The 144,179-nt window shown below is 39.6% G+C and overlaps 2 protein-coding genes across 2 annotated transcripts; both read left to right on the top strand.

The window, feature by feature from the left end:
• The first annotated feature begins 25,808 nt into the window (after positions 1 to 25,808).
• On the top strand, positions 25,809 to 26,710 carry LOC145126885 (uncharacterized). Its single transcript, XM_079062166.1, has 2 exons — positions 25,809 to 26,042; positions 26,084 to 26,710. Exons 1-2 carry the CDS (start codon positions 25,809 to 25,811, stop codon positions 26,708 to 26,710), a joined length of 861 nt encoding a protein of 286 aa, XP_078918292.1.
• A 679-nt stretch (positions 26,711 to 27,389) lies between these two features.
• LOC145126884 (uncharacterized) lies at positions 27,390 to 28,100 on the top strand. The gene has a single exon (XM_079062165.1). It carries the CDS (start codon positions 27,390 to 27,392, stop codon positions 28,098 to 28,100), a length of 711 nt encoding a protein of 236 aa, XP_078918291.1.
• The last annotated feature ends 116,079 nt before the right edge of the window (positions 28,101 to 144,179 follow it).

Genomic DNA, 144,179 nt, shown 5'->3' with positions numbered 1-144,179 from the left:
AAAATCAAAAATTTACGAGGGAAGAATTCCGACACCGAAAGATCTAATTCTCTGGGCCCTCAGATGCTCCAGATCTTTGATAAAGTAGTCAGGAACTAGGGAGTATCGGGGCTAGGAGTGAGCAAAGGATTCCAGAGGTTTTGAGAGTGAATGAGTGACAAAATGAGCTGAAAATGCGCAAATATATAGGGAGTATCTGAGGGTGCGTCGTGCCTTTATGACATGTTATTGCCTTTGGGGGGGGTGGCGTGCCACGTGTCCCTTTGTCATTGGGTCATGTCACCCGGTCCGGTGGAAGCCTCCTCCGCCCGACATTTCCACGTGTCAAGCACTCATGGAGCCATGTGGCACTCTCATATGGTGCCACGTCACCTGGTCTTCGCGAGAGAGGGGCCGTCCGACATTGCCACGTGGCGTACTTTTGTGCTATCATGTCAAAAGCGCAAGTATTTTCTCGCAGATCTTCGGACGACCATAACTTTCGCATACGAGCTTCATTTTTGATGTTTTTAATATCCATGGAATCCTCTCGACGAGCTCTACAACTTTCACTAAGGTCCCAACTGCTAATTCTCAATCTAACTAAAATTCATATTTAGACATGTTTAGACTGTTAAAGTCCGTGCAAAATTCATATCTCCTTCATACAAAGTCCGTTCTCAATTGTCTTTCTATCGACAGGCTCATATTCATGAGATCTTCATTTCTCGTTTATATTGTTTCAGCTATCAATCTACATATTTGAATTTCAATTTATGCGTCTTCACTGTTGTGCCGAAACTTCGAAAAATCATAACTTCCTCATATGAAGTTAGATTTGGACGTTCTCTATATGCACGCTCTCTGTTTTATGATTACTACGGTTTTCTTTTAAATTACTTATGATAATAATCAACCTATCTAAAATTCATTTTTTATGACGCGCACAACCGTGTCGGTTTAATCACGAAACTTCGAAGAAGCATAACTTCTTCATACAAAGTCAGATTTCAAAGTTGTTTATATGTACGGAATCCTTTTCACATATACTATAACTTTGGTTAAGATTAGTTATCCTAAATAATCTTCTATCAAAAAATCATTTTATCGCTTATTTGTCAAGCCCAAATCTGCAGGCATTACAATTATCTCTCCCTTAAGATGATTACGTCCAGGAATCATCAGCTAAAGTGGGCTTCAATAATGATTCCGCACATTACCTTTTCATCCGAGGTAATAACCATAACTCTTATGTCTTTTCAAATGAGTTTCTAACTCTTATACTTTTTGACTGTTGACGATGCTCAAACGTACACCCGCTCTTCATTCCCTTGTGGTCCTAACCTTCGAATGGAAAATTCGATCTTCGCCAGAGACTCTTGCTCCTTCTAAAACAGACTTAATCCTAGATAAGGTCTTTACTCAAGCTATCATAACAGACTGAATGGTTATGCTCTACTGACCTTTCATCGCATGATGCAATGGTTAGACTCATGTCTTTTTGAGTCAGATTCTAGCACGGAAGATACCCTCCTTCATGTTCTAATGTGATTTAATCATATCATGGAAGGTAGCATTTCTAGCTACATGATGCTTAGCCTTAACAATGGTTGCGATAATTATGTCGATCGCTTCGATTTTCCTTCCATCCTTTAACTAAAGTCGGATACTATATCGAACATGGTTTTTCGAACTGAGTAATTTACTTCGTAGTTTCTATCTTATTCGAACTCGATTCGTTATGACCGCTAAGGTCAAAATAACATTCGTTTTCTTAGTTATCACTGAAACAAAGGTAACGACGAACATGAACAAAACGAATTCAATCACTAGTGCCTTAGTAATCTTGTGACTCCTCCTGATCCCAGTACGAGTTCTGTGCTTCTGGTAGTACAGGCCTATACTACCTTCCACACCTACCTATACTTGTCTCAAAATATGTCTCCCAGTTTCCAAGTCACCACACACCAAAAGATTTACACAACAACTTAGCATAATTTAGAGATTTCATAATTTCTAAAAGTTATTCCAATCATCTTCAAAGTTTCTTAAACCATATGCCTTGTATATTAGGCTACATACTACAATACTATATATGTGGGACGACCACTTCTTCCTTTAAACTTCGGATAAGCAGCTTCCTTCTCTTGATTTCCTCAAGCAACATCTGTTCCATCTTCTGCTGCATCCAGGATCATTTCGAATGCCCCCACATTTGGCTTTGGTGGCACATTGGGCCTTACCGCTTCCTTTTTCCTTGGGTAGTCCTTTGAAATATGCCCACTACCTCCACATTCGTAACATTTCTTGTCATCGAACGTACAATCCCTGGAATAGTGACCCATTCTTCTACATCTGTAGCAGGTCACCTCCTTGTCCAATCTCCCAAAGTGCTTCGTCTTGCACTCATCGCACCATTTTGCTTCATTGTTACTCTCAGATCTCTTGTTATTTGGGTCAAACTAGATTTTACTTTTCTTATCGGATTTTGAGAGTCCTTCATTCTTCCTCTTCTCGCCAACTTTAGTCTTGTCGGTGGTTCTTCTCTTGAACATGTCTTACACAGACCTTACAGTCCAGATGGTTGCCTCGAACATATGTGTCTGTTTAACTGGAACAGTATACGCCCATGGAAGTCCATTGGCATACATATCGATCTTTGTTAGTTCGTTCGGGACACCACGTAGGGTGAACTCCATCTTGTCAGTGAAAGCATTAGTGTACTCATCAGCTCATATGCTCCCATTTCTCAATATTTGGAGTTGATTCTCTAACTCCAACATATTTTCTGTTGAGCAGTACTTGCGCTTGAAGTGGGTAGTTAAACCGTTGTTGCGCACGATTTTAGCAAATAATATTTTCATTGCTTGGTTACACTAAAGGATATCATAGGGAATGAGGATCGAAGCCTTAGGGACACATCCTAATGGGAAATGCCTCTTTGTGTAAGTCATATACTAGTCATTTAACAGAAAATAATAGAAAATGGGGTTTTGATTTGAAACTAAAACTAAAATTGCAGTGAAATAAAATAAATGGAATCAGTAATAAAAACGAATTCAGTTCTGCTGTGATTTTCCTAAACATGCAATCAGCCTAGATCTAGTTATTCAAAATGTGTTCTATCTAAGATGGTACTAATAAAAACTAACAATATCTAGTATAATCTCTTTTACCTAATTAAATTAACCAAAACAAGCTCTTCAGTTAACCCTAACTTTTTACTGTCTAATTAAACAAGCTCTTAATTAAGAACAGAAAAAATTGCATTAAGATCTGTGTAAAATTCCCAGCAATACCCAGTACTTCTCACAAGCTCGGAAGCTTAAAGGTATGAAATTTCAGTTTATATCAGATTTAAATCTCAAACATGGAACCAGTCTGATACTTGTTACTTATTATCAGTTAACAAGAACAATTACGAATTATGTTAACTGATTAACTGGAATAATTAAACACTAGCTAGGTGATCAGACTAACAAGCATTAAAAATCAAACATTCATTAAGCTCAAAAATGAAACAACTAGATAGAAGCATATAATGAAAACCAAATCTAATAACTGATCGCATGAAAAGTACTAGTCTAATGTAGAACTGAAAACTAGGGTTTTAGCCATACATGGCTAAAAACGAGTCGAGAACAATAAAAAGAGAAATCAAGCTACTAATTCTTACTAAAGTAACTGAGAGTCATGATTCACCGTCTTCAGATCTTCAAAAATTGATGAAATCAGAGGGAAATTGTCTCATAAATCGTCATATTCATCGTCTGGAGTTTTAGGAATCGGCCCACCTTCAATCTGATCAAATGGGTGATATTTATATGCAAGTAAAAATCTTCAGGAGCAAGTAAAGCAATTCCACGATTTCATATGCGATCACATTTTTTTCAAAAACTTCCAGATATATCGGTAAATGAAGTACGAGGCTATTTGTGACATTTTTTGGACTTCGAAGTGGAAATGCGACCGCAGAATGGGGAAAATGTGATTTCATTTTTTTGCTTTTCTTCGCCTGATCATTTTTTGACCCTACAAAACCTCGACATGTTTATGCGATCGCATTTTTACTTTTTTGCAAACACGAAAATCATCCGAAATTTTGTCTAGTTTCCGGAACATTTTGAATCTCGTCAATCGGTGTTACAAGTCATGAGATATGGTCAAAATACTAAAAAGGGGTCAAGCTACTGGCGACATCCTTTAGGCTTTAAAATGTAGCAATCTATCTTCGTAGGATCAATTTGATCAAATTTTTCTTTACCAAAACAGCTTCCAAGCATTCCTCAGAATCCTTCATAAGCTGCAAGCTCCAATTAACTCCAATGATCCATTAAACACATCCAAAGCTGCTCCCAAAGTACTGCCCCACTCGAATTATCTGAAAATGACATAAAAAAGCTAGCAGTACGGGAATTCTGGCGAAAGACATGAGTTGAACATTATTTAAACTAATGGCATGAAAATGTGCAAATTTTGATGCAAAATGCTAATAAAAACTACTCTAAAAGATGCATAAAATGACATCTATCAAATCTCCCAAAGCTTGAACCGTACGTGCCCGCAGGTAATAAAAAGATTAAACATTGTAAACAAATGGAAAGATGTAGATGACCAAAAAAAAATTTAGAATAAAAACTGAAATAAACAAAAGGAAACTAAAAACTTGAAGTAAAAACTCTTTACTCTTTTTTTACATGATCAGACTTAAACAAATTGAAACTTTTATTTAAACTTTGTACCTTAGTTAGCCTTGCAAGCAAAAATAACATATTTCCGAATTTCATGTCCTCAAAACTAGATAATTAATAGTCAGGCTCAACGCATCCTTAAGAACCCGTCACGTCAAATTAGCTTTCCGTGTAGCAATGAGCACACCCGTAGGGGCCCAGCTCCTATGCTTTCACTTTTCTAAGAATGACAAATATCATATCACACAGTTCTTCATTTGCACCAGATTTGACTTTGAGATGGCTTATGAATTGATTGAACTTGAATTTTTGTATCTGTCTTCAAATCGAGTTTTGCAAACAACTTTTTGAATTTCTTGAAATTTCTTCGATTAAGTGCTTGAACTTTAACTTGAATATCAGATTTGACAGTTCGTACCCCTCCTTTTCTTTTGCCTATGTGGATCTGGTATAAGGCTCTCTGTTACCGCGAGGGTAACGCGTGTCGACAAAGAGGTCTGTGTTCTGTGGGTCCAGACTTGTCGATCAATGTTCTTTTTAAATAACATTCCAAAGCAAATAATTCTGAAACTATTATTACTGCTCAAGCAGTGTTTCGGTACACCGTTCTTTTTATTTTTTATATCCGGCGTCTCAGATCATTGTGTTTTACGAACCCAAGTTATGAGAACTATTACTGAACTTACCACCATCGATCAGATCGCTTCAGACTTTCATTATCCATTTATACAAAGCTATCGAATGCAAGAATGCCATCATATCATGTAACTTTTTTTTTTGATTTTATATATGCTGAAATTAAAATTAAAATCTTTTAGGGTTTTTTTATGAATGCAGAAAAACAAAAACATAAACATAAAATACTTTTGGACTTTTTTCCAAAAATTTTAAATGCAAATGTAATGCATAAAAATAAAAATGCAAAAAGGAAAATTGAAAATTTTAACTGAAAAACTGAAAATTTTAAAAGTTTAAATTTTTTATCTAAAATAATACAAAATTTCATACTAAACCCCTCCCCAAGATTTAAATGATGCATTGTCCTCAATGCTCATAAATGAATGAACAACTCAATAAATCATATAAAACCAAAAGGTTGCAGCTAGGAAAGAATGTACGTGATAAGTTTCTAGAAATTTCTGATTTTGACGAAGATGTTGGTGAAAAATCTGAATTTCAGCAACTTTGAAGATCCTTTAATTTCCCTAAGCTTGCTTGAGATTGCGAAAATCTCTTTATTGAAAGCAGAAAAATAAACTAAGACTACGTGGGTTGCTTCCCAGAAAGCCGCCATTTTTTAAAATTGTTGGCTCGATTTTGCCAAACCAGATTTTTTAACTGCTAAATATGGGGCCCATTTTCAGCTCAATTCTTTTCTTTGTTACTCCAGACCCCTTCAGATAAGGTGTGTCGTTAAAAAAATCACTCGACAGTACACCCAAAATAAATGAAGAAGAAATTCCAACTGATAAATTTTCATTTTCAGCTCAATTCTTTTCTTTGCTTTTATCAGTTGGAATTTCTTCTTCATTTATTTTGAAATTAACCACATCCCCATCATACTCCATTAAAGGTGTGTCATTAAAAAAATCAATTTTAGTTTTCGTAGTTTTCATGAATGGCATTCCTAAAATATTGAGTTTTTATTAAAAACATTTACATCGCCCATGTCTATAATATAAAAATCAGCAGGAAAAATGAGTCCATTCACTTGGACAAGAACATCCTCTAATACACATTTTGGGTGTACTGTCGAGTGATCATCCAACTGAATGATTGTCCTAGTCTTTTGTAAAGATCTCAATTTTAATTTCTCAAAACTGAAAGTGGGAGGACATTGATTGAAGCAACTAAGTCTAGCATGACTTTTGGAAAAGTAAGGTTTCCAAACTTACAAGGAATCAATAAAATTCCCGGATCCTTGCACTTTGGGGGAAAACCTTTTTGGAAAATAGAAGAAATATTTTCGCCGACTTTGATGGTTTTGTTAATTTTCGGTTTTTTTAGAAACACATAAATCTTTCAAAAACTTGGCATAACGAGGAACTTGTTTAATAACATCAAGTGACAGAATATTTACCTCCATCTTACGAAAGGTGTCCAAGATTTCCTCGCCTTCTCGCTCACACTTTGCGCTTCTCAATCATGATGGAAATGCTGGGATGGGCTTGTACTCTTTCAGATTTGGCTTGGGTTGCTTGGAAGTCTCTTTTTCTTCCACCTTTTCAGCTTCTCTATCACCCAAAACTATTTTTGATTCTTCTTCAGCTTCCGCTTCTAGTTCAGATTTTCTTGGATCTTCATAACTCTTCCCATTTCTTAAAGAAATAGCACAAACATTGTGCTTCAGATTGTTTTCAGTGTGCCCCGATAACTTTCCTTGAGATTCCATCCAACCCACAGAAGTGGCAAGTTGAGACACATGTTCGAGATTCTTTATACTTGCTCTGGTTTCATTCTAGAACGTGTGGGTGTTGGTGGCTAGGCTCTTTAAAATATCTTTTAAAGCCACGCTATAGCTACCGAATGGCTGATTTGAAGGCTAATTCTGAAATTGTTGGTGCGGATAATATTGTTGGTTCAGATTCTGATAAGTCGGGTGCTGAAAACCCGACGAATGAAAATTGCGTTGCTGCTGAAATCTGGGTGGATTCTGATACTGTTGTCGTTGATAAAAATTGTTCTGATAATTTTCCTGATAGCCTCTAACAGCTTTTACTGAAGTTGTATCCTCTTGAAATAATGGGCACGTATTAGTAGGATGATCAGTCTTCAAGCAAATCACACATTGTTTCTTCTCAGCTGCTTTCCTTTTGTCAGCAACAGAACTGCTTTTGTCATTTCATAAATTTGGGCCTCCATATGATGTGAGTTGACTTATTTGACTCATCTTGGCTTATCATCATACCACTCATCTTCTTTTCAGGATTGTTTTGACTCAATAGCCATCTTTTCTATCATCTCCCGGATTTCAGTTGGTGTCATGTCGCCTAAGGAACCGCCATTTGAAGCATTTATCAGATGCCTCTCCATAGGTGTTAGACCTTTATAGAAACAGTTGTACAACTGATAATCACTTATCCCATGTTGTATGCACCGAACCAGTAGCTTTTTGAAGTGTTCCAGTATATTTGGAGAGCTTCTCTTCTTCCTTTTTTGATACCAAGGATCACCTCTGCGAAGACTCGAAACTCGCGTTTCTTGAAAATATTTTTCTAAGAATAATTCTGCGAGTTCAGTCCACGTGGTTATCGACCCGGATGGAAGCTCATACAACCATTCTCTCGCCGAGTCTTGAAGTGAGAAGGGGAATGCCCTTAACTTTATCTAGTCTCCATTAATGGAATGTGGCTTCATTTCAAAACATACCAAATGAAATTCCTTAAGGAATTTATGTGGGTCTTCGTTTTCTAAGCCTCCAAACGTAGGAAGAAGATGTATCAACCCAGATTTCAACTCGAAGTTATGGGCTTCTGGAAAAGTGATGTAGAGAGGTTGCTGATTAACCTCTTGGGTGGCCCATTCTATGAGAGTTTTTTCCTTGCCTTCTCGCCACTCATGACTGGTTTTTAAGATTCAGTTTTAGACGAGTCTGTGGTTTCAGATTTTTAAGAATTTTGTGGGGAGTATGTTTTTAGTAGGCTTTCGGAAGGTGAGGTGGGGGTACTTTTGGTAAAGACAAAAAATTCGGGTTTGGTTAGTTCCACAAGGGGCTACCTTGTGGTGTGGTGATGATCGAAGGTAAGGAAGATGATGAACCAAAGAAACCAGCTGATTACTTTTGCTTTGCTGCTTATTTCTTCAGTTTTCTTGCAGTTTTCTCAATTTCTAGATCAAAAATTAGAGGTGTACCTATACGAAAATTTCGTGGCATACAAACTATTAGAAACATCGTGTCCCCGGCAACGACGCCAAATTGTTAAACCACTGTCGCGCACGATTTAAGCAAATAATATTTTCACTACTTGGTTGCACTAAAGGATATCATAGGGAAGTAGGGTCGAATCCTCAGGAACACAACCTAATGGTCAATGCCACTTTGCGTAAGGCACACACTAGTCATTTAACAGACAATAATAAAAAGGGGAGTTATGATTTAAAACTAAAACTAAAATTGCAATGAAATAAACTAAATGAAATCAATAATAAAAACAAATTCAGTTCTGCTGCGATTTTCCTAGTCGTGCAATCGGCCCAAATCTGGTTATTCAAAATGTGATCTATCTAAGCTGGTATTGAGAAAAACTAACAAGCTCTAGTATAATCTCTTTTACCTGATTAAATTAACCAAAAAAGGCTCTTCAGTTAACCCAGACTTTTTACTGTCTAATTAAACAAGCTCTTAATAAAGATCAGAAAAGGTTGCATTAAGATATGTGTAAAATTTCCAGCAATACCCAATACTTCTCACAAGCTTGGAAGCGTAAAGATATGAAATTTCAGTTTATATCAAAGTTAAATCCCAACACGAAACCAATCTGATACGTTTTACTTATTATCAGTTGAAAAGAACAATTATGGATTCTATTAACTGATTAGCTGGAATGATTAAACCCCAGCTAGGTGATCAAACTAACAAGAATTAAAAATCAAACATCCATTTAGATAAAAAAACGAAACAACTAGATAGAAGCATATAATGAAAACCAAATATGATAACTGATCACATGAAAAGTACTAGTCTAATGCAGAAGTGAAAACTAGGCTTTTAGCCATACATGGCTAAAAACGAGTCTAGAATAGTAAAAAGAGAAATCAAACTACTAATTCTTACTAAACTAACTGAGATTCAGAGAGAAATTGACTCAGAAATCAAACTACTAATTCTTACTAAAAACGAGTCTAGAATAGTAAAAAGAGAAATCAAACGAGTCTTCAATTCTTCAGAAATCGCTGAAATCAGAGAGAAATTGACTAAGAAATCGTATTTTTCTGAATTTTCAAGAATCGGCCCACCTTCAATCTGATCATAGGGGTGATATTTATATGCAAGTCAGAAGCTTCTGGGGCAAGTAAAGCAATTCCACGAGCGCATATATCCAAATATGCGATCACATTACTTTAAAAAACTTCCATATTTATCGTTAAATGAAGTACGATGCTATTTTTTGACATTTTTTGGACATTGAAATGAAATACGATCATATAATGGGCAAAATGCATCAAATTTTTTCTGATTTTTTCCCCTGATAATTTTTTCCCCTACAAAACCTAGACATGTTTATGCGATTTCATTTATGGAGAAATGCAATCGCAGTTTTGCTTTTTCGCAAACATGAAATTTGTCCGAAATTTTATCTAGTTTCTAAAACATTTTGAATCACGTCAATCGGAGTTAGAGGTCATGACATATGGTCAAAATACTGACAAGGGTCAAGCTTCCAACAACATCCTTTAGGCTTTAGAATGTAGCAATCTATCTTCGTAGGATCAATTCGATCGAATTTTTCTTGACCAAAACAGCTTCCAATCATTCATTATAATCCTTCATAAGTTCCAATCTCCAATTAAATCTAATGCTTCAATAAAATCATCCAAAGTTATTCCTAGAGTACTGTTCCACTCGAATTATTTGAAAATGACATAAAACGCTACCAGTATGGATATTCTAACGAAAGACATAAGTTGAACATTATTTAAACTAATGGTATGCAAATTTAAAAATTATGATGCTAAATGCTGATAAAAACTACCCTAAAAGATGCATAAAATGACATATATCATGGGTCAAGAAATCTTCCCAAGTTAGCTATAGTGGTTTGTTAGGACTTATAGTCTTTCCCAACGTATTCCACCAACAGATTACTGCACCCTTGAATTTCCTCACAGTGTAGGTGGTCTATAATTTTCCCGTGGAACCTCATGTTATGAAGGCTAGCTCCATTTCTGAAATCCAAACCATGACTCCTACTAGATCCTCTTTCCCACTAAACGATGATGGGCCGTGAAGTCCTTATACTTGCAGTAGCCTCTAGGCTCATCATTCCTTTGGATATCTGAGTGGTCCTTGAGGACTTTCCGATTCATCTTTCCCCTCCTGGACCGTTTTTGGATGAGAGAGCATCGGTCCATTTTTGACTCGTTAAACGACTATCAATTCCTGGATCACTGGCGCTTCGCTTCTAGCATTTGCTATCTATTGAGTTAGGAGATCCATAAACTCCTGCCTTTGCTGATCTAGCATGTTTTGCATCATCAATCAAACTTCATCCATCGGGAATTGAGTAGCTCCTACTCCGAAGTTTCGGGGTGCTGGACTTCCTTCGTTGTTGATGACTCTACCGCTACTTGCGATCGTCATCACGTTCTATACATATAGGTTCGAGTATTTTTTATATAGTAATATTTTACTTACTATATATAATTACTTATCTAGCACCTAATAAGGCATTTTAGTAAGGCATATCGATATAGTATGCTAGTGCTCATGAATATAGCAATTTTTGGCATCTATCCTAAAGCATGCTACCATATAAATCATTTAGCACATAATAGCAATTAAGGCATATTCCCTAAAGTATTCTAGTGCTTGTGTTAATTCAGGTATACTACCTAAAGTAAAACAGACACACACCTCACAATCATTGCTTAGCATTCTACGTTTAAGTCTATAAATCCTCAAAATTCCTAGTTCGCTTAAACTAATGCTCTAGTACTGATGTGTATTTTTAATGCACTAGTTTTTTTTTATAATTCCTAGTCTATCGCATCTAAACCACACCTTACAAGCAGTGAACCTGATCGATGTATAATATAGTTTTGATAATCAAGGGTGTCGAACTCAAGGGGAACAATAGTGAATTAACATTAGAACTTTGATTATAGGTCACATTAAATAAATGAAAACAATAAAATAGGGGTTTTATTATTCAATTGCAAACAATCAATAACTAATTAACTAGATAAACAGATTGGAAACAAATCAATCTAGGTACTTTGGTTTACTTGGATTACATCTCAAAATCATGGTTAATTACTCAAGTGTAATGGATATTCATTCATTATTCCCTGATTCCTAATACGACTAGCATCATGATCAGACTACTAATCCTAATGAATCTAAAGACTCTTAATTTCATCATCATGCCATTAATTATGCATAACTTCATTGTTGATTTCGTATTAAGCAAGATTTGATTTTTTTTAATCCTAATGATCATAGGAATTAAATCATGCATAGAATTATCATCTACTCATGCACACACATTATAGTTCATCATTTTATTATCCTAACCCTAGGTTATTATCAAACTCTAGTCATAATTACCAATGATCATGGACAACTATGATTCAAATTAACACAGTCAGAATAATTATCTAAACTCTATTAATTCATCAATAAGGAATATAGTAGAAATATTTAACACACATGGATCTTTCAATCAAACTTGACAAAATAATTTAAACAATAATAAACAATCCAAATAGCAATTTAATCCATAATCTCAATGCTTCATCTAATCATAAACGCAAAGCAAAGGGTTTGAACACCCGAGTACAGAAAGTAAAACACAGATAGAAACAATTAGAATTCTAATCATGGTCAGAAAAGCAAATCGAATGATTCCTGACATGAATCCTCTCTCGATTCCTTTAGATCTTCACTCCATATCAACTTAACGACCCTTCGACCGCCTTCTAAACTCTCAAAACGACACTTATGGGGTTTTTTTCGTTGGGAAAAAATTAGGGTTGAAGATATATCATTAGGGCTAATTTTCGGCTCTATTTATAGGTTTCAGGGTTGCCATGACGTGGAGAAATGCTTGCCACACTGTGGGAGATGGAATCTTCCCGTGCACGAAACTTCCTGATGTCGCCATACCGTGGAAATAGTTTTGCCACGGCATGGGAACTAGGAATCAGATTTTTCCACAACAATGAAAGTCATCCAAAATTCTAGTTTTCAGAACATTTTGAATATTATCAATCGGAGTTACGAGTCATGAGATATGATAAAAACACTGACAAGGGGTCAAGATGCAAACAACATCTTTTTTGCGTCTTTTTCAACTCCTTTCTCATCCTTTTGCATCCTAACGCCGATTTAACTGTAATTGAACATTTCAAAGTATATTAAATATCATATATCTTAAAATATAATATTTTTACATAAATATATTAGGATATTGGCCTAAAATACATACCTAAATAAGGTAATATCAGATACCAACTGTGACATCCCCAATTTTTTCGGCCAGAAAAAACCATTTTATTTTTTCTTATTTTAAAAACAAAGTGGTGTAGAATTTGTCCCATAAAAAGTATTTCCGAAGAAATGTTTTTCATTGATTATTAAAACTTGGGATGTCATAACTGATACAAGAAACATTAGCATAAATAGAATCATTACAGGCCTTACAATATCTTTTATACTATGGCCTATATTTCCTCAAATCTCTCGTCGAATCCACATATAATTATCTTTGTACTGCTTCCAGTGATACAAAGAAACTTAGTGGGTTAGGTTGGGTAAATAAATGCTCGTATCTTCGATTGAGGTTGTTGATGGTAGTGTCTTGAACTTCCACAATGCCTTCATAAGCCACAGTCAGCATATCCATCATCTCTTGAGCCAACTCATAATTCTATACAAGATGCTACACGTGATAGGGAAGAGAGTTTCTTATGGCTACTCTAGCTTTCACATCAAAACTAATCAGTTTCTTGTCATCATCGTCATAACTAGTCTCTGGCTTTTGCTTTAAAGGACCAATGGGAGCGTTGTTAACCATTGGTGGTTACATAGGAATGTGAGGACCCTTCTCAACAATCTTATGTTGGATATAGTGTCTAAGTCCATAACTTTATTTGGTATGTACTTGACCCGACCCGGCATGGTCCATTTGGGTTGCATGGCATTGCAATACTTGGATAGACTAGATGAGAGAATAAGGCACTTATGATTATTAATATATTATAAGTTCTAATATATTAATAATAGTATTATTTAATTAGTATTGATCAAGTATTAATCTAGTATTAATTTGGTGATCAAAGTGAGACTAATTAAATATATAGGGTTGATTATGACAATCATCAATTCTTTTATGGTGGATTAATGATCCATGGTTTATGGGTTTGGTTATAACCATATGGAGCTCCATGGATAGTCCATGGGAGTTACAAACCCATGGGTCATGAGAAATCAAGAGTCATGACAATTAAGGGCATTCATGTGTAAACCCTAATTGTGACAACACTATAAAAGGAACCCTATGGCTAGCAAAATCGTGACCTAGTGTTACTAGAGAGGGCATAACCGATTTTGAGTGCTAGAAGTATTCTCTCAAGTTATTCCAAGTCTTGTGGTGTTGTGTGAAGCATTTGAGGCACAACATTTGGGGTGCTAGGCTCACAAAGTCTTGAAGGAATCCAAGCAACAACAAGGTATGTATTTCTACTAGTTTTTATGTTTTATGTAATCCCCATGCCATGCTAGTTAGGAAATAACCTTGAAAAAGAAATTTGCATGTATATAGAGAAAACATAGATTCAAGGTTATTAGGGTTGCATGTACACTTAGGAAGTGTTAGAATGCTCAAAACCCATCATCTTAAACATCTCATAGTCCATGGTTTCAAGAGCAAACATAGACTTAGTTTTCCACATGGTGAAGTTGTGCTAATTGAAAGGAGGAATCTTGTTGAGACCAAAAGATTTAGGATTATAGTAAGTCGACATGATTAATTGAGTGTATCAAAAACCCACTATGATACACTTCAACTATAATGAACAAAGAAAGAAAACAACTAAACCAAAATAAAGAACAGAATAAGTAAAGAACACAAAATAATCACAAAGATGTCTTTCACCAAGAAAGAGTTTGATTTCACCAAGAAAACGGGTATAAAGTGTTTGACTCATCAGATCATAAGCTGTGACCTTACAAAATCACTCATTTCGAATTCTTTTTCCATTTGTTCCTTGAATTCGACAATGTCTTTGTTTTTTGATCCCGTAATGATCAAGTCATCGACGTAGACACCGACGAAAAGAGTTTTTCCTTTTGGTCCCCTTTTATACACCTTCGTGTCTTGTGAACATTTCAAAAAACCATGTCCTTTTAGGTTTTTATCCAAACGAATGCTCCAAGCTCGAGGAGTTTTTCGTAATCCATAAAGCTCCTTGTAGAGTTTAAGTGCCTTGTAACTATATAATTTGTCAACGTATCCTTCCGGCTGACTTACATAAACCTCCTCTTCAAGATCTCCATTAAGAAAAGCAGAATTGACATCTAAATGGTGGACGACCCACCCATGTTGAGCAGCTAAGGCAAGAATGATCCTTATAGTGTCAAGTCACGTTACCGGTGCAAAAACTTCATCAAAGTCGACTCCTTGTTTTTTTCCATATCTTTTTGCTACAAGTCAACCTTTATATGTTATCACACTTCCAAGATTGTCTTTAATCACTTTAAAGAACCATTTTAATCTTATCGCTTTGTGACCCGGTCGCAAGTCGGTAAGCTTCCATGTCTTGTTTTTCATTATTTCATCCAACTTTGTTTGCATGGCCTCTTGCCATGATTTAGAGGTAACTGCCTCTTTAAAATTCAAGAGTTGATCCGCAACAATCATTACTAATTCTTCGGGTTCTAGAATCACATTTTCGGCGTCATTATAGATATCGACAAGAGAAAAAAATCCTTTTGGCTCAACCACACTTGAGGGGCTTTCCGTGTCAGTCAAACTTGAGGAAACTAGGCCAAAATAGGAGTATATGGGGCCGTTACGGGCTGGGAAGGTTCGTCATAGGGGATGTCCGGGTATTTCAGATTGACTCCGGGGATGTCCGGTTATGTCGGGTTGAATCTGTGGTTGTCTGTCTCGATTATTGTGAACAATTTAGGGGTTGTGATTTCCTCTTCCTTGTTTTTGTACCAATTTCATACTTCACTTTCAAAGCAAACAACATTGCGACTAACCTGTAATTTATGGCTCTCTAGATCAAATAATCGATACCCTTTAGTTCCATTTTCTACCCAAAGATCCACCATTTTTTTGATGCGGTCTTCAAGTTTTTTCAAATGTACTCCTACAACTTTGGCATAGACAACACAACCAAAAACCTTCAAATGTTCTAGGTTTGGTTTTTTGTTAAACCAAGCTTCATACGGAGTGATGTCGGGAAGTGCTTTTGTAGGTAAGTGGCTGACAATATAAACTGTGTCTAACAGCTTCACCCTAAAACTCTCCCGGTACATTTTTCCTTTAAGTAGACTTTTTTCCATATCCATAGCGGTACAATTCATCTATTTACGACTCCATTTTGTTGAGGTGAATGTGGAGTCGTAAGATGCCTTTTTACTTTATTTTCTTTACAAAATGATGAGAATTCTTTTGACGTAAACTCTCACCCTCGATCTGTACGAAATGACTTCAGTTCACAACCCAAACTTTTTTCGACCATCAACTTGAAACGGTTGAAAGCACCCAAGGCTTCAGTCTTCCCACATAAGCTATAAACCCACATCCATCGACTATAATCGTCTACCAAAATAAGAAAGTATTTGCTTCCTCCAATAGAGGTGGGTGTAATCGGACCACAAGTGGTTTTTGATCTCGAAATAGTGTTTGGTTCGGGAAAGAGATTAAGGTTTGTTTTCCAAGAACACACCCTTCACACACTTGATTTGGATGTTCGATCCTTGGAACTCCGGTTGCCATATTCCTTTCGGACAACTGTTTTAAAGCAGGAAAATTAACATGACCAAGTCTAGAATGTCATATCCAAGCCAGTTTGTCCTTCGTGGCTAAAATGCATGTTGGTCTACTGGTTCGCAACGGAGTTTTATATAACCGGTTTGGTGATATTTGAACTCTCAAAATTAGAATTTTATTTCTATCGTATAACGTCAAATTCGACCCGTCCATAATGACTCGACTTCCTTCTTCCGTCATTTGTCGGAGACAAATGATGTTATTTTTAAGACTTGGAATGTAATATACTTCATTCAAAAGTCTTTGGTCGCTATTTTTACAATCGAATAAAATTGACCCGTTTCCCAAAATAGCAACAGTGGAACCGTCGCCAAATCTCACATGACCCGTAATATTTTGCAACCAACTCATGGAACTTTGAGCGGTCACGCGTCATATGGTTGCTAGCACCGTTGTCGAGATATCACACATTAGACTCAACTCGATTCTCCCCCGATGCAAGAAGATTAACACAAATCTTCTCTTTTAGCGATACATTTTTTGGTACATCTTCTTGTAAGATTTCCAGCATCAATATGGGTGCTTCTTCATTGGCTTGTATGAGGTTCGCCTCCTCACGGTAGTTCTTTTTCGGGCACTCCAGTGCATAATGACCAAACTTCTCAAATTTAAAGCATTTACTTTGCTTTTATCCTTTTTTGGTCATTTCATATTGCATCGGATTCATGGCCACCTACTCGGCTGCGCCCTCGTCCTCAACCTCTCCCTTGGCGTTGGCCACCATGACTACCTCAATCCTTTGAGGTGTTTGACAAGCTCCCCTTGTCAGTTTTCTTGGATCATGATTCCCACTCGACATATGTAAGAAATAAGGAAGTCATGTCTACATGTTCTCCATAACTCCGAGGCCTCTCTTCATAAGTTTTTAAACGACCCACAACCTCTTCAACAATCATGTTTTTTAAGTCTCTAAAATTTTCAATAGATGTCATGGTTTGCATAAATAATGATCACACGGCTCGAAGGAACTTCTTCACCATGACAACTTCCTCAATTTTTTCACCTAGAGATCAAATATCGGTCACAATGGTATTTAATCTTATGAAAAAAATCATCCACTGATTCACCGCCTTCATTCAAATAATCTTGAAGTCACTTCTCAAGGTTTGTACTTTATCCTCTTTTACTCGATCGACGCCCATGTGCCTCACTTTAAGTGTTTCCCATGATTCTTTAGATATATCCTTCTCAGATAGCATAAGAAGCACATCCTCTGGAATTGCTTGATAGATAGCAACTAGAGCCATTCAATCAAAAGTAACTATCATTTGTGCAATTTTTTTTTTCAAATGCACTTCTATATGACCGACTTAAAGCCTTGAGTCACTTTTTTTTTTAAATTCATATGAAAAAGTTTGCGACCTTCGCGGGAAAATATGGGTTCGCAAAAGATCATGAATCCGTGTGTGTGTGTGTGTGTATATATATATATATATATATATATATATATTAATGTTGTAAAAATCTTGACAAAGTCCCCCTTAATCCCTAGGCGGTACCCGACCGGCTAGAAGGCGCCTAGCGATTAGTCCCACCATGAGTAAAGCACTAGTAAATGATGACATTTTAAAACTTTGAAATTCTATCTCAATAAAACTATTTGAGGAATTATTAATGTTGTATCAATCATATTAACATATTTTGTATTGATATTAGTGGTATTGACGAAATTTGTTATGATATTAGTCATATTTAATTTTTTAAATTACAACGAATTAGCAATTTAGATTCTTTTAAAAATTGTGGTGATGTTGCTTTTAATTCAAATTCAAATAGTCATGTTTTTGAAAAATTTAAGTCACGTAAATTTGTGAATGAGTCTAATAAATGAAAATGTGCATGTGAAAATTCTTTGAAACAAGACTCTTTTGGACCAGGACCAAGCTCCAATAACACTTTCTTGAAAAGACAGAATTGTTTTAATTATGGGACTCCAGGTCACATTGCTAGAAACTGTTCACATCATTCATATGCTCCCTTCTCTAAATTTGGATGGACGAACGTGCCAAGGAGGAGATCTTACAAAAGAAATCCTTCGAGGTCACGTCCCCATAATAACAACTGGAATGATGACAAGGCCAAGAATCAGGCCTTCAAGGACAAAACGAAAACTGACTCGAGAGATGGCTCAACCAAACCAAATCAGGCGAGGTCAAAGTCATCTCAAGGGTCGTCCTCTAGCTCACACTTATAATACAAGCCTAAATCGAAAGGTAGTCCCATCCCAAAGACAAGTGAAAAAGGTCCCATTCGGTCCAACAAGAAAATACACAAACCAAATTACCAATGGGTACCCAAAGTCCTTTCTTCCAAATCATCAATTGGTCCAAAAAGTCCTACATATTCTTTGAAATCATTATTTGATAAACAAGATATGGTATGGGAAAGAGTATCCCGAGTTAATAGTAATGGTCAACCCAGTTTCAAGATGGATTGGGTTCCCAAAACAAATTAATCCCGCAACTTGTGCATGAACAACTATGGAGGAATATCATCAGACCTTGGTATGTTGGTAGTGGTTGTTCCAAGCACGTGACAAGAGACATATCTCACCTGCTGGATTATGGTTTTAATTTTCTTGACACTCCTATCTTCTGTGATAATGATAATGTTATTCAAATTGTTAAAAATCCAGTTCCACATTCTAAAACCAAGCACATAGATATTACAGTTCATTTTATACGAGATTATTTTGAGGGAGGTGGTGGTCAGGCACAGGGTGCCGATATCTGTGGTCTCGGACCGCGATGTTCGCTTCACCTCCAGATTCTGGAGGAAGTTTCATGAGGAGTTGGGTACTCAATTGCATTTCAGCACTTCTTACCACCCCCAGACCGATGGACAGAGCGAGCGGACGATCCAGACGCTCGAGGATATATTTCGGGCATGTGTATTGGATTTCGGGGGGAGTTTGGATACTTACCTCCTTCTAGCAGAGTTCTCATATAACAATAGTTATCATGCTAGTATTGACCGACCCCCGTTTGAGATGTTGTATGGTCGGAGGTGTAGGACTCCAGTTTGTTGGGGGAGGTTGGACATCGAGTTATGGGAAGCACTGAGGTGGTGCTTAACACCACCGAGTTGATTCAACGGGTGCGTGACAAGTTGCGAGTCGCGCAGAGCCGTTAGAAAAGTTATGCTAACTGGCGTCGTTCGGATCTCGAGTCTCAGGTGGGAGATTTTGTTTTGCTGAAGGTGTCACCTTGGAAGGGTGTCATTCGGTTTCGGAAGAGGGGGAAGCTGGGACCCTGATTTATTGGTCCGTTCAGGATTGTTGCCCGAGTCGGCATGGTTACTTATCGATTGGACCTTCCGGATGAGCTCAGTCAGATCCATAATACCTTCCATGTGTCTCAGCTCTGGAAGTGTGTATCAGATGATTCTGCAGTCATTTCCTTGGATGATATTCAGGTTGATGGGAGCCTGAATTATGTGGAGAAGCCCATTACGGTTCTGGACAGAAAAACAAAATCCTTATGGAACAAAGAAGTGAAGCTAGTAAAGGTGCAGTGGCAGCACCGGAAGAGCTCAGAATGGACATGGGAGCCCGAGGAGGAGATGAGGGAGCATTACCCGGGGTTGTTCGAGGCAGTGGAGTTCGAGGACGAAGTCTGATTCAAGTGGGGAAGATTTGTAACGCTTGGTTCCGGTATGAATTTATTCCCCTAAATTATTGATTTTTCCTGTTGGACTCGACGAGCTGAAAGCTTCAACTCAGCGTGTTGAGTGGACTTTGGCCGTAGGAATTAATGAACCAACTCGGCGAGTTGGCGGCCGGGAAGGAAACCCTAATTTTTAGGGTGTTGCACCCTATTTAAAGGCCTTAAGTCTCTTGGCTGGCCTCCTTACCAGCCTCCTCTGTCCAAAAAACCCTAAAAGCATGTATCATCGTCCTTATGAGTGTGTGAGCTCGTGGAGGGACTTAAGTGTTGATATTTTGCACACTTTTGGAGAATCTTTGAAGTTGAAGGTGCATAGCTTGGAGGGAAGACCTAGGTCCAGAATCTCCCCACTCATTTGAGTTATTTGGAGGTATAAAGCTTATACCTTGCTTTGTTATTGTTTAGATTTATTGTTTTGGGGTTTTATCTTGATTTTGGGCCCATGGTTGATTTGTCCAAGATGTTGAGTGTTCCAGGGGTTGTCATGTTAGATCTAGCCATTTTATGGCCTCATTTGGCTTAAAGTTGCAAAATTTACTAGGTCTTAGGTCCCATTCATGCAATAAGTCCTTTATTAAACCCATATTGAGCCCTAGGGTTTCTTTTAGCATGCATGGACGTAAAGTTGGAAACTTTACGTGATTTTCCAGCCTTTGGAGACCAGATCTGCATATTAGGACTTTGTTTTGAGAGTTTAAGGGCTTAATGGGTCAAGCCTCACTCTAAGGAGTCTAGGGTTTGGGTTTGACTCACTTTAGATGGTTCCTAAGGGTAAAGTTGGAAACTTTACCCTTCTAGACATCATTTTGAAGGAGATCTGAGAATTGGAGTTCCTAGATTCGATGGAAACAGCTTAATGCATTAAGCTATTGGAATTCTGGCTAACTCGGCGAGTTCATTAGTGAACTCGACGAGTTGATGAGAGTTTTCCCGATCTGTGCAGTTAATGGGGAAACTCGACGAGTTGAAGGACAACTCGGCGAGTTGGGTCAACTCGGACCGTTGACTTTGACCTTTGACTTTAGTCTTTGACCAAGTTTGACTTTTAAGGGGTTTTAGGGCATTTTGAGTTGTATTTAAGGAATTGTTTATGTTTAAGGGTTGAGTAGAGCTGATATTCGGAGTCGGGACCTAGTCAGCTATCGTTCAGTATTTGGGGTGAGTCTTCTCAATACACTCATGGGTTGAAGGCACCAAGGTCGGCACATTAATTAATATGAAATGTTTAGTCATGGAATATGTAATGGTTGCTATTTGATCTATGTGTGAATTATGTGAAGACCATGGGAGGAGCCCATGGCACTTGGCAAGACCATGGGAGGAGCCCATGGCTCGGGGATATAAGACCACGGGGGTAGCCCATGACATTCCAAGTGAAGAACATGGAGGGAGTCCATGGCAACATTATATGTATGTGTGCATGACATTATGTGGTTATATGTTTTGTGTGTTTTGGGAAACTCACTAAGTGTGTGCTTACAGTTTTGTTGGATGTTACAGGTACTTCTAGCTCTAAGGGCAAAGGTCCAGCTTGATGGCGCAACGTTCATTCTTCAACATTTTTCCCCACTAGTTATTATGGACACTCTGATATTTCTGAATAATATGTTGATGTATTGAATTTTGGAAACAACTTATGATGGGAATTTCTAATTATTAAACATGGATTGTTAATATTTAAATGAAAATTTTTACTTGAAATTTTGGGTTGTTACACTTTGAGCGCTTATCAGGAAATGATGAGAGATTAAAGAAAAGAGGAAGAAAGTCTGCTTGCAACATTCAAATGATGAAAGGAGGACACTAATCAGTTCAGTGAAAAAGAAAGCACTAAATGCATCAGACAATCACTACTTTTGGATGAAGTGCTACCAGAGGCGGAGCTATGAGAGGGCCAGGGGGCCATGCCCCCCCCCCCTGATTTTTTGCATTCTAATACCTATATTATATATATATATATATATATATATATAAATGTAAATAAAAAAATTATTTTAAAAAACAATTAACTTTGCATAATCAGGAAATCGGTTATGATGCACGTAAAACATTCTAACAGAACCCAGATTTTTGCTGAAAAAAACCAATAACAATTCTAATAAAATTAAGATAATGATTTTAGGAAACTAAGAACTCTATAAAAGAGAAAACAAAAAAACAAATTTTACATCCAAGTTATTATATTATGAATCAAGAACAATCTTTGAGAAACACAAAAACTAGATAAGAAATCATCAATTTGCTTCTGCCAGAAATCATACCCACCGCCGGAGTTCGTCCTAATAACCAACCGCAGTGCTCATCTCCGCCAGAGTTCGCACCACAAAAAAAACCCACCGACTTCTGAGTCTCCGATCGACAACCGCCCTTGATGATATCTGTTACTCCGACCAACACTGCTTTGCTATCTTTTGTGTTTCCGACCACAAATCATTGCAATAGCAGCCGTCGCCACCGCCAGAAAGCTTACCACTCCATCTATCTGCCCGCCCTTTCCGACTTGTGTACATCTTTTCACAATGTTGGAGTGGTAAGCTTTCCGGCGGCGGCGGCGGCTGCTATTGCAGTGATTTGTGGTCGGAAAAACAGAAGATAGCAAAGCAGTGTTGGTCGGAGTAACAGAAATCAGCAAGGGCGGTTGTCGATCGGAGACTCAGAAGTCGGTGGGTTTTTTTGTGGTGCGAACTCTAGCGGAGATGAGCATTGCGGTTGGTTATTAGGACGAACTCCGGCGGTGGGTATGATTTTCGGCAGAAGCAAATTAATGATTTCTTATCTAGTTTTTGTGTTTCTCAAAGATTGATCTTGATTCAGAATATAATAACTTGGATGTAAAATTTGTTTTTTGTTTTTTCTTTTATAGAGTTTTTAGTTTCCTAAAATCAGTATCTTAATTTTATTAGAATTGTTATTGTTTTTTTAAGCAAAATTCTGGGGTCTATTAGAATGTTCTACGTGCATCATAACCGATTTCCTGATTATGCAAAGTTAATTGTTTTTTAAAATAATTTTTTTATTTACATTTACATATATATATCCTTAGTATAATAAAACTTAAGGGCCAAGAAATTTAGTATACAAATAAATGTATTATTATATATATAATATAGGTATTAGAATGCAAAAAATCAGGGGGGCCATCTCATAGCTCCGCCTCTGCAACAGGTGCGCCTCTTCAATTTCTTCTATCGGCCAGTCCAGCTCTGTAAGCTCCTTGGTTCTGAACTTCTCTCTCCTTCTATCTTTGTCTTTCTCTCTCTATAATATATGATCACGTTTCAAGTTACTACGAATAGTTATAGGAATTAGAATATTTATTGTTTTAAGACAAAATTATAAAAATAGTCCATGTGGGTTGTCAAAAGTAACAAAGTCAGTCCCTGCTAATTTTTTTTGATGCAAATGGCCCTTGTGGTTTGCAAAACTTGCATAGATGGCCCTTTTTACTAACACCGTTAGGGATTAGAATATTTATTGGCCAGTCCAATTTCTTCTATCGGCCAGTCCAGCTCTGTAAGCTCCTTGGTTCTGAACTTCTCTCTCCTTCTATCTTTGTCTTTCTCTCTCTATAATATATGATCACGTTTCAAGTTACTACGAATAGTTATAGGAATTAGAATATTTATTGTTTTAAGACAAAATTATAAAAATAGTCCATGTGGGTTGTCAAAAGTAACAAAGTCAGTCCCTGCTAATTTTTTTTGATGCAAATGGCCCTTGTGGTTTGCAAAACTTGCATAGATGACCCTTTTTACTAACACCGTTACTATTCTGCCGTTAGGGACTGAGTTTGTAAGGGCATTTTCATCTTTTCAAGTATAAATGGACTGAATTCGTGACATTTAGTAAACCACAGGGACCATTTTTGAAATTTCTTTGAAAAAAAAAATTAAATTGCTAGGAGGAGGGCTTGAACTCATGACTTTCACCCCTTAAATTACCAAAGCCTTAACCAATTGAGTTGAATGCTCTCTTGGTTTATTCTTTCCTAAAACTAATTTATATATTAACAAAATCGTTAAAACATAAACAATAAATAAATTATAAAAAACATTTTTTTACATATTTTTTTTTTAATAAAACAAAATGTATTTTAGTCGTACAATAAAAAATAGTTTTTTACAAACAATTTATACGGGTTTTTATGTTTTTTAAAATACGATTTAGAACCATACATATTTTAAATAAGATATATACGTATTCGGTTATATGTATCTAAACAATTTATACGGTTTTTTTATGTTTTTTAAATACGATTTAGAACCATACGTATTTTAAATAAGATATATATGTATTCGGTTATATGTATCTAAACAATTTATACGGTTTTTTATGTTTTTTTAAATGCGATTTTGAATCATACATATTTTAAATAAGATATATACGCATTCGGTTATATGTATTTAAAAAAACATAAAAAACCTATTGGTTATAGATCTTATTTAAAATACGTATTTCATCTTAATCGTAAGTTCTAAATCGTATAGTTAAAATTAAGATGGAAAGACATGGTGATATATCTTTTTGAAATAACAATTATTAACACTACTCTTGACATAAAAAAAACCGTATAAATTGTATAGATACATAACAAAATCGTTGTTAAGTTGTTTTTAATACATATAACCAAAAAAACGGTTATAGAACTAGCGACCCAAAAGAATTTATATATTTTTTTATGTCATGATTAGTGTTAAGTATTACTATTTCAAATACATAAAAAACATGTTTTACAAAAACATATTTTTTATACGAAAACGTATTTTTTAAAGACGAGAAATATATATTTTACGTAAAATAAATACATAAAAATACATACAATTTGTTTGAAAAAAAAACTATTTTTTTATAGTACGACTAAAATCCATTTTGTTTTATTTAAAAAAAATTATGTAAAAAATGTTTTTTATAATTTATTTATTGTTTATGTTTTAACGACTTTGTTATTATATAAATTAGTTTTAGGAAAGAATAAACCAAGAGAGCATTCAACTCAATTGGTTAAAGCTTTGGTAATTTAAGAGGTGGAGGTCATGAGTTCGAGCACTCCCCCTAGCAATTTAATTGTATTTTTCAAAGAAATTTCAAAAATGGTCCTTGCGGTTTATTAAATGTCACGAATTCAGTCCCTTTATACTTGAAAATACAAAAATGCCCTTACAGATTCAGTCCCTAACGGCAGAATAGTAACGGCGTTAGTAAAAAGGGTCATGCAAGTTTTGCAAACCACAGGGGCCATTTGCATCAAAAAAAAATTAGCAGGGACTTACTTTGTTACTTTTGGCAAACCACAAGGACATTTTTGTAATTTTGTCTTGTTTTAAAGCTAACAGGAGAGATATAATGAGCTGTCAAACACTTAATAAGATACAATTTTTAATTAATAATATTATCTATTTATTGTTTCTCATAAAAGCTTTAAGAATATTTATTGATCGGTTATATAAAAGGTTTTAAAAAATTATTGTTATTTGTTAACTATTTATTAATTATACATAATTATATGTTAAGTTGTTAAATGTTATTTTTATATTATTAATTTTTTACTTATTTGTTAACTATTTATTAATTATGTCATGTAGTGTAAACCTAAATGAAAAAAACAATCATCACTTGATGACTTTTTAAAAAGAAAACATGAAAGTTCTTCTCAAGTACCGGTGGAGCCACCCCCAACTGTTATAGATGCAAATACTCCTAATGATAGTGTTCCTGCGACCGAGAATCCATCCAAAAAACCTTGTCGTGAAATGAATGATGTTGATCTTAATACACTAGAACGAGATCCTAGTTTGCGTATTCAAATTTACGATTATCCAATCAATCAACGAGACACAATTCGACAAGCTTATATGAATCGTGGTCCCTTTCAACCAACACTTTCTGCATATCCAAAATCTGGACCGGAATACCATAAACGTAGCTTTCAATGTTCTTGGTTCAAGCAATTCCCGTGGCTTGAATATTCACAAAGTTCAGATGTTGTATTCTGTTTTCCATGTTTCCTTTTTAACAAACCTTCCAGAATGGGATACTACGGCCAACGGGCATTTACTATAGATGGATTTCAAAATTGGAAGAAAGTAGGTGGGAAAAATGTGCTTTTTTGCAACATATCGGAACTGAGTGTACATCTTTTCACAATGTTGCACAAAAATCATATGATGATTTGCTAAATGAGACTCAAGATATACGAAATACGATTGAGAAATTTACAGATGAAGATCGTAAGAAGAATATATTGAGATTGAAGGATATTATATACGCAGTACGTTGGTGTGCCTTTCAAGCAATAACGTTTAGAGGTCATAATGAAAGACCAGATTCCATTAACAAAGGAAATTTCCTTGAAATGTTGGAGGCAATCTGTTATTTTAACAATGAGATGAAAGAATTGTTTCGCACTGCGCCTAAACATGCATCATATACATCACCAACAATTCAAAATGAGATTTTAAACCTTATCTCTAATAGGGTGAAACGGATGATTTGTGATGAGATTGATGGTGGGAAATTTTGTTTACTTGTTGATGAAGCACGTGACGAGTCCAACAGAGAACAAATGTCTATTGTTTTGAGATTCGTAAATAAAGATGGCCTTATTATGGAGCGTTTCTTTGGACTTGATCATGTTCCTGACGCTACATCATAAACTCTGAAGAATAGAATATATTTCCTATTGACACATGACAATCTTGATTTTAAGTCGATTCGTGGCCAAGGGTATGATGGTGCAAGCAATATGTGAGGTCATTTCAAAGGGTTGCAAGCATTGATTTCGAAGGATTGTCCATCTGCATATTATGTTCATTACTTTGCTCATCGATTGCAATTAGCATTAATGGCTGCTTCACAAGGAGTTATTGCATTGCAAAAGTTTTTTACTCAGTTATCTTTTGTTATCAATGTCGTTGGTGCTTCTTCCAAGCGTTCCGACCAACTAAGAGATGCACAAGCAAAGCAAATGGCATATTTTAAATCTATTGGTGAGTTGGAGACTGGTAGAGGCCTCAATCAGATTGGTACATTACAACAGGCTGGAGATACCAGATGGGGTTCTCACTTGAAATCAGTTTCAAGCTTAATCAAAATGTTTAGTCCAATTTGTGAGGTTTTACTTAAAATTATTGAGGATGGCACTGGTTCGATCAGAGGAGATGTAGATTCAGCATATGAGACTATTACAACATTTGAATTCATTTTTGTTCTACATCTCGAGAAAGAAATAATGGAGATCACAGATTTACTTTGCCAAGCTTTACAAAAAACAATCTCAAAATATATTGAATGCATTGAGGCTAGTTGCATCCACTAAATTGTTATTGCAAAAAATGAAAGATGAAAGATGGGATGGTTTTCTCTCTCATGTTAAGTCATTTTGTCTGGAACGCAACATCGATTTCCCTAATTTGTCTTCTTCTTACTTTAGTAGAGGGGCTCGAGCTCGTAATGAGTGTAGCGATCATACACTTGAACATCATTATCGAGTGGATATTTTCATCGAAGCAATTAATTGTCAGTTAATGGAATTAGATCATCGGTTCAATGATAGCTCGATGGAATTGCTCCATCTTTCATCAACTTTAGATCCTAAAAATTCTAATGAGCCTTTTCGAAGTGGTGATGTATGTCAATTAGTAGAAAAGTTTCATCCTGAAGATTTCAATGAAACTGAGAAAAATCTTTTGAAGATGCAACTCCAACATTACGAGGCGGATGTCATTCAACGTGAAGATTATAAACAATTGATATCTATTTCAGAATTATGTCAATGGTTGATAAAGACTAGAAGAGCAACCAATTTTTACTTGATTTATCGAGTAGTTAGTCTTATACTCACCCTTCCAGTTTCCACTGCTACAACAGAGAGATCATTTTCAGCAATGAGTCTTGTTAAAACAAGGCTACGAAATAAAATGGAAGATGAATTTTTAAACGACTCATTGGTTTTGTACTTCGAAATGGAGCTTGCAGAAAAGATTACTTTAGAGACGATTGTACAAGACTTTAAAGACGTAAAAGATCGACGAATTCCACTTTAACAAGCGATATTAGAATACTTTATATTAATTTTTTTGTTTGATTTTTTATATTTTATGACTATGAATCAAATACGTTTGTTTTTATTATTTCTTCACAAGTTTTACTTTCGGCCCCCCACTATAACTTTTCGTGTTCCGTCCCTGAGTGCCACCAAAAGTAGGCGTGGCAAATCATGCTATCGTTTCGTGTTTCTGTCTGATACAACACAACACGACAATGTTTTATGTAACACGAACACGACACGACACGATGTCGTGTTTTTTTAACTAACACGAAAACGAACGAATTAAAAAACGACAAACACGACACGACACGAAAAATATAACATATACGAAAAACTAGTTTATTTAATGAATTTTATCAAATATAACACGACAAACACGAAAAACACGATAAAGAACTGCTAAATCGTGTCAAATTTTGAACACGAACACGACATGACACGACATCGTGTTTTTTACAGTTAACACGAATACGACACGAACACGAATTCAAATTTCAGTTTCGTCCCAATTTCGTTTCGTGTCTTGTATTTTTGCCGTGTCATGTCATAAATTGTCACACCTAACCAAAAGAACGTGATGGTTATCATATGATCTCCATGTACTATATATTCTCCATTTTTGTTTGAACTTAAAATATCTAAAAGAATGAAAGGTTGATGTTTAAAACTTTTTTTTTTTTTTTTTTTTTGCTTTAGGTTTCTGGAAGCAAGGAAGTTTGATATTGAAAAGGCAAAGCAAATGTGGGCTGATAAATATAACACACCGGAGAAAGGATTTCGGTGTTGATATGATTATGTTGGTGATTAAATTCGAAAATATGATACCATGTCATCGTCTATATCTTTCATCTACCATTAAAAACTAATATCTTTTTTCCCTTTTTCTAAATCTTTTACTCTTTTACCAGGAATTCGACTTATAAAGATGGAAGACCACTTTACATTGAAAGATTAGGGAAACTTATTACATCAAATATTTATCTAAATAACATCTTGCATCATGATCATATCCTCTTAATGTTACTGGTTTCTTTCATTTCCTTGTGGGTATGATTATAATTTTCAATTTACCCTTAAAGTTATCTTCAATCTTCCATTTAATCATCAGAAAAAGATTAAGGCCTTTATTTTTATTTTTTGTTTTTTTTTTCAAACTACAAATTTTTAAAAGTTTCTGTTATTATATTTATATTCTTAACAATTTGTTGCCATTTTCAAGTGCTTCTATAATGCTTGCAAAACTCGCAATCGAAACCGATTTACCAAATAGTGTTTTGAATATTATTCACGACACCAATGTAATTATTAATTAATCATATCCCACTTATTTTTTCTCATTGCAAGTAGTTTTTGGCATCGATCTAATACTTTTTTTTTTGTTTGAGGCATGACATGACATTTTTCTTACTGTTTTACTTTAATTTTTACTATAGCCTAACTAATAGTTTTTTTTAGAACAAGAGGTTAGTATATACATAGGATAACCTATGATTTTTTGGTTAGTAACTCTTTGTTAGACATCTTATCAGCCAGATAAATTATCCCCGACTTATAGCCTAACTAATAGTTATCATTACATTCACTTACACCTTGTTCCCGAGTTTTTTTGTAAATTCAATAAAGGAAGGGGAAGGAAAATATTGCAGAAAGAAATGAAGTGGAAGGAAAATTTTCTTTATTCCATTTTCCCGAGTTCGGAGGAAATAAGAGGAAACGAGAGGAAAATTTTAAGTTTTTGTGTTCCTGAGTTAAGAGAGAAAAAAAAAAAAAACTTAAAGATTTTCTTTTCCTTCATTTTTTTCCCAAATCCATCCAATTTGGGAGGAAATTTTAGAAGAAAAATATAACTTCAAAATCTTTTCCTTCCCTTCACTTTCTTTCCATTAATGAAACTTGGGAACACGATTTTCTTTCGACATCCTTCATTTTCTCTCCATTTTCATCCATATCCCTCCTTAAGTAGAACTCAGGAACAATGCGTTAATATTGAATGCTGAACAAATGACAGCATTAAATCAGATAAAAAATTAACCTGTGGTGAAAACCACGGAAACACACAAGTTTAATATAAATAAAAGAATAGATAGAAGTAAAAGATAGAAAGATATTTCATTTCTCAAAAACAAACTAAAAATTCTAATCTACAGGACAAAATTGTAATTTACTCAAAAATTAGTAAATTAGTCTGCAGAAAGTACAAACTAGAATTCACGGTTGAAAGGGAACGTGTAGAGATTCTATCTGTGTGCTGACACGTATCACATAAAATATTCTCTTCCTATCCAATCCCATATATGTACTCTCTGAATATCCCTTTTGTCTGCTTCCTGTTTTAACTCTCAATATTCGCTTCTTCCTTTTATTTTTCCTTCGCATTTTGCCCTTCACATTATTATAATATTATTTATATTTAAATATCCAAATCTATTTTAGAAAGTAATTTAACATTTAAATTTTCGGTTTCCAGTGTAGTTGACGAACCTACATCAAATTCATGATACCTTTTATAACTTGATTTTTTTTGTATAATAAAACAATTGTTATAATACAATATTAACTGACTTAACATACAAATCTATTTATTAGTAGTAATTTCTAAAAAAATATTGTAAATAGTTTTTGTTTGTCCTAATGGTTTATATTATATGGAGTAAATTATATTTTTGGTTATCTATGTATTATTGATTTTTTTTCAACTTTTATCCAGAACGATTTATTTTGTAATTTTTGTTTTATTATAATTTTTATAACATCTTTTTTTGTTTATATTCCAAATGAAATAACTAGTTTTTAGAATTAAAATTACAAATTTTAGCTGCAGTCAATGATTAAAAATGGTCTAATCTCAAATGGAACATTAACAAAAAAATATTATATAAATCATAAATAAAAACTAAAATTACAGAAACTTCTTGGGCCTAATTGCAAAAATCAACCATACATACCAAAATCAAAATAGTAATTTTCTCTATTATTTGTAATTACACAAAATTATGCGACAAAATATATATTTGAACATGCTAATGTTGTCACTTGCTACAAACTCATAACCATTAAATTTAATTTTTTTTATCGTAACCAATATAATATATTGTTATTTTCTATTACATGATTTAGATTCCGAAACTTATATTTTATGAGTGCAAATACATATGTATTATTCAAGTCTCCTTTTTTAAAACAAGGTATATAGATATGTTTTATCGAATATATAATAGTGGTACTTTATAACTAAAACTATCCGAAATAATAATTTTAATTTAATATGAAGTTTACTTATATTATGCATGCATGACTAAAAAAAATGTTTATTATAGTTATTATATATCATTTAATAGCCGTGGCATATTCAACAGCGTTGAATATACATAATATCAATGTATATTTGCTTATTATCATTCTAATAAGCATTTTTAAATTAGGGAAATTAACAATTTATTGTGTATTTTAATAAAATAAAATAAAAATTGTTTTTGACAAAAATAACCATTTGGTCTGGGATGTATATTCCAGACTAAAAAAACACTTTCTGACAAAAAGATAAATACATTTTCAGACTGACATTCCGAAATTCCAGACTAAAATTTCGGAGTTCGAAAAACAAAACTCCGGAATACAAAAACAACTCCGAAATCCGATGAATTATTCTAGAATTTCGTAAAAAAAACATTTTTTACTTGAATCTAACAAAAACTTAAACATATATAGTAAATATGAACTATAATTGATATTAGAGCATAAAAATCAAATATTTGATTGAAATACGGTGATATAAAACACTTCGAAATGAATATTTCAGACATTATAAATAGAGAGATTTTTTGGAAAAAAAAAACAAAAAAGAATTTTGGAATATGAAGATCAAATCCGAAATGAGCATTCGGGTAAAAGTGATCATTTTGCAAAAAAAATTGGAAAAAAAATGATTATTTTCTTATTAAAAAAAAAAAAAAAAAAAAAACTCATTTATAATGGTTAGTTTACTTAATTTCCCTTTAACATTAATGTAGGTATTTTATAATTGAAGTTCATTTGATTTTGTAAAATTGGAATATGTTTTAATACATTTTAGAATATCCTTATATCTATTTTTAAAAGCAAATTTATTACAAATGGTTTGACTAAGAAAAGTAATTACAATATGTTTGCTAATTTGTTTAAGGGTGTAGTGAATTATGACCATTTGATTTGACATACAGAATTGTAAGAACACAAAGAACACGGTGATTTGATTGCTAAAAGATGCATTCGATCATTATGAGGAGATTACAAAAAGGAACTAGATCTAGTCTACATAATTAACTCACTCAAAATTCTCTATGAACTACATCTCTCAAGCACACTCTACAAGTGTTATGCAACCCACTATATATAGAGGTGCTAACATCTCTCTCTCTCTCTCTCTCTGTGTCTCTCTCTTTCTCTCCCATGTCACAAGGAATCAATCTCATATGCAAGTGGGTCTTCTCAAGCTAAGTCTTCACTATTCATCTAATGGAGAACTTTGTACCCAACATTTTCCCCTCAAAGTTAGGAATAGATGACTCGGCTTCAATCTTCCAAAATGAGCAACGTCACAAACTAAGCCTCAAGCGTGACAAATGTAGAAATGAACATCAAATCTTCAATTCTTTAATGATTTTCCAATCCGGGTTCTAGAGTGTGAGACCTTACAAATTGAGCATCAAAAGGTAATTTGGAGTATCCAAACCTCCACAATAGATTACCCAAATTTGAGCATAAAAGCACACCCCAAAAATCTTCATTAAATCCAAACCCATCATGAACCCGGAAAACCCAAATCACATTAGAATCTCAAATCGAATGACTTCATAAACTTCGATTTCTCAAGGTCACATCGGTCTTCAAATCCGCGTAATATGACAAATTCAAAACTTTCGAATTTTCATATTTAAATCTCTCCCCCTTTTTATAATCAAAAAATGATTATAAAACCGAAAAGGAATGAGAAAGCACTCAATTCAGGATTTTCCATACAAAACTCCCCCTTAACACATGGCATAAACGTTTTGCATAAATCTGAAAAATCCAAAAATATCACAATTTTCGAATTTGATACTTCTCGGACCGCCTTTGACTTAAAATTCGAAAAACAGGGTAGAAACTGTTAATTTTGAAATTACGCAAGAACCCGTTGCGCCACAACAACCTCAAATGTGAAACTTTACCCTAAATGCTAAACTGGGCATAAAGTGTCAATTTGCATCAACTGCAGGGACCTGGTTCAAAAATTCTTCTCATTTCACGGAATTTTTAGCCCAATGTCGAAACTGGGTAAATTCTGCCAACTTGCATAAACTGTAGGTATTCGAAATGAAAATTCAACATTCTTTACATTTTATGACCCCCATGTCGAAAGTGGGTTAAAATTGCCAATTCATGAAACGTTCAGAGATTCGAATCGACATATTATCTTTCTTCTCCACTTCGTTTTCCAGATACGTGAATGATGACCTTTGCACATTGGACACACGATCCACACATCGAACACCTTTATTGACCTTATTTCGAAATAGAAATCCATAGAAGCGAATGACAAGCATCACATATTGAAATCGTGTTTGACATCCAAACCAATTTCCCAAATCGTTGCTTGTTCGACTTCCAAACCCAAAACATAACCTCATATGCAAACTCAATCCAATTGCGATTTTCACAAGTCGAAATTATCGGGTGCACATCGAACGACTTGATGCATCACAAGTCGAAATTGATTTTGACATCAGTAAACCCAAGCAACATATATTGACATCAAATACATTCAATTTGTTTATGTGACATCAACACATCAACGAATCAAACTCCAATCTAGAAATTTGACACTAATACCCACAAACACATTCAACCCTGAGCATTGCTTTGTTTGACCTCAACATTCCATCTAATTTTTTCCCTTGTTCGATTTCCAGTATATGACCAAGAACATCAAGTTGTTCGACTATCAACCCCAAGACGAACATGCATCAGTTAAAATTCTCATTCATACATCGAACTTCAAGACTTTAACTCCAAATCTAATTCTAAACTACTCCAAAACCCTACACATCGAAATTGACTTCTTTTGACTCCACTACTCCATCATTCAAAATCAATATTGACCACAAGGGGTTCAGTTTCCAAATCACTTTCAAAATGCGAACATGAACTCCATTCACAGTGTTTGACATCAAGACGACTAACCAAATCAATTTCGAAATTAGACTCCAATCAAATACAATTTCGACATCATACAACCCTTATTCGACTTGTAACAACCAATTTCAACCTTCAATCCATTGAATCGATGTTTTGAGAATTTGATTTTGACTTTTTCGTGTTTGACTTTTCGATTTCAATGGTCAACAAACACAAAATTCATGAATCTAACATCAATTTTCAGATCAAAAAGAGAAAATTCAATTGTTCTTCATCATATTCAATTGTTCTTGATCATATTCTTCAAAACCAAACTATCGATTGACAAATCTTAACTTCAACTTGATCATAATCGACATATAATAGAACAAATCATATCCAATCGATTCACAAGTCTAGCTTCACGAAAAACTCTAATCGATTAATAGTAATGTTGAAACGAAAACGAGAAGCACGATTGAAATATATAATTAAGTCAAGAATATCTGAATTCGTAATCTTGTACGCAGATGACGAAACAATGAGATTTAGAACCGAACAATGGATTTAATGAATTTTGGGCTCAAACTATGAAGATATTGGATCGAAAGAATTATGGGCTCAAAATATGGACTATGAATAGTAACATATTCGATATCGGATCTTAGACAAAATGAATTTTGGGCTCAAGATTAACAATAACGAATTCAATTCACTTTTGGGCTGGATTTTGATTAAAAAGAATATTTGAAAATTTAGAATTGAATCAAACAAAAGAAGATTGAATCGGATTGGGCTTGATCAATGAAAAATTATTAGATCATAACAATTGGGTTTTTCAAAAAAAATTGATCCAGTGAGTCAAAATGATCAAAAATTCAATAATGCAAGCACGGATCAAAGAAATTTTGAGAGATCATTGAGAGACTCAACATAAACGTTCCAATTATGTTGAATGTAGCCAAATCTTGAACCGTTTCTTCAAAAATCGCTTTGATCTTCGAAGACCCGCTCTAATACCAAATTTAGTGAATTATGAGCATTTGATTTGGCATGCGGAATTGTAAGAACACGATGATTTGGGTGCTAAAAGATGCATTCGATCATTATCTGGAGATTACAAAAAAAGAACTAGATCTAGTCTACATAATTAACTCACTCAAAACTTTCTATGAAATACATCTCTCAAGCACACTCTACAAGCGGTATGCAACCCACTATATATAGAGGTGCTAACATCTCTCTCTTTCTTTCTCTCTCTCTTTCTCTCTCTCTCTCTCTCTCACTCTCATGTCACAAGGCATCAATCCCATATGCAAGTGGGTCTTCTCAAGCCAAGCCTTCACTAGTCATCTAATGGAGAACTTTATACCCAACAAAGGGATCATTTCATCTATATCCTTATAAACTTTTGTAATTATGTATATATCATTGCAAATTTTCAAATTATATGCAGGCGGAAGTGGTTGAACCAGCATGTATCAATTAGTAGCACCTGCTACACCTTAATTTTTTCGGAGAAGTGTCATGTTCCTCCTTTCTTCTTTATTGTGGCGATCATGTATCAAGATCAGGAAGTAGCACCATGAAGGACTAGTACGAATCAGATATCACCTCTGTATCTTAAACAATCCATCCTTCTTCGTTTTTTAAAAGGCTTATTTATTTTCTTCGTTCCTTCCAGTTATAAATTCACAAACACAAAAGCACATAATCCCACTATCAAATTGATTAGATTAATCACCTATTTTTTGGAATTTTGAACTCTAGTTAGATGGATTTAATCTAAAAATTAAGAAGGGCTCGGGTTAAAGTTTGGGTGCATAATGAATTTAATCTTAAATTTTCGATGGTGTTAAAGATCATTGTGTCTACTGTTTCAAAGATGGATTCCAAAGTTCTTAATGGATTCCAAAGTTCTGAATTTTTTTTGCTCATTTGAAAGATGGATTCATCTTGCACACCATATGTTTATCTTAAGTCCTCAAAGAAATCTAAAGTACTTTTAGATCAAGAATAGGGGATGATGAGCTTATTTTCCTAGATCCACTTATGCTAAAGATGGTGTTATTTTGCAGGATTTGGCAGATATAAAAATATCAAACTAAATCATCTCTACAACTCTCCAGTGCTAGGACTGAAGGTTTGGCTTCAAATTTGCATCAATGACAACTGCAATTAAGGTAATTTAGTACTTCAAATGATCATGTTGTCCTTATCTTTTTGACAATGTGTATATCTACAGCGGAGATAGGATCTTTATCATCTTTGTAACTAGAGGTAATGATGAAAATGAACTAGCACTAGCCACAGTCATGTAGAGTTTCTATGATTAAGTTATACTTCTCCTCAGATTGTTGGAGATCTTTTTAATTGTTGAAAATTTGCTATTTCAGTTGGGTAAACTGTAATATCTTGTATGCTCAAGAATCATATTAAAGTGATATTTCTAATTAACATATGATATTAATGGGTCACACTAACAACAACTTGATACAATTGATTATTTATTAGAAATTGATTTTAATAAATATTCAATAAACTCTTATAATGTAACATCCCAATCTTCAGGTACGAATTTTAAGCTTTTATACTTATATTTAAGGGCAACTCGATGAATTATAGCTCCAACTCGTCGTGTAGAGTTTTAATAGCCGCGCATCTTTCAGCGTCTACTCGACGAGTTGGAAGGCCCCAACTCGACGAGTTGAAGGTTGAATATGAAAACCATAATTTTTAGGGTTTGCACCCTATTTAAAGGCCTTAACTCTCATTGTTGGCCTCCCTCATATTCCCCTCGGTCCATAGAAAAACCGTAATCGTGCCTCTTTCCCCATTTTGAGTTTGTGTGAGCTTAAAGAGTATTCTTTGGTGCTTTTCTTGAAGGAGCTTGAAGTTGGTGGTGCAAAGTTGAAAGGAGAGACTGTGGATTTGGTGTTTACTCTGTTGTGGCAAGCATTTTGAGGTATAAAGTTGATACCTTGGTCATTTTGTAACGTCCCAAATTTCGAGTCCAAAAATTTCATTTCAATTAACTGATTATAAAAGCATTCATAAGAAAACCACATAAATATATCATGTCTGAAAACCCAAGTCATAAAATAACATCATGTCAGAGTACAATCCCAGAATATCTCAAGTGCGGAAATCAATGCGAGTGTGTATGATGTGTTGCTACCGCGTCGGCTCCTTCCCCTTCGCTGAAGAGGTACCTGAAACCAAAACTATAAACTGTAAGCACGAAGCTTAGTGAGTTCCCCCATCGTACCACATACCATGCAATCATATAGCGTACATACTGCCGGGCAATTCTGGGGTGCCCGACCTACCCGGTACGACCATTCTGGGGTGCCGACCTACCCGTGTCAAGCCATTCTGGGGTGCTGACCTACCCGTGTCAAGCCATTCTGGGGTGCTGACCTACCCCTGTCAAGCCATTCTGGGGTGCTGACCTACCCGTGTCAAGCCATTCTGGGGTGCTGACCTACCCATCGGTCCTAACAACCGACCCTCAGGGACTATTCCACCCCCTACTGCTACTATCATATATATCATAACATAAACATACTATCAGACATATCTGGGGTGTCCGAACTACCCTTCGGTCCTAACAACCGAACTTGGAGACTATTCCCCTCCTACCACCACTATCACATATAACATATCATGCCAGCATATAAACATATCATCACATACTGTCAGACATATCTGGGGTGCCTGAACTACCCTTCGGTCCTAACAACCGAACTCTACTACTATATAACATATCATGCCAGCATATAACATATCAGGTAGTAGCAAACCTAGATGATATCACAAAGACAATCATCTAACATACAACTCCTACTGGTGGGCCGGCATTGTGGTCGTAGACCCACCGCTACTGGAAGGTAACTCACCTCAAACGAGTAGCTGCTGATAATCTGTGCGGGGAATCCCTGACTGCTTCTGCTCCGGAAATCCTCCGGCTGCAATCCCCACAAAACACTTAATCAGAATCTGATATCTACCCTTTAGGGTAAATTGACTATTTTACCCCAGACCAAGTCCAAGTCAAAGTCAAAGTCAACTTCCAGTTGACCCGACTCACCGAGTTGGGCCGTCAACTCGTCGAGTCCCTTCCATTTACTCGTCCTTATCCACGAATCGACTCGTCGAGTTTGGCAACGACTCGACGAGTTCCCCTTCTTTACGAACATCAATGAACCTTCATCCGACTTGCCGGGTCGCATAAACAACTCGTCGAGTTCACCTTCAACTGATGAACAAGTCCTGACCTTGACTCGCCGAGTTGTATGAACAACTCAACGAGTTCATCTTCAAACATAAGAAGATTGCCTTGGACTCGCCGAGTCTGTTCTAGCACTCGTTGAGTCCCATGAACTCCAGGTCTAAAACTAAGTCCAATGCGTTGGGTCACTCTTTCTGTCCTGCTACAACCCTTCTAACACCCAACTGAGTTCTTTGGCCCTCAACAGATATGAGACTCAAAGCCTTGGACTCGTCGAGTCCCAAGAACGGACTCGCCGAGTCGATAACGTCCACACCCTAGATCCTCGATTTTTGATGTACAACACTTGTCCAAATGATAGATCCAAGCCCCTAAGCTCGATCTAGCACGTAAAGTTACGAACTTTACGTGCATGCATATGGCTCTTTTGTTGCATGGGTCCTTCCTTGGGTGCAAAAGCAACTCAAATCTGCCTTGTGACTCTCCCCCAAGTGCTAGATCCGAAGTCTTGACCCCCAACCATGTTTGCAAATCATGGTTGGTCACCTCATATGGCTTAAAAGCCCTAAATCATCCCCAAAAAGGGATCTAACGAACAAGTAAGCAAGGTACAGACTTTATACCTTTCAAAGACTGCAAATGATGAACCAAACTCGAATCCTTCAGTTTCCCCTTGATCCTTCTATGCTCTTCCTTCTTCCTTGTGAACCAAAACACCAAAAATCACCACAAAAGCCTTTAGATCTTCACACACTCGGCTAGGGTTTGCTATGGAGGGTCTTTGGGAGCAATAGGGGCGAGTGGTGGCTGAAAGAGATGATTAAATAGGGTGCAAACCCTCATATTAGAGTTTTGTCCAGTCAGAGGCTACTCGTCGAGTCTGGCCGCCGACTCGACGAGTCCATCACTTAAGTCACGCACCCAATCTCACTCCTACTCGACGAGTTGGGCCTTCAACTCGCCGAGTCCTAGGCCAAAAATGCAAAATACAACAAAATAAATTACATACCAGGAACCGAGTGCTACAAATCTCCCCCACTTATTTCAGACTTCGTCCTCGAAGTCTACTGCTCGTTCCTGGAAAAGTTCTGGGTAATGCTCCATCATTTCATCCACCGGCTCCCAAGTGCACTCCGAGCCCTTCCGGTGCTGCCATTGCACCTTCACTAGTTCCACCTTCTTGTTTCTCAGATCCTTCGACTTCCGGTCGAGGATCGCCACTGGCCGCTCAATATAATTCAGGTTGTCATCGACCTGAATATCCTCTAAGGGTACCACTGCTGAGTCGTCCACCAGGCACTTCCGCAACTGGGAGACGTGGAAAGTGTTGTGGATGTGGCTGAGTTCGGCTGGCAGATCCAACCTATACGCCACCTTGCCCACTCTGGCTAGGACCCTGAATGGTCCAATGTACCTGGGGCCCAACTTGCCCCGTTTCCTGAATCGGATGACGCCCTTCCATGGCGACACCTTCAGGAGAACCATATCCCCGACCTAGAACTCCAGGTCTGATCGGTGCTTGTCGGCATAACTTTTCTGCCGACTCTAAGCAGTCTGAAGCCTGCTCCGGACCTGCTGAATCCTCTCCGTCGTCTTGAGCACCACTTCGGTGCTCCCCATGACCCTCTGGCCAACCTCACCCCAGCATATCGGGGTCCTGCACTTCCTCCCGTACAACATCTCGAAGGGAGGACGATCGATACTCGCGTGATAGCTGTTGTTATACGAGAACTCAGCCAATAGGAGGTAAGTATCCCAGCTACCACCGAAGTCTAGCACACATGCTCGCAGCATATCCTCCAAGGTCTGGATGGTCCGCTCGCTCTGACCATCCGTCTGCAGGTGAAATGCAGTGCTAAAGTGCAGACGAGTACCCAACTCATCGTGGAATTTCTTCCAGAACCTGGAAGTAAACCGCACATCTCTGTCTGAAATCACCGACACTGGCACCCCGTGCCGCGCCACCACCTCCCTGATATAGATGTCGGCCAGCTTCTCGGCCGAGATGCTCTCCTGAATCGGAATAAAATGAGCGCTCTTGGTCAATCGATCGACGATGACCCAAATCGAATCCACCCCTCGCGCGGTCCTGGGAAGCTTGGTGATAAAATCCATCGTAATGTCTTCCCATTTCCATAGGGGAATATCCAACGACTGCATCTTGTCGTGTGGCCTCTGGTGCTCGGCATTGACCTTCCTGCAGGTCAAGCACCGCTCCACATACCATGCTACATCCCGCTTCATGCAGGGCCACCAATAGTCCAGGCGAAGATCCCTATACATCTTCGTCGCCCCGGGATGAATGGAGAATCGAGATTTGTGCGCCTCCTCCATCAGAACCTGGCGCACACCCCCGTGGTACGGCACCCACACCCTACGGTGTAGTGTCAATAATCCTCGGCTGTCATAATCGAAGGAGGAAACCTGTCCCACAATCTGCTCGCTCTTCCGATGTTCCTCCTTCATGGCCTCCTGCTGGGCCTCCCGAATCCGCTCCAAAAGGGGAGTCACTTCTGTCATCCTCAGACAGATATCCCTGATCGGCGCTGCCTTGCGGCTAAGCGCGTCGGCCACCACATTGGCCTTTCCCGGGTGGTAGAGGATCTCACAGTCATAATCCTTTACCACATCAAGCCACCGACGCTGCCTCATATTCAGATTTGGCTGGTCCATGAGATACCTCAGGCTCTTGTGGTCCGTGTAAATCGTACAACGAACCCCATAGAGGTAATGACGCCAAATATTGAGGGCGAACACAACAGCCCCCAGCTCCAAATCATGCGTCGGGTAGTTCGCCTCGTGAGGCTTCAGCTGCCTCGAAGCGTAAGCAATGACATGCCCTCTCTGCATCAATACTGCGCCCAAACCCGAGATGGACGCATCACAGTACACGACAAAATCCTCCATGCCCTTTGGCAGGGCTAAGATTGGCGCCTCGCACAATCTCTGCCTCAATGTCTCGAATGCAGCCTGCTGCTCAGGCCCCCAACGAAAGACCACGGCCTTCCTCGTTAGCCTGGTCAGGGGTACGACTATCTTGGAGAAATCCTGGATGAATCTCCGATAGTAGCCGGCTAATCCTAGGAAACTCCGAATCTCAGATGGAGACCTCGGAACCTCCCATCTCATCACGGCCTCCACTTTGGCCGGATCTACCGAAATCCCGTTCTGGTTGACAAGGTGCCCAAGAAACTACACCTCGTGCAACCAGAACTCACACTTGGAGAACTTAGCATAGAAGCTCTCCCTTCTCAAAGTCTCCAGAACCTCTCGCAGATGCTCCTCGTGCTCCTCCTGCGTCTTGGAATAGTCCAAGATGTCATCGATGAAAACTATCACATATCGATCCAGCATCGGCCTGCACACACGGTTCATGAGATCCATGAATGCGGCAGGAGCGTTGGTGAGCCCGAAAGGCATCACCACGAACTCATAGTGGCCATAGCGCGTCCGGAACACAGTCTTCTGTACATCCTCCTCTCTGGCCCTCATCTGATGATATCCTGATCGCAGATCAATCTTGGAGAACCAAGATGCTCCCTGTAGCTGGTCAAAGAGGTCATCAATCCTCGGGAGTAGGTAACGGTTCTTCACCGTTACCTTGTTCAGCTCCCTATAATCTATACACATCCGGTGCGACCCGTCCTTCTTCTTCACAAACAGAATCGGGGCTCCCCAGGGTGAACTGCTCGGTCTAATGAATCCCTTGTCTAACAGCTCCTGCAGCTGTGTAGACAATTCCTGCATCTCAGGAGGAGCCAACCGATACGGTGCCTTGGCTATCGAAGCCGCACCAGGGACTAGGTCGATCCTGAACTCTACCTGTCGCTCTGGAGGTATCCGAAGAAGCTCCTCTGGGAACACATCTGTGTAGTCTCGCACCACCGGAACGTCACTCACCATCGTCTTACCCACCTCCCGGGTATCCATGACATAGGCGACATATCCTGCGCAACCCTGTTGTAGGTAACGCCTAGCCCTCGCTGCCGAACATAAAGCTGGTCCTCGTTGCAGACTCTCGCCCTGAATCACCAGCTCTCCCCCACTTGGGGTCCTGATCCGCACCAACTGCTGCGCGCAGTCGATCACCGCCCCATTGGGGCTTAGCCAATCCATGCCGATAATAACCTTGTTCCCCCGCAAAGGTATGGGAACCAAGTCTACCAGGTAGCGCTCCTTGAATAATCTCAGCACACGATCTCAGAATACCGCTGATGCTCGCACCGATCGATCATCGGCAATCTCTACCTCTAAAGGGCAATCCAACATGCCTGAAGACTCGGGAGGCCTCTTGCTGAGCGCAAGAGAAACAAACGATCGGGTAGCACCCGAATCAAACAATACCTGAACTGGGATACCGTTCACATGGAACGATCCTAAACAGAGCACATATCAATATCATAAACATCATATAAATAAATCAGAGGGAAGGAATCATACCCGTCACCACATCGGGTGCGGCGCGTGCCTCCTCGGTAGTCAACTGGAAAGCCCGGCTCCTCACCACTGGAGCCTCTGCCTTGCCCTGCCGGCCATCAGTAATCCGCAGGGTCGCTGGAGTTGGTGCCTTCACTGGCGCTGCTGCTGTTAGACTCAGACAAGAGCTGACGAGGCTCAGATAATCCTTCGAGTAAAAGTCTCGTCCCCACAACGGTTAGACTCAGACAAGAGTTGCGCAATAGGGCCAAATCCAGCACTCTGAGATTATTCAACCCTGATCACATGTGACGTGACGTATTCACCTAATGGCTAACTCCCATCACTCAGAGTCCTACAAAGCACAAAGCAAGCAATATTCGGACACAGGAAACTACTCAAGCAAATCTATTCTCATAACGAGAAACTGTACTAGCATACAATGCTAAGCTCATACCATCAGGCATAACCTAAACATGCTATCTTACTACTGTCTACTCAATACTAGCATGCAATTCTCATAAAGCTGAAACACGTATAACAGGCACATAAGGCATCCTCCTAGATCCTTAGTCCTATTCTAGCATGCTGTTCTACTGAAACTGAAACTGATAATCATAACATAAACTTGTATGAGTAATTTGGGAGTACTTACTTGAGCTCGGCCGGTCGCGCACATCACACACTTCGTTCTTTCTCAAAACTCCTTTCACTTATATTTTAGAAAACCATTTTCTTGTAAAAAGCTTTTAATCCCTCGATTTGAGTCCAGACACCCCCGAGGGTGTGTCCGAATCCCTCAAACCAGGGCTCTGATACCAACTTGTAACGTCCCAAATTTCGAGTCCAAAAATTTCATTTCAATTAACTGATTATAAAAGCATTCATAAGAAAACCACATAAATATATCATGTCTGAAAACCCAAGTCATAAAATAACATCATGTCAGAGTACAATCCCAGAATATCTCAAGTGCGGAAATCAATGCGAGTGTGTATGATGTGCTGCTACCGCGTCGGCTCCTTCCCCTTCGCTGAAGAGGTACCTGAAACCAAAACTATAAACTGTAAGCACGAAGCTTAGTGAGTTCCCCCATCGTACCACATACCATGCAATCATATAGCGTACATACTGTCGGGCAATTCTGGGGTGCCCGACCTACCCGGTACGACCATTCTGGGGTGCCGACCTACCCGTGTCAAGCCATTCTGGGGTGCTGACCTACCCGTGTCAAGCCATTCTGGGGTGCTGACCTACCCCTGTCAAGCCATTCTGGGGTGCTGACCTACCCGTGTCAAGCCATTCTGGGGTGCTGACCTACCCATCGGTCCTAACAACCGACCCTCAGGGACTATTCCACCCCCTACTGCTACTATCATATATATCATAACATAAACATACTATCAGACATATCTGGGGTGTCCGAACTACCCTTCGGTCCTAACAACCGAACTTGGAGACTCTTCCCCTCCTACCACCACTATCACATATAACATATCATGCCAGCATATAAACATATCATCACATACTATCAGACATATATGGGGTGCCTGACCTACCCTTCGGTCATAACAACCAAACTCTACTACTATATAACATATCATGCCAGCATATAACATATCAGGTAGTAGCAAACCTTGATGATATCACAAAGACAATCATCTAACATACAACTCCTACTGGTGGGCCGACATTGTGGCCGTAGACCCACCGCTACCGGAAGGTAACTCACCTCAAACGAGTAGCTGCTGATAATCTGTGCGGGGAATCCCTAACTGTTGCTGCTCCGGAAATCCTCCGGCTGCAATCCCCACAAAACACTTAATCAGAATCTGATATCTACCCCTTAGGGTAAATTGACTATTTTACCCCAGACCAAGTCCAAGTCAAAGTCAAAGTCAACTTCCAGTTCTGACCTTCAACTGATGAACAAGTTCTGACCTTGACTCTCCGAGTTGTATGAACAACTCGTCGAGTTCATCTTCAAACATAAGAAGATTGCCTTGGACTCGCCGAGTCTGTTCTAGCACTCGTCGAGTCCCATGAACTCCAGGTCTAAAACTAAGTCCAATGCGTTGGGTCACTCTTTCTATCCTGCTACAACCCTTCTAACACCCAACTGAGTTCTTTGGCCCTCAACAGATATGGGACTCAAAGCCTTGGACTCGTCGAGTCCTAAGAACGGAATCGCCGAGTCGATAACGTCCACACCCTAGATCCTCGATTTCTGATGTACAACACTTGTCCAAATGATAGATCCAAGCCCCTAAGCTCGATCTAGCACGTAAAGTTACGAACTTTACGTGCATGCATGGGACTTTTGAGCCAAAAAGGCTCTAAAATGGCTCTTTTGTTGCATGGGTCCTTCCTTGGGTGCAAAAGCAACCCAAATCTGCCTTGTGACTCTCCCCAAGTGCTAGATCCGAAGTCTTGACCCCCAACCATGTTTGCAAATCATGGTTGGTCACCTCATATGGCTTAAAAGCCCTAAATCCTCCCCAAAAAGGGATCTAACAAAAAAGTAAGCAAGGTACAGACTTTATACCTTTCAAAGACTGCAAATGATGAACCAAACTCGAATCCTTCAGTTTCCCCTTGATCCTTCTATGCTCTTCCTTCTTCCTTGTGAACCAAACCACCAAAAATCACCACAAAAGCCTTTAGATCTTCACACACTTGGCTAGGGTTTGCTATGGACGGTCTTTGGGAGCAATAGGGGCGAGTGGTGGCTGAAAGAGATGATTAAATAGGGTGTAAACCCTCATATTAGGGTTTTGTCCAGTCAGAGGCTACTCGTCGAGTCTGGCCGCTGACTCGACGGGTCCATCACTTAAGTCCCGCGCCCAATCTCACTCCTACTCGACGAGTTGGGCCTTCAACTCGCCGAGTCCTAGGCCAAAAATGCAAAATACAACAAAATAAATTACATACCAGGAACCGAGTGTTACACATTTATTTGCTAGATCTCTTCATTTGAGAGTTTATGGTCATTATTAGCCTATATTGGCGTCATTCTTGGATCTGAGCATGTCATGTAGCTATGACTTCAGATCTGGACGTTTCATGGCCTCTTTTGACATAAAGTTGCCATCTTTATCAAGTCTTGGCCCTCCTCCATGCCCTAAATGTTGGATTAGTGTCTAAGTCCATAACTATTTTGGTATGTACTTGACCCGATGGTGCATGGTCCTTTTGGGTTGCCTTCACCAAAGCAACTTGATAGGATGAATTATGGAGAGAAAGGATTAATTATGATTTATTAATATATTATGAGAATAATATATTAAAGGAGAAATCATATTGTTTAATTAATATTAGTCAAGAATTAATTAATAATTAATTTTGTGGCTAAAAGAGATTAATTGAACTTAAGGGACTGGAACTGTAATTATAAGATAATTGCATTTGGGCTATGGATCACCTTGGAATAATAGGTTGGACGAATTCTATGGGGAAACCCATTAGAAATCGCCCAAGGGATATTCTAAAAGGTTCCATGGGCTGCTTAGGGCTTAAGCAGTCAGATTAGGGTTTCCTAGTTGAAAACCCTAATAGCCTACATGTATATATAGTACCCTTAAGCCCCAAAAACGTGGCAAAAAGAGTTCCACTAGGGTTTCCACACGTTTTGGGCAGCCTCCTCTTTCCTTATTCTTCATCCTCTTGCTCTTGGTGTTTGTGAGCCATTAGAGGAGTGACACTTGTGACTCTAAGCTTTCTAAAGCCATTACAAGGAGGATTTGAGATTGTTATTGCTACATAACAATTAAGGTATGATCTAAACCCTAATTCATATGTTAATATTGATTATCACATGCTAGATCTAGGGTTTATAGTCTTGGATGAATGCATGTACAATAGAGAAACCTAGATCCAAGCATTAGGGTTTGCATGAGCACATAGGATGTTCTTATGGCCTAAACCCATCACTAAACCCCTTATTAAGCTATGTTTGAGTGTTTTAGCCCCTTTGATGCCATGCATGGACGTAAAGTTAGCAACTTTACGTGGTATCTCAGTCCTAGGGGACCAGATCTATAGTTTGGAGCATTAGACCTGCTTGGGAGATGGCTGAATGAGTTAAGACAAGGAAAATTCGACGAGTTGCTCTGCCAACTCGGCGAGTTGGCCCGGGGTTCCTCGATCTTCTGGACATTATATGAACTCGACGAGTTGTCTTGACGACTCGGCGAGTTGACTCGGGTTTTTGCGGTTTTTCTGAGTTCTGAAGGAACTCGACGAGTCTGTAGATGCACTCGACGAGTCTGTAGATGCACTCGACGAGTTGGGTCAACTTGGATTGTTGACCTTGACTGTTGAATTTGACTTTGGCCATGGTTGACCAAGTTTGACTTCTAGGGGTATTTTGGTAATTCGGGATTTTAATGAAGTAAATCACATTGTGGTTGTAGGCAGTCGAAATCGAAGCTGAGAGTTGGAATTTGATCTTCTTGGTTCAACACTACTTGTGAGGTAAGTTTTCCTCACTATACTCAAGGGTCTAAGGCACCAAGGTCGGCCCTTTGGATTGTTATCCTTATTTGTTACTGTTATGATCTGTTAGATCGGTATCCTGGTAGATAGGATGTTTATATATTGTTAGGATCTGTTAGATCGGTATCCTGGTAGATAGGATGTTGCTATGTTTGGGGATCTGTAGATCGGTTTGGCTGCCTGTAGACTGTTATGTGATTATCTAGTATATGTGCATATGTGTGATTGGTGGTTGAGGCTTTACTGCTTTGTGCGTAAGCCAACAGACCGGGGCATTCCAACCCAATGGTTGAGGTCCGAGAGTATTCCATCCCGAGGATGATTGGACTCATAGTATGTTGGCATTCCAACCTGATGGTTGATGTCACACCCCCGAACCAGACGGCGGAAACGTCTGGGGGCTTGTGCGTGACTTCATCTTGAAATATCATTACAGTGAATATAAATGAAACATAACATCATGATCACCATGTATAATTTAATACAACTGTCATTGTTTACATCAATTACAATCTTTTAAATTACATGACCAAAACATTCACTGAATGATGTTTAAAAGTACACAAAACAAAATCCCATATTCTTGATGATTCTTCTGCCTAACGAGTCCCTGAGAATACAAGTTATTTTAAAAACGTCAACATATATTATGTTGGTGAGTTCATAAGCATGTTTGATTGAAAAGTCTTGTATGGTTTGTAAAACACCAGAAAATCCAATATTTTCTGCATATAAAAGTATCGTAATCATAAAATCCCATGACCGAGTGTCGATGTATGTATGTTTTTAGTATCGTCTAGATTTGTATAAATATACCAAAATCTTTGATGAAGTTAGTCTCTAAGTGAGCCGTTACAACCATGCTTGATAATGATTAATTCGCCTGTCTTGACGTTTTCAGGCGCCAGTTTTGATGTAGGTAAGGTTTGTCGCCCTAGACTGGCCTAGTCTAGCTGTAGCGAACAACTAAGGCGTGGGGGTCACCCCGTATAGATCTATACACAAACTCCCGCTCTCCCTCCAGGAAACTCTGGTTATAACTACAGGCTACAATTGTACACTCAAAGGTGCCAACCGACAAGTCTCACTAGATTCTCAACCTTTCATACCATGTTTAATGTTTACGTGTATGTTGTATGTTCTCTTATCCAAAAGGTACATATATATATAAGTATACGAAGTTCAATAATTATGTAAAGGTATAGTTACGATCTACTAAGTATGTGAATTTCAGTCCAAGCCCAATTAGCATGTAAATGGACCACAAAGGCCCAATAACATGTAAGAGGGTAATTTGGGCCCAATAGGCATGTAAATGGACCACCAAGGCCCAACAAACATGTGACCCATAGCTCAGGCCCAAATTAACACGTAAATGGGTCGCAAGGCCCAATAAACATGTCATGGAAAAATATTGGGCTCAATATACACTTGAATGGGCCCTTAAGGCCCATTGGCCATGTAATGTGAATATTAGGCCCAATAAATTTGTTATCGACGTATTTCGTTCATTCGTTATTGTTTCGTTATTTTTTTTAGCTCAAAGTTTGCCAAATTGATTATAAAAAGTCCTCTTTTTGTAAAAACGACGTTCTTGGCCAATAAGCCTCAAATTTTCAATTAAAGCCCAAAGTTTTGTAAAAATAATACTTTAGTCCATAACTTATAAAAATTTGTAATTTCATCCCAAATGTTTAGAAATTCACGATTTTGGTCCAAAGATTTATATTTTGACATTTATGGCCCAGTTTTGCAGAAAAGTGCATTTTCAGCCTCTTATTTGTAAAGTTTGACACTTTCGGCCCAACTTTGATAAAAGTTACATTTTTGGTCCAATTTAGAAATAAATGTTATTTTCACCCCTAAATTTGTTTTATTTACATTTATGACTCAAACTTTGGTCAAATAACATTTTTAATTCCAAAACTTTCAATTTTTCGCAAATTTGGGCCCAAAACCGTGAGGCCCAAATGTTTGGCCCATTAAGCTAAAATTTACATTTTTGCCCCTTTGGAAAGCATGTTTGTCATAAAAATCCATTTTTATACAAGTAGAACCTGTTTGATCCTTATAAAAACATAAATGTCACTTTTTACCCTTATCTTTTGTTTTCTTGACAATTTTGACCCTTAACAAGGTTTTTGCCTTAAGTTTTTATGTCTTAAACATATAAACACTTTTAACTTGATAATATGATGTATAAGGTGTCTTAGTTCATGGATCTTTACTCAATGTTACTTAAGATGTCGAGATTTGTTAAGATCTAACACATTTTTATAAAATAAACTAAGAAATCACACAAGAGATGCATATAACACATAGATCTACACATTTTACTTGTGTTCTCCCCCAAAAATCATGTAAAAACCGAAAACAAGGGGGTATGAACTCACCTTGGGTTTGTTGGTTCGGTTTTGAAGAAAAGATGAAGAAGTTTTCGGCCTTGATCAAACTTTCCTTGAGTGGTTTTTGAAATCTATGAAACAAGGAGGTATAATCCATGGAATATTATGGTTTAAGAATAGATCCTTAAAGTAAATCAAGAAGTTAAGCCATGAATCCCAATGAAAACTTACCAAGATGATGATCTAGATGGAATACCCCTTGATGATCCACACAAAGTCACGAAGATATGGATGAAAGAGAGGTGTTCTTGAGAGGATTCTTGAGATAAATTTGAAAAAAAATGAAGGTGGTGAGATGTTGGTGTTGGTCGAGGATAATAAAGAGAGGAAGGAAGAACGATTTTTGCATAGAGGGTAATAAGCCTTATGGATGTTTGTGATCTTCTAGATATTTGTTGTATACTTGTGAGTTGTCAAGTGCTTAATCCATGCATCTTCCCATTAATATTTTTCTTTTTTTTCTTTTTTTTTACACTCATGGGCCGAGAATTTTGGGCTAGGAAAAGGGGTGGAATAGTTTGGGCCTTTACTTGTCTTTACTCGAAATTATGAGGCCCAAATAATTACTTTTCGGCACAATGGGCTCATTAGATGGTTCACGACCCATTTTGAAAGAAGAAAAGGAGTTTATGGCCCATTAGGGCAAATTAATTCATTAATGGCCCAATAAGGCCCATTAGGGGTAAACCAATTTATTTTGGACCCAAAATGCTAAGTTTTATGGAAGTGGGTCCAATTAGAGCCCATTTAAGGGTCCTAAGCCCAAAATAGTCGAATTGGAAGCTTATTGGTCCATTAGGCCCAATAAGGAGATCCTAGTCCAATATGGACTTAAACCGGGATTCTTAGGGTTTTCAGACTATTTGTTGAGCATGAGAGATGAATTTAAATGAGCACTGGGTGATATTTACTTAGAGTATATGTTTTACAATAGTTGAATAGTTACATGAGAATAGAATTTCCTAGCTAAATTGCTTGTTGTGACAGTTGAGGGCTGAGGGTATACCATCCCGATGATGATTGGACCGATAGTATATTGGAATTCTAACCTGATGGTTGAGGGCCTGGAGCATTCCAACCCGATGGTTGATTGGGCCCATAGTATGCTGTTATTATGTGTGTGTTATTGTTGTGCGGGTATTTTTGGGGGAACTCACTAAGCTTCGTGCTTAAGGTTGTGGATTTTGTTTCAGGTACTTCGGAATCGCGGGAAGGCGAAGGATTGATCGTGCATCTCCTCGTTTTTCATAATTATGATTTCTGGGATTTCTCTGATGTTAGACTATTTGAAAACAATTTGTAATTAAATGGTGGTTTTTTGATATTTTAAAAGTTTAAAATTTTTTGAATTTTACGGATGTTACAAGTTGGTATCAGAGCCTTGGTTTGAGTGAATTGGAGGAACACTCGTGTGAATCAAATCTCAAACTAAGGAAAAAGGATTTCCAAAGATTTTCAAAATGATTTTCAAATGGTTTTTAAATACAAAAGAGGATGTGATTTGTACGATCAGCCGGAGCCAGTAAGTAGACCCCAAAATACCGTACTATTATTTGATATTGTGATATGTTAGAACAACATGCTAGTGATAGGCTAGGGATCTTCAGGAATTGCATGATAGAATTGCCTGATTATATGATACCTGATAGCCTAGGGTCTTTCTTTTATGGAATTGACATCATTACTGTAGTTGTTTAGTGTATGCACCATAGTTGTATATAACTAAGATCTTATAGCATGAGAATTTTGGTTTGGCCTTATTTCCTGTTCTTGTTTGATGGAGGGCTTAGGGTAGGATCAGATATTTGAATGTCTATAGGGCCCAACATTAAGTATGGCTAGCATACACAAGTGTTGCAAGATTGGTGGAAGTTTCATGGATGAGTTGTGCGGGATCAGTCGGCCAATTGTGAGATGTTTAGACTTCCTCTAGGAGTGAGGATTGAGCGCTCGCCTATGCTTATGTGTATGGTTAGGTTGTTGTGATGATCCTTGAGACAAATATGGGTAGGTGTGGACGGTAGTATGGGCCCGTACTACTCGAAGCATAGGACCCATACGCGTAGCAAGGAAGTCACAACCGCTAGGTTTTTGTTGGGAGTTGGATCCCCATTATTATATGGAATGTCTGATATCTTCCTGGTATATTTTCAGTATGGTGACTACGAGGCGATTTGAGACCGGATCCAAGTCATGATCGGGAGCTAGCAGTCAGGATAGGTCAGCATTGTCAGAGGATCGCGTCAGGGAGATCATCCGTGAGGAAGTGGTTGAGATTGTCTGGGGTCAGATTCCGGAGATGTTTGGGTCTATCAAGACTGTGATGATGGAGTATTTTGATAACAGATACACAGCCATTGCTGAGACGGCTGTTGCTGCAGCCTCTGCAGCTGTGGCGGCTGCGGGTGTTGGGACGGGACGTGTGTTTCAGTGTCGGGACTTCGATAACACGAAGCCCCCGAATTTCGATGGAGTTTAGGACCCGATTGTGGCTATGAGGTGAATATCTGATGTGAAGGAAGCTTCTTCACTTGTTCATGCCCTGTTGACCAGAAGGTCAGATGCGCTCTGAACCTCCTGAGGTCCGGAGCGAAGGACTGGTGCAGACTGGTTACAGGATCCTACTCCGATGAGCAGAGGGCTGTAGTATCTTCGGATCAGTTTAGGGATATGTTTCGCACTCGCTACATTCCTCGGGTCGAGCGGGAGAGGTTGGCTCAGGTGTTTTTAGACCTAAGGCAGGGATCAGAGTCGGTGACGGAGATCACCCGGATGTTTACTGAGAGGGCGATGTTTTGCCCTGAGTTTGCTTCAGAGCAGGCTCAGATGACTCGTTATCTGAGCATGCTCAAGACTGACATTAGACAGTTTGTTTCTACTCAGCAGTGTGATCCTTTGTTGGAGTTACATGAGGCCGCCAGGCGGCGTGAGCTTGAGATTGAGTTGCAGTTGAGAGAGCAGAGGCAGGCCCCGACTCAGTCGCAGCCGGCGCCGAAGCGGTCCAAGACCGCCGATTCTAAGTCTGGAGGTCAGCGTGGCCGCACTTGTGGGAAGTGCGGCAAGGTTCATGATGGGGTTTGTCAATCTTCTTCAGGGTGCCACAAGTGTGGCAAACAAGGCCACATTGCAAGGTATTGTAGGCAGCAAACTCAAGCTTTTGGGGTCAAACTTTGTTACCATTGTGAGCAGGTGGACCATATGAAGGCCCAGTGTCCCCTACTAGCTGTCAGGCCGGCACAGGCTCCAGCGCCGGCTACCTTGAGGATTACTGACGGGAGTCAGGGTAGAGCAGAGCCCCCGAGGGCTCAGGGACGTGCGTTCCAACTCACTGCCGAGGAGGCCAGGACAACAACAGATGTGGTGGCTGGTATGTTTCTATTCCTTATCTCATTGATTATGTTTATTGTATGCTCACATGTTTGTACCTATGTTAGGTACATTTTTAGTGAACTCCTTGCCGGCTCTTGTATTGTTTGAATCGGGGGCGAGTCGGTCATTTGTCTCTCGATCATTTAGTAGGGAGTTTGGTTTGCATTTAGGAGAGCTACAGTGTCCGTTGTGAGTCTCCATCGCCAATGAACATGGGATTTCTGCTTCTTCAGTCTATCGGGGTTGCGTTCTAGAGATATTTGGGGTATCCTTCCCGATTGACTTGATCCCGATTCCCATGGGGGATGTTGGTGTGATAGTGGGTATGGACTGGCTGAGTCGCTTCGGTGCCATGATCGACTACGAGGGTCAACGCATGGTAATCCGAACCACAAGTGGGGGAGAACTGGTTATCTATGGTGAGGGCACCAGGTTGGATTTAGGGTTTTGCTCGGCAGTATGTTCATGTCACACCCCCAAACCAGAACGGTGAAACGTCCGGGGGCGAATGAATTCATGTATAGTATCATAACAAATGTGTAATAGTAAGGAAAGAAAACACAAACATCATTAATATAATTAAAAGGTTACATTGTTGATAGTGTTACATGTTTCCCAATAACTTACAATATGATGACAAAATGAGTTTTGAACTAACGCCTTAGCGTCCCGTCCTCAAAAGTGGTTGGTTACCTGTTCATTGATTCCCTGAGAATACAAGTAATTTTGCAAAGAGTGTCAACAATTAAATTGGTGAGTTCATAAGAGTTTTGTTTAAGAAATATGTCGTTTTTTCCTTGTAAAAATGATAGCGTGTGATTTCCAGAAAATCCAATATTTTCTTGTAAAATGTATTGTAGTCTTAGCTACCCTAAGACCTGAAAATGTATGAATGTTCATGTACTTGTAATAGTATATTGTAGTTTTATATAAATAAAACTCATTTTTGTGTGTTTGTTAATCCCTGTAAACCGTATGTATTGTTAATACCCCATGTGAGTTATTATAACCATGTTATGACCCAGTCAACCCGTAACGACATTCTTCAGGCGTCGGAAATGTTATGACATTTTTCACGCCAAACCTGCCGGTCTAACTATAGCTAACAGTTTAGGTGTGAGATTGTCAGTCCCGTATAGATCTATACACAACTATCACGCTCTCCCTACAAGAGATTCTGGTTACAATTACAGGACTTTAATGCAGTACTTTAGAAGTACCGTGAAGCCGAATGTCTCACAAATTTATTCATTAACAAGTTCACGTAAATGAAATGAAAACTCCTTTTTGTTGTAAATGTAAGTATTACCCTTTCATAGTGTTTGTATAGTATGAAAATAATTATACTTTTATATAATTATTTCTAAATCCCGAAAGGGTAAAATAACGTCAATGATCCCCAAACTATACCTATTATAGTTTAAAATGTATGTGGCGATAAAATGAACGCCTTTGTATTTTGACAACTTTGCATATAAACGTTTATAAATTTGGTAGTAATGTCGTTTCGTATATTTGATATTTTTACGTAAAAGATACATAAAATGTAAGATAACATAAATAATGGTTTGTATTTTAACACAAATTTCCTTGTGTTATACTTGTATTCCCCCCCCCCTAAAATATAGAAAAATCGTTAAAAACTGTAGGGGTATGAACTCACCTTATGTGTAGTCGCGGTTAGATAACGTGATAAAAAAAGTGATCTTCGAGTTTAGAATACGGGAAGCTAGTCGCATCCTATTAGATTAAACACATAATAATGTGTGAATATATGAATTAACAAGAAAGTGTTTGTAAAACACTAGATAATAAGAACTTACAATGATTTCTAAGGAAATAGCATGAAGAATAATGCTCTAGGGGATGTTTGATCTTTGAGTTTTAGAAAGAATAAGGTTTGATATTTGAGAGAGAATAGAAGTTATTATGTTACTGTGAATGAAAAATGGATCCTTTTCATGCATTATATATGAAGGAAGCGAGATTAGGTGATGTAATAAGAAGTGACATTTACTTTGGGAAGGTAAATCTCAAATAAAGTGGGTACACAAGTGGCCAAGTAGGTGATTTCTTTATAATATAATCTTAGATATCATCTTAAGAAAATGTGTTCTAACCCTTCAAATTTGGCATAAAATAGGAGTTTAGAGGGTTTAAGTCATGAAAAATACGAGTTTGAGGAAATTTCTGGCATCAAAATCTCTTAAAATGACAAAAAGGTCCGAAATGGTCAAAAATCTGGAATGGGGTTCGGATTTGCGAGGGGTCCGGGGTCAAACAGTAGGTTCTAGAGCAATTTGGATGTTACAGAGTCAATCAGTAGCTTCCGGAGTCGATCAACAGCTTCGGGAGTGCGAGATTGTTCGGTATGAAGTCTTCCGAAGTATGCGAGACTTTCCGGGGCAAATCAGTAGTTCCGGAGCGAGTTCGTCCGGATGAGAGGGTATTCCAAAGCGAGTTGGTCTGGATGAGCAGGTTCCGAAGTCAGGAGGAATTTCTGGAGTCAATCAGAAGGTCCGCAGTCAGAAGTGTTCCGGAGTAAGAGGGTTCCGGACCAAGAAGGGAGGCTCCGAAAATGAATAGTGTATTCTGAAATGGGCTTGTTCTTTTGGGTTTTCTCCTTCCATTTTGAGCTGTTTTCAACAAAGGAAGCGATAGGATGATGTTGGTGTTTATGAAAAAGTTGAGAGCGATTTGGGAGAGAAAGAGAGATAGAGAGAGAGAGAGAGAGAGAGATTGAAAGAGATTTTGTTTGTAGCCTTTGTTATGGTTTTCCCCGTAGTGTTAGGATTATGAACTCCACTACGCCGTGTGATGAGTGTTCTCCATCCTTGAAGGATACATAGTTATGTTTTATCAAGTTGTTACATCACTCACCCTATTTAGGGTTCAGATTGTTAAACATATGAAATTTTCGAGTGATACTTTGTATTATAATAATAAGTTATACATTGGGGAACATAGAGTAAACCTAATATACTAGTACTAGCTGAGTTGACCGAGTTGACTTGTTGACTTAACTTGACCAAAATTTTCCGGTTGTCACAATTCAACACGAGTGTGCGGGTTATTTGGCATATGTGGTAGATACGCGGGTCAAGGATCAGGTCTCGGTTTCTGATGTTCCAGTTGTTAGAGATTTCGCTGATATGTTTCCGGAGGAGTTACCCGGAGTGCCACCTGAGAGGCAGGTCGAGTTCAGGATCGACCTTGTGCTAGGTGTTGCCCATATTGCTAAGGCGTCGTGCCAATTGGCACCGCCCGAGATGCAGGAGCTGTCATCTCAACTGCAGGAGCTTCTAGGCAAGCAGTTCATCCATCCGAGCAGTTCTCCGTGGGGAGCACCGATTCCCTTCGTAAAGAAGAAGGATGGTTCACACCGGATGTGTATTGATTACCAGGAGCTGAACAAGTTGACGGTGAAGAACCGTTATCCACTTCCGCAGATAGATGATCTTTTCGATCAGTTGTAGGGAGAATCTTGGTTCTCCAAGATAGATCTGAGGCTTGGGTACCATCAGGTCAGGGTGAGGGAGGAGGACGTGGAGAAGACCGCGTTCCAGATTCGTTACGGACATTACGAGTTCGTGGTGATGCCATTTGGGCTCACCAACGCGCATACAGTATTCATGGACCTGATGAACCGGGTGTGCAGGCTGATGCTCGATCGTTTGGTTATTGTATTCATCGATGACATCTTGGTGTATTCCAAGACCAGAGAGCAGCATGAGGAGCATCTTCGTAAGTTATTGGGAGTTTTGAGGCGAGAACAGATTTATGCCAAGTTCTCGAAATGTGAGTTTTGGTTGCAAGAGGTTCAGTTCTGTTGGGTCAAAATTATGGTTTATACTTTGCTTTTCTGAGCAATTGTATTTTTATGTAATATTTTATGAGTTTACAGTCAGGTTTACGGCCAGGTGGGTGTTTACGTCCGTAAACAGGTTTACGGCCGTAAACAGGGGTGTTTACGGCCGTAAACCCATTTATGGCCCATATTCCCAAAGTATATATATAGGTGTTAGATGGTTGAGGAGGGATTGATGAACATAGAAGGAGTGTACGGAATAGAGAGAAGAGAGGAGTTTTAGTGTGTGTAAGTGTGTGAATCTTGTGTAAGGGAACTTCATTCTAATCAATACATTCAAGATTCATCATCTTCTTCTTCTCCTTCTCTTCTATTTGATCTGACATCATCCAATTGATTGGGATTCCGCACCATCAATTGGACCTGATTGATACACAAGCGGATTAGGGACTTACAAGTTCCTTGGACATCTCGTAAACCAGGAGGGAATTTTGGTCGATCCGACAAAGATCGAGGCGGTGATGCAGTGGGAGGTTCCGAAATCTCCCTCAGATATCAGGAGTTTTCTGGGATTAGCAGGATACTACCGAAGATTCATTCAGGACTTCTCCAAGATTACGGTACCCCTCACTCGTCTGACGAGGAAGGGGGTAGATTTACGGTGGGGTCTGAGCAGCAGACGACATTCGAGACTCTACGACAGAGACTTTGCGAGGCCCCGGTGTTCACCCTCCCTGAGGGAGTAGAGTATTTTGTGGTTTTCTTTGATGCGTCCATCATCGAGTTAGGAGCAGTCCTCATGCAGAGAGGACAGATGATAGCCTACGATTCACGACAACTGAAGCCGCATGAGACGAGATATCCTACACATGATCTTTAGTTGGGAGCAGTAGTATTCGCCCTCAAGATCTGGAGACATTGCCTCTACGGGGACCGTTGTACCATATACACAGACTACAAGAGCTTGAGACATATCATGGATCAACCGAACCAGAGCATGAGGCAGCACAGGTGGCTGGACGTAGTCAAGGATTATGACTGTGAGATCCTTTACCATCCCGGTAAAGCGAACGTTGTGGCGGACGCCCTGAGCTGCAAGTCGGTTGGATCTTCTGTTTCGGCGTCGTGTATGAGGATATATGTGGATTCTCCGCTTGTGAGCTTGATCAGGGAGGCTCATGCTGAGGGTGTACGACAGGAGAATTGGAAAATTGAGAGGATCAGGGGTGAGATCACCAGATTTATGTAGGATAGTCGTGGATTGTTGACCCGTTGTGGTCGAGTGTGGGTTTCGATGTCTGGTGGGGTCAGACAGATTGTACCAGAGGAGGCTCATAAGTCTCGCTTCTCCATTCACCCAGGGGCCACCAAGATGTACCAGGATCTGAGGTTGAATTACTGGTTGCCGTGCATGAAGAGAGAGATCGCATGGTATGTTGAGAGGTGCTTGACATGCAGGATGGTTAAGGCCGAGCATCAGAGACCGCATGGCAAGCTACAGCCTTTGGAGGTTCCCATGTTGAAATGGGAGCAGATCATGATGGATTTCATCACCAAGTTTCTGCGGACGACAAAGGGTTTCGACGCTATATGGGTCATCGCGGATGGATTGACCAAGAGCGCCCATTTTCTGGAAATTCGGGAGAGTTCGTCAGCCAAGAATTTGGCTGATGTGTATATCCGCAAGATCGTTGCTCACCATGGGGTGTCGGTCTCTATTGTCTCAGACCGTGACGTTCGGTTCACCTCCCGTTTCTGGTAGAAGTTCCATGACGAACTGGGCACGCGCCTGCATTTCAGTACAGCTTATCATCCACAGACTGATGGCCAGAGCGAGCAGACCATACAAACCCTCGAGGATATGTTTCGGGCCTATGTTATTGACTTTGGTGGGAACTGGGACTCCTACCTTCCCCTTGCTGAGATCTCCTAAAACAACAGCTTCCATTCCAGCATTGGTGCACCACCTTTTGAGCTGTTGTATGGACGGAGATGTCGTACCCCAGTGTGTTGGGGCGAGGTTGGTCATAGGGTGATGGGTCGGACTGAGGTGGTTATGTAGACTACCAAGATGATTCAGCAGATCAAGCAGCGATTTCAGACTGCTCAGAGTCGGCAGAAGAGTTATGCCGACCGGTGCCGATCTGAGTTAGAGTTTCAGGTCGGTGGCATGGTGTTGCTGAAGGTCTCAACCTGGAAGGGTGTGATCCGCTTCAGTAAGAGGGGAAAGTTGGGTCCCCGATACATTGGTTCATTTCGGATTATTTCCAGGGTTGGTAAGGTGGCGTATAGACTGGATCTCTCGGAGGAGCTCAGTCAGATCCATAACACATTTCACGTTTTGTAGTTACGAAAGTGGATACTGGATGAGGATGCGGTTGTGTCATTGGATGATATTCAGGCCGACGAGCGTCTGAACTATGTTGAGAGGCCGGTGGCTGTCTTGGAAAGAAAGGTAAAGGTTCTACGCAACAAGGAGATACCTTTGGTAAAGGCACAGTGGCAACATTGGAAGGGATCCGAGTGGACTTGGGAGCCGGAGGCCAAGATGCGGGAGCATTATCCGGAATTGTTGACCGCGGCAAGCTTCGAGGACAAAGCCTTGTTCAAGTGGCGGAGAGTTGTAACATCCCAATCTTCAGGTACGAATTTTAAGCTTATATACTTGTATTTAAGGGCAACTCGACAAATTGGAGGGATCCAACTCGTCATATAGAGTTTTAATGGTGGCACATCTTTCAGGGTCTACTCTACTAGTTGAAGGCTGAATATGAAAACCCTAATTTTTAGAGTTTGCACCCTATTTAAAGGCCTTAACTCTCATTGTTGGCCTCCCTCATCGTCCCCTCAGTCCAGAGAAAAACCCTAAACGTGCCTCTTTCCCCATTTTGAGTGCGTGTGAGCTTAAAGAGTATATTTTGGTGCTTTTCTTGAAGGAGCTTGATGTTGGTGGTGCAAAGTTGAAGGGAGAGACTGTGGATCCGGTGTTTACTCTATTGTGGCAATCATTTTGAGGTATAAAGTTGATAACTTGGTCATTTATTTGCTAGATCTCTTCACTTGAGAGTTTATGGTCATTATTAGCCTATATTGGAGTCATTCTTTGATTTGAGCATGTCATGTAGCTATGACTTCAGATCTAGACATTTCATGGCCTCTTTTGACATAAAGTTGCCATCTTTATCAAGTCTTGGCCCTCCTCCATTCCCTAAACCCCTTATTAAGCTATGTTTGAGTGTTTTAGCCCCTTTAATGTCATGCATGGACGTAAAGTTAGCAACTTTACATGGTATCTCAGTCCTAGGGGGCCAGATCTATAGTTTGGAGCATTAGACTTGCTTGGGAGATGGTTGAATGAGTTAAGACAAGGAAAATTTGACGAGTTGGCCCAGGGTTCCTTGATCTTCTGGACATTATACGAACTCGACGAGTTGTCTTGATGACTTGGCAAGTTGACTCGGGTTTTCGCGGTTTTTCTGTGTTTTGAAGTAACTCGAAGAGTCAGTTGTGATTGAAGGGTTATTGAAGCTTTGGGGTTCAAAGATTTTACCCTAGAGTTCAATTCGAAAGTGATTAAAGGCAACATATACTTTCTTCTTCTTAATCTATTGAACAAAACCATGTTTTTACTTCTAGATTTTGTTTTTGAGTTATTATTTGCTGTAATTATGAGCTAAAACTCGTATCTTCTGTTTAGGGTATATTAGCTTTTTAATATAGTTTGATTTTATGGTGTGGATTATTTAATTTGGTGAAAACTGTTTTGCTAAGCTTGTAATCGATCCTTATGTGTTGACAATAACTGTTTTTCTGTTAATTACCAAGTCTATTAAGTTGCATGAACATCCTCTTAATTACTTATTTCACATGATTTATGTGAAAACAACATTATATGCCTAGTATTAGTGAATATGAATCTAGGATTAATAGAAAACAGGTAAGTTAATGTGTAAGCTTGTGTGATGAACAACCATACAAGATGTTGATTAAATTAGTCATTTAATTAGCTAAACTACGAGTCTTACTTAACCCGAATCAAAATACTAGGCAATTCATTAGTTTAACCAATTGTGCTTACAGTTGTGGATTTTGTTTCAGGTACTTCGGATGATCGCGGGAAGGCGAAGGCTTGATCGTGAACCTCCTCGTTTTTCATGATTATGATTTCTGGGATTTCTCTGATGTTAAACTATTTGAAAAAAATTTGTAATTAAATGGTGGTTTTTGGATATTTTAAAAGTTTAAAATTTTGTGAATTTTACAAATGTTACATATAACTAAATTGGAAATTATTTATTTCTAGGAAATAATAATTTTCATTAGCAAGTAACATTACATAATTCATATGCCGTCAATTGATAAGTCATGCACAATATTTTGGACTAGCTAAATCATTTTGTCTTTTACCAAAAAGTTAAAGTTTATATTTTGTAAACTAGTTTATAAAACTTTGACTTTCTTTTATAAAACCTCTAACTATTTAGACTAGTTATGTGTTTTTGATTATTTTATGCAAAAGAAAGAAACATGGCTTATGGCTTATTTTAATCTAGGGAACATGTATTGAAAGCATGAGATTAAAATACTATAAAGTGGTATGGGTTGTCTAAAACACAAAAGACCTTATGGGTAAAGAACTAGTTTTAAAAAAGGGCTTAGAACTCTTCCATTTGGCTTGACAAAAAACATAAGATGCATTTGTACATGCTTACTCTCTCACTTTTGTTCATAACTTAAATAAGAACACTTGCTTATGCTCTCTTGGATCAAATACTTTGGTATTTTCTTCAAGCTTAAGAGATTAAGAGTTTTATGCAAAAGAACTAGCATTCTACATCAAGTTAAGTTATTGTTGGTGTCTCTAAAGTTCATCATTCTTCATCAACTTCCTAGCCTTCCAAGAGGACCCAAAGAACTACAAAGGTTGTAATTTCTTCATTCTTTCTTTGGTTGGTGTTTAATCTTTCTACAACTTACAAGATGATCCTTGGTGAGTTTAACTTGTTTATGTTATTCAAAATTTATAAGTCTTCTGTTGCTAAATCTTATGTTTAGAAACTAATTATTGAATAAAAACCCAACAATTGGTATCTAGAGCCACCTTGCAAGTTTGGTTAGATTTTTTTATTTTTGGAAATCTTAGTTTTTGGAGAATATTGATAACTTGGTTTTGTATAAAAACAAGTTCATACATATTTTCTATGACAACTTTATAATTGTTATTTTATGTGACAAAATTTTCATGCATCTTTTGTCGTTTAAAGTTGTCTTAGAAAAACAAAGGTTGTTTCATGTGTATGTTTATATGTATAATGCACATAAACTAGCAAAGGACCATAGTGTTTGGTGTGCTGTTGTATTGGTTGTTTTTATTATAAAATGATTGTAATAATTTATTTATTCATATGGTATGTAATAAATTAAATATGTTAGTTTTCTTGGTTTATTTTTGTAAATAAAAGATTAGTTGTTAGAAATAATTTATTTGTACAAAAATATAACAAAAAATGAAGTTAGAGCCATTTTTTGAAGACCAAAGTGTAATTTTTGCAAGTATAAGGTGTGCAGGATTTTCAATGGCAGTTTGCAAACTATCATTAAATGTTGTTGTTGTTGTTGTTGGCAGATTTCTCAAATGGTTGTTGATCATTTGCGACACTTTCTGCAACACTTTTTGAAAGTGTTGCATATTGCTGAAATATTGATTTAAAGAAGTTTTTCCAATATTTTGCAAGCAATGAGTTTCTCAACTGGGAGCTTTTACAACAACATTACAAGAAGATTTTTTGGTCCTTTAAAATGTCCCTTTAGGAATGGACTTGACATTTTTTGTTTTGGTTCACAAAAAATGTCATTAGTTAGTTATGTTTATCCACATATATTTTTATACATAATGTTTGTGTTGTTTATTTTATGCAATTATTATGTGTGGTTGATAAATTAGTTTTTCACATGTTAAAATAATTTTGGACAAAATAAACATCACGTGGAGTTTGGTTTTCAAAATTTATAATGTGGACATAAGATGTAACAAGTTATTGTTTTAGAATAAAATTTGGTTTTATAAAAACGTTAATAACATCAAATTTTGAAATACTCAAATATAAGTTTTAAAATGATGATTTTATAACCTATACAAACTCCAAATATATAAGTAATAAAATGAATTATTATTAAATATATAAAATGTTCAAATGCACTCAAAATTAATATCGGTACCATGGTTTATTATATGCATGTAATAACCATGATATCCTATGTTTTTAAAACTAGAATTATAAAACATATAAAAGACCCTTTTACAAACCTGAAAGAGCACTCGTACAGCTCTTGTATGCACTAGTGGGATAAAAGATACCTAACCGCTTAGTGTTATCTTTTGATGGTCGGGGAGGGGGGGTGTCTTCACGATTTCTATAGCCAAGTTATAGGCCGATTACACAAGTTTTTCAAATTGGATGATTTGATCGGAAATCTTTTGTGATAAAGGATACCTAAGCAAGAGAGTTCTGAGGCATAAATGGGATCAAACATGTCTAATTAAATTTGTTATTAGCGATCCCATAAATCTAGGAATTATATAGTAAGTTATAATTGATAATTGATATCTACCAGGTTGAATTCAAATGGATGGGATAAATGATACATAACCATTTATTTGTCTTGCAACTTGGATCCTAGACTTTGATAATTAATGTTTTTGGAAACTAAAAGGGTATTAATTATTAAAAAGTTTAAATATTGAAAATACTAAATGAATTTTGTTAAAATTTTGTAGTTAAATACTCCATTCTCATTACCATGAAATTGTAATTTTGTTTAATGAATTAATTAAATAATAGCATTCGCTAGATACAACTTCAGTAAATGAGTTCATGTCTTAAGAGACAATATCGTGAGAGATATGCAATTGTATGCACTTAAAGGTCCTAGTCCTAAACTATTTGCTTTGAGCAATAAGCTTGAACATGATACCTAGTAAAGGCATCACTGTGATGCTAAAGATGTTTCTAACATCAAACTAGGAATAGTTCAAGGACCAAAAGACTCACCTTATGTGATCTAGGAAGCCCATGTTTTATGGACTAAACCCTTTAAGCCTAAGAAATCGAATAAGGCCCGCAAAGATAGATCTTGTTTATTTTGTGGAGAAACTGGACACTGGAAGAGGATATGCTCCTCTTATCTGGAAAAAAAAAGTCTGGAAGAGACTAGTACTTCAAGTATACACTAGATAGAACTCATACTTTTCATATAACACTTAGGTACTTGGTACTTAAATTTCAATCTAATATTTGTAATTGGATTGCACATATTTACAGAAGAGTAACTAGCTAAGCACAATCAAGTTTGAACTACACTCTTGGAGTTTAGTTTATTAATTATGCTTGGAACATAATGTACTTGTAGTATAAAACAATGTTTGTTTTGGAACAATGTATGTTTTAATTTAGCTTGCCTAAATATATATCTCAGTTTAATTTAGGAATGATTGATTATTTACTTAAATCGTTTTTCATAACGAGCACCTTCATATTCAGAAATAATTAAAATTCTTTTTATGATACTAGATCTTTTAATAAGAAGTACAAAGTAAATATCAATGTTTTATAAATAACAAGTTCTATATACAAAATACTTTTGACTTAAACTTGTTTTAAATCAAACTTATCTTTGACATTGTTATCTTTATTATATAAATGACATTCACATATTTCAACTTCAAGAAAGGGATACTTGAAGGCAAATAATGTAGTTTATTTGACATATATAAATCTTATTTATATATAAAAGATTCCTAATGATATTTTCACTAGGTAGTAGAGAAAATAATTATTAAGTAACTATACACGATGGTGTATGACTTCCTTTCTAATGAATGTCTAAAATTAAGCATAAGATACCAAATCAACTTTATTAACAACTATATTGTTATAATTATATTTTACATGGTAAACCATAATTTTGAAATCTTTGTTTAAGGTTTCAAATATAAAGTTGAAATATTAACCGGTGAAGACTATCTAAAGCCTTAATGATAATAAAGGATGAATTAAATTTTACTTAGTATGATTTTTCTTTCTAATCGGTAGAAATGTCCTCTTTTTTTTCCTTGGGATAACACCTAGAATACTATCAATTGTACCTTGAGTACAAATACCAACTAACAAGTAGATATAACATTTTCTTCTAAAGATTTTGTATGGGAAGGCTCCACCCCTATCTTACTTAAATGTTTTGTAGATTTGAAGCCTATGTTGAACTAAAGCTTCTTAACCCAAAATCTACTAAATACATATTTGTATATAGTACTATAAATGTGGCTTAGATTATTATATGCAAACCAACCAATAATAAGTTCTCTTATTCCTCTGACAGCTAAGTTAGTAGAAAGCAAGCTTCTAATAACAAAGCAAGTGGGAGGTACAAGGAACTTGAAGCAGCTCAAGAACCATAAGCTGATGTAGTTATAGTTGGCACTAGATTTAATAAGGATTGTTAAAATTGAATAATAGTTATTCACAAAAACAAATTGTTTGCTTTAGTGGTAGAAATCATGTGTTACTTGAGAAATGTGGAATCTCTCGTTGATGAGCTTTTCTTGATGGTTTCTAGCAAATCCGTAAAATACCAAGATGCTATGTCAGATCTCGATTCTGATTAATGACTTAGACTCATGAACATGAGATGTAATCCATGTATGATAATCAAGCATGGTATTAATTGAACTTCCTCTCTATAACAAAGCTAGAAGGAATAAGTGATTCTTTTAGAAAGAATACACTACATGGATAACTATACACATTTAAATCAATACTTGTTATAAAAGGATTTTATCATACTCATGTCATTGACTATGGTATTTATCATACTCATTACATTGACTGTGATCAAACCTTTTTCACAAGTAGCTATGATTAGATCAACAACGATATTGTTTACTATAAATTCATATTCCCAATATGAGATATAGCAAATAGATTTCAAGAAAGACCGTTTTTCTTAATAGACATCTACTGGAAGATATCTGTATAGATTAGTCTGGAGGTTTTCTTAGTCCATGTTATCCTAAAAAAATGTGTATAGCTTGAGATTCACTTGTGGATATAAAGCAAACATCTCAATGTTGTAATCATCATTTTAATATGAAACCACAAGGTGTGCTTTTATGTCAAAATGAATAGAACATGTATGTTTACTAAGAACTAGTGGGAGCATAGTGATATTTCTAATCTTGTATGAATGAGGCATACTTAATCATAAGAAAATACATTCTGACCATGCCAGGGCTTTTCGACTTGACTCGGAATGTGTTTTTAAAATGAAAGACTTAGAAAGAACAAGATACATTCTTGGAATATAAAATCTACAGAGATAGATAAAATGAATGTTAAAAGCTTTAAATCTTTATGTATATATGGATAATATCTTGAAAGGGATCAAGATACAAAATTCCTTTGGATGAATCTTGGTATTATCACAGGGCACGAAGTTTTGAGCCAACCTAAAAAGGACCTAGCTTATAGGCTTGAACTAGCTGAAATGATTTATATTTAATTTGCTTGGCAAATGAATCCATCATTTTTGCCATATTATGCATAAGACTTGATATATGATCATGCTAACAACACATCATAATATACCAACTGAATACATGGTTAAGTCACCGGATGACTATAGAAACATTCTAAGAGTACTTTAGAAGAACTAAGAGAATGTATATGAGGCATATAGTTTAGAATAAAAATCTTCATGTAAAGATCTACATAAGATTATGATTTCTAAACAAATATATATAGTTATGAATTATAATTTATGACTTCATTGTGAGATGAAGAGTAAGTTTTGTTGGAATGAGGTCTAACCAAAACAAAATGACACAATATACTACAAAATAAGAGTACACTACTTTAGAAGTTTAAATCTAATATGATTGGATGAATGAATTCATTGAAAAGCTATGTTGATCTCTGCCATTCAAGGATCACATAGAAATCTTTGTGACTTCGAGAGTATACTTAATCGAGCTAAGATACTCTATTTCATGAAAGAACACCAATCATATACTCCAAGATATTTAACTATACCTAGAGTAAAGTCAAATATGAAGATGATAGTATTCGCACAATTCACACAAATTAATTTTAGTCGGGCCCATTAATAAAGTCCTTCTTCTGAGCTAAGTATGAATGGTCACATTTCAGCTGTGAAACTTTATTATTCTAGAAATGGTATTTTGATTTAGATTTAGTATTTGGATATTGGAACATTATGACAACAACTATTATATAATGTTTTGATATACTAGGATATGATCATAACATCAATACTTGTTGTGTTCTATATTAAGATGTTTAATCCATGAATAATCTTATTATTCTAAAGGTTCATCGTCGCTTATAATTGTGGGAGCAATTACGAAATAAGACTAATATGAATTGCATTAGTTGACTTTCACACCACTTTTTCCCATTTTACCCTTTAACTCCAAAGCACAAACCGAACTCTTGGATCACATAATCTACATTACCCACATCCAAATGGGTCTAAACCTCTCTTTTCCTAAAGCCTGAAGCCTTATGATACTTGATCTTCGGGTCACGCCCCAAATTATGAAACAACTCGAAACATGGTGTTACATATTATATTTTTATATTTATTATAAAAATAAAAAATATAAATCATTTTTACTAAATTACAAATTCCGTTATATATGATTGCATAAATGATTTCCAGATTTAAGAATCACATCATTGTGAAATTGTGTATCATATTGATTATGTAAATTATCCGCTTAATGGAAATTATTGGTTTCACATTGGTTGAAACCGGGAAAATGTCATAAAAACAGTCGTTATGCTGCCCAAATTTTATCACGATAAACAATAAAAATTGGAAATATTTTAGTCTTGTGAATCCCAAATACTAAAAGAATTCAATCAAATATTATTCCTAAACAATAAGAATCATAAGTGTTTAATAAACTTATAACAGAAAGTTTAGGATTAGGATGCCTAGACACATTGTTAGGATCCATCACATAGAGGTTTTCCTATATGAGTTATGTTCATTTCTAAAAAGCCATATGAGTTAGGATCATTTCCTAAGCTATGTGGGCTATGTTTGTAGCTACACTAAGACTGTAAATGTTAGTAGAAACCCTCTACGTTATAATCGTTAATCTGTATGGAACGAGGAACGACTAGTATGAATCGATTGTATAGATTTATACGGGTAGACATCCCGCCACCGGTTCCTAGCTACAATCATCGTCTGATGAGTCGATTTGGGCGTTGATGTTCTTGCTTTACTTATTTCACAATGTTGATATAGCGTTGGTGTGAACTTTCAGCACGCCCTTTGAGTGCTGGTGCAGAAGTCTCATGTCATAGTTCGGTTATGAACTCATTATAGACCCCGAATTCGTTTCGTTGTCGTGTAGAATTGAAATAGGATTTTTATGAGGTTTTATTCACTTATACTAGTTGAAAGAGACTGTATATAGTGGGATAGTTGTGACTTAAATGATAAGTGTTATTACCAAAATTAAGTAATAAACACTTAATTAATATTACTACACAACTGAGAAAGGTTTATAAACTTTCATTTAATAAGTTATTTATATAAACCATTCATTTTTATACGAAAACATTATTTGTGAAACTGATTATTTTTTACTCAAATAAAAAGGTACAAAACAATTTCATTTGATACTTAAAACTTTTTTATAAAATTATACGTTTTGGGTATTAAAAGTATATGGAGTCCAAACCTGTAGAACTCACCAACAATCTGATGTTGACGTATCTTAAAACATGTATTCTCAGGAAAGTAAGACGAAGGAGATTCAAGCGGAAGTTTTATGGCATTTTCCTTCTGGTGCTTATGAAATTTTCGCAATACCTCTATTTTTGGAACGGTTTTACCAAAGAAATCGCTTATTTTTGATGAAGTTGTTGAGAAGTCTTTCTTTTGGATTTCTAATAGATGTAGTAGAGTAAATTTACGTTGGACCGAGTGGCTTCATAACCTCTTTTTAGTTACTACTATGATGTAATCTCTTTCTAGCTTCTTGCTAGTTTTTTCTTATATATAAATTCTGCCGTTCCAAAAAAAAAAGTTTTATGGCATCTTCATTTTGTATAAACTATATTTTATCGCCACTATTTGCTTCAATGGGGATTTGTAACGATACTTGTATTGATGTAAGAAACACTTGGTAATGTTTAATATTGGTACTTTATGCTTTTATGTACTGTTTATGTATGCTTTGGCTGTGATATTCATTGACGTCACTCATCCCGGTGATTCACTATCGGTTGGGGGTGTGACACAAATATCATAAAAATCCCAAACATATCGATAGAAATTTGAATGTAGTTGATCGTTAACAAAGTTAGGATCAATATCGACCGATTGGAGTTTTGGTCCCAAATTCAAAATCTGACATTGAGCATCCATTGCTCCAAACATACTCATCAACCAAAATCCATTGTTGACATTGATACATACTTCTAAGATGACGATAGATAGAAGAGTTAGGCTCAATTAAACTCACGTGTTTGGAGTTGCAAATCCCAATTGCATAACCACCAATTACATATTCATTTCATAACAAAATTATTTACAAGAGAATAATAATGTCTCCTAAGTCGGTTGTAGGAGATGAAATATATTGTTTAGCAATTGAGTACGAATATAAAATCACCAGGTTTTGTTAATTAATTATGCAGAATATAAAATGGCAAGGAGTCAAGTTGTGAATAACCATATCGTGAATAAAGAAACCGATTGTAGGAAGATTTCAAATGGATATTTTAATAATTTAGTTATAATCTAATTTAAAGATAATGTTTTTATTTTTTAAAAAGATTAATTGTGATATATATTAGTTTATAAATTTTACAAAGATATACATATAATTTATAAAAGTTTATAAAGATACAACAAAACTTTAAGGGTTATTATAACTCAATTAATTATCATAACTGATCATGTAAACGGGCTTCCAACACTAAAACAGTAGAATAAATATAACATTTGTATTTTTTTTATAGAAGAAAGCCCAATTCCACTTTGTGTTTTAATTTATATCCAAATGCATATTGAATACTCCTACGAATGTGTCGAGCTAATGGCTCATGAAGAACGTACTCGACGTGTACAGTAATGCATACAGATGTTTGTGAATTTATTATTTATTAGACAAAGAACCAAACACAATAAATCATAAACGTGTTTTTTCTTGAAAAAATGAATAGTATATATATATATATATATATATATATATATATATATATATATATATATATATATATACTTAGAATAGTTTTAAGAAAAAAAATTCAAACATGAACTTGGAAAAAATTTAGGTAAGATTCTATTCTTTCTTTATCCAACCACTAAAATTGTTTTGATCTATAATTTATGCTACAATCAAGTTGATGAGATAGAATTTTCGGAATAAAATAGAGCAAAAGGGTGGTCTTTATTTTGCATTATCTGAAATATTCTTGTTAATTGCTTTATAAAAAGATAATGGTAGTACATTTATGCATTTACGGGATGTCAGGTCTATTTAAGACCAGAATCAAACTAACTGGCATAGAATCACGGCTGAGATGACACAATCTGGTTTTGGTGTGTCATATTCGTTAAATTCATTTGGCAATGTTGTACATATTCTTAATCCTAGGGACCATGTTGAGTTGATCAAATCATTCTTGACTAGAATTTCCATCGTGACAATTGTCAAGGCATTTGGGAAGCTTGCGTTTTGTGAACGTTTATTCTAACGGAAAGTAATTTTGAAGATGCTTAGTGTCTTTTTTAAACATCATTGTGGGTTCATATTCTAGACATCTTTTGATTTGATTATTGGGTTTACGAATGGTCACACTGGTTACAAGATATATTACGAACAATAGTTACTTATTTTGTCCTTTGAATAACTATACTTTTGTTCTAATGAATTATTATGTAACATTATACCTTTTATGGTAATAGGACCGACAAACAATCTAACAATCTAAAATTAAAGAACAACATTGCCAAAGAACAACAAAAAACATAAAAAAATCAAGTTGAATCACAGTGTCATTATCACCCACATGCCCATCTGTCGGGGAGTGGAATCCTAAAATTGAGGCACTGTGATTCAAGAGGGTACACTCTCATGACCATTGGTGTTTTATGATTTATCTTTAATATTATGATCTTTGACATGTATAACATGGGATCACCGTTTATGCAGTTTAGTATGTTATGACAATATTACATTTGATTTATGCATGAATTTAGAACATAAAAATACATTTGAAATTCAATCGATATCATTTTGAAATGGGTTAATCAAGCCATTTGGAAAAGTCTTCAATAATTGGGTTACACTTAATTCAACCAAACCATTTAAGTGTGTTAAATAATAATTACAACGAAAACTGTATCAAACTAAATGAGGGGATCTTTGGAAAAGTTGGTTGTTAGCTAAAAGCTAAAAACCGTAGGTTTTACTTGAATATTAGAAGTTGGAAGTTATAAGTTTTATTTGTATAGTTGAATTTGAAAAAAATAGTTGTAAGTTTTTAAAAAGGGTGACATATCTTGACACGACACACAAATAAATTGGTTTGAGTCAAAGATTTCAACTCATTTAATTAAACGAGTTAAGACCCACAACACGAAAACTAAACATGTACGGATAAGGTCCAAACTGTCAACATGAAAATGAATCGTTTATATATATATATATATATATATATATATATATATATATATATATATATATATATATATATATAATTTAGGTAAATTGGGGCATGCCCAAACCAAAAGCAAATGTAATAGAAAACTTTGGGTCAAGTCATTTTATAATTTTATAATTTGCAGCCACTAAATAGCAACTAATTAGCTACACCAATCAATAACTATTTTTAGTTTTTCACATTTTCATTAATATCTCATACTTTACGGTTTCACTTGCCCACCTCCCCTTCAATTTGACTTTCATCCTTTAAATTTATTGTGAATTTCACTCCTCTACATTCCAGTTTACTTACTCATTAATGTTTTTCACTTTTCTTTTTCCACCTCTCTAACTCCTACTTTTCAACCTATTTAGTGTTTCAATCTAGCACAACATAATATTTTTCCGAGGTTTAAACCCTAAACCCGCCAACCCAACATGAGCTCGATACGAACATAAACAGGTTGACACAAAATGATAATTAAACGGGCCGGGTTAGGGTCAAACTATATCAACTTGACACGAACACGACATGACAAAACACGTTGCCATCCCTATTTTTAAAAGATGAAAAATAACATCAAATATAAAAGCTCTCAAAACCTATATGAAGCATCTTTTGGATTAGAAATTTTTTGTTTACAATAAAAGATTTAAAATTTTTTTGTTTACAATAAAAGATTTAAACTTTTAATCTGAAGTGATCTCTTTTCTAAATTAAGTATTTAACTAAAAGGTCATAAAAGGTAGTTGGCGAACATTCTCACGGTATATCATGTGATTAGTATTGAAGAGTAGCTAAACATTGATCAGGTTTCTAACTTGTTTAGATTTGACTTGCAATAGATTTATCAATCATTGAAATACTCAACAATATTTCTTTTTTTATAAAAGGGTAAATGTCATTAAAAAAACGCTAAATTTTTTATTTTTTTCGATTTTGACAACCCATTATTTTTTTCCAATTGAAGCACAACGTTTTTCCAATTTCGTTCGGTTGTCAGCTAACGTGCACTCTTGATGACGAGGCACTGAACTCTTGATGACGAGGCACTGAACTCTTGATGACAAGGCACTAACATAGCATGATGATGTGTTACTATATTGTGACATCACATTTTAGGAGTCCAAATTGAAAAGAAAACTAAAATACAGTGAATTTTGTGAAAACCTACATATAGAGTGTCAAAATCGGAAAAAATAAAAATTTGAGTAAATTACACGAATGGTCCCTATGGTTTGGCGTAATTTGCGTATTTGGTCCCGAACTTTTTATTCTAACTCGGAAGATCCCTATATTATGTTTTTATTGCGTCATTGGTCCTTGCCTAAGATAAAAAGACTATTTTACCCTTAATAATTTATTTTATAATTTATTTATTTATTATATGATCATTTATATTTTATTATTAAAGCTTATTGCCTCCCCCTCACGAACCCACCCCCACCCACTATGCGATTGAATTAATTGAGAACAGATCTTCTACGATTCAATTCTGGTGTCACCTCCGCCATTGTTACCTTCTTGTCTACATGACCACAATCGGATCTAACCTTCGGTGCAACAAAAAACAGAGACGATCGGTTTTTATTTGTGCTCCCACAAGATGAAATCGGAGGCCTCGAAATCCTCCATCGAAATCAGTGGAACGGAGAAGATGGGGAAATCTGATGAACGAAGAAGATGGGGAAATCGGTCCTGTACAGCAGAAGGTACAATTTGATGAACGGAGAAGATGGTGAAATCATTTATCCAACCAAGGCGACTTGCGCCTTTTTCTCTAGATCCACCGGCGCTAAGTCTCAGAATCGATCGATTTCTGAAACCACTGATGAACACGAAGTTACAAACCCATCTTCGGAGCTTTTAGAAGTTCTTTGTCTGCTTTAATCCATCGGGAATCTTTAAGAAGTTCACCAGCTCATAGTTTTTGATATTTAGGGAAAGAATAGAGATGGTGTTGAGCAGATCGATATTGAGTTGCAGGTCTAGGGGTTTTCCGAGTTTTTATTTTATGGATTTTTGTTCATCTGTTATAGATTTGATCGTTCATGTCAAAGTGTTCGATTTTGGGATCTAAGTTAATCGGGTTTGATTTCATGGAATTTTCAAGTCTTAGGATCGAATTTGATTTCAAGTTTGTTTTGATTACATGTATCAGGAAGCAAAACAATTTTCTGGTTTCTAGGTTCTTTAAATTTGGTTTGAGGTTCATCAGATTTGATATTAGGGTTTTATTTCTAGTTTGACTGTGATTTGATTCTATTTGGTTGTATTCCATTTTTTGCTGGTTTGCCGGAGAAGAAAAAGTTGTCGGCCGGAAAGGAAGAAGAGGGTGAGGGGTGGGTTGGGTGGAGTAGTAATGGATAGTGGGACCCATTATGTTTTTCTAATTATATATTTAATTTTACAAGAAATAAAAAAAATTAAAAAAGAAATTAGTTAGGGAAAAATAGTCTTTTCATGTCTGTTAGGGATTGAAGCCGCAACAAAAAGATACTATAGGGACCTTCCGAGTGAAAAAAATAAGTTAGGGACTAAGCGTGCAAATTGACCCAAACCACATGGACCATCGGTGTAATTTACTCTAAAAATTTAGTGTCTTTTATGTTACTTACCCGTAAAAAAGTAAAAATGCAATCAAAGTTATGGGTCAAAAATGAGATATATTGTTTATATTGTGTAACACTCGGTTTCGGATTTGCTTCTTTATTCGGGGTTGCGGCCCAATCTTCAGTGGTCATGAGGCTTAGGGCCTTGGAAAAGGAAGAATTTGGCCCTTCTCCGGTGTGGGTGTTATGGTTTAAGTGATCCAAGGGTTCGATTGTGTCTTCGTAATTTGATAAGTCGGTTCTTTATGAATTTTGGGTTTTTGTTCGGGAAGTTTTGAGGCCATGGTGAGCTATTAGAAGAGTAGGGATTCTCGCCGCCTTTCCGTAGATATAAAGAACGTCGAAAACGGAGTTGAAACGAAGAAGTTATGGCGGTTTGAAGTTGGAGTGGTTCGGGTGAGTGATCGTTGACTTGTTAACCAAGCTCATTTAAGGCTCACGATATGAGCATTAAGTGGTCACGACGTGAGAGGCACCTGATGCCCCAAAACCCTAATTTTCGGGTATTTAAAGGTTAGAGATGATTAGGGTTGTTCTTCCTCAGCCTCCTTCACTTCCAAGACCTCTGGAAACCCTAATCTCACCCCCATTGAGGTTCTTGGACATTCTTGGTGTTATTCAAGAGCTTTTGGGTCTTTGGAGCCCTTTGAGGAAGAAGAAGATTATGTGTGGTGCGTTTGTTAGCATCTTGGCTTCATCATCAGCTAGTTGTGGAGCTTTTGGACCTCTGTAAGTCCTTAAGCTCGTGTCTTTCCTTTCTTTGCTTGCTAGATCTAAGTTTCCATGCTTTTTATGGCTTATTATGTTGGTTAGCATGCATGGGATCCATAAAGTTGGCAACTTTATGGATCATGGTGGTATCTTATGTCTTATAAGTCTTGGATCTGGATATTGGTCATGGTTTTGGACTCCAAGCTTGAGTCTTGGTTCTTTTTCCTCCATTTTGACCTAAGTTGGTGTTTGAGTCATGTATTGGACATACATGATTGAAAAGCTTCGATTTTATGGCCCTTGGGGTCAAGGAAGACCCTTTAGACTGTCCTATGTTCATGCTCAATGGATTAGGAGCTTAATGCTCATTTTTGGCAGATTTGGACTCACGACGTGAGGAATAAGACCTCACGACGTGAGAGCGTGTTCGAGGAAGTTTCTGGGTAAAAGTCACGACCTCACGACGTGAGCATAAGGTGCTCAATACGTGAGAAGCTCATGTGCAAGTTTGGGCTCTTTGATTGTTGGCTAGCTTGGTCTTGGACTTATCCTTTGGTTTGGGCTCATAATGGACTAAGGATTTTTTGAGTAATGGACTTCTATTTGGGCTTGACTTGTTGGGTTTGCCCTAATGGGTCTTGGATGGCGAATTAGGCTTTAGTGGGCTGTAACATCCATAAAATTTAAGCCAATTTAAAACATTTTAATCCGTTCAAAAACCATTAAGTTAATACAACTTGTTTTCAAAACAGTTTCAAACATCAGAGTATCCCCAGAACCCAATCATAAAATCATGAAATATGAGGAGCGGTACGATCACGCCTTTGCCTTGCCACGATCACCTGATGTACCTGAAACAATAAACTGAAACCGTAAGCTCGAAAGCTTAGTGAGTTTCCCCCAAAATACCCATACACACATAACCATACTCATACAGCAATAAACAGCATACAATGGGTCCGGTCAACCATCAGGTTGGAATACCCCTGGCCCTCAACCGTCGGGTTGGAATACCAACATACCACGAGTCCAATCATCCTACCAGGATGGCATACTCTCGGCCCACAACCATCGGGTTGGAATGCCCATACTCCTACACATACAACAATCACTACTATTGGTCCAATCATCCTTCAGGATGGAATACCTCAGGCCCTCAACCATCGGGTTGGAATGCCAACCTACTATGAGTCCAATCATCCTACCGGGATGGAATACTCCTGGCCCACAACCATCGGGTTGGAATGCCAACATACTATGAGTCCAATCATCCTACCTAGATGGAATACTCCAACCATCAGGTTGGAATGCCCACATACTAACAACATGTGCACTTACCAGATAATCACATAATAGTCCACATAAACTACGTACTAGGGCCCTATCATCCTACCGGGATGGAATACCCTCTACAACTGCTCAAATATGTGCACATAACCCAGGTAATCTCCTACCAACATACAGACAGTCCGACCAACTACTGGTCACTAAGCATAGCCACATCCAGTCTACCAGGATGCCGATCTGACCAGCCACACTAGCATATAATCATCCATTCTAGCAGAATACCAACTAACATATCACAACAGCAATTACTCAAATAACAATTCAAAGGGCCGGCCTTGGTGCCTTAGACCCTTGGTATAGTGAGGATAACTCACCTTGCAACTGCCTAAATCCTGCAAATCTCTGACCGCTGACTCACCGGAACTCCCAACTATCACATGATAATCACCGAGTTAGAATCCAACATGACTTTCTAGGCCAAGTGCCCACACCACTCCTTAAATCCATTTTCCTTTTATTGAGCCAAGTCCCAAAACCAAGTCCTTATGCAAAGCCCAATATTGGCCCAATTTACTAAATTGGGCCCATCTTTCTAATCGGGCCTAGATCCAAGGTCCATAATAATTATTGGGCCCAAATTGCTCCATCTATACTGTTCAGTCACGGCCCAAGCCCAGCTAGCCCATAAACATCCCAATACTTCACGGCCCAAATTCGAAAACCCAACAGAGGGCGTACGCTGGGCGTACTCATCTGGTACGCGGGGCGTACGCGCGTCTGTACCAAAATCCTTCCATGTGCTTAATGGCTTAAGCACTTAAGCCCATATGCCAGATCTTGTGACAAAAAGGGCCTAGGACTCATAAAGTCTCAAACTTTATCCTGTTTGACGTCCATAAAGCTCTTAACTCAAGGTCTTAACCCATTAAGACCTTCCAACTTCACACATGGGACAACCAAAGCCATTGGGACCTCATTTTTCTCACTCAAGACCTCTCCTATGGTCTGAAAGGACAACTTAACTTAACCAAAACACATCATGCATCATATTGGGGATTTTTGGGACAAGAATGGTGTCAAAACTTCACAACACTTAGATCTACACAAAATAGATGTCAAGCAAGAAGCTTTATACCTTTAAATAGTTGCAAAAGGTGGTGCTATCTCATATCTACAAGCTCCAGCCACCAAGGTTCCTTCTTTGCCAACCTCTTCTTTCTTCCTCTAAGCTTTTCTTTGCCAAACTAAACTCCACAAAGCCAAATACACCCAACAATGGAGGTGGAACGGCTACCTAGGGTTTTTCTGAGGATAAGGGAACAGATAAGGAGGCTGGGGTTGATCCTTTATGTTCTTTATATAGTGGCTGGCCCTAAAATTAGGGTTTAATGACTCTAAGCGTACGCTGGGCGTACGCGTCCTTGCACCCGCGATCCTTTACTCTATTACACTGGGCGTAACCCAGCCTACGCTGGGCGTACCCACGCGTGTCCCAATTGCATGCATGGCCTACCTCGACAACTTTTTCCATTAAGGGCCATAAATGTCACTTTCTTTAAAATGTCATAACTCCTTTATTCTAAATCCGTTCCCGACGAACTTTATATCCACGCAAAGGTGGCAAGAAGCCCTACGCTTCTAGCAACACACCCCGGCCCGAAACCTTCTCAAATGAAACCCATTGCCCACAAAAGACCGAAACGCCCTTACTCTTGATCTCGGAAATCCATAAATAAATACTTTTAGAACGGGGCGTTACAACTCTCCCCCACTTAAATCTGATTTCGCCCTCGAAATCGCCAATTGTCAATTCTGGCTACTCAAAATCCCTAAAGGCACATTCACGCCCCTAAAGCGTGACGACCACCAAGGGAGGATGACCCCACTGGAACTCCAACTCGAAGAGATACATAGTCATTCTCATGCAGTATCAAATACCTACCTCTCTGGAATGCCCTTTACTTGGAAAGTTAGATTGGATCTGTCTCCCGGACAGGCCGCCCAAACTAACTATCACCTGACCTCTTCCCATTGCTATAAAAAGGACTACTCAACCCTGGGAACCTGAGTTTCCGACCCGAAAACATAACCACGGGTCATAATCTGCTGCCGACAACACTTCCTCTCTTTCAAATCATACCCAAACGTACATACAACAATCCCTCACATAAACCAACACTCACACCTGGCCCAATCAGCCTCGGGCTGGAATACCTGGCTTGCCTACGACGGGTCCGCTCATCCCTAGGATGGAATACCCTCGTATCCCTACACATGTTTGGCCCAATCAACCCTCGGGTTGGAATACCAAACACATCAGGTCCAATCACTCATAGGGTCTAGTCATCCTCATGATGGAATACCCTAGATTTGCATACTACTACACACATACCCCAAGTCTACAATCATACTTGAAGCCCAAGGATCCAACCTTGCAGCTTCCTCAAAACTACTCTGATTCAACTCAACCGAGTGCAACTCACCCAAATCTCGTCATCACGTTTACTCCAAACGTACCACGACAGGGAACGTTACTATCGCGATCTCTAGGTCCACAACCTACGACTGAAATATCCTCACACGGTCCTCAGCACCGGTCTAGACTGCTCCCGAGTCTATCAACTCCGCTATCTCTAGTTCTTCTGTCCAAATCTCCCATCTGGAGCTACTCACCTGCTGCTCCTCCAAGGAGACCTAAACCATGACTTCGTATCATCAGTCGGTGCCGAAATATCGGAATCTCACTCTATATCATCCACTTGTGGAGCACGTCGCTATCCAATAACACGTATATATACTCAGATACTGATTGCATAACTTACACTCCATAAAGAGTCTTCCGCATGCCCCTGATCATTTTCGACACTTGGGAACAATCCCACTGATTGCTATAACATAGCAGTATCCCCACTGCTCGTTCAAAGATCCACAATACAAGCAGGGTTCTTACCATCACTGGACCGCCTCATCGCACCACTCCCGAACCGAAATCCAAACTGCGTCAGGCGACATCCTTCAAAACAACGCCCCATCCGAGAATTTCCAATTCTCCCCCACTTAGAGCACTAACTACTGTCTACCGTCGGCGAAGCTGGTACGCGACTCAATCGCCCCAATCCGAGACAACGAACTTCAAGGAATCCGAGTTCCTGCTGATGATCCCGGATCCCTGAATCATGACCTTTCCTTCTCTTGAATGCATCATCGGATACTAACCCTCTATAATCTCTCAATAATAACTTCTCACAAGCATTTACTATACTCTAATAACTCATGCAGGAAACAAACAATCCCATAATAATAACATGATCAAGATATAAAAGAAAGACATACCGGCTGTCATCTCTGGCGCTGTCCCGACCTCCTCGGTCACAAGCTGATAGGCACGCCGTGGAGCCTTTGGAGACTCTGCTCGACCCTGACCCCCGTCAGTAAGTCTCAAAGTGGCTGGTGCTGGGGCCTGCACTGGCCTGGCAGCCAGTAGAGGACACTGGGCCTTCATATGGCCCACCTGATCACAATGATAACAAAGTCGAGCTCCGGCAGCTGGAGCCTGCTGCCTGCAATCCCTGGCTATGTGGCCCTCCTTGCCACACTTGTGGCACCCAGAAGAAGAACGACAACTTCCCTCATGCACCTTGCCGCACTTCCTACAAGTGCGACCCCTCTGACCTCCCTATCGATAATCAGTGGCCCTCAACCGTTTCGGCGCAGGCTGCGACTGCACCAGGGCCTGTCTCTGCTCTCTCAACTGGAGCTCAATCTCTAACTCGCACCGCCTGGCGGCCTCCTGCAACTCCAACAAAGTATCACATCTCTGCGTAGACACGAACTGTCGAATATCTGTCTTGAGCATGCTCAGATACCGGGTCATCTGAGCCTTCTCCGAAGCAAACATTGCTCTTTCCGTAAACATCCTGGTGATCTCCGTCACCGACTCAGAATCCTGCTTCAACTCCAGAAACTCCTGAGCCAATCTCTCCCGCTCAACCCGCGAAACATAACGAGTACTGAACATGTCTCGGAACTGATCCCAAGTAACCGCAGCCCGCTGCGCATCCGAATATGATCCCGTAGTCAACCTCCACCAATCCTTTGCCCCGAGCCTCAACAGGTTCAGAGCACACCTCACCCTCTGATCAGCTGGGCATGAACACGTGACGAAACATCCCTCCACGTCTGACAACCATCTCATAGCAACGATCGGATCCTGGACCCCATCGAAAGTAGGGGGCTTCGTATTATCGAAGTCCCGATACTGAAAGCCCCGACCGGCTCCTCCTCCTGCCGCTGCTACAGTCGCTGCGGCAGCTGCGACAGCCGTCTTTGCAAGAGCTGCATAGCGCTTATCGAAGTACTCAACCATGGCGGTCTTGATCGACCCAAACAACTCTGGCAACTCAGCTCGGAACATAGCAGCAACCTCATCATGCAGGATATCACGAATCCTAGCATCCAACTCATCCATCCTCATCTGACCAATGACCTCGGGTGGTACAGATCCATCCTGATCACCCTCTCCTGATCCCGATCCTGAACCGGATCCTGCCCCGAAGCGTCTCGTAATCGCCATACGTGCAGTACACCAATAAGATTCTCAGATACGCCTCATAACAACCTGGGAACTAACTGCTAATCAACACTCCCGGGGGTTGTGACTTCCTTGATACGCGTATGGGTCCTGTGCTTTCAGTAGTACGGGCCCATACTACCTTCCACACCTACCCATATTTGTCTCAAGTATCACCACAACGCCCTAGACATATACACACATAGCAAGCGCTCAATCCTCACTCCTAGAGGAATACTGAGTACCTCACATAAGGAAACCCTAGGCTAGCAGGCATCACATAATCATGCAATTCTATCATACAATTCCTGAAGATCCCTAGCCTAGTACTAGCATGTTGTTCTAACATATCACATAATCAAATAACTTGTATGGTATTTTGGGGTCTACTTACTGGCTCCGGCTGATCGTACCCTCTGCATCCTCCTTTACTTATTTTGAAAACCATTTTAAAAATCTTTCCTTGATTTGAGACCGGAGTCACACGAACGTTCCTCCAATTCACTCAAACCAAGGCTCTTATACCAACTTGTAACATCCATAAAATTTAAGCCAATTTAAAACATTTTAATCCGTTCAAAAACTATTAAGTTAATACAACTTGTTTTCAAAACAGTTTCAAACATCAGAGTATCCCCAGAACCCAATCATAAAATCATGAAATATGAGGAGCGGTACGATCACGCCTTTGCCTTGCCACGATCACCTGATGTACCTGAAACAATAAACTGAAACCGTAAGCTCGAAAGCTTAGTGAGTTTCCCCCAAAATACCCATACATACATAACCATACTCATACAGCAATAAACAACATACAATGGGTCCGGTCAACCATCAGGTTGGAATACCCCTGGCCCTCAACCGTCGGGTTGGAATACCAACATACCACGAGTCCAATCATCCTACCAGGATGGCATACTCTCGGCCCACAACCATCGGGTTGGAATGCCCATACTCCTACACATACAACAATCACTACTATTGGTCCAATCATCCTTCAGGATGGAATACCTCAGGCCCTCAACCATCGGGTTGGAATGCCAACCTACTATGAGTCCAATCATCCTACCGGGATGAAATACTCCTGGCCCACAACCATCGGGTTGGAATGCCAACATACTATGAGTCCAATCATCCTACCTAGATGGAATACTCCAACCATCAGGTTGGAATGCCCACATACTAACAACATGTGCACTTACCAGATAATCACATAATAGTCCACATAAACTACGTACTAGGGACCTATCATCCTACCGGGATGGAATACCCTCTACAACTGCTCAAATATGTGCACATAACCCAGGTAATCTCCTACCAGCATACAGACAGTCCTACCAACTACTGGTCACTAAGCATAGCCACATCCAGTCTACAGGATGCCGATCTGACCAGCCACACTAGCATATAATCATCCATTCTAGCAGAATACCAACTAACATATCACAACAGCAATTACACAAATAACAATTCAAAGGGTCGGCCTTGGTGCCTTAGACCCTTGGTATAGTGAGGATAACTGACCTTGCAACTGCCGAAATCCTGCAAATCTCTGACCGCTGACTCACCGGAACTCCCAACTATCACATGATAATCACCGAGTTAGAATCCAACATGACTTTCTAGGCCAAGTGCCCACACCACTCCTTAAATCCATTTTCCTTTTATTGAGCCAAGTCCCAAAACCAAGTCCTTATGCAAAGCCCAATATTGGCCCAATTTACTAAATTGGGCCCATCTTTCTAATCGGGCCTAGATCCAAGGTCCATAATAGTTATTGGGCCCAAATTACTCCATCTATACTGTTCAGCCACGGCCCAAGCCCAGCTAGCCCATAAACAGCCCAATACTTCACGGCCCAAATTCGAAAACCCAACAAAATCGAATGGAGTTGGGCCTTTATTGGGCCCAATGGGCTTAAGCCAATTGTGGGCTTGGTTAGTTGGGCCATTAGTGGGCCTAGTGCTTGGGTTTAGGCATGTGTATTGATGGAGTTTAGTTTTTGGGGTTTTGGTTCAGTGTTTGGAGTCGGTTCGTAGTAGAAGCAGTTGTAGGGTTCGTCTTTCTTTTGAAGTGAGTCTCCCTTCGTGAATGTTATGGGTCGAAGGCACCAAGACCGTCCCTTTAATTGTCTGTGTGATAATTATCATTGTTCACGTATTGCTTGATGATCATGTGATTTATGTATGTTATTATGTGGTAGTGGTAGGGGTGAAATAGACCCCGTAACCGGTTGAAATAGACCGGAGGGTAGGTCGGGCACCTAGATATGCTTGGTAGGGTAGGTCGGGCAGCCAGATATGCCTGACAATATGTTTGTGTTGTATGTGGTATGTTGGGGGAACTTACTAAGCTTTGTATAATTTTCAGTTTGTGTTTCAGGTTCTACGGTTTTCAAACAAGGGAGCTCCGGATGATTGCAGAGCACGCACCACATGTTTCCATATTTTATAATTTTCTCTGATTTGAAATAATACTGATACACTTATTTTGTTAAACTTCTATGGATAAGGTTTGGAGCACTGTTTTTATTTGATTAAAATGAAATTTTATGGTCTTATTTTTGGGACGTTACAAGTTGGTATCAGAGACTTAGTTTTAGGGATTCGAACATACTATTAGGTGTGTCTGAACTCAAACTGAGGATTTGGTAAAGTTTTAAAAAAAAAGGAATAGATTTTTGAGAAAAGTGTTTTCTAAGACAAGAAAGGGTGTGGAAATCAACCGAGCTCAAGTAAGTTTTCCCAAAATACCATACATGTTTATTATGATATATGATATGATTATGAGAATTACATGCTAGATTAGGGCTAAAGATCTGCTCAAGATTTTCTGATAGGAGAGACGCCTTTATATGCCTGATTGTATGAGCTTGTAGAATTGCATGCTAGTATGGTTTTCAGATCAGTGCATAGAATGGCTTGATTAGTGTATGCTTTAAAATTGTATACAGTTAGGATCTTATAGCCCTAGAATGATTGATTTGGCCTTATTTCTTGTTCCTTGTTTGGTTGTGGTCCTAGGGTAGAGTCTTTTATTTGACAGTCTATTTGATCCTGTATTGTGTATAATTTGCATGCATAAGGCAATCGGAAGTAAGAGTGGAAGTTTCCAGGATGAGTTGTAGTATATGAGTTTGAATGTTCTTTGATTATTCTATGGATTGGAGCGTTACTGCACGAATGCTGCTTGCTTTGTGCTTTGTGGGACTCTTAAGTGATGTGAGATAGCTATTAAGTGAATGTGTTAAGTCACATGTAGTAAATGTTGGATAATCTCAAAGTGATGGATTTTACCCTATTGTGCAACTCTCATTTGAGTCTAACCGTTGTAAGGATGAGTCTTTTACTCCAAGGATAACTGAGTTTTATTGCATGTGACTATATTCATGAGGTAGCTAACTGACATTATGGGGAGTTCTTCAGCAGCTGATGGCAGGGTGGGGACGGAAACCTAGGAAATGCTTTAGTGGATTTAGTTGCGTTGTTAGAAAGCATTAGAGTATCAGTTTGAGAGGGTGACTTAGAGGATTCAGAATGATTCTTGAGGAAAGTATGGATAGGTATGGAAGGTACTATTGCGCCCGTACTACTGAAAGCACAGGATCCATACTCGAATCGGGGAGAGTCTTGGAAAATCTAAGAAGCATGTGGGATGAGGGTTCTTGGGTATATTCAGATCTCTTGCATGTTGTTTTGGTATGGTGTTGAGCACTCAGGAATGGGATTCAGATTCTAATTCCGGCTTAGGAGCAGGTCTTGGCCCAATCGATGCACGATCGTGAGAGTTCATCTCATCGAAGATTACTTGAAGAGTTTTGGAATGGACCTCGGTGGTCTTTCGTTCAACCAAGGAAGGGATTTTGGAGCTCTCGATGGTCGTCTCGGGGCCTTTCGGTCTGAGATCGTTGTAGGGAAATTGGGGGATCATCTGGAGCCCAAGGCTTGTGGATCTTTGGGATCCTTCAGGAAGGAGGATCCTATTTTTAGCTCTTTTCAATTGGGATCGAAGGTGGGTTATGCACCTTGTCTTCAGGAGAGTCGACCACATGATTAGATTGCCATGGAGGTTTCGCGAGGAATTACCCGACATCATTGGGCGTCTCACTGATAGATTGGTCGCCAGGTTCGAGGGTCGGACCTCGGCTGTTCACACGATTGATGGGATGGTAGGGGTAACTCAGGAGCAGGAGATTGGTTTGGATAGGAAACTGGGGAAGAGGAAGCGGAATCATGGTATAGCTCGGTGATCTGAGTAGTTGGACGTTTCCATAGCTAGTGTCAAAGACCCAAGGATTTGTGGTGGTTGCACGAAGGGTGGAGGGGTACATGAGGATGTGCACGATAGGTCTAAGTGCGGCGGGTGCAAATGGAAGGGTCACCTCCGTCAAGAATGCACATTGCAGGTAAAGTTGTGCCATCGTTATCATCAGCCTGGCCATATCAGGGTGAATTTACCCCGCTTAGTGGATGGGGCAGCTCAGGTTTCATCGCAGGTATTTCGTCAGGAAGAGAGATTCAGGGTTTCTTATGACGATATTGCAGATATGTTATCTTTTGCCTTCTTCTTGGTTATCTGAATTTATAGTGCGTTGGAATTTGTTTTGATTTGGGTAAGCGTTATCTCTGGGTTGGTCCTCTCCTATTGTGTGGGTTATATTATCAAAGATTGTGATATGCTACTCTGCAATCCAAGAGTCTCCAATGAATCATTAGTGGGTCGTATCTTGTTGAGCAGGTTCCAGTGTGTTTGGTTGTTATTTCAGTTCTCGATAGGGTCATTTCGGGGGTATTGGTTGCAGGATCATTGGTCATGGTTCAGTTGTTTCATTTTTTGATCTGGTGGGATCGGCAGTCGTGTATGGAAGAACTTTTGGGGTTCAATACTACCATTACTAGGAGAGGAGCGGTAGAAGGAAGAAGGTGATGCCAGTGCATGAGTTGATTGGTCATTGGAAATCTCAGGGGAGTTTATGGTCGCATCGGTTGAAGATGGTTAGAACTCAATAATCCTTTGAGTATGGAAGTTGGGGTGAAGATTCGCCAGTTCAGAGAAAGGGTTATTGTAACGACGTAAAATTTAAAAACAATTTTTCGTTTTTCATCATAATAAGAACATATATAATATTCCCAGAATCTCATGATCCAATGTCATCATAATAAAACATATCCCATAATCTCAAAACATAATCCTCTGCCAGTGTGTACAAATCATGCCACCGCCTTCTCGCGATCCTCACTGGTACCTGAAACACATAACACATAACACGGTAAGCATAAAAGCTTAGTGAGTTTCCCAATATACCACATACAACACATAATCCACTCGAGGCTATAACTCGGTATGACCCTCTGGTCAATGTGTCTCAGCGGGACCCTCCAGTCCCGTAGCTCATTGGACCCTCCAGTCCGGTCTAGCTCGTTGGACCCTCCGGTCCGGTCTAATTCGTTGGACCCTCCAGTCCGGTCTAAACCATTGGACCCTCCGGTCCGGTCTATACAACACATAGCGTACATATATCACAATACACATAAACTCAGCATACACATAACACATAAGACCCTCTGGCCTGCACATAGATACCACTCTAGGTAATGTATAGTGAGAAGACTCACCTCGGGAAATCTCGGAAAGTCTCGAACTCGAATATCTACTCTAGCCTCCGCCTAATCACATAAAGTAATTATCTCTAATTAATACGGCTCTCAAAGGCTAGAATAATCCCTCACTATATTCTCTCAGAAGGGGAAAAGACCATTTTACCCCTCCAATGGTCCAATGTCCAAATGTTGACCAAACCCTAAAAGTCAACCCCAGTCAACGGTCCAACTTTGACCAGACTCGTCGAGTGCACTCGGGTGACTCGGCGAGTCCATACGTGTCCTCTGAATCCTCTAAGGCCTCACTCAACTCGTCGAGTCAACCTTTCTCCCAATGGTTACCACTGATCACGAATCGTGGTGCAACACGATCCGACTCGTCGAGTCCGCTCATGGACTCGGCGAGTTTCTTCCATGAGAATGCTCAAACGATCTCCTGAGGTCAGATCTGCTTCTCTAATCTATAGATCTGGCCTTCCAACACTCAAAAGTCACGTAAAGGTCCAACCTTTATACTCATGCAACACTCATAAGGCTCTTTTTGGTGAAATAGCTCCTAAAATGGCAACCTAGGTTCAAAACTCCATTGGAAATGCATAAAGCTGGATGCTTGGGATTTCCTGGACCTAAAAGGGTCCAGATCTCTAACACAACTCGAAGAAGGGGGTTTGAGGCATCCAAAACCCCCCAAAAAGGAATGATTCAAGCCCTAACCCCAAATAATGAAACCCATACAATAGAGAGAAAGAGGGATCCGATTTGGTACCTCAAGGTGAACTCCTTGCTTGGCTAACTCAGAATAGCAATCTCCTTTGATCCTTATTGCTGGAGCTCCTTTCCTTTCTTGCAAAATCACACCAAAAGCTCAAATGGCCTTCTCTCTCTCACTCTACACACTCAAGATCGATGGGGGGCTCTCTCTCTGGGATGGTAGCAGCAAATGAAGGCCATAAGTGCCTTTAAATAGGGCTCAGGCCCGAAGATTTAGGGTTTCCACTTACAGCGCCTACTCGGCGAGTCTACTCTTGGACTCGTCGAGTAGTTCATTAAACTCACGTGGCCACCCCGCTTCTACTCGACGAGTTATAGCACCAACTCGTCGAGTAGATCAATGATCCTCAAAAATAAATAATTCAAAATAACATACCTGAAAATCCGGATGTTACAGTTATGGTTTTAGTCCACAGCATAAGAACATAAGGAATTGGTGTGGTATCATGGGAGGTGATTGGAGTTATTGGACTTGCTAAGAATTTCAGGGAGTATTCTTCTGGATATCACGAATTGGACGATCATTGAAATTGGCTAGTAATGGAATGCTAGTATTGGTAAGCGCAGGTCATAGGCGGTTCATGCTATATGAGGTTTGATAGGTTGGGAATCCATCAGACTTATGGGAAGAGGGAGCTTCGTCGAATACAAGTGGGGGTGAACCGATCAAAATTTCCGGGAGTGGGAGCGGTTGTGAAACTAGGATGAGTTTCGCATCCCCGTCGGGGAGGAAGGCGACCCAAGTAGCTATTTAGATTGCGGATTGTGTGAGTTGGGAGTTCGGGAAACTTCCCAACATTGGGTTTGCGTCTTCTTGGTGCTTGACAGTAGGCTATAGGGGACCCAGGATGGGGTTCCAATCATGATTTGAGTTCTGTTGGAGAGTTTGGTTAGGCGCGTGTTTTAATATGGATGGTGTTCGGATAGATAGATTAGCGGTAAGGCATTGGGCGGCGGTTGTGGCAGTGTGGAAGTGTTGTAAGACTGCGGAGTGGCCGTAGCATTCATTAGTGGTTAGTTAGTATAGAAGTGTTGTAAGACTGCGGGGTGGCCCGTAGCATTCACTAGTGGTCAGTTAGTGTGGGAGTGTTGTAAAACTGTGGGGTGACCTGTAGCATTCACCGGTCCCTGTTCAACGGTGAGATTGTGGCAAATCGGTGATTTGCTCATGGATTTATTTAGATCATTTAGGCCAAAGTGGGTCTGTTCGCAAGGCTGTGGGAGGGCCACAACATGTTTGGAATCAGGAATTGGTAGGTTGTGGACGACCGGGTATGAGGTATGATTACAGTTGGTCTTGTAGCGATCAGTTAGCACCGGGTTTGGGTGTCAAGATTGTCCGGGTAATTATTGTCGGTCGAGGTTTCCTTTTAGAAGTCGCGTGGGGTGACTGTGTGGGTGTTCTTGAGCGAAGCAACCGGGAAGGACCCGGTACTTCAGATAGTTGGTAGACAAGTTGGGACCTGGGAGGTCTCAACTGCTTTTGGAAAGCAGCTAAGGAGTAGCATGATGCTTCGGGCAGTAGTAGTGATTTGAGAATTCTTGTGTATGAGGTAGCTTGTTGATCGGGATGTGCTAGGTCACTTGAAGTTTGGATTAAATAATTCCATAGTAAGTGATTTGACCCTGTTGCGCAACTCTCGTTTGAGTCTAACCGTTGTAGGGATGTGTAACACCCAAAAATTTCAAACCAATTTAAACTTTTAAAACATGTCAAATTCATCAAAACATTACAACCTTGTTTTCAAAATATTATTTTCAGAGTATTCCCAGAAACATAAACATAATATGAGGAGTTGTACGATCATGCCTTCGCCTTGCCGCGATCCCTTGATATACCTGAAACAATAAACTGAAACTGTAAGCCCGAAAGCTTAGTGAGTTACCCCCAAAATACCGATACACATACAGTCCACATAACCATGTCAGCAATAACATATCATAACAAACTGAAGAGAACATAACATAACAGGTCCACAGCCCTACAGACTGTAATACCCACGAGCCCACAGTACGCGTCTCCCTTAGCCCGTAACTGGAATGCTCCCGAGCCCACAATACGAGTCTCCCTTAGCCCGTAACTGGAATACTCCTAGGGTTTGTTGGCTACCGCACGAAGCAGTACAACCTCAACCCATCCCATATAACAAACACATAACATAACCACTGAGCATGCAATAATCACATAACATCACAGGTAATCCTACAGATCCACCTAACTGGCATAACCACTAGCATGCAACACTAACTCGTACTCAACCTCTAACACTGCTAGGATAATATATCCAATGGACCGGCCTTGGTTCCTTAGACCCCTTAGTATAGTGAGGATAACTCACCTTGCAACCGTCGTCTGAAACTAGAAAGCTCAACTCCTGGATCACCAACACGAACTCCACCACCTATAGTTACCATAAAACCCTTTTTCATAAATCTCCAAATTACCGGAATACCCTCAGAAGTCAACTGGTCAACCCTTGGTCCAAGTCAAAGTCCACAGTCAAAGTCAACAGTCCATGTTGACTCGACTCGTGGAGTGCAGTTCACCGACTCGTCGAGTCCTTCCTGAACTCGAGAAGTCGTGAAATCCTTGATTGGCTCGTTGAGTTCCCCTTTAACTCGCCGAGTTCATACGTGTCCAAGAATTGGGAGAAACCCTAGCCGACTCGCCGAGTCTTCGAATGACTCGCCGAGTTCAAGGCAATCTTCAACGGACTCGCCGAGTTGTTCATCAACTCGTCGAGTTCATGGCCATCTTCAACGGACTCACCGAGTTGTTCATCCAACTCACCGAGTCCTTGCAGACCTTTATCCATGCAGACGCTTTTTAAGCCATGGCAAGGTTCCAGATTACAGATCCAAGCTTCTAGGGCATGTTTATCACGTAAAGTCGCAAACTTTACGTTCATGCAAAGCTTTAAGACCCTTAAATGGCAAAACTAAGCTTGCAATGAAGTCTCACACTTGGGGGAAGGCTCCTACTAGGCAAGGCTGATGACTTTATGGATCTAGAGATCAAAGGGAGTCCAGATCTGAAGTTACAACTTCAGATCTTAGCTTAAACATGGGGAGCCTTTTATAAAACCCATCCAAAAGAGGTTAAAAGAGAGATGAGCTAAAGGAACAGCTTAATACCTTCCATAGAGTGACAACTGATGAATCTCTTAGCTCCCCACAAGTTCCTAGCCTTGATTTCCTTGTTTCCCCATGTGTTTCCTTCTCCAAAGTTCCTCCTTCAAGCTTGAACACACCAAAAGAACACACACACACACGATTTAGGGTTTGAGAGGGACAAGGGGCAGTAAAGGGGAGGCTGGGGGAGGCCAATGATCCTTTAAATATGGTGCAAAACCTCGAGATTTAGGGTTTCGACTGCCAGCATCTACTCGTCGAGTCCATTCTTGGACTCGGCGAGCAGGTCACTAAAATACGTGGACCAATCCGCTGCTACTCGACGAGTAGGGCAACCAACTCGTCGAGTAGACTTCGTCAAGGAATTTCTTATTTAGATCAATACCTGAGAATTGGGGCGTTACAATTCTCCCCCACTTGAACTAGACTTCGCCCTTGAAGTCTGTTGCGGCTAACAGTCCCGAATAGTGCTCCCGTATTTCTGCCTCTGGCTCCCACGTCCACTCGGATCCCTTACGATGCTCCCACTGTACCTTCACCAAAGGTATCTCCTTGTTCCTCAGAACTTTCGTCTTCCTCTTCAGTACAGCCACAGGCCTTTCCACGTAATTCAGACGCTCATCGACCTGAATATCGTCCAGCGACACCACCGCCTCCTGATCCATGACACACTTTCGCAGCGGCGAAACGTGGAAAGTGTTGTGGATCCGACTAAGCTCTTCCGGCAGCTCTAACCTGTAAGCCACCTTGCCAACCCTGGCAATGATCCTGAACGGCCCAATATATGGGGGACCTAATTTTCCCCTCTTCCTGAAGCAGATCACGCCCTTCCAGGGCGAGACCTTCAGGAGTACCATGTCACCGACCTGAAACTCTAACTCGGAGCGGCGCCGGTCGACGTAACTCTTCTGCCGACTCTGAGCGGTCTGCAGCCGCTGCCTAATCTGCTGAATCTTCTCGGTAGTTTGCAAGACCACCTCCGTCCTACCCATCACCCTGTGGCCAACCTCCCCCCAACAAACCGGGGTGCGACATCTCCGCCCGTACAACAGCTCGAATGGCGGGGCGCCAAGGCTAGAATGATAGTTGTTGTTGTAGGCGAACTCCGCAAGCGGTAGGTGAGAATCCCAACTCCCACCGAAATCAATGACACACGCCCTCAACATGTCCTCGAGGGTCTGAATAGTCCGCTCGCTCTGGCCGTCTGTCTACGGGTGGAATGCTGTGCTAAAGTGCAACCGCGTGCCCAGCTCCTCGTGAAACTTTTGCCAGAAGCGGGAGGTAAACCTGACATCCCGATCAGAGACAATGGAAACGAGAACCCCATGGCGAGACACGATCTCGCGAACGTACACTTCGCCTAATTTCTCGGCCGATGAGCTCTCCCGTATAGCCAAGAAATGGGCACTCTTGGTCAATCAATCCACGATGACCCATATAGCATCAAACCCCTTCTCCGTCCTCGAAAACTTGGTAATAAAATCCATCGTGATCTGTTCCCATTTCCACATGGGAATCTCTAGAGGCTGCAGCTTTCCATGCGGCCTCTGATGCTCGGCCTTGACCATCCTACAGGTTAAGCACCTCTCGACGTACCAAGCGATCTCTCGCGTCATGCACGGCCACCAATAGCTCAAACTCAAATCCCGGTACATCTTGGTGGCCCCCGGGTGAATAGAGAAATGAGACTTATGAGCCTCCTCCATAACCGTCTACCTAACCCCACCAGACATCGGAACCCAAACCCGACCGCATCGAATCAATAGTCCCCGACTATCCTACACGAACCGGGTATTCTCACCCTTGATCCTCTCCAGCTTCCAATTCTCCGGTCGCATGCCCTCTACCTGGGCATCTCTAATCAAACTCACAAGCGGAGAATCCACCGCTATCCTCATACATACCGCGGGGGTGGAAGACCCAGCTGACTTGCGGCTCAAGGCATCCGCAACCACATTCGCTTTACCAGGATGGTAAATGATCTCGCAATCGTAGTCCTTGACTACATCCAGCCACCTGCACTGCCTCATGTTCAGGTTCGGCTGATCCATGATATGTCTTAAGCTCTTGTGATCCGTGTAAATGTTACCGCAGACCCCATAGAGTTAATGTCTCCATATCTTCAGGGCGAACACCACCGCCCGCAGCTCCAAGTCATGCGTAGGGTATCTCGTCTCATGCGGCTTCAGCTGTCGCGATGCGTAGGCTATCACTCGTCCTCTCTGCATGAGGACCGCCCCTAAACCTGTGATGGATGCATCACAGAACACCACAAAATCCTCAACTCCCTTCGGGAGTGTCAAGACTGGTGCCTCACACAAACGCTGACGGAGGGTCTCAAATGCCCTCTGCTGCTCGACGCCCCATCAAAAATCCACCCCTTCCTCATCAGACGAGTGAGGGGTACTGCAATCTTGTAGAAATCCCGTATGAACCTCCGGTAGTACCCTGCCAGTCCCAGAAAACTCCTAATATCTGAGGGAGATTTCGGAATCTCCCACTGCATAACCGCCTTGATTTTGGCCGGATCGACCAAAATCCCCTCCTGGTTAATGAGATGTCCGAGGAACTGGACCTCTCGTAACCAAAACTCACACTTCGAGAACTTGGCGTAGAACCGTTCTCGTCTCAGAACTCCCAACAGCTCTCGCAGATGCTCCTCATGTTGCCCTCGGGTCTTGGAATACACCAAGATATTATCTATAAACACTATGACCGAGCGATCAAGCATCGGTCTGCAGACCCGATTTATCAGGTCCATGAACACTGCTGGCGCATTGGTGAGCCCAAACGGCATCACCACGAACTCGTAATGTCCATAACGAGTTCGGAACGCGGTCTTCTCCACGTCCTCCTCTCTGACCCTGACCTGATGATACCCAGACCTCAAGTCTATCTTGGAAAACCAAGATGCGCCCTGTAACTGATCGAAGAGATCGTCTATCCTTGGGAGTGGGTAACGGTTCTTCACCGTTAACTTATTCAACTCCCGGTAATCAATACACATCCGGTGCGAACCGTCCTTCTTCCAGACAAAAAGAATCGGCGCTCCCCATGGAGAACTGCTAGGTCGAATGAACTGCTTGCCCAACAGTTCCTGTAGCTGCGACGACAGCTCCTGCATCTCTGGTGGTGCTAATCGGTACGACGCCTTAGCGATAGGGGCCGTACCTGGCACCAGGTCGGTCCTGAACTCGACCTGCCTCTCCGGAGTTATCCCTGGCAACTCCTCCGGAAACACATCTGCAAACTCCCTGACCACCGATACATCGGAAACCGAAATGTGATCCCTGACTCGCGTATCTACCACATACACTAGATAACCCGCACACCCGTGCTGAATGTACTGCCGAGCCCTGGCAGCTGAATAAAACCCTGATCCTACTCTGGTGCCCTCGCCATATACAATCAGTTCTCCCCCACTTGGGGTTCGAACTACCACTTGCTGGCCCTCGCAATCAATCATAGCACCGAACCGACTGAGCCAATCCATGCCCACAATCACGCACACCTCACCCATGGGGATCGGAATCAAATCTATCGGAAAGGACACCCGGAAAATCTCCAAGTCACACCCTCGATAAACTGAAGAAGCAGAAACCCCGTGTTCGTTGGCGATAGACACTCGCAACGGACACTCTAACTCACCCACTGGCGCACTGAACTCCCTATTAAATGGCTGAGATACGAAGGACCGACTCGCCCCCGAGTCAAATAAGACCAAAGCAGGCAAAGAGTTCACTAAAAACGTACCAGCAACCACATCTGGTGCTGCTCTGGCCTCCTCCGATGTAAGCTGGAAAGCACGACCTTGAGCCTTCGGAGGCTCTGCCCTGACTGGTCTCCCATCCGTGATCCTCAAAGTAGCCGGCGCTGGAGCCTGCGCCGGTTTGGCGGCGAGTAACGGGCAGTTGGCCTTTAAATGGCCAACCTGATCACAATGGTAACATAACTTCATACTCGGTATCGGAGCGGCCTGGCGACAATCCTTCGCATAGTGCCCCTCCTTGCCACACCTGTGGCACCCACTATTGGCTCGACAAATACCGTAATGAACCCTTCCGCACTTCCCACAAGAGCAGCTCTGCTGACTCCCAGACCTCAAATCAGTGGTCTAAGACCGCTTCAACGCCGGCTGTGACTGTGCCGGGGCCGGCCGCTGCTCCCTCAGCTGCAACTCAATCTCTAACTCCCGCTGTCTGGCGGCCTCCTGTAACTCCAGAAGAGTATCACATCGCTGGGTAGATACAAACTGTCGGATATCAGTCTTGAGCATACTCAGATAACGGGTCATCTGAGACTGCTCGGAAGCAAACTCTGGGTAGAACATCGCCCGCTCAGTGAACATACGGGTGATCTCCGTCACCGACTCCCCATCCTGTCTCAAACTCAGAAACTCCTGTGCCAACCGCTCCCGCTCAACCCGCGGAATGTAACGGGCGCGGAACATGTCCCTGAACTGCTCCCAAGTAACAGCAGCTCTCTGATCATCAGTGTACGACCCAGTCGCAAGTCTCCACCAGTCCTTGGCCCCAGACCTAAGCAGGTTCAGAGCACACCTGACCTTCTGGTCAGCAGGACACGAGCAGGTGAAGAAACACCCCTCCACATCTGAAATCCATCTCATAGCCTTGATGGGATCCTGCGTCCCATCAAAAGTAGGGGGCTTCGTGTTATCGAAGTCCCTGTACTGAAACCTCTACCAACTCCTCCCCCTGCCGCTGATACAGCTGATGCAGCTGCTGCGGCGGCTGTCTCTGCAAGGGCTGCGTAGCTCTCATCAAAATACTCCACCATGGCGGTCTTAATCGACCCGAACATCTCTGGTAACTAAGCCCGGAATGCAGCAACAACCTCATCATGCAGGATCTCTCGAATCCTGGCATCCAACTCCTCTGTACCCATCTGCACCACCGGCTCAGGTGCTGTCGGCCCCTCCTGGCCTCTGTCCCCTGATCCTGATCCCGAACCGGATCCAGCCACAAAACGCCTCGTCATCACCATTCTGAAACATACCACAAGATATCATAATCCATATAAATAAGTAGGAGCCAACTCCCTACTAACCCTAGGGATTGTGACTTACTTGACACGCGTATGGGTCCTGTGCTTTCAGTAGTACGGGTCCATACTACCTTCTACACCTACCCATATTTGTCTCAAGCATCATCACAATGCCCTAATTGAATACACAACATGGCGATCGCTCAATCCTCACCCTAGAGGAATGATAAACATCTCATAACTGGCCTCCCGGCCTCACTCAACCCACCTATCCATGAAACTTCCACCAACCCTGTAGCACTAGTGTATGCTAGCCATACATAACGCTGGACCCTATAGACTTTCGGGTATCCAATCTACCCTAAGCTCCCAATCAAACAAGAACAGAACTGTAACGTCCCAACTTTCACGTCTGAAAATTTCTTTTAGATAATAGTTTTAACAGAAACCTTTGTAAGAAAATATTGTTAATCCATAACATCTCATAAGACATTGTGTCATAACTGAAAACCAAACTCATAAAACCGTGATAATGTCAGAGTACAATCCCAAGGAAAATCTCCTAATGCGGAACTGAGGCGTGTGTATGATGTGCAGCTACCGTGCCGGCTCCTTCCCCTTCGCTGAAGAGGTACCTGAAACAACACTGAAAACTATAAGCACGAAGCTTAGTGAGTTCCCCCATAATACCACATACCATACACATATAATGAACAGCTAGGAGATACGGGCCTCGCCCACACTCATGGAGATACGGGCCTCGCCCACACTCCGCTAGCTGGGAGATACGGGCCTCGCCCACACTCCACTATCTCTGAGATACGGGCCTCGCCCACACTCAGCTACTAAACCATAACATACAAGTATCACACAGACAATGAGTATAAACAATTCTATCATACAAGCATATATCATAATCAAACTCAACTATGAGATACGGGCTCTGCCCACACTCCAATACAAACGTATCATCTATACGGGCCGGCCTTGGTGCCTTAGACCCGTTCCTACTGGAAGGAAACTCACCTCGTAAGACTGACTGCTGGAAAGCTGCTCGGCAACTGTCTGGCTATTCCGGTAACTCCCCGGCTACATTTCCATAAAACACTCAATCAGACACCACTAACTAATCTTTGGGCAAAATGACTATTTTACCCCTGGTCAAAGTCCTTTTCCAGCTGTACTGACTCGCCGAGTTGGGCCGCCAACTCGTCGAGTCCCTATCCTTTCCTTTATCCTGATCGGCGTCACTACTCGTCGAGTTTAGCAATGACTCGACGAGTTCTCCTTCTACATGAACACTAAATGGTCCTTCAACCGGCTCGCCGAGCCGTATGAACGACTCGTCGAGTTCGCCTTCATCAGATGAACTGCTAGGCAGCGACTCGCCGGGTTGTTGAACAACTCGTTGAGCTTTCCGTCATCCTAAGAAGGTCCAGTCCCGACTCGCCGAGTTGTATGAACAACTCGTCGAGTTCTTTGAAGATTGCCTTGGACTCGCCGAGTCTCAAGAACAGCTCGTCGAGTCCTATGAACTCCAGGTTCACCGCTAAGTCCCATACGTTGGGTCACTTCCCTAGGACCCTCTAAAACCCTTCTAACACTCAGCTGGGTTCCTTCGAACCCTAACAGAAAAGGGCAGTCACGCCTCGGACTCGCCGAGTCCTAAGAGCGACTCGCCGAGTCGAGTTTGTCCAAGTCTTATTTCCTGATTTCCAGCGTACAACTCATGACCAAAAGATAGATCTAGGCTCCTACAATCGTTCTAGCACGTAAAGTTACAAGCTTTACGTGCATGCATGGCACTTTGAGCCCAAAAGGTCCTAAAATAAGCTCTTGGGTTGCATGGAGTCTTTCTTGGGTGTAAAAGCACCCACGTTCTGCCTTGTGACCCTTCTAAGGACGTAGATCCGAAGCCTTGTCCCCAACCATGCTTGCATTCATGGTTGGTTACCTAAAATGGCTTATAAAAGCCCTAAATTTCCACAAAATGGGATCTAGCAAATGGACAAGCAAGTTATCAACTTTATACCTTCTGAGGACTGAAAATGAAGCACAAACTCGAACCCCTCTGGTCTCCTCTTGTTTCCTCAAGCTCTTCTCCTTCCTTCTTAAGACTACCAACACCAAAATCCACCAAAATGACTTAGATTGCTTCAACAACGGCTAGGGTTTCAAAGGGAGCTTTTCTGGGAGCATAGGGGACGTTGTGGCCGCAATAAAGTCGTTTAAATAGGGTGCAAACCCTCAGATTAGGGTTTTTGTCCGGACAGTACCTACTCGCCGAGTCCGGACGCCGACTCGCCGAGTAGCTCATTAAACTCCCGCGTCCAAGATGCTCCTACGCGGCGAGTTGGACCTCAACTCGCCGAGTCCCAGACCAAAATGCAAGATTACTTAGATAAAAATACATACCAGGAATCGGGTGCTACAAATCTCCCCCACTTATTTTAGACTTCGTCCTCGAAGTCTGCTGCTCGATCCTGGAAAAGTTCTGGGTAATGCTCCATCATCTCTTCCACCGGCTCCCAAGTCCATTCTGAGCTCTTCCGGTGCTGCCATTGCACCTTTACCAACTCGACCTTCTTGTTTCTCAGATCCTTCGACTTCCGGTCCAGGATCGCCACAGGCCGCTCAATGTAGTTCAGGCTGTCATCGACCTGAATATCCTCTAATGGTACCACTACCGAGTCGTCCACCAAACATTTCCCTAACTGGGAGACGTGAAAAGTGCTATGAATCTGACTGAGTTCGGCTGGCAGATCCAACCTATATGCCACCTTGCCGACCCGGGCTATAACCCTGAAGGGTCCAATATACTTGGGACCCAACTTGCCCCGTTTCCTGAATCGGATGACGCCCTTCCATGGCGACACCTCCAGGAGAACCATATTCCCGACCTGAAACTCCAGGTCCGATCGGCGCTTGTCGGCATAACTTTTCTGCCGACTCTGAGCAGTCTGAAGCCTACTCCGGACCTGTTGAATCCTCTCTGTCGTCTTGAGCACCACTTCGGTACTCCCCATGACCCTCTGGCCAACCTCGCCCCAGCATATCGGGGTCCTGCACTTCCTCCCGTATAACATCTCAAAGGGAGGACGATCAATACTGGCGTGGTAGCTGTTGTTGTAGGAGAACTCAGCCAGCGGAAGGTAAGTATCCCAACTACCACCAAATCTAACACACACGCCCGCAGCATATCTCCCAGAGTCTGGATGGTCCGCTCGCTCTGGCCATCCGTCTGCGGGTGAAAGGCGGTGTTGAAATGTAGACGAGTACCCAACTCGTCGTGGAATTTCTTCCAAAACCTGGAAGTAAACCGAACATCCTTGTCAGAAATCACGGAGACCGGCACCCCGTGACGAGCCACCACCTCTCGAATATAAATATCGGCCAGCTTCTCGGCTGATATGCTCTCCTGGATCGGTATAAAATGGGCACTCTTGGTCAACCGATCCACGATGACCCATATGGAATCCACTCCCCGCGCGGTCCTGGGAAGCTTGGTGATGAAATCCATAGTGATGTCTTCCCATTTCCACAGCGGGATATCCAACTGCTGCATCTTGCCGTGTGGCCTCTGGTGCTCAGCCTTGACCTTCCTGCAGGTCAAGCACTGCTCCACATACCATGCTACATCCCGCTTCATGCAGGGCCACCAATAATCAAGACGAAGATCCCTATACATCTTCGTCGCCCCGGGATGAATGGAGAATCGGGATTTGTGCGCCTCCTCCATCAGAACCTGGCGCACGCCTCCGAGGTATGGAACCCACACCCTGCGGTGTAATGTCAATAATCCCCTGCTGTCATAGTCGAAGGAGGAAAGCTGACCCACTATACGCTCGCTCTTCCGATGTTCCTCCTTCATAGCCTCCTGCTGGGCCTCTCGGATCTGCTCCAATAATGGGGTCACTACGGTCATCCTCATGCAGGTATCCCCGATCGGCGCTGCCTTGCGGCTAAGCGCGTCGGCCACAACGTTGGCCTTCCCCGGGTGGTAAAGGATCTCACAATCATAATCCTTTACCACGTCAAGCCACCGACGCTGCCTCATATTTAGATTTGGCTGGTCCATGAGATGCCTCAGGCTCTTATGGTCCGTCTAAATGGTACGTCGGACCCCATATAGGTAATGACGCCAAATCTTGAGGGCGAATACAACAGCCCCCAGCTCCAAATCATGTGTCGGGTAATTCGCCTCGTGAGGCTTCAGCTGCCTCGAAGCGTAGGCAATAACGTTCCCTCTCTGCATCAAAACCGCGCCTAAACCCGAAATAGACGCGTCGCAGTATACAACAAAATCCTCTACGCCCTCTGGCAGGGCCAAGATCGGCGCCTCACACAATCTTTGCCTCAGGGTCACTAATGCGGCCTGCTGCTCAGGCCCCCAACGGAAGACTATGGCCTTCTTCGTTAGCCGAGTCAATGTCACGACTATCTTGGAGAAATCCTGGATGAATCTCCGATAGTAGCCGGCCAATCCCAGGAAACTCCGAATCTTAGATGGAGATTTCGGAACCTCCCATCTCATTACGGCCTCCACCTTGGCCGGGTCGACCAGAATCCCGTTCTGATTGACAAGGTGCCCAAGAAACTGCACCTCGCGCAACCAGAACTCACACTTGGAGAACTTGGTGTATAAGCTCTCCCTCCTCAGAGTATCCAAAACCTCTCGCTGATGCTCCTCATGCTGCTCCTGCGTCTTGGAATTGACCAAGATGTCGTCGATAAATACTATCACGGACCGATCCAGCATCGGTCTACATACGCGGTTCATGAGATCCATGAACGCGGCAGGAGAATTGGTGAGCCCGAAGGGCATCACCACGAACTCGTAATGACCATAGCGAGTCCGAAACGTCGTCTTCTGCACATCCTCCTCTCTGACCCTCATCTGATGGTAACCTGAGCGCAAATCAATCTTGGAAAACCAAGATGTTCTCTGCAGCTGGTCAAAGAGGTCGTCAATCCTCGGGAGTGGGTAACGGTTCTTCACCGTTACCTTATTCAGCTCCCGGTAGTCTATGCACATACGGTGCGACCCATCCTTCTTCTTGACAAACAGGATCGGGGCTCCCCAAGGCGAACTACTCGGCCTAATAAATCCCTTGTCTAGCAGCTCCTGCAGCTGCGTAGACAACTCCTGCATCTCGGGAGGAGCCAACCGGTACGGCGCCTTGGCAATCGGGGCCGCACCAGGAACCAAATCGATCCTGAACTCCACCTGACGCTCCGGGGGAATCCCAGGAAGCTCCTCCGGGAACACATCTGCGTAGTCTCGCACCACCGGAACATCGCTCACTGACGTCTTACCCGCCTCTCGGGTGTCCATAACATAGGCGACATACCCGGCGCAACCCTGCTGAAGGTAGCGCCTCGCACTCGCTGCTGAACACAATGTGGGTCCATGCTGTGGCCTCTCGCCGTGGATCACCAACTCTCCCCCACTTGGAGTCCTGACTCGCACCAGCAGCTGTGCGCAATCTATCACCGCCCCGTTAGGGCTCAACCAATCCATACCTATGATCACCTTGTTCCCACGCAAAGGAATGGGAACCAGATCCACCAAGTAGCGTTCCTCGAACAATCTCAACACACAGTCTCTGAAAACTGCTGATGCTCGCACCGATCGATCATCGGCGATCTCTACCTTCAAAGGACAATCGAGCATGCCCGAAGACTCAGAAAACCTCTTACTGAGGGCAAGAGAAACAAAAGATCGAGTGGCACCTGAATCAAACAACACCTGTACTGGGATACCGTTCACATGGAACGATCCTAACATACATATGCAAAACATACATCAATATCATACGCAGTAAATAAATAAATCAAGGGGAAAGAACCATACCCGTCACCACATCGGGTGCAGCGCGTGCCTCCTCTGTCTTCAACTGGAAAGCCCGGCTCCTCACCACTGGAGCCTCTGCCTTTCCCTGCCGGCCATCCGTGATCCGCAGGGTCGCTGGGGCTGGCGCCTTCACTGGCGCTGCTGCTGCTGTCAGCTGGGGACAATTGGCCCTCTTATGGCCCCTCTGGTTGCAGTGGAAACACAACAACTCCGATGTTTGATAGGTGGGTGTAGGGACAGTACAATCCCTGCCGAAATGTCCCATCTTGCCGCACTTGTAGCAGCCAGACGATCCCATCCTGCACGCTCCCTCATGAGACCTGCCGCATTTCTTGCAGCGGCCCTGTCCCGGCTGGCCTTTCGGCCTCCCATCTAGCCCCTTGGGCTTCTTCCCCGAAGCCCCAGTCACCAATCCCTCCTCAGCTTTCCTCTTACCAATGTGCTCTAGATCAATCTCTCTCTCCCTCGCCCTGGCAATCATAGAATACAGGGTGGGACAAGCGGAGAAGCTGACATGCTCACGAATGTCGGCCCGCAGCATGTCGTGGTAGCGGTTCCTCCTCATATCCTCATCTCCCGCATACTGAGGCACCAATAAAGCCCTCTCTCGAAACTTGGCGGTGATCTCCGCCACAGACTCAGTCGTCTGCCTCATATCGAGAAACTCTCGGGCTAGTCGCTGGAGCTCCACAGCGGGTGAGACCTCAGCCCGGAATCTGGTCACGAAGTCCGGCCATTTCATAGCCTCAATAGCTGAGGCTCCCAGGGAGTCACCGACCGACTCCCACCAATCTCTGGCTCTATCTCTCAAACATCCCGCCGCAAATCGTACCTTCGACCCCTCGGGGCAGAAGCTGGTCAACTGCGCAGACTCAATGTCTGCGATCCATCGTCTAGTAGCAATGGGGTCCTTTGCCCCATGAAAATCCGGTGCACCACTGCCCCTGAAGTCCTTAAAGGACAGTGTGCGTGATCCTGACTGGGTAGTGGCCATGTCACTTCTGAACGCCCGGAGGCGTTCCTCCATCAACTCCACGATCCCCTCCTTGACCGACCCAAAGATAATCGGGGTCGCGTCAAGGATGCCTCTGGTGATCTCTGACGCGATGAACTCGCGTAGTCTCTCGTCTACTGGCTCGGTACCTGATCCCGAACCCGACCCCTCTCCTGAACTGCCCACCGCTGGCCTCGAACGTAGTACCACCATTCTGCAGTACATAACGACAATTGTCAGTGATACTGATACATCTAGAGGGATCATTTCTACCACAAGCTCCCTGGTATCATCTCGGCGTTCCTTGATTCGAGTACGGATCCTCTGCTTTCAGTAGTACGGGCCCATACTACCTTCCACATCTATCCGTACTTTCCTCAAGGACTGTCTCGACTCCACCAAGTTCCTGCTACTACTACTGGTTCTGCTACTCTCATCCTAGGCTTACCCTAGGAAATCCCTGACCCAACCTAGTCCTCAGCTGCTGACGGTCCCCTCGTAATGCCAGTTAGCCGGTACCTGAGTGCCGTCACATGCAATAAGACTTGGATAATCCTTCGAGTAAGGGACCCATCCCTACAACGGTTAGGACTCAAACAAGAGCTACGCAATAGGGTCGGACCCGGTACTCTGAGATTATCCAACTCCGATCACATGTGGCTTTAATGCATCCACCTAATAGCTAACTCCCATTACTAAAGGTCCCGCAAAGCACAAAGCAAACAGCATTTAGACGTAAGGAAACAAACCCAAGCAATCCCATCCTTATAACAGGAACTGTACTAGCATGCAATGCTAACTCATATTGTCAGGCATAACCTAAACAGGCTATCCTACTACTGTCTACTCAACACTAGCATGCAATTCTCATAAGTTGAACCCATAAAGCAGGCACATAAGGCATCATTCCTAGACCCTTGGTCCTATTCTAGCATTATGTTCTACATAACATAAACTTGTATGGGTACTTTGGGGAATACTTACTTGAACTCGGCCGGTCGCGCACATCACACACTTTGTTCTTTTTCAAAACTCTTTATCTTAACTTTTAGAAAAATCATTTTCTTTTTGTAAAAATCTTTTAGTCCCTCGATTTGAGTCCAGACACTCCCGAAGGTGCGTCCGAATCCCTCAAACCAGGGCTCGGATACCAACTTGTAACGTCCCAAATTTCACGTCTAAAAATTTCTTTTAGATAATAGTTTTAACAGAAACCTTTGTAAGAAAATATTGTTAATCCATAACATCTCATAAAACATTGTGTCATAACTGAAAACCAAACTCATAAAACCGTGATAATGTCAGAGTACAATCCCAAGGAAAATCTCCTAATGCGGAACTGAGGCGTGTGTATGATGTGCAGCTACCGTGCCGGCTCCTTCCCCTTCGCTGAAGAGGTACCTGAAACAACACTGAAAACTGTAAGCACGAAGCTTAGTGAGTTCCCCCATAATACCACATACCGTACACATATAATGAACAACTAGGAGATACGGGCCTCGCCCACACTCATGGAGATACGGGCCTCGCCCACACTCCGCTAGCTGGGAGATACGGGCCTCGCCCACACTCCACTATCTCTGAGATACGGGCCTCGCCCACACTCAGCTACTAAACCATAACATACAAGTATCACACAGACAATGAGTATAAACAATTCTATCATACAAGCATATATCATAATCAAACTCAACTATGAGATACGGGCTCTGCCCACACTCCAATACAAACGTATCATCTATACGGGCCGGCCTTGGTGCCTTAGACCCGTTCCTACTGGAAGGAAACTCACCTCGTAAGACTGACTGCTGGAAAGCTGCTCGGCAACTGTCTGGCTATTCCGGTAACTCCCCGGCTACATTTCCATAAAACACTCAATCAGACACCACTAACTAATCTTTGGGCAAAATGACTATTTTACCCCTGGTCAAAGTCCTTTTCCAGCTGTCCTGACTCGCCGAGTTGGGCCGCCAACTCGTCGAGTCCCTATCCTTTCCTTTATCATGATCGGCGTCACTACTCGTCGAGTTTAGCAATGACTCGACGAGTTCTCCTTCTACATGAACACTAAATGGTCCTTCAACCGACTCGCCGAGCCGTATGAACGACTCGTCGAGTTCGCCTTCATCAGATGAACTGCTAGGCAGCGACTCGCCGGGTTGTTGAACAACTCGTCGAGCTCGCCGTCATCCTAAGAAGGTCCAGTCCCGACTCGCCGAGTTGTATGAACAACTCGTCGAGTTCTTTGAAGATTGCCTTGGACTCGCCGAGTCTCAAGAACAGCTCGTCGAGTCCTATGAAATCCAGGTTCACCGCTAAGTCCCATACGTTGGGTCACTTCCCTAGGACCCTCTAAAACCCTTCTAACACTCAGCTGGGTTCCTTCGAACCCTAACAGAAAAGGGCAGTCACGCCTCGGACTCGCCAAGTCCTAAGAGCGACTCGCCGAGTCGAGTTTGTCCAAGTCTTATTTCCTGATTTCCAGCGTACAACTCATGACCAAAAGATAGATCTAGGCTCCTACAATCGTTCTAGCACGTAAAGTTACAAACTTTACGTGCATGCATGGGACTTTGATCCCAAAAGGTCCTAAAACAAGCTCTTGGGTTGCATGGAGTCTTTCTTGGGTGTAAAAGCACCCACTTTCTGCCTTGTGACCCTTCTAAGGACCTAGATCCGAAGCCTTGTCCCCAACCATGCTTGCATTCATGGTTGGCTATCTAAAATGGCTTATAAAAGCCCTAAATTTCCACAAAATGGGATCTAGCAAATGAACAAGCAAGTTAGCAACTTTATACCTTCTGAGGACTGAAAATGAAGCACAAACTCGAACCCCTCTGGTCTCCTCTTGTTTCCTCAAGCTCTTCTCCTACCTTCTTAAGACTACCAACACCAAAATCCACCAAAATGACTTAGATTGCTTCAACAACGGCTAGGGTTTCAAAGGGAGCTTTTCTGGGAGCATAGGGGACGTTGTGGCCGCAATAAAGTCATTTAATAGGGTGCAAACCCTCAGATTAGGGTTTTTTTCCGGACAGTACCTACTCGCCGAGTCCGGACGCCGACTCGCCGAGTAGCTCATTAAACTCCCGCGTCCAAGATGCTCTTACTCGGCGAGTTGGACCTCAACTCGCCGAGTCCCAGACCAAAATGCAAGATTACTTAGATAAAAATACATACCAGGAATCGGGTGTTACAAGAACATAAGGCCAAATCAAACATTCTCAGGCTATAAGATCTTAATTATGTATAACTGTGATGCATACACTAAGCAACTACAGTAATGATGTCAATTTCATATAAAGGAAACCCTAGGCTAGCAGACATCATGAAATCAAACAATTCTATCGTGCAATTTCTGAAGATCCCTAGCCTAGTACTAACATGTTGTTCTAACATATCACATAATCAAATAACTTGTATGGTATTTTGGGGTCTACTTACTGGCTTCGGCTGATCGTACACCTTGCATCCTCCTTTATTTATTTTGAAAACCATTTTAGAAATTATTTTGAAAACCTTTCCTTGATTTGAGACTGGATTCACACGAATGTTCCTCCAATTCACTCAAACCAAGGCTCTGATACCACCTTGTAACACCCAAAAATTTCAAACCAATTTAAACTTTTAAAACATGTCAAATTCATCAAAACATTACAACCTTGTTTTCAAAATATTATTTATCATAGTATTCCCACAAACATAAACATAATATGAGGAGCTGTACGATCATGCCTTCGCCTTGCCGCGATCTCCTGATGTACCTGAAACAATAAACTGAAACTGTAAGCCCGAAAGCTTAGTGAGTTACCCCCAAAATACCGATACACATACAGTCCACATAACCATGTCAGTAATAACATATCATAACAAACTGAACAGAACAGCACATAACGGGTCCACAACCCTACAGACTGTAATACCCACGAGCCCACAGTACGAGTCTCCCTTAGCCCGTAACTGGAATGCTCCCGAGCCCACAGTACGAGTCTCCCTTAGCCCGTAACTGGAATGCTCCTAGGGTTTGTTGGCTACCGCACGAAGCAGTACAACCTCAACCCATCCCATATAACAAACACATAACATAACCACTGAGCATGCAATAATCACATAACATCACAGGTAGTCCTACAGATCCACCTAAATAGCATAACCACTAGCATGCAACACTAACTCGTACTCAACCTCTAACACTGCTAGGATAATATATCCAATGGGCCGGCCTTGGTGCCTTAGACCCCTTAGTATAGTGAGGATAACTCACCTTGCAACCGTCGTCTGAAACTAGAAAGCTCAACTCCCGGATCACCAACACGAACTCCACCACCTATAGTTACCATAAAATCCTTTTTCATAAATCTCCAAATTACCGGAATACCCTCAGAAGTCAACTGGTCAACCCTTGGTCCAAGTCAAAGTCCACAGTCAAAGTCAACAGTCCATGCTGACTCGACTCGTGGAGTGCAGTTCACCGATTCGTCGAGTCCTTCCTGAACTCGAGAAGTCGTGAAATCCTTGATTGGCTCTTCGAGTTCCCCTTTAACTCGCCGAGTTCATACGTGTCCAAGAATTAGGAGAAACCCTAGCCGACTCGCCGAGTCTTCGAATGAATCGCCGAGTTCAAGGCAATCTTCAACGGACTCGCCGAGTTGTTCATCAACTCGTCGAGTTCATAGCCATCTTCAACGGACTCGCCGAGTTGTTCATCCAACTCGCCGAGTCCTTGCAGACCTTTATCCATGCAGACGCTTTTTAAGCCATGGCAAGGTTCCAGATTATAGATCCAAGCTTCTAGGGCATGTTTATCACGTAAAGTCGCAAACTTTACGTTCATGCAAAGCTTTAAGACCCTTAAATGGCAAAACTAAGCTTGCAATGAAGTCTCACACTTGGGGGAAGGCTCCTACTAGGCAAGGCTGATGACTTTATGGATCTAGAGGTCAAAGGGAGTCCAGATCTGAAGTTACAACTTCAGATCTTAGCTTAAACATGGGGAGCCTTTTATAAAACCCATCCAAAAGAGGTTAAAAGAGAGATGAGCTAAAGGAACAGCTTAATACCTTCCAGAGAGTGACAACTGATGAATCTCTTAGCTCCCCACGAGTTCCTAGCCTTGATTTCCTTGTTTCCCCAAGTGTTTCCTTCTCCAAAGTTCCTCCTCCAAGCTTGAACACACCAAAAGAACACACACACACACGATTTAGGGTTTAAGAGGGACAAGGGGCAGTAAAGGGGAGGCTGGGGGAGGCCAATGATCCTTTAAATAGTGTGCAAAACCCCGAGATTTAGGGTTTCGACTGCCAACATCTACTCGTCGAGTCCATTCTTGGACTCGACGAGTAGGTCACTAAAATACGTGGACCAATCCGCTGCTACTCGGCGAGTAGGGCAACCAACTCGTCGAGTAGACCTTAGAAATCAAGGAATTTCTTATTTAGATCAATACCTGAGAATCGGGGCGTTACAGGATGAATCTTCTACTCGAAGGATTATCTGAGCCTTCTGTCACGAGAAAGTGTGTTGCAGTTGTTTATGGTCAGTGGCTTTGTTTTCGTAGGGTGCATCAAGATAAACAGGGTTGGAAGTATTATGTTTGGTATGTTATTCGATGAGGTTTTGGCATGGTAATGTTTCAGCGTAGGCGGTCTGTCGGGGAGTCAAACCATTATAGATTTTAGGTTTCGGAAAGGTAGAAGTTGTTTTGAGGGGGCAAAAAGGTTTGTTTTTTTCGGGATGAAAGTTTCAGTTTGGGTTTCGATTATCATGGGAAGATCGTTTTATGCGCAGAATTTTCGGTTGCGTTCCTCAACTTGTTCGTTTTGATACGAGTGATGGTAAGGAGCGATTTCGAGGACGAAATCTAATTTAAGTGGGGGAGAGTTGTAACACTCGGTTTCGGATTTTCTTCTTTATTCGGGGCTGCGGCCCTATCTTCAGTGGTCATGAGGCTTAGGGCCTTGAGAAATGAAGAATTTGGCCCTTCTCCGGTGTGGGTGTTATGGTTTAAGTGATCCAAGGGTTCGATTGTGTCTTCGGAGGTCAAGGGTATAATCATAATTTGATAACTCGGTTCTTTACGAATTTTGGGTTTTTATTCGGGACGTTTTGAGTCCATGGTGAGTAGTTAGAAGAGTAGGGCACTTCACCGCCTTTCCATAGATATATAGAACGTCGAAAACGGAGTTGAAACGAAGAATTTATGGTCGTTTGAAGTTGGAGTGGTTCGGCTGAGTGATCGTTGACTTGTTAACCAAGCTCATTTAAGGCTCACGACGTGAGCATTAAGTGCTCACGACGTGAGAGGCACCTGATGCCCCAAAACTCTAATTTTCGTGTATTTACAGGTATGAGATGATTAGGGTTGCTCCTCCTCAGCCTCCTTCACTTCCAAGACCTCTGGAAACCCTAATCTCAACCCACATTGAAGTTCTTGGCCATTCTTGGTGTTATTCAAGAGCTTTTGGGTCTTTGGAGCCCTTTAAGGAAGAAGAAGATCATTTGTGGTGCGTTTGTTAGCATCTTGGCTTCATCATCAGCTGGTTGTGGAGCTTTTGGACCTCTGTAAGTCCTCAAGCTCATGTCTGTCCTTTCCTTGCTTGCTAGATCTAAGTTTCCATGCATTTTATGTCTTGTTATGTTGGTTAGCATGCATGGGATCCATAAAGCTGGAAACTTTATGGATCATGGTGGTATCTTATGTCTTATAAGTCTTGGATCTAGATTTTGGTCATGGTTTTGGATTCCAAGCTTGAGTCTTGGTCCTTTTTCCTCCATTTTGACCTAAGTTGGTGTTTGAGTCATATATTGGACATACATGATTGAAAAGCTTCAATTTTTATGGCCCTTGGGGTCAAGGAAGACCCTCTAGACTGTCCCATGTTAAGGATTAATGGATTAGGCGCTTAATGCTCATTTTTTTGTAAGATCTGGACTCACGACGTGAGGAATAAGACCTCACGATATGAGAGCGTGTTCGAGAAAGTGTCTGGGTAAAAGTCACGAACTCACGACGTGAGTATAAGGTGCTCACGACGTGAGAACCTTGTGTGCAAATTTGGGCTCTTTGATTGTTGGCTAGCTTGGTCTTGGACTTATCCCTTGGTTTGGGCTCATAATGGACTAAGGATTTTTAGAGTAATGGACTTCTGTTTGGGCTTGCCTTGCTGGGTTTGCCCTAATGGGTCTTGGATGGTGAATTGGGCTTTAGTGGGCCCAATGGAGTTGGGCCTTGATTGGGCCCAATGGGCTTGGTCCAATTGTGGACTTGGTTAGTTGGGCCTTTAGTAGGCCTTGTGCTTGGGTTTAGGCATGTGTATTGATGGAGTCTAGTTTTGGGGTTTTGTGGTAGTGGTTGTTTGTGTGATAATTATCATTGTTCACGTATTGCTTAATGATCATGTGATTTATGTATGTTATTATGTGGTAGTGGTAGGGGTGAAATAGACCTCGTAACCGGTTGAAATAGACCGGAGGGTAGGTCGGGCACCAAGATATGCTCGGCAGGGTAGGTCGGGCACACAGATATGTATGACAATATGTTTGTGTTGTATGTGGTATGTTGGGGGAACTCACTAAGCTTTGTGCTTACGGTTTTCAGTTTGTGTTTCAGGTTCTACGGTTTTCAAACAAGGGAGCTCCGGATGATTGCAGAGCACGCACCACATGTTTCCGCATTTTATAATTTACTCTGATTTGAAATAGTACTGATACACTTATTTTGTTAAACTTGTATGGATAATGTTTAGAGCACTGTTTTTATTTGATTAAAATGAAATTTTATGGTCTTATTTTTGGGACGTTACATATTGGCATGTGGTAGATTATCTTATAACATGTTACTTTGAAGATGAGATTATTGAATGAAGTTTGGCTACATGAAAACACACTAAAGGATTATCTTTATGAAGTGTTATCCCAAGTCCCTCTTACATATTAACCCAAGTCATATCCCATCTTGATCAGCATTGCACTTGAACCACCGAATCATCACACCAAAAGCCACTTGTCATCCCTACGACACACTTATCTCCCATTCCCCAACGACAACATCTGGAAGTGTTGTCCTCTCACATCCATATGACCATTATCAGTTATATGCATCAACCCTTTGTACATGAGCAACAACCCATATCAGTTACATGCATCAACCCCTTGTATATGAGCAACAAACCTTTGTATAAGGTGTTGATGCATGTAATTGATAAGGGTATGGTGGATGTTAGAGGGCAGCACTTGTAGATGTTGTCATTGGGAAACGAGAGATGAATTTGTCATGGGGTGTCCTTAGGGATGCAACTCGCCCAATTGGATTTAGGTTTGATAGTTCTGTGCTTTGAGTGGAAGGTTGGTCAAGATGGGGATATGACTCGGGTTGATATGGAAAAAGGGTCAGGGATAACACTTGATTGTGGCAGGGTCCATTCAATAATCTCATCTTCAAAGTAACAAGTTATGAGATCATTTACTACATATCAATAAGATAATGTATCTCATTTTAACTCGTAACATCGATTGTACTTTTTTTACGGGTAAATGTCACCAAAGACACTTAGTTCACTTTTTTCCATGTTGACTATTCATTATAGTTTTTCACAAAAGTTACTCATTTTTTTTTTAATTTTAACACTCAGAATGTGATGTCACCAAATAGCGGCATATCATCTGGTCAATGTCACCAAAGACACTTAGTTCACTTTTTTCCATGTTGACTATTCATTATAGTTTTTCACAAAAGTTACTACATTCAATTTTTTTTAATTTTAACACTCAGAATGTGATGTCACCAAATAACGGCATATCATCTGGTCATTTCAGTGTCACATTATAAAAAAAAATGTCAAGTCAACTGACAACTGAGTGATCTGAAAAGGACCGAAAAAATAGACTAGGTTGAAAAAAAATGAAAAAAAATGATGTTTGAATTAGACAAAAAAAAATATATATATGAAAACTTAATCTGTTTTGTGAAATTTACCCAAAACGACGGCATGATATAATTATCTCAGATATATTTCTATAACAAGTATATAGAAAGGTTTATTTTCCATTTTCTAGACAAATGTACATATTTTATGCAAAATTAAAAAATTTGGATCCATTTGAAACCTAATTTATCTTAAAACTTGTTTAGATACATGGACGGGCCTCTATAGTATAAGGACATACAATTACGTATCCTTAATTTTTTTAATAGAAGCATTTATATTAAAAAAGTGTATCGAATATCAATATTGCATACTCTAATCCGGTATCTATATAATTGTTTAAATTATCGAATTGTGATATAATTTATCAATTATGATAAAAAAAAAATACAATTGTACATTAATGATAATTAAAATATGTTGTTTTGTGAGTTTGACAAAAATTCGTTTAAAAACAAACAAACATGAAAGTATGTTTTTATTTCACGTAAATATTAAATTGTTTAAAATGCGTACCTTGCTATTATTTATACTTAACTCTTCATAAAATATACAATTTAGTACAGTATAATTATTTAATACAAAACTGAATGATTGATTCAATCAATTGATGCAAAAATTCCATATAAAAAAAGCAAAGAGAAGATGCAAATGGGGTTTTAGTATCAAGTTCTAATTTTCTTTTTAAATGAAATAATATTACTTTCTTTTAGGGTTCTTGCAAAATTCTTTGTATAGAAGTTTGACTTATCATTCATAAAGGAATAAGAGAGTGAAGGATGGAACCAGAATCATCTTGGTTGGCCTATTGTAATAGAAATTTGTAAGACATATAAAGTGTTTAAATTAATTAATTAACACGATTTTTTTTTTCATATTTATGTGTGTCAACCAAAAGTGAAGAATCACATTATAAAACACTTTACAACCCTAAAAATTGCATTAGTAGGTGTTGTTTCAATCTTTTTAAACACTTGTGCGCATCTTCCACTTCAAGGAACATGTTCTTAAAGTATAGAACATTTTTTATAAGCCAATAATTATTTTATTAATAATTTTTTTTCTAGAAATTGATTTATTTGAACAGTAATAATAGACCAAAGTCAATATAAATTGTTCTTTTTATCTGTGGATACTCCGTAAATTTGTAATTCGGAATCAAAATGTTAAATCACTATACAAAAAAGAAAAAAAAATGACTTGTAGCTTAACGGTGATAACATGTGTTGATGGAAATGTGTCATCCAATCTTACTTTTGAAACTTTTTCCATGTGTTATATACTTGTTCAGTTGTTTGTGGGCTAGGAAGGAATGTGGGATGCAATTGGATTGATTGTGTTCGTGGGCTTGGACCTAATGGTGTAGTGTTGATAGATGCCAAGAGTAGGACAAAAATTATGAAGCTGTAGGATGTAGGAGTTAAGGGACTAGGTCTCGTGTTTGATATTCTTATTAAACATGGGAGTCATTTAACCCGCTTATTGAGCTGGTGACATAACACATAAGTTGTTGGAGCAGGGGGAGCACCATAATCTTGACTCTCATTTCGCCCGCATTCTCTAATAATCTCTCGTTTTTCTATATAGTGGTTTGTCTGTAGACTTAGAGTCTGCTCATCACAAACCTTCATAGATTCTTTGTTGAAATCATTTGGTTACGAGTATAGGTTGTAATCTTTTCTTTCTTTGTTACTAGACGTGTGTTAAATTTAATCGTTCTTTTGTACTTTCTTTGCTTAATAATTTTTTATGATCTTTGTAAGATTTGTGTTTATATTTTAAATAAAAATGTAGATTTAATTTCTTATCATGGCCGCTATAGTGAATATGGATATTTTTTTGTTAATTTACAAAAGTAAAAAAATTAATCTAAGAAACCCTATTGTCTTCTTGTTCTTTCTGAGTTGGATCAACTTCACGGTTTGATCCATGTCAACTTATATATGACTTTTCTAGTTTGTGATTGTTGTTTATTGGAGGAGACTACGATCTCCTTTTGTTTCTAGTTTCGAATCAAAATTACATTTGATTATTATCGATCTAGAAGTTTTTTTATTCTTGTTCTAAAACCCTAGATCTAGAGTTGGTTTTTTAGACCCAATGTTTGTTTCAGATGTATAACTTGTTAAAGACTTGATCTCAAGTCAGTATTTAGTTTAGGTAACGGGATCTTCAACTAGTAGGGTCGAATATACTCTTCCTAACATCTAATATATGTTATTTAAGTTCTTTACGATTTTGTTCCATTGTTATCTGGTTAAGTGAGTTCTACATAGTTCAAAGATTATTTCATCGGTTTATGATATGTAGTCGCTAGTGTGTTTAGGTATCTTCAATCCTTAATCTTTGTGAATTTTGTTTTCCGTCAATTGTTTCTATTTGGATAAGGAGATTTGGACAACCTCTACAAGTATTTCTTTCTAATATGTATTAGTAGAAAGATAGTTATGGAAATTAGGGCTCGTTACCATGTCACTCTCCTTGGCATATAAATAGATATTGTTTTGGTGAAAAATCACATTAATAACTTTGTAATCAAATCAGTAACTGTGGTGTGATGTTTTAGGTAAAGATAAAAAGAAGAAGATTTATCAGGTGCTTAAGATTTTGGAAGATGTCCAAGATTTTGGATGTGCCAAAGACCCTGGGAATAAGACATTAATGTTAAGATTTTTTATAAAGGAAATAAGTTAAATAATGTTGATTTAACACAAGATATGAGTATGTGCATATTTGGAAATTGGGACAAAATAAGTGTTAAAACTATAATTATGTTGAAAGATACCGGAGATCTCAAATATGGTATGATCTTAAAGATAAAACAGAAATACAATTACATGTTATAAATGTTTAATAGGCTTAACATATTCAGAAGTTAAAAATATGTTTAAGAAGCAGAAGAAAACTTGTTATAAGCGAATAAAGAACGTAAATGCTAAAAAAATGTTTAAGATATGCAAAAGTACTAAGATATTTGAAATGTCTAAAAGCAATCTAGATTTAAGATGTTTAGATATAAATGTAAAAAAATCTCTAAGATACGAGAAAGCTTAAGATGCTAGAAAAATACCAAAGTTCAAGATCTGTGAAACATGTTTTAGGCTCAAGGTGCTCAAGAGTCCTTAAGATTCACAATGTTTGAAACAAGTAAAAAACTAAATGTATTTGATAGAAGTAAAAGTAAATATAGACAATGCAATACAAAATCTACGAGGAAAGCCCTTGATCACTTAAGATCTTCGACATAAAACATCGGGGAGGTAACAATCGTCACACTACCTTAGAAGTATTATTAAAAACAAATATGATTAGAGTTGCAATCTGATTGTGTAGTGTAGAAGATGAGAAGAATAGTACATAGGTGAGTGCAGAACATGTTGTGAGTGTAGAACGTGTTGTGAAGTGACCCTAGCTCCTCTATTTATACATTTGTTAGCTAACTAACTCTCATAAAAATTAGGGATCTTTCTTTATCGTCTCTTAACTAGGTATTTAAGGGGGACTCACGTCTTTTCTTGTTGACCACGTAGTTGACTTAGTCCATGCCTTGTGAGATAAGCCTTTAGTCTTGCATAAGAAATATGATCGCAATACCAAGATATTCACTTGTTCAAGATCTTGAGTAGTTTATGATCTTGGGCGGTACAGGATGTTAGTACAGGTTCAAGATGTTGGGCATAATAACATAAAGATTAAATTTCACCCACAATAGTTGCCCCAGAAAATTGTATCTTAAGAATTTTGAAATATGAAGTTTTCCCAAGATTAGTCTTACTGTTATGATGGTGATGCTTTAAATAATATTTTCTTAGGGTGGTGATGCTTTAAATAATATTTTCTTGCTATGTATGACTTTGAAAAAGTATAAGTATTATTAAGAAAAAACTAGCCTTACATAAGGCAACATCAAAATCTTTGATATGTAAATTTTGAAATATCTTAGGCAAAAATCTTAAATTTTTAAGAAAATTTTAAACTTAGGGAAAAAAAATCAAATTTCAAAATTACTTCGTAAAATAATTAAAAAAGTTGTCCCTTTAAACATAAACGATCCTTGTGAATTTTGTTTTACTTTTAGATTTTAGATATTGACCACAACACTTTCGTACGTTGGTAGTTTTGCTCTCTGTGTAGAAAATAAATTCCAAAAACACTCTCTGTAATTTACAGAAAAGATCCCTATGTATTTTTTTTATAGAAACGGTCCATGTGTTTAAATAGAATACTCTTTGGTCCATATGTTTAAAAAAATTAGAAAAATAGTCTTTGCCTACTAAAAAAAATTACAAATTACGTCCCCCCCGAAATGGACATAAGTAGACTCCCGGCCTATGTCTCCCGTGAAGCGGGTAGGGGTACTTTTCGTTTATATTATATTATATTATATTATATTATATTATATTATATTATATATATATATATATATATATATATATATATATAATTACTTAGATTTAGCAGAATGCGTATAAACTACAATTATGTAATATGATAAACTTATCTGTGAAACTACAACAAACCACACCAAACCACACCACAATGCATAAGGCGATTTAGAACCTTCGCAGTGCAGTTTGTAGTTTCCAAAAACATCAAACCGCATATGTAGTATATTTTGTGGTTTTGACTCTAAACCACACTGAACACACCCTTAATGGTTACCACCTAAATTTGTCTCAAGACTTGGACTCACAGGGGAATGGTTACCACCCTACTTTTGTCTAATCCAACCAAAACTAGCGAACCATCAACCTTAGCCCACACAAGGGATAACTAGCAATTCTTGTGAAATGTAAAGATTATCTAGAAATCTACTCACAATGACAAACAATCAATTTCGGTACCCAGGATCTTTCAGTGAAACCCATCCTATCATGCATGCAACAAGTATGATACTCAAAAGTATTATCCACAGTTAGTAATTAGTTTTTATTAATCCAATAGTATTTTAGAAAAAAAAATTCAAATAATGCAAATAAGACTCATATAATCCACATTGCAAACAAGGTTTGAACATATTTTAATATAAAAAATCCAAAGTAAGAAAAAAATCAATATAAGTATATGCAATCAAGGTAAAAATCAGTCTAAAGATACTGATCTTTGTCTTAATGGTTTAAGTTTTTTGAATTTGGTTGTTTTGACATGGGCGTGGCGGGCCTATTTAGGGGCATGGCCCGCCTCTAGAATTCTTCTGAAGTATACTATTTTGTCTTTATTAGGGCGCGGTGCGCCTTCCTTGGGCGTAGCATGTCGGGCGTAATGTGCCTGGTCAGTCAGCAGTTGACTTTGACTTTTACCAGTTGACTTTTGACCAATTTGACTTTTGGTTAAACTTGGAGGTGTGGAGATGTAGACTGAGGTTCGACCTCCGTTTATGACTCGGTGGTTCGGGTTTTTGATTATTTTGAGTTGTGAGTGTTTGTTGTTTCAGCTTTCGATTCAGGTAAGTTTTCTCATTATACTTTGTGTGGCATTGTATGTCTACTGTGATAGGTTGTATGGGTACTATTAGAGTATGATTGTGTGTTTAGGTTGGATAGTTTATTAGTGAATATATGTTGGAACCTAGAGGAAGTTGGCTATATGCCTCCGGGCCTGCTAGGAGGATGTTGGAACTTAGGGGAAATTGGTTATGTGTCTTCAGGCCCACTGGGAGATTATTGGGACCTAAGGGTAGTTGGTTATGTGCATTTAAGCCCACTTTTAGAATGATGGCTTTATGCATATAGGCCCTCTGAGGTGTAGTCTATGAGCCTTTTGTATGCATCGTATATGTAATATTGATATATGGTATCTTGCGGAACTCGTTAAAATTTGTGCTTATAGTTATGGGCTCAATATTTTTCACGTAGTTTTGCTGTGAGAAGGAATGGCCCAACTTAATTGCATTGAACGTGCATCGCTATTGATTATATTACACTTCAGCTGATTTTATGATATTACACTGTTTTGGAAAGTATGTTTTAAAATGATTAAACAAAAAGGACTTTTATATTAGTTTTGAGAACAAAGTTTAACATTATATTCTATTTTGAAAATCAAAAAATTAGTTTGAAATTTGGGATATACAATCAACTCTTTTAAAAAGGAAAGTATTGGAAAATGAAAAAAAATTATATGTTTGAATTTTGAACAACTACAATAATAAGTTTCTCAAATATAATCTTTGTACTATTATTAGTTTTATTTATTTTCTACTTTATTTTAGATTTTCAGGTAATTAATGTAAATGTGTTTTCTCATGTTTTTAATTTTAGACTATTTATATATAATTCATGTAAAAAGATGGTTAATTTAGTTCGTTTGGCTTTTAAATAGTAATCTAGTATTGATAATTAATATCTATTATGATGATCGTTTACAATTAGTTTGCATATTTTGACTAAATATAGAAAAAAATAATATTTTTATCATACAAATTTATTCATGTGTAATACGTGGGCATACGCCTAATATACAATAAAGCAACTATTTGAGTTTAATCACATTTGTTTGAAACTCCCAAAACTTTTCAATTTCTCTTTTAATTAATATATTAAACTCATTTATTATTTTAATTCCAACTAGTAAAAAGAACCCGTGCTTCGTACGGGACATTTTTTTTTCATGTTTTTTCATAGCGGGACTAAACTCAACCAAAAAATTTGATAATAACAGACAACTTAGACACAAAACATGCAGTAACAAAAACGACATAAGATGTTTTACGCAAAAGGGACACCCACGAAGTTCACCCATACACAACCCTGTTTTCCATCATCTCTTTATATGACTCGAGAGATTTTTAACATACATTTACCTGCAAAAGATGAAAAAAAAAATAGTACCACAATTAACTCCATTTTTAGCTTTTAACTGGAAAAAGTGAAAAGTGATGGTGGGAACGGTTTCTGCTTAAATTGGTTCGAAAATAGAACACTTTTTTGCTTTTAATCCTAGAGTATGAACTAACACAGATAAAATGAAATGACATATATACCCCTCGGACCTCTAGTAGTGGAATGGAATGAATGGATGATAATCATGAATCAATAATCCATATTTTGGTTTTTTTTAATCTGTAAATGTCGTGTAATTCATGTGTATCTTTTTCTAATCTTCTACTAACTGTCCCAATAAAAAGTTTGTTTGCAAGGTAAATGCTCAAAAATAGCAACATAGTTTAAGCCAATTGCCATTTTAGGAAATGTACTTGTTATTTATACTTTTTCTGTATGTATACATACACACTTATTATTATTATTATGATTATGGTTATGGTCACCGTCACCGTCATTATCATTATCATTATCATTATTATTATTGATTGATTGGATTATTAGCAAAACTATTGTAACGACATGATTTTTCAAAACAAAATTTTCAATTTTTAAACTCATAAAAACATATGTCTCATCATTAATTCTAAAAAACAACCAACAAGTTTTCAACACAATTATTTAAATCCAGGATCCACAATCATAGCTCAATATTAAGAGTGTGTGTACAATCATGCCGGTGCCTTCCCACGATCTTCGGAAGTACCTGAAACACATAACACATAACACGGTAAGCACAAGTGCTTAGTGAGTTCCCCAAAATACCACATACAACAAATTCGCCACTCGAGGCTATACTCTGTAGGACCCTCCGGCCCATGTGTCTCAGCGGGACCCTCCAGTCCCGTAGCTCGTTGGACCCTCTGGTCCGGTCTAGCTCGTTGGACCCTCCGGTCCGGTCTGATTGAGAACCCTCTGGCCTCATAGTTCGTTGGACCCTCCGGTCCGGTCTAAGCAACAATAATATAGCATACAATACATATCACACAATCATGCATAACTGATGAACCAATGAATCGAGTATTGAATGAATCAGAGTATGAATTCAAGTATGAATGCAAGATTGAACACCAGATATAAATATGATCTTGTTTCAGCTCGATTTACGCTTTCGAATGTTTACAGAGAAAATAGACAGGTCTGTAAAAACTCTTGTCTAACTCTAGTAAATAACCCCTATTTATAGGGAACCGAAAGCGTACAAAAAATATACTAAGGCATTGACTCTAAAGCTTCGAATAAAAGCGCCCTAGTAAAATACATTACAAAACATTCGAAGAGTACAAAATATATTTCGACTAATTACAACAATTCGACCCTTACAATCTCCCCCTTTGTAATCATAGTCGAAGTCTTCAATTCGTAAGAAGTGTGATGGAATACAGTAACACTCTTCGAATCTCCGTGTACCAGGAGATAATCTTCTTCAGCTCTTTTTTGTCTCCTTCATTATTCTTCTTGCAATGATTCATACGAACAATTAAGTTCGTATATTGAGATGTTGAATATCTCTCTACTTCACTTGCTTGGAATAAGAACCGTTTAGCTTTTCCAGCTTTGTCTTTTCCTGCAAAGACCATTCCAAAAGGCTTCAGGCAAATTTCACCATCAGCATATTTCTTCAATTCCGCCTGAGTCTTCGTAGGAGCCATTGGTGCTTTTATTTCCATTCCTTTGGCAGTAGCTAATTCCACATCTGTTAGTGCCAAGCACTCATAATAGTTTTCGATAAAAATCTTGATGTGAGCAACTCCAAGGTTGAATTCATCTGGTTCAGTGTTTTGAAGGAATGAAAACGATTTGTCTTTTAGAAGTAATGCAACTTGTATAAGATCATACAAGTTCATCAATGGAAAATCAGCAACAGTGAATTCGCAAATATTTCCATTTGCCCTGGCAACCACATACTTAACATTCTGGACTGTGTTTTCGAAAATCACATCCTTTTTCATACTTATGACCTTCTTGATTTTTATTAAAGACCAAACTTCCTCAGGGGCTTTTCCAAGAACAACATGAAAACGAATTTTCAAGTGTGTACCTTCATCCTTATTTTTAAAATTCCCTTCTGCTTTGAACTGAGGCATGATAAACATCATTTCGTTTATGGGAAAATCCAGCTGGCTTGCATCAGTATTCGTGACCAAATAACTCTGCTTTGGTTTCTTCTCGAATGTATACATGTGATTAAAAGCAACCTTGGCCTCAATTGTTTCGTAATTATAGTGTTTAGCTGGATCACCTTTATCCATTCCCTTCGGATCACTAGCACGCTGAGTCATAATGCTTTGAATAATCCTCAGTTTTTCAAGTTCAGCTTCTGCTTCAGCCTTCTTTTCCTCTTTCGACTTTTCCACTACAATTGATTTCCCTTTATCTTTCAAGGCTGGATTGACAATTGTCTCTTTTGGATTCGAACCACTCCCACCAGTTTCTGAAGATTTACCAATAACAATTCCTTTCGAAATTGGTCTTGCAATTGGCATTGTTGTTACAACAGTTGAAGTAACCAGTTCAGCAGAAACTATTACTGGTTTTGTTGTTGGGATTTTTGAAGAAAAAACTTTTCCCACAACTTTCGCACCCTCGCCACTAGCCTTCGACTCAGTAGTTTTTCTTTCTCCCCCTTGCACCCCTGTGAAAACAGGCGGGGCATTTGTTGTTGGAAGAAGGCTTGAGATGCGAAAGAGAGGAGCAAGTTGCTTATTGAGAATGGCTTCGAATTGGGTAAACTTCTGGGATAAAAATTCAGGAGTAATCAATGGAGAAGAAACCGGCCTATTATAAATCTCTTTTAACTCCTTAAGCAACTGAAGCACTTCCTCAAAGCTTGCACTTTCGGATGTTGAAAGTTGAGTAATTTGAGGACTCAAACTTTCATACAATTTAACAAATCGTGTGACTGCATCACAAATGATATCAACCTTTTGATTTAAGGATGCATAATCTTGTTGAACAGTGACGATTTCTTTTTGCATATCTTCACGAAGTTCGTGAATCTGCAAATTTACATCCTCCCTGACCTTCTTCACTTCTTTCACAAAAAGAACATGCCTTTCCTTTGCGACATTCTTCAAATTTTTCACATCACTGGTAAACAGTGAATTTTGAGATTTGATCCGAAGTTCATTATTTTGATCATTACAATCAACCTTCTCTAGGATTCGAGACTCAGAGTCAGTAATCATTCCAGATACTTTGCTAACCACTCTAGCTTCGAGCATTTTCAACAGTGAATCAACCTCCAAATTAGAAACAGATGAACCACCCCCTAGATCTGCTTGAGATTGAATTATTGAATTCAATTTCTGATTCAGAATTTTGAACTGCTTCATGGTCATCAACATATGATCGGGAAACTATTCTTCTTCTTCATGAAATTCCAATTCATCAAACAAACCACCAAACCCCTCATTATCAGTCTCTGTCTCCATAAACACGGTTTCTTGAACAGGTGAAGTTGGTTTGGGTGGCTCAGTAGATTGTGAAGAAAAAATAGAAGTAAAGGGTTGATCAAGAATGTGTTCAAATGTTGGGGAATCTGTGGTTGAAGTAAGAGGAGTAGTGGATAATGGTAAAGAAACAATACTTTCAAAAGGAGCAGAAGTAACATGACCTTGAGCTTCATTTTTCGAACCTCCTTCACCCATATCAACATTTGCATCCGTATCACATACGTGTGCAGGGATGCCTGAAGTTCGAACCGCCTCAGAAACTGATTTGGCAATCGAATCTTCGGGTGGTATGACGACTGTCTTCTCAGGAGTGGAACTTTCTGTGAGATGAGTGAACTCTGGGGTTTCTGGAATTCTTTCATCATCTTCTGTTGACTCAGTAGAAATCACGAGTTTTTGAGTCTTCTTCTTCTTCTTCTTTGACAAACGTTTGGCCATATCCTCAGCCCTTCGTTTCTTGGACACCGGAGAAATAGCTGCTGGCACTTCTCGAATTAACACACTTTGATGAGTGATTTGAGGTTTTCGAACCACTTTGTGTGTAGGAGACTTGCTTTTGTGAGTGGACTTCATTTTGATTCTTCGAAACATTCCAGTCTTCGAAGGAATGATTACATTCTCTTGTGATTCTTCAAGAATGGGCTCAATCACTTGAGTCTCAGCAACAAATACTTCAACGGTTTCAGGCTTCTTCTTTGGAGATTTCGAAGATTTTGACTCAGTTTCATTCTTCTTCGTCTTCTTGGATTTCGTATCATCTCTATCGAAGAGAATGCCAGTTTCGATTGAAGAATCAATAGTCTTCAAATATGCCACCAAGACAGAGTTCGAAGGATCAACTCTTTTAAGCATAGCATCTGGAATACGAGCAACTGATGGAAAAGCTTCAGCATTATCTGTGACATCCTTCGGATAGTGGTATGATTGAAAAACTGCTTTGTCTTCATCATTGGGTACCAAAATCCCTTCCTTATTGTAAAAGTATTGCAAAATCAAACTCCAGTATCTTGCACACGAAATACCATGAATAGCATTCGTGTGTTCTACACCTTTTTGAAATTCCTTCCACAACTGTGTAGAATAATCCACTTGAAGATCATAATAAATGCCAGCAACCATGGCATAAACCTCCATTCTTCCTTTATCAAGACCAGCAGATCTCCCAGTCAAACATCATAGAAAACTACCAAATAAGAAATTCCATAGGCGTGGAAGACCAGACTTCTTAAAATCACTAATCTTGGACAATGGTGGCTGATATCCCATTTCATTAAACATGTGAACGATTTGTGGAAAAGTAAATGAAACATATGGAGGGGAATTCGGAATATCAAGAATTTGGCAGAAGAGTTTCTTGGATAGCCTGACCTTTTTGTCGTTCACCAAATGAAAAGTAATCGTATCAGATGCTTTGTTGTAAGTCGCAGTTGATCCTGCTTGAGAAAGCCAGGACAATGGAACAGAGAAAGAATTGAACATCGCCTTAGCCAAAACAGAGTTCTTCAAGGCAACTATTAGCATCTTCAATTCTTCCGGGTACTGAGAAACTTCACCCTCCAAGTAATAGTTTGTTGCTTGAATCTTCATTATTGGTAATGAAGAGGCATCTTCAGTAGTATGAGAATCAACATGATCAGAAGTCGCCATTGTTAGGGTTTGGAGATAATAATGAACAGAGAATTTGTGAAATTTGCTTTTTGATCGCGTAAACTGACAATGAACCCTTGAATCCCCTTTTATATGTAACCCTGAAGTTTGAATTTGAAGCGGGATGTGTATTTAATGATATCCGACGTGACACTTTGAAAGTCGGACCATTGCTGCGGAAAAGTAGCCATGCGTCAAAAAGTAGCTGTCACACCACCTTGAAAACCGGACAGAATACCATACGTCATTTATAAACAGCCTGTCTTATTATCCCCAAGAGTATTGTAACCGTCAGAACCCTTCGAATGGAAGCAAGGCTCTTTCACTTTGGGGATGAAAAGCGAAGTCATACGCCAGAAGTTTGAAATCATCAGCCTGAGTTGGTATTATTCAGAGCCTCAAGGATTTCGTGAGTGCAGTGTTCCAAAGAATATAAACAAGAAACAAAAATAAGAAAAATATGGGATATTGTGATGTCAAACCATTGACACAAAAGCAAATAAAATCCCGGGCAAAGATTACTTCATTAATCATTAAGAGAAATGATCAATAGCTTGTGTGGGTTCCCGTGAATTACAATCGAATACTTGTTGACAAGTATCGAAGGGCTTCTTTTATAATGCTGCGTGAGTAGTTCGAAAATTTCGTTACATGTCATCCTAAACATAAGGTGAGAAATTGTAACAGAAATTGCTTGTTTGACCAGTGTAGTCAGTGACAAGTTGGCTTTGATAAATTTTGAAATGACAAGGATATTCGAATGAAACTTACACGGAAATCATATTCAAGAAAAAATTTGTGTGCTGGATCTTGTTGGGTAACAAACATCGTGGGTTTCGAATGTTTGATCAAGACCACTTATTCGAAATGAATATGATTTGGAGTTTCGAATTTTGATACAGAAACAAAAGTTTCGTGAAAATCTGGAACTTAGTTCCCCGTCAATTCCTTAAAAAAGTATGAAAATTGAGTTTCACTTTCATCACGGTCTCATGATGTCAGATCATAAACACAGATTTTTGATATGTCTAAGTCTCGATGGGTTTGATCAGAGACCTCTCGGACATATGTCTTCGTGTGTGATCGTGTAAGAACTTTATGGATGAAAAAGATTGGTGTAAGACACGAAAAGTACCTTTGTTATGTTTGGACCAAACAGTAAACTCTTAACTCATTTTGAGAAGAGTCAGCTAGCTCAGAGACTAATGTGAATATAAGCCTGATTGGGAAGAAATTTTCGTATGAAATATTTCATTAAGGCTTTCGTACACACACATTGAGTCATTGGAGGCTTTGGACAACATGCAGCAGCATGCTTCTAGGGACAACTTAACTAGTTCAAATGATGAAAAATTTATCGATTCATACGAAAAATGTACCTGACCCTAGAACTGCAAGCATAAGCCACTCTGTGTCTTCAAGATTATCGGCAACAAAATACTAAAAAAAAATAAGAATCAAAATATTTTTGTTGTTTTGAGTTTTCGAAAATAAAGACAGAACAAACGAAAATCTTTTTGTATTTTTGAATTTTCGAAAATAAATGACAAAACAAACGAAAATCTTTTTGGATTTTTGAATTTTCGAAAATTAATGACAAAACAAACGAAAATCTTTTTGGATTTTTGAATTTTCGAAAATTAAATGACAAAACAAACGAAAATCTTTTTGGATTTTTGAATTTTCGAAAATGAAACAGTACTTGTTGCAAAAATGCGAAATTTTATCATCCCCTTATAAGTGACAAATGTACGAATTCGAAGGGGTCGAAGCGTTGACTATGAACAGTAACTTCTGAATCAACCCTTAAAATAAGTGACAAATTTACGAATTCGAAGGGGTCGAAGCGTTGACTATGAACAGTAACCTCTGAATGCTGACGAATATTGCTTTGTCTTTCATTCAGCGCCTCTGAATCAGTCCTTATCATGTATCATTCTTCTTTTTCGCATGGAACAGAATTTCCATCAATCATTCCAAGTCCCTCTATAATTCTCACAAGAGATTTTTCATCTAAAGGTTTCGTGAAAATATCAGCTAACTGATCAGTTGTTTTCACGAAATGTACTTCAATATTCCCATCCTCCACGTGATCCTTGCTGAAATGATAACGAAGTGCTATGTGTTTAGTCTTCGAATGCTGCACAGGATTATGACAAATTCTTATTGCACTTTGAGAATCACAATATAATGGAATCTTTTTCATATTTATTGCATAATCACGCAATTGACTTTGGATCCATATTATTTGTGAAGTGCATGCAGCAGCAGCCACATATTCTGCTTCAGCTGTTGAAATTGATACACATGTTTGCTTTTTCGACTGCCAGCTCACCAATTTGCCATCAAGAAATTGACATCCACCACTTGTGCTCTTTCGATCAAGATTACAACCACCCAGGTCTGCATCCGAATATGCTTGTACAAAGAACCCAGTTTTCGAAGGATACCACAATCCTAACGAAATTGTTCCTTTAAGATAACGAAATATATTCTTCACAACAATGAGATGTGGTTCTCGTGGATTTGACTGATACCTAGCACAATTACATACAGAAAACATGATATCAGGTCTACTTGATGTAAGATAAAGTAATGAACCAATCATGCTCCTGTAAAGAGTTAGGTCAACTGCAGGTTTATCTAACGAAGGTGTCAACTTTATGCCAGTTGCCATTGGAACTCGTAACTTTGTGCAATTCGTCAATCCAAACTTTTCAAGCAGATTCTTTGTATATTTCTCCTGATTAATAAAAATCCCTTCTCTGTTTTGACGAATATTCAAACCAAGAAAATTATTGATTTTTCCCATCATGCTCATTTCGAACTTACTTTTCATCAAATCTTCGAATTCTCTAGATAAAGCAGGGTCAGTTGAGCCAAAAATAATATCATCAACATAAATTTGAACAAGCATTAGATGATTCCCAACTTTCTTTCGAAATAATGTGGGATCAATAGATCCTTGTTTAAATTTAAATTGTTTCAAAAATGAAGTAAGAGTTGCATACCATGCTCGTGGTGCTTGTTTCAAACCATAAACTGCCTTATCTAAAATATAAACATGATTTGGAAATTCTTCGTTAATAAAACCTGGGGGCTGTTCCACGTAAACAGTTTCTTCAAGCTCTCCATTTAGAAATGCACACTTCACGTCCATTTGATAAACATCAAAATCTTTGTGCGCTGCAGAAGCCAGAAATATACGAACCGCATCGAGTCTTGCGACAAGGGCAAAAGTTTCTTCATAGTCGATTCCTTCTTGTTGTGAATAACCTTTAACAACAAGTCTGACTTTGTTTCGAAAAATATTTCCATCTTTGTCGGTTTTATTTTTGAAAATCCATTTTAACCCGACAATCGAAACATTTTCAGGTTTAGGAATTAATCTCCAAACCTTGTTTCGTTCAAATTCAGACAATTCAAATTGCATTGCAACAACCCAATCTGAGTCTTCCATTGCAATCTTAACTGTTTTTGGTTCAATTTTAGATATAAAAACATTGAACATACAAAATTCTTGATGAGTATTCAATATCTCATTCTTTGCGCGAATTTGAGCTCTTGTTAAAACTCCCTCTTGTGGATTCCTAATTACTTGATCATTCGGATGATCTCTTGTCCACTTTTCCATTGGCGGATATGCTGGATGAAACTCCAAAGGTGCATCTTCGTATATATCTTCATTTTCTGAACCTGCAATCGAACAAACATCATCTAAATCATCATTATTCTCAATGTTTTCTAAATGCTCCCCCTCAACATTATGCTCCCCATCAACATTAGCAATCACTCTTCCATTCTCCCCCTCGAAAGAATGCTCTTCCTCAACTAGAGTATTCGAATCCAATTGCTCCCCCTCTACTGGATTGTTTTGCATACTTTCGCTTTTCTCTGGAGAAGTTGATGTTGAATCATCAGTAAGCTTTGTGAGTTCAGAGATATGATTATCATTTGCATGTATTTCAACATTAACAGCATGATCTGAAATTCCAAAAATTAAATCATAATCAACATCTAATGTTTGTGAGGATTCAGATTCATCTTGTGTTTTTGTCAGAATAGGATGATTTTCAAACTGTGATGTTGTTTGTTTAATGTAGTAATCATCAAATGTAATATTAAAAGTTTCTTCAACTCTTCGTGTTCTTTTGTTCAACACACGATATGCGACTGAATTATGCGAATATCCCAAGAAAATCCCTTCATCTGCTTTAGCTTGAAATTTCGTAAGATTATCCTTGAGATTCATAATGAAGCATCTGCATCCGAAAACATGAAAAAATTTGACGTTAGGTTTTCGATTGTTGAGAATTTCATATGGAGTAATGTTAAAACGGCGATGAATGAAAGATCTGTTTTGAGTAAAACATGCGGTGGATACGGCTTCAGCCCAAAGGTATTGTGGAAGATTCGCATATGCCAACATAGTCCTTGCCGCTTCGCATAGAGACCTATTTCTTCGTTCAACAACACCATTTTGTTGTGGTGTGTATGGAGATGAAAAATTATGCGAAATTCCTTTGTCCACCAAAAATGAATCAAGAACATTGTTCTTAAATTCAGTTCCATGATCACTCTTAATTTTTCGAACAATCTTCTTCAATGTTGTTTCCATCTTTTTGATAAAGTCAATCATGATTTGTGCAACTTCGGATTTAAGCCTGAGAAAATAAACCCACGTAAATCTGGAAAAATCATCAACAATAACTAAAATGTACCGTTTCTTGTTGAGAGTTGAAACAGTCGAAGGACCACACAAATCAATATGTAAAAGCTCCAGAGGTGCGACAATTTTCGAATCTATTGTAATTGGATGACCTTGTTTATGTTGCTTGCCAACTTCACAAGCTGCACATAAAGAATCATTGTCAAATTTAAGTACAGGTAAACCTCTTACCAGATCTTGTACCACAAGCTTATTGATGTTTCGAAAATTGAGATGAGAAAGTCTTCGATGCCATAACCAACTTAAGTCTGTTGTTGCTTTCGAAAGAAGACATATAGCAGGTTTCCCTACTATCGGATTGATATCCAAAGTGAACATGTCACCTTTCCTTTTGGATTTTAGTAACACTTCTTTTGTGTTGACATTCGAAATAACACTTCCTTCTTCGTTAAAAAGAACTTGATTGCCAGTGCCCACAACAAGTTGAGAAACACTTATCAAGTTATGTTGAAGACCTTCAACATATGCCACACGATTCACTGTGAATTGTCCATTCGTGATCTTCCCATATCCTTTGACTTGACATTTTTGATTGTTCCCAAACTTCACTACTCCAGCATTTTTGAGACTTCAAAAATCACGTAAATTCTCCTTCTTCCCAGTCATGTGACGAGAGCAACCACTATTGATGTACCACTTGTTATCATATTGCTCGTCACTTAGTACCTACATTCAATGGAAAAATTTAGGTACCCAAGGCTTTTTGGGTCCTTGGAAATTAGATTTCAATTTCAAATGCAATGAAGAACTTTTAACCCATTCACAAACTTTTGTTTTGAGACTATCAATTAAGTTTACATCTTCATTTAAAGGAACCGAAACATAAGTTTTTGATGGTTTCGAATGTGCACTGACATTACCCTTCGAATTCTGAGTTTGTGAATGAACATTCTTTGCTTTTATTACTGGTTTCCAAGCTTTGACTGAAATGTTTGAATCCTTAGACGATGAACTGCCATTTGATGAATTATTCATATACTTTTCATATGCTTCGTGAATTTGCTCCTTTGAAAATGTATTTGACTGATACATCTTTCCTTTGCCTTCAAGCCAATGATCAATGTTCTTCCTTGACGTTATTCCTTTTTCTCGTGAAGTTTTCATAGTTTCTTTCTTCGTTTGATTTGGAAAATTTGGCTTTTTAGGAACAAAATCAACTTTTGGATTTGTTATAAAAGATTTAGCATATGAATTATCAACTGTTGATTTAAAATGTTGACGTTGAAAGAATTTTTGATTTGGATTTGAGTTATTTGAAAATTTTCTTGGAATATTAGTTTCTGAAACTTTCGAAAACCTTGGTTGATTATTCACTTCAGAGTTTGAATGATTTGATTGAGATGAATGTTGAGGTTTTGTTGAAAAAGATGAATTTTTAGCTTTGAAAACATTTTTGGGTGATTGTGATTCAGACACCTTTTGAGACTCAACATTTTGCCAAAATATTTTCTTTCTTGCTTGTCTTTTTGAAATGTTGTTTTCCTTTGAAAATTTGTCAATTTGATCTTTGAATTCCTTGGAGTTTAATTTGACAACCTTTTTCATTTTCCTTTACAACTTGTTTTGAAAATTCTTTTTCAATTTTTGATTTTTCAACCCATTGTCTTTTTGGTTTTTGACGTTGGAACTCATACGAATTCTTAGTTAAGTTGTTTTCAACTGTGCTTTGATTTGAGAAAAAACCTTCTTCAGTTGTTTTTGAATTATCCTCCTCAACTAACTTCTTTAATTCTGGTTTGATATTCTCAACATTTCCAGTAGTTACGAAAACTTGATTTGGAAAAATGACATCATCTGTACATTTGAAATTTGGATAAACCACTGTATTCGTTTCAAGATAGTGTTCACCTTTTTCATTCATCACTTTTTCGAACTTTTGTGTATCACCATACACCTGATCAACCACTATTCGTGGATGTTCTTCTTCCTTTGATGATTTCTTTTCTTTCGAAATTTTCTCTTCATCTTCATCATCACTATCATCAGTTTGACTGTCTTTGATATCCACGAAGTTCACATCACTAACTTTCGAAGTTGAGGGTATATTAGTTTCATTTTCAACCATCAAATCCTTAACTTTTTCTTTCCCTTTAGATGTTGATGCAACATTAATAACAGACAACTGAGAACAATCAACATCTTCAAGTTCACTAATTTCACTAATATTGTCAGAATTATCTTCAATATCAGCAAAATTAGATTGAGAATCAGATGTTGAATTCTCAGTCTTTTTCAAAATTTGAATTTGTTCAGATTTAGTCAAAGTATCATTCACGATGTTAACTAATTCTTTTGCATCAAGACATTCATCAATTTTGACAATTCCATATTTATATCTATCATCAGGAACTTTGTCAAAATCAGCTATTATTTGCTCACAATCATACGAAATATTATCTACCTTAGCTCTTTCAAATGCTAGAAAAGGTAGTAATTTTCTATGTTGCACTTTACTTATGTCACTTGAATGATGTAAATAAGTTAATTGGCCATAAAGTCTTTTCGCAGAATTACAGTAAATGTTTCTTTGTGCTAGCAAAAGTTTGATATCACTTGTTAAAGTATCTTTATCACACATAATGTTTGTAATTTGTAATTCCAAACATTCAATTTTGCTTATTTTCATGTCTAATCTCTTTTTGGTCTCTAACAACTCCATGGACAATTTGTTGACCTCATTACTAGCAGACACAACAATTGAATCAAAATAAGTAACTGTTTCATCAAAAGATATTAGTTCAAAATCATAAGCATGAGTAGGAATATTAAAAGATTCGAGAATTTTAAGTACCTTTGTTGTCATTGGAGATTTGTCAGCCGCTTTGGATACGAAGCATCGTCCCCTCACTTCGAATTCCTCATCATCTGAGTCCTCCTCCATTTTCGCATACAACGCTCCATGTGTCGGATTTCGCATTTCTTCATCATCTGATCCAGATGACCAGATTTGATAAGTTCCATCTTCATCCTCATGCTCACCCTTTGCAACCAATGACAAATTCTTTGCTTTAGCACGAACCACCTCAAGCCTCTCTGCATAGTATGCCTCATCTTTGACTTTATTCTTCCTCTCATCCTTCTTTCGAAGCATACAGTCATTTGCAAGATGATTCGCACCGTTGCAATAATGACAATCTATTCCAGCATCACCTTTCAGCTTCTTCTCACCCTTTCCTTCAGCTATCTTCGAATCTTGCTTCTCAACTTTCTTTTTCTCCTCAACAACATTTTTACTCACAGAACTTCCTTTCACCTCAGCAAGCTTAGTCTTCGAATCGAACGGCTTTTTGAAAAATTTCTTAACACAATTATTCGAGTAAAATGCTATTGCTTCATCATCCGAATTCATGATGAATCCTTCTTCTTCCTCATAATCATCATTTTCAGCTTCTTTCTCCAAAATCTTTGACACAAGAGCTAATGGACCACCCAAATTCAGCTTCGATTCCTCAGCAATTTCATTTACCTCAATTTCGTGTGTTTTCAACTGCTTGTACAAATCATTGAGAGTTGATGTATCAAAACTTTGTTGATTCTTCACCATCATACTCACACTTCTCCACTCTTTTCGAAGCCCCATTACAAAGATGAGATTGAATTCCATTGAAGTCCTGGTAATTCCATAGCGATTGCAACGATAGATTAACTCGTTCAGACGATCATAGTAAACTTCAATTGTTTCTCCTTCTTTTTGTTTGAAATCTTTTAGTTCAACCAAACACTGTTTGACTGAATTGATTTTTGTTTTCTCACTTCCTTGAAACTTATCTTTCAGATTGTTCCATACCTCCTTTGCAGTTGTACAACTTCTAACGTAATTATACACAACTGGAGGTAAAGCACCTCGCAGTTCCCTCATACACCTCTTCTCCAGTTTCTTCAGACGATCAGATTGATTATCAACTCCAGAATTTGTAGAAGATGATCCAATTGGTTGAACATTCACTGGAACATTGACATTTCCAGTGATACATGACTATAATTCTTCATCCAGACCATTCAGATAATTCTGCATACGATCAGCCCACTGATCATAGTATTCAGGGATTAGCATTGGAATTTTGGTTGATGAACCTAACAAATGAGAAAACGAGGTCATCGAATTGAGATTGAAACTCGCCATTGTTGTACGAAAGATGATTTTGAGAAGTTTGAAAAGATTTGAGAATTTGAAAACAAACTAGATGAATCAAATCGAATTGATGAGAATAACACTCGATTCAACAATTCAAATGCAGAATCGAATCACAGACTAAGATCTAGACAATTTTTCACTTTCAAAAAGTGCGGAAACTTTTGAATCAAAAAGTTGATTCAAAAACTTTTTGAACAGCGTGAAAATCAGATCAGAGATATGATTCCTGCTCTGATACCAATTGATGAACCAACGAATCGAGTATTGAATTAATCAGAGTATGAATTCAAGTATGAATGCAAGATTGAACACCAGATGTAAATATGATCTTGTTTCAGCTTGATTTACGCTTTCGAATGTTTACAGAGAAAATAGACAGGTCTGTAAAAACTCTTGTCTAACTCTAGTAAATAACCCCTATTTATAGGGAACCGAAAGCGTACAAAAAATATACTAAGGCATTGACTCTAAAGCTTCGAATAAAAGCGCCCTAGTAAAATACATTACAAAACATTCGAAGAGTACAAAATATATTTCGACTAATTACAACAATTCGACCCTTACAATAACTCAACAAGCACATAAGACCCTCTGGTCGCACATAACTACCACTTTAGGTAAAGTATAGTGACAAGACTCACCTCGAACTAACTTGGAATAATCTCGGACTCAAATCTCCGGTCTAGCCTCCGTCTAATACACACAAACAGAATTCTTATTTAATAACAACACTCATTAAGCTAGACAACCCTCCCTATGTTCTCACAGAAGGGTAAAAGACCATTTTACCCCGTCATGAGTCCAAAAGTCCACTTGTTGACCGAACCCTAAAAGTCAACAAAAGTCAACGCTTGTGAGTACGCTGCGCGTACCAGATCCTTACGCTGGGCGTACTCGACCGCTACGCAGTTATCGGGCTGCTTGACCCCTACGCCCCGCGTACTGGGATTTACGCTCAGCGTACGTCCCAGTTCCACTCTTATCTCACTTATGGTCTTAATCAGTTAAGACCTTGGCTCAAAATACAGATTTGGACCCCCTACAGTCTCTTAATCCATAAAGTCGAAGACTTTTTGCCTTTGCATGGTGGTTTGGCTTTAAACACTCAAAACCTTCATCCTTTCTCTTCCTTAAGCTCATATCCCATGCATGGTTAGTTCTTAATGACCAAGATTGGATTTTTATGACCTTATAACACGAAATACACTAGCAAGGGATAGATCTCGGTCGTTAGAGCTCATCAACTCACAAAGCCATCAACTTTTTGGGACAAAAACCCTAAAACACCCCATATATGAACACAAAACAGAAAAAGGAAGAAAGCTTGAAGCTTTATACCTCCAATAGAAGCTTCCCACACTGCTAAGCTCAGATCCAAGTGTTTGGGCTCTTACTCCTTCTTCTCCAAAGCTTCCTTTCCACTCCTAATGCTCAAGAACACACCAACAAGCTCTCAAAGGCACTCTCTAGCTACAAGAACGAGGATTAGGGTTTTGGATGGACAAGTCTCTGGAAATGGTGGCCAACAATGAGGCCATAACGTTCTTTAAATAGGGGGCTCATTTAGAATTAGGGTTTCATTCTGGGCCTGGTACGCCCCGCGTACTAGGCAACCTCCGCGTCATGAATACGCTCACGAGTACGTGCAGTGTACTCTCTATTACGCCCAGCGTACTCGATTATCACACAAACTATACAAGGGATAAAATTGACAACTCAAGGAAAGAAGAAGGGCCAAGGAGATATACCTGATTCCAGGTTGTTACAATTCTCCCCCACTAGAATCAGACTTCGCCCTCGAAGTCTTGCTCCGCAAATAGCTCGGGGTACTGCTCCCGCATTTCCGACTCCGGTTCCCAAGTCAAATCGGACCCCTTTCGATGCTGCCACTGGACCTGAACCAGGGGCACTTCCTTGTTCCTCAGAACCTTCACCTTCCGATCTAGGATCACGATCGGCCTCTCGATGTAATTCAGGCTCGCATCCACCTGAATGTCCTCTAATGGTACTACTGCCGTCTCATCGGCCACACACTTCCGCAACTAGGACACGTGCAAGGTGCTATGGATCTGAATCAACTCCTCAGGTAGCTCCAGCTGATATACTACCTTGCCTACCGTGGCAATCACCCTGAAAGGTTCAATATATCGAGGCCCCAACTTGCCCCGCTTCCTAAACCGGATTACTCATTTCCATGGGGAAACTTTCAGAAGCACAAAATCTCTGACCTGGAACTCAAGCTCGGATAGTCGTCTATCCGCGTAACTCTTCTGACGACTCTGAGCCGTTGGTAACCTCTGTCTGACCTGCTGAATCTGCTCGGTCGTCTTTAGCACTATCTCAGTGCCGCCTATCACCCTCTGCCCCTCCTCTCCCCAACAGATGGGAGTACGAAACCTCCTCCCATAAAGAAGCTCAAAGGGAGGCATATCGATGCTCGACTGATGGCTGTTGTTATAGGAAAACTCAGCCATAGGTAGGTATGTGTACCAACTCCCACCGAAGTCCATAACGCATGCCCGAAGCATGTACTCGAGCGTCTGAATCGTCCGCTCACTCTGTCCGTCTGTCTGTGGGTGATAGGCGGTACTAAAATGCAATAGCGTTACCAACTTCTCATGGAACTTCTTCCAGAATATGGAAGTAAAACGCACATCCTGATCCGACACTATGGACGTCGGCACTCCATGCCGAGCTACCACCTCTCGCACATAAATCTCTGCCAGCCTCTCAGCAGAAGAGCTCTCACTAATAGCAAGGAAGTGAGCACTCTTCGTCAACCAATCCACAATCACCCAGATCGCGTCGACTCCACGCGCCGTTCTCGGTAATTTGGTGATAAAGTCCATCGAGATCTGCTCCAACTTCCACTAGGGAATCTCCAAAGGCTGCAATGGACCATGTGGACGTTGGTGTTCTGCCTTGACCCGACGGCAGGTCAAGCACCTCTCGACCACCCAAGCAACATCCCTCTTCATACAGGGCCACCAATAGTCTCTCTTCAGATCCAAATACATCTTAGTGGCCCCGGGATGGATCGAAAATATCGACCTATGCGCCTCCTCCATCAGAGTGCTACGAGCCCCGCCCGTATAAGGCACCCAAATCCGACCTCGAAAGGTCATAAGTCCCCGGCTATCCATCACAAACTCAGATACCTGGCCGATCACCCGCTCCTTCTTGCGGTTCTCCGGTCTCATGGCCTCCGCCTGGGCCTCTCGAATGGTATCCAATACTGGAGTCATCATTGTCATCCTCATGCATATATCCCGAATCGAGGCACTCTCCGCCTTGCGGCTCAAGGCATCAGCTACCACGTTAGCCTTGCCCAGGTGATACAGAATCTCACAATCGTAATCTTTTACCACGTCCAACCACCTTCTCTGGCACATATTCAGGTTAGGCAGATCCATCAGATACTTCAAGCTCTTGTGGTCCGTGTAAATCATACACCGAACCCCGTACAAGTAATGGCGCCAGATCTTGAGGGCGAACACCACTGCCCCCAACTCTAAATCGTGGGTGGGATACCTCGTCTCGTGAGGCTTCAGCTGCCTTGATGCATATGCTATCACGTGCCCTCTCTGCATAAGCACTGCACCTAACCCTGATATAGATGCATCGCAGTAAACCACGAAGTCCTCCATTCCCTCAGGAAGAGATAACACTGGAGCTTCGCACAATGTCTGGCGAAGAGTCTCAAATGAGGTCTGCTGATCGGGACCCCAAACAAAAGCAACGCCCTTCCGGGTCAACTTGGCGAGAGGAACAGCAATCTTGGAGAAATCTATGATAAACCTCCGGTAGTAGCCGGCCAACCCCAAAAAACTCATGATCTCGGTGGGGGATCTCGGCACCTCCCAACTCATAACCGCCTCAATCTTGGCCGGGTCGACTAAAATCCCATTCTGATTAACAAGGTGTCCCAAGAACTGGACCTCTCGTAACCAGAAATCACACTTGGAGAATTTGGCATAAAGCCTCTCCGATCTCAATACTCCGAGGACCTCTCTCAAATGTTCCTCATGCTGTTCTCTAGACCTCGAATATACCAAAATATCGTCGATGAACACGATCACCGAACGATCCAACATAGGCCTGTATACCCGGTTCATGAGATCCATGAACGCTCGTGGTGCATTGGTGAGCCCGAAAGGCATCACCACGAACTCGTAATGCCCATAACGAGTTCTAAATGTTGTCTTCTGAATATCCTCCTCACGAACCCTCATCTGGTGATAACCAGACCTCAAATCGATCTTGGAAAACCAATATGCACCCTGCAACTGATCGAACAGATCGTCGATCCTCGGGAGTGGATAATGTTTCTTGACCGTCATCTTGTTCAACTCCCGATAATCAATGCACATACGGTGCGAACCATCCTTTTTCTTGACAAAGAGGATCGGTGCTCCCCACGGCGAGCTACTCGGCCGGATAAATCCCTTTCCCAACAGCTCCTGAAGCTGCGAGAATAACTCCTGCATTTCTGGCGGTGCAAGGCGATAGGGTGCCTTGGCGATAGGTGCTGCCCCTGGAAGCAAATCAATGCGAAACTCCACCTACCTCTCGGGAGGCACACCTGGTAACTCCTCGGGGAAAACGTCCGGAAACTCGCTAACCACCGGAACCTCAACAACAATACTCGGTCTCTTCGTAACATCCCACGTATCTGACACATACGCGAGAAAACCCATGCAACCCTGGTGCAAGCTCTGCCTCGCTCGAGCAGCCGAACAAAATGCTGACCCAGATCGGGTACTCTCGCCGAATATTGTAAGTACTCCCCCACTAAGGTTTCGGATGGTCACCAGCTGACGCTCATAGTCGATCATGGCTCCGAATCGGCTCAACCAGTCCTTGCCCACGATGACACAGACATCCCCCATCGTGATAGGTACCAAATCTATCGGAAACTCGACTCCAAAAATCTCAAGCACACATCCCCGGATCACATCAGTCGCAAAAACAACATGCTCATCAGCTATGGAGACTCTCAAAGGTCGACTCAACGCCTCACGTCGGATACTGATGTGATGACTAAATGCTAGCGATACGAAGGATCGACTCGCACCCGAGTCAAACAACACCAAAGCAGGTACAGAATTCCCAAGAAAAGTACCTAAACATATCACAAATAAGCACCATATATAAACAAAAGAATAAGAAAAAGATCACATACCAGCCACAACATCGGGTGCTGCACGGACCTCCTCAGCTGTTAACTGGAAGGCTCTGCCGCGAGCCTTCGGTGCCTCGGCCTTCACGGGCCGACTCTCTGTAGCTCGAGTGGTAGAAGGCACAGATCCCTATGCTGATCCCTGAAGCAACTGTGGGCACTCGGCCTTCCTATAGCCAGTCTGGTTGCAATGGAAGCAAACCGAAAATCCCTTGGGGCAATTCCTCGCGACATGCCCCTCCTTCCCGCACTTGCAACACACACCTGCTCTGCACACCCCATCATGGCTCTTGCCGCACTTCCCACAAGTGCGGCCCTTCTGACCTCCCGATCTCGAATCAGCGGGCTTTTCCCGCTTGGCCGCCGGCTGAGACTGTGTCGACCGCCTATCCCTCCTCTGAGACTCCGCCTCCTCCCTGGCCTGAGTCTCTAGCTCAATCCCCCTCTTCCGAGCATTTGCCTAGAGCTCGGCAATTGTTCGGTATGTCGAGTTCGCCACGAACTCACGAATGTCTCTCCTCAGAATGCTCAGATATCGACTCATACGTGCCTGCTCAGTAGACACATGCTCAGGGCAAAACAACGACCTCTCATGAAACATTCGTGTGATCATAGTCACAGACTCAGTCCCCTGCTTGAGGGACAAGAACTCTTGGGCCAACCGTTCCCTCTCCACTGGGGGAACGTACTCGTCTCGAAACATAGCGGTGAACCTCTCCCAAGTCACCGCGGTAAGCTCTACAGTAGTAAAGTCAGCTGTCACAAACTTCCACCAGTCCTTTGCTCCCAAGCGAAGCTGGTTCAGCGTGAACAACACCCTCAGATGCTCCGGACAAGAACATGTGCAGAAACATCCCTCAATGTCAGAGATCCATCTCATCGCGGCTATCGGATCCTGAGTCCCATCAAACTCTGGTGGCTTCGTGTTGCTGAACTCCCGGTACAGCAACGAGTCACCCCCTGTGGTCTAGCAGCGACAACGGTTGCGGTGGCCGCAGCAACAGCAACATCGGTAAGAGCAGCGTACCGCTCGTCAAATGTCTCAATCAGCGTGGTCTTGATAGACCCAAACATCTCTGGTATCTCAGCTCGAATGGCTGCAACCACCTCATCATGAATCATCCTGCGAATCTCATCATCGCTAACACCGCTGCTCTCTGGGGTGTGGCGCGTACCCACCATGATGTCTCTGAAACACAACACAGAAGAAATCAGAGACTCGCTCGATTATTCTCGCACTCAATCACTCAACCCTACTTGTTCCTTAGTACCCTAAGGATTCTTACTTGGGATGCTCACTAATCTAGTGTTTCCAGTAGTACGAGCCCTATACTACCTTCCACACCACATCAGTATTCACCCCAAGTCCTCCTCCTAGGATTCAAGATCACAAGTACTCTATATCTCACTGAGCGCAGACTACCGACCAGTAGACCTCTCATAAGCTCCTCTCTGCTAACTACTCACACTCGAGAAATTCACAGTAGCAGTAACTCCTAGGCTTAAGGCATCAGAAATCAGGCCCACTCTAGTCCTAAATATGAATACCTAGCCTACTCTAGCATGCAGAACACATCTCATAACACATAACGTAAGGGTATTTTGGGAAATCACCGTTCGGGCGTTGGCCGATTGTACACACTGCTCTTTTCTGCTTTTTCTGAAATCTTTTACTCTTTTAGAAAAATTGTTTCTTTTTGAAAACTTTTCTCAAATCCTCAGTTTGAGGCAGATATGCCCGTAGGTGTATCCGAATCCCTCAAACCAAGGCTCTGATACCAACTTGTAACGACATGATTTTTCAAAACAAAATTTTCAATTTTTAAACTCATAAAAACATATGTCTCATCATTAATTCTCAAAAACAACCAACAAGTTTTCAACACAATTATTTAAATCCAGAATCCACAATCATAGCTCAATATCAAGAGTGTGTGTACAATCACGCCGGTGCCTTCCCACGATCCTCGGAAGTACCTGAAACACATAACACATAACACGGCAAGCACGAATGCTTAGTGAGTTCCCCAAAATACCACATACAACAAATTTGCCACTCGAGGCTATACTCTGTAGGACCCTCCGGCCCATGTGTCTCAGCGGGACCCTCCAGTCCCGTAGCTCGTTGGACCCTCTAGTCCGGTCTAGCTCGTTGGACCCTCCGGTCCGGTCTGATTGAGAACCCTCTGGCCTCATAGTTTGTTGGACTCTCCAGTCAGGTCTAAGCAACAATAATATAGCATACAATACATATCACACAATCATGCATAACTCAACAAGCACATAAGACCCTCTGGTCGCACATAACTACCACTCTAGGTAAAGTATAGTGAGAATACTCACCTCGAACTAACTCGGAATAATCTCGGACTCAAATCTCCGGTCTAGCCTCCGTCTAATACACACAAACGGAATTCTTATTTAATAACAGCACTCATTAAGCTAGACAACCCTCCCTATGTTCTCACAGAAGGGTAAAAGACCATTTTACCCCTTCATGAGTCCAAAAGTCCACTTGTTGACCGAACCCTAAAAGTCAACAAAAGTCAACGCTTGTGAGTACGCTGCGGTACGAGATCCTTACGTTGGGCGTACTCGACCGCTACGTAGTTATCGGGCTGCTTGACCCCTACGCCCCGCGTACTGCGATTTACGCTCAGCGTACGTCCCAGTTCCACTCTTATCTCACTTATGGTCTTAATCAGTTAAGAACTTGGCTCAAAATACAGATCTGGACCCCCTACAGTCTCTTAATCCATAAAGTCGAAGATTTTTGCCTTTGCATGGCTGGTTTGGCTTCAAACACTCAAAACCTTCATCCTTTTTCTTCCTTAAGCTCATATCCCATGCATGGTTAGTTCTTAATGACCAAGATTGGATTTTTATGACCTTATAACACGAAATACACTAGCAAGGGATAGATCTCGGTCCTTAGGGCTCATCAACTCACAAAGCCATCAACTTTTTGGGACAAAAACCCTAAAACACCCTATATATGAACACAAAATAGAAAAAGGAAGAAAGCTTGAAGCTTTATACCTCCAATAGAAGCTTCCCACACTGCTAAGCTCAGATCCAAGTGCTTGGGCTCTTACTCCTTCTTTTCCAAAGCTTCCTTTCCACTTCTAATGCTCAAGAACACACCAACAAGCTCTCAAAGGCACTCTCTAGCTACAAGAACGAGGATTAGGGTTTTGGATGGACAAGTCTTTGGAAATGGTGGCTAACAATGAGGCCATAACGTTCTTTAAATAGGGGGCTCATTTAGAATTAGGGTTTCATTCTGGGCCTGGTACGCCCCGCGTACACCTTGGAACGCCTCGCGTACTAGGCAACCTCCGCGTCATGAATACACTCACGAGTACGCGCGGCGTACTCTCTGTTACGCCCAGCGTACTCGATTATCACACAAACTGTACAAGGGCTAAAATTGACAACTCAAGGAAAGGAGAAGGGCCAAGGAGATATACCTGATTTTGGGATGTTACAACTATAATGAATTTTGAAGATTTGACTTACCAGGGAAAAGAAGACCAACAAAACAATCAATATGTCTCTGTTTTGTCCAAGTAATGTGCTGATGTGCAGAGGATGGATATTGTATTATGGGTACAATTTGAAACTTGAAACATTCTGCATATATTGGTAACAGAGATAAAGTACATTGCTATATTTTACTAAAATTAACCTTATATTTTATATGTTTAATTAGTGAAAGAATTAATACATGTGATCATTTTAACACTTACTTCAAGATTCAAGGTGTTCCTAATTGTATGTGCACTGTCATGTCGTGTTGGATCAAAGAGAGGTATGAGGCCGATAAATTCCTTGGACCTCCCGGGCTTTCCTTCTTTCCCTCTGGAACTTCCTGTTTAAAAGATGTAGCATAGAAGAAAAGTTAAATGAAAAGAAATGATAACGTACTTTCATTGTAATATCTTAACAACTGTGACTTTCATCTATAATTATTTTTATTTTAAGAAAAACACAAACATGCACTGAGGCAATATAGGTCGCTTAAATATTATTAAAAAAGGTAGTTTACCTCAAAGCATTTATATGTTTTTCAACCATATCCATCTGTTCAGCATCATATTCAGTGCCATTTATCAACCGTTTCAACTGAAAGATCCCCAGCTCCTATATTTATAGTTGTAAGTATTAGCATTAAAAACTATAAAAAAATGATACTTCATAAAATGTATGAAAAAGTAGAGCTAACCTTGAAGGAGAATACCAAGTCTACCAGAACACCCTTTTAATTTCCAGTAAAAATGACCACTATTTCCCCTGAAAATTGGATGTGGCCTCACAGCATCAGTTCTCTCTTTATCTAACATAAAAACATCAACTCGGTATAAGTTAGATTTATATAAAAGTAATAAATAAATTAATAAAATATATTATTCTTAGTTTACATGCAATCTATGTTTCCGCTGCTTCTTTTTTAATATTGGAAACAATAGCAACAAAAATACCTTTGTGTCCTTGTCCATACAAAATGAACATAAACATGGTAAGTATAATTTGGAGATTTTCTTGCATCTATAAAATGCTTGTGGGTTACTTAAACACCATCTGTTCTTCTCAAAAATCTAATAAACTACATGTAAACATATAATTATACTTATAACCCATAAAAAATAAGTAAGAAAATCAATTTACTTTCTTAAAATATAGAAACAGATAACAAAAATATATATGAGCATACTTATATATGTGATAAAGTAGTTGCATTGTCATCATCTCCTAAAAGGCTTTGGTATACTTTTTTTTGCAGCCTAAAAGTCAATGAAGTTAGACAGATGGATGAACAAAGGAATACACAAGCTAGCAGGAAACATTCCTGATTTTAAAAACCTGAATTGCCCCACGAACCAACATAATCGATATACTCATTCCATCAACGTCCCACATGTGAGAACCCTTCACTGAATCAACTCCAATAGGCTGCCCACCAACAGATTTGAAAGCACGAATAGGGGAATTAACACCTACCGACATCAACTCCTGTCAACAGAATATGAATAAAAAAATCATAAAGAATTACCTAATCATTTGAAGGGATGGGGTACCTCCATAGATAGTTATGGTGTTGGACTTTTTTCACTGAAAGTGTGACGGAAGGTGATGTCATCGTATAGATCTTATCGTCACTTTAAAATGTAGTATCCTTATGATATGAAAAAATGTGGTCATATTATAAAGGTGTGGCAATTGGGTAGAGAATTTTGTTGCTAAAATCAATAACTTATCCAATATTTTGGCGTTAAATCGTCAGTAAACACATTTATTTAGTAATTATACTGGTTGTATATCACCAACTTGCGACATGCATGTTGTTTTAGTATGACTTTTTACTAATAAATTGTCACACAATTTAAATTTTATTAAGACTGTTGAGTATTTTTTGAAAACATGTAATTACGGTAAACATGACCATGTTTTCTAAATTGACACATGTAATTAATTTCATAAGTGACGATTTGCTAATAATTAGTCACAAAAACAATCAATTTTGGTGACTATTGCCTATCGTATAGAGACACACAATTAACTGAAACATGATCATAAGTATTATAAAGACACATTTTATTAAAATTAAGGATTAAATATTAGCTTACGGTCATATTTGTATTAGTTATCATGACCGCTGTTATCATTTAGACATATAAAAGGTCGTAACTATGACTATTTTATATCATTTCGACATAGAGAATCAATTACAAAATAACTATAAATGATTTATAGACACAATAGTCGCTGTAAGTGTGACCAATATTCAAATTATTACCATAAAAATTGGTTATTAGTATAACCTAATTTATCATGTAGACAAACAAACATTGTTGATTGTGACTATTGTTTGTACTACAATCATAGAAAGTATTTTAAACCGTAGCCATCAGTGTTATGTGGTATTTATTTGCCACATAATTTTTTTTATATATTGTTATTGTTTAAGTTATCGTCACAAAAACTTTTGAAAAAACATGATTTTAAAACAATTGTAGACGCATAATTACTTTAGATTATGACTATTGTTAACCGTTTAACCACATGTCAAAAATGATGTAAAATCACCATTGTATAATTTTAGAGACATTGAAAAACTATAAAACATGGACAAATTTATAGTAAAGACACAATAATTCAATTTTGATTGTTACCTTTTCTATATTGTAGACACATCAAAAGATTATAAATGAAAGTAACCAAAAACGGAAATATGAAACGATATCAAACTTCAGAATTCGATATTATTAATAATTGAAATCCAAATCGATACATTAAATTCGTAATTAAAATACCAAAAAAATAAAAATTGTACTAATGTCAAGTATTAAAATAAGGTAAATAAAGCAAAAACATCATAAACCAAAAACTAGACATAACTAGGCATTCATCTTGTTGGTATTGTTCCTTATCTTCTTGAGAAGGGCATCAGATGATATATAAGTTGGTTTCCGCCTCTTTGAGTTTTGAAGTTCATGGTCTTGAGGTGGTATCATATTTGGTACCTATACCAACAACAATGAAACATAAATTAGTACATAAAAAACTTAGTAGAGTAGTTTATGAAGGAAAAAAAAGTATAATGCACAAAGAAGTTAACATAAACAAACTTTTGAATCGGCTTTCACAAGGTGATTTGGCTATGGAACAAAACTTTTATATGACTACTCAACTATTTTGCAATTTCATGGGCTATAAATGAATCTTTTTTACCAAATCATCAAGGAACACTTTATATCAATCATCTTGTAGAGGAACTCCACGAATGAATTGTTTTTGTGATGATAAGTGAACGGTACCACGAGCAAAGATGTTCCTTTTATCCAGATATGATAGACTACACTTAAATGGCTACAATGATATGTAATATTAGCATCAGGAAAAAAGACAGAAATTTATATTCAGCATGTGAAAAAACGACCTGGTGAAGTGGATTTTTTTATGAAATTGTTGGTATCTCAGGATTGATGGTGGAAATCTATATGGGTGAGCTGCTCAATAACATGGAAGCATTGGTAGGCCCTT

This window comes from Lactuca virosa, chromosome 7 (assembly GCF_052849685.1).
Source record: "Lactuca virosa cultivar CGN04683 chromosome 7, Lactuca_virosa_CGN04683_v6, whole genome shotgun sequence".
Classification (NCBI taxonomy): Eukaryota; Viridiplantae; Streptophyta; class Magnoliopsida; order Asterales; family Asteraceae; genus Lactuca; species Lactuca virosa.
The sequence above is the reverse complement of the archived record's forward strand: the minus strand, read 5'-3'. Positions and strand labels throughout refer to the sequence as shown.

What these genes read in the sequence shown, in the direction of transcription:
- LOC145126885 (XM_079062166.1), top strand. Translation starts at nt 25,809, where the DNA reads ATGAATGATGTTGATCTTAATACACTAGAACGAGATCCTAGTTTGCGT. An exon ending in ATTCACAAAGTTCAGATGTT is followed by an intron (nt 26,043 to 26,083) that starts GTATTCTGTTTT and finishes CAAACCTTCCAG; the next exon opens with AATGGGATACTACGGCCAAC.
- LOC145126884 (XM_079062165.1), top strand. Translation starts at nt 27,390, where the DNA reads ATGAAAGATGAAAGATGGGATGGTTTTCTCTCTCATGTTAAGTCATTT.